This window comes from Prosopis cineraria, unplaced genomic scaffold, assembly GCF_029017545.1.
Source record: "Prosopis cineraria cultivar Desert tree isolate PC_DT_omini unplaced genomic scaffold, ASM2901754v1 PC13, whole genome shotgun sequence".
NCBI classification, from domain to species: domain Eukaryota; kingdom Viridiplantae; phylum Streptophyta; class Magnoliopsida; order Fabales; family Fabaceae; genus Prosopis; species Prosopis cineraria.
In genome coordinates, this window is record NW_026555344.1 from 34,743,162 (window position 1) to 34,886,479 (window position 143,318).

General features: G+C 31.4%; 13 protein-coding genes and 1 non-coding gene across 39 annotated transcripts; 8 read left to right on the forward strand and 6 right to left on the reverse strand.

Annotated features, from left to right (window-relative positions):
- Positions 1-572: 572 nt before the first annotated feature.
- Positions 573-7,873, forward strand: LOC129291303 (nuclear transport factor 2-like). Of its 3 annotated transcripts, none has more exons than XM_054928589.1 (10): positions 573-730; positions 1,506-1,571; positions 1,655-1,792; positions 4,211-4,481; positions 4,559-4,782; positions 4,990-5,161; positions 5,268-5,389; positions 5,467-5,526; positions 5,927-5,990; positions 7,228-7,873. In XM_054928589.1, the coding sequence occupies exons 2-10, from the start codon at positions 1,518-1,520 to the stop codon at positions 7,515-7,517; spliced, it is 1,395 nt and encodes a 464-aa protein (XP_054784564.1). In that variant the 5' UTR covers positions 573-730; positions 1,506-1,517; the 3' UTR covers positions 7,518-7,873. The 3 variants fall into 3 exon arrangements, with proteins under 3 accessions (XP_054784564.1, XP_054784566.1, XP_054784565.1); XM_054928591.1 differs by having other exon boundaries at positions 4,559-4,692; XM_054928590.1 differs by having other exon boundaries at positions 4,562-4,782.
- A 4,236-nt stretch (positions 7,874-12,109) lies between these two features.
- Positions 12,110-15,009, reverse strand: LOC129290123 (galacturonosyltransferase 8). Its single transcript, XM_054926832.1, has 3 exons — positions 14,711-15,009; positions 13,070-14,317; positions 12,110-12,708 (listed from the first exon to the last, which is right to left on the reverse strand). Exons 1-3 carry the CDS (start codon positions 14,876-14,878, stop codon positions 12,433-12,435), a joined length of 1,692 nt encoding a protein of 563 aa, XP_054782807.1. The 5' UTR covers positions 14,879-15,009; the 3' UTR covers positions 12,110-12,432.
- A 4,707-nt stretch (positions 15,010-19,716) lies between these two features.
- Positions 19,717-21,705, reverse strand: LOC129291506 (uncharacterized). The gene has a single exon (XM_054928900.1). The coding sequence runs from the start codon at positions 21,561-21,563 to the stop codon at positions 20,004-20,006; it is 1,560 nt and encodes a 519-aa protein (XP_054784875.1). The 5' UTR covers positions 21,564-21,705; the 3' UTR covers positions 19,717-20,003.
- A 4,884-nt stretch (positions 21,706-26,589) lies between these two features.
- On the reverse strand, positions 26,590-29,363 carry LOC129290601 (wound-induced basic protein). Its single transcript, XM_054927423.1, has 2 exons — positions 29,202-29,363; positions 26,590-26,955 (listed from the first exon to the last, which is right to left on the reverse strand). Exons 1-2 carry the CDS (start codon positions 29,270-29,272, stop codon positions 26,883-26,885), a joined length of 144 nt encoding a protein of 47 aa, XP_054783398.1. The 5' UTR covers positions 29,273-29,363; the 3' UTR covers positions 26,590-26,882.
- Positions 29,364-31,532: 2,169 nt separating this feature from the next.
- Positions 31,533-38,885, forward strand: LOC129291403 (ethylene-responsive transcription factor-like protein At4g13040). Of its 4 annotated transcripts, none has more exons than XM_054928721.1 (7): positions 31,533-31,689; positions 32,612-32,774; positions 32,899-33,047; positions 33,824-33,911; positions 35,832-36,012; positions 38,197-38,312; positions 38,429-38,885. In XM_054928721.1, the coding sequence occupies exons 2-7, from the start codon at positions 32,732-32,734 to the stop codon at positions 38,560-38,562; spliced, it is 711 nt and encodes a 236-aa protein (XP_054784696.1). In that variant the 5' UTR covers positions 31,533-31,689; positions 32,612-32,731; the 3' UTR covers positions 38,563-38,885. The 4 variants fall into 4 exon arrangements, with proteins under 4 accessions (XP_054784696.1, XP_054784692.1, XP_054784695.1 ...); XM_054928717.1 differs by having other exon boundaries at positions 31,534-31,689; positions 38,197-38,318; XM_054928720.1 differs by having other exon boundaries at positions 31,534-31,689; positions 33,827-33,911; positions 38,197-38,318.
- A 2,699-nt stretch (positions 38,886-41,584) lies between these two features.
- LOC129290416 (FHA domain-containing protein FHA2) lies at positions 41,585-46,982 on the reverse strand. Its single transcript, XM_054927173.1, has 3 exons — positions 46,228-46,982; positions 43,111-43,268; positions 41,585-42,059 (listed from the first exon to the last, which is right to left on the reverse strand). The coding sequence occupies exons 1-3, from the start codon at positions 46,862-46,864 to the stop codon at positions 41,850-41,852; spliced, it is 1,005 nt and encodes a 334-aa protein (XP_054783148.1). The 5' UTR covers positions 46,865-46,982; the 3' UTR covers positions 41,585-41,849.
- Positions 46,983-47,880: 898 nt separating this feature from the next.
- On the forward strand, positions 47,881-52,644 carry LOC129291540 (dolichol-phosphate mannose synthase subunit 3-like). Of its 16 annotated transcripts, none has more exons than XM_054928959.1 (8): positions 47,881-48,000; positions 48,486-48,604; positions 48,701-48,773; positions 49,203-49,318; positions 49,796-49,851; positions 50,681-50,797; positions 50,912-51,019; positions 52,437-52,644. In XM_054928959.1, exons 6-8 carry the CDS (start codon positions 50,696-50,698, stop codon positions 52,494-52,496), a joined length of 270 nt encoding a protein of 89 aa, XP_054784934.1. In that variant the 5' UTR covers positions 47,881-48,000; positions 48,486-48,604; positions 48,701-48,773; positions 49,203-49,318; positions 49,796-49,851; positions 50,681-50,695; the 3' UTR covers positions 52,497-52,644. The 16 variants fall into 16 exon arrangements, with proteins under 16 accessions (XP_054784934.1, XP_054784936.1, XP_054784944.1 ...); XM_054928960.1 differs by lacking the exon at positions 47,881-48,000 and adding an exon at positions 48,016-48,171; XM_054928968.1 differs by lacking the exon at positions 47,881-48,000 and having other exon boundaries at positions 48,010-48,604; positions 50,688-50,797.
- Positions 52,645-54,603: 1,959 nt separating this feature from the next.
- LOC129291466 (multifunctional methyltransferase subunit TRM112 homolog A-like) lies at positions 54,604-56,463 on the forward strand. 3 transcript variants are annotated; one of them, XM_054928824.1, is made up of 2 exons: positions 54,604-54,753; positions 55,689-56,463. In XM_054928824.1, exon 2 carries the CDS (start codon positions 55,797-55,799, stop codon positions 56,163-56,165), a length of 369 nt encoding a protein of 122 aa, XP_054784799.1. In that variant the 5' UTR covers positions 54,604-54,753; positions 55,689-55,796; the 3' UTR covers positions 56,166-56,463. The 3 variants fall into 3 exon arrangements, with proteins under 3 accessions (XP_054784799.1, XP_054784800.1, XP_054784798.1); XM_054928825.1 differs by having other exon boundaries at positions 55,715-56,463; XM_054928823.1 differs by having other exon boundaries at positions 55,788-56,463.
- A 1,764-nt stretch (positions 56,464-58,227) lies between these two features.
- Positions 58,228-62,904, reverse strand: LOC129290618 (uncharacterized). Its single transcript, XM_054927446.1, has 2 exons — positions 62,512-62,904; positions 58,228-59,825 (listed from the first exon to the last, which is right to left on the reverse strand). Exons 1-2 carry the CDS (start codon positions 62,766-62,768, stop codon positions 58,454-58,456), a joined length of 1,629 nt encoding a protein of 542 aa, XP_054783421.1. The 5' UTR covers positions 62,769-62,904; the 3' UTR covers positions 58,228-58,453.
- A 17,559-nt stretch (positions 62,905-80,463) lies between these two features.
- LOC129291395 (mediator of RNA polymerase II transcription subunit 4) lies at positions 80,464-83,981 on the forward strand. Of its 4 annotated transcripts, none has more exons than XM_054928706.1 (3): positions 80,464-80,641; positions 80,845-80,958; positions 82,457-83,981. In XM_054928706.1, exon 3 carries the CDS (start codon positions 82,472-82,474, stop codon positions 83,681-83,683), a length of 1,212 nt encoding a protein of 403 aa, XP_054784681.1. In that variant the 5' UTR covers positions 80,464-80,641; positions 80,845-80,958; positions 82,457-82,471; the 3' UTR covers positions 83,684-83,981. The 4 variants fall into 4 exon arrangements, with proteins under 4 accessions (XP_054784681.1, XP_054784682.1, XP_054784683.1 ...); XM_054928707.1 differs by having other exon boundaries at positions 80,845-80,918; XM_054928708.1 differs by having other exon boundaries at positions 80,907-80,958.
- Positions 83,982-86,978: 2,997 nt separating this feature from the next.
- Positions 86,979-92,981, forward strand: LOC129291829 (oleoyl-acyl carrier protein thioesterase 1, chloroplastic-like). Its single transcript, XM_054929370.1, has 7 exons — positions 86,979-87,453; positions 88,329-88,462; positions 88,541-88,654; positions 89,285-89,380; positions 90,219-90,306; positions 90,445-90,513; positions 92,455-92,981. Exons 1-7 carry the CDS (start codon positions 87,106-87,108, stop codon positions 92,734-92,736), a joined length of 1,131 nt encoding a protein of 376 aa, XP_054785345.1. The 5' UTR covers positions 86,979-87,105; the 3' UTR covers positions 92,737-92,981.
- Positions 92,982-106,897: 13,916 nt separating this feature from the next.
- On the forward strand, positions 106,898-111,318 carry LOC129290047 (uncharacterized). The gene is made up of 3 exons (XM_054926763.1): positions 106,898-106,901; positions 107,451-107,729; positions 110,819-111,318. Exons 1-3 carry the CDS (start codon positions 106,898-106,900, stop codon positions 110,914-110,916), a joined length of 381 nt encoding a protein of 126 aa, XP_054782738.1. The 3' UTR covers positions 110,917-111,318.
- A 3,535-nt stretch (positions 111,319-114,853) lies between these two features.
- Positions 114,854-116,649, reverse strand: LOC129291703 (stemmadenine O-acetyltransferase-like). The gene is made up of 2 exons (XM_054929191.1): positions 115,614-116,649; positions 114,854-115,533 (listed from the first exon to the last, which is right to left on the reverse strand). Exons 1-2 carry the CDS (start codon positions 116,524-116,526, stop codon positions 115,397-115,399), a joined length of 1,050 nt encoding a protein of 349 aa, XP_054785166.1. The 5' UTR covers positions 116,527-116,649; the 3' UTR covers positions 114,854-115,396.
- A 17,662-nt stretch (positions 116,650-134,311) lies between these two features.
- Positions 134,312-134,411, forward strand: LOC129291896 (U6 spliceosomal RNA). The gene has a single exon (XR_008588793.1). It is a non-coding gene; the product is annotated as a U6 spliceosomal RNA (small nuclear RNA).
- Positions 134,412-143,318: the final 8,907 nt, after the last annotated feature.

The window sequence follows — 143,318 nt, forward strand, 5'->3', positions numbered from 1 at the left end:
GATGGTATTCCTATATTTTATCCCATCTTGAACATATTTTTTCATTCATCTTGTTTAGTTTTGGGTCAGGATAGACCCATTTAACTATGATAGAGATGAAATTAGGCCAAAAACAAACATGAAAATCACCAACTTTTGCTAAGGGTTAAAAAAGATATTTTGTAGAAAAGAAAGAGAATACCAGAAAAGTCCTTGAAAATTTCAAAATAATTACACATTTTTTAATACTGTTACTATTATGTCATTGATATACGTGGGTGGTCATTTTATGTGATTTTACCTTTTTATATCAATTGGAGTTTTATGTGTACTAATGTTCCTTTAATTAATTTTTTTTATTATATAAAAAAATTAGCGTAGCTTGTGGAAAAAATTAATAAGAGCAACCCATGAATAATCAAGCTTTCTAGTAATTAGTAATAGTAATTTTTATATTAAATGAATATGAAAATGGAAGGGAATAATATTATGTGAACATGTGCCCGTAATTGGTCGTACAATAAAAAACAATGCTCTCTCACGGTTCCCTTTCACAAGATCCCCTATATATAGCCTCTTCCCTCTTAAACCCTCTCTCTTTCTGTCTCTCTCTAACATTTCTTCTTCCTTCACACTCCTCAGCAAGATCCAGAAGCAAACCCTAGCGAAGAAGGAGCTGAGAAGTCGTTAGAGCCACGCGAACAAATTCCTCCTCTTCTTCACATCCCGCGATCCATTCTCTTTTTATCTGGTTAGGTTCCAAAACCCTACTGATTATAAATTCACGAGCCTCTTCCTTTTTTCTTTTTCCGGGGACATTTCATTTGGAAATGTGGGTCTCTCTGCGTGAAATGTTGCGGCTTGATTTAGTCTGAGGCGGGATTTTGATGGCGTAGCGAAAAATCCCGCGGAAATTTATTTACTGTACTTCGTGTGGAATTTTATGTTCTCTGGGAGGTGGTGAAGTCCTGTTGCGAACCGGGAATTTGAGTTGAAAATGTCTTTCGTTCGCATCTACTATCTTCTTGTGTCGTAGAAAAATTAAATTAAATTGTAAAATTTAGTTTTCTATGGCTGGGGTACTTATCCTGATCAGGAATTTGAGCCTGAGGCATGATGCGCACTGTCTGAAAGTCGTTGCAAATGAGGCGGAACTTATTACAAATTCTTTGGGCTATATCTGTTAGCGGAATGAACTCTTACAGGATGATTTTATGGAGGATACGTTTTAGTCTAATATCTTTTGTCTCTTGGTCGTAGCCGTTTTGGATGATTGTGATAGCCTTGTTATATAATTTCAAGTTCTTCTTTGGCAAAGAGTACACTGATTCATGGAAACTCAACAATCAATTATTCCTTGTATTAGACTATTATTCTACTGGGCGGTTATTCTGAATTGATACTTGCATTAGTTTTGCACTTTCGTATGTTTTTTTTTTGTCCCCTTTTCTCTTTAGAGTCTTTCTTGATTAAAGGCATGCTTATTGTTTTCATGGTTGCAAATTAGTTATTCGGTTGGTTTTCAGATATCTTTGGTGATGGCATCTTCAGAGCAGCTAGCCCCAGCTCAAAATCATCCTGCAGCTGATATTGTATGTATATCCTGACGCTGAATAGTGTAGCATATGTTTATTTGTTAATCTTCTGACTTGTTTTACCTGAAACTGCAATACAGGTTGGTAATGCTTTTGTTGAGCAGTATTACCATATGCTGCATGAAAGCCCTGAACTTGTGCATAAGTTTTACCAAGATATTAGTAAGCTTGGTCGCCCTGGAAAAAATGGTATAATGGGTATTACAACCACAATGCAAGTGAGTTTTTGTTGTCTTTCTCTCTCCCATACCTTTATACCTGTATTCATATCTAATCTATGATCAGTTTAGCTTTACAATTGATTTTTTTTTAGGCAATTATCTGAGACTCTTGGCTCTTTGGTCACCTGGATTTAATTTTAGCTTGCTTGGTTACTTCAAAGCAAAGTTAAAATTTGCTATTAAAAAAAATTTAAAAGGAAAGGGGAGTTGATCATGTTGGACCAAAACTTCTAATGACCTGATTTATTAAATTGACACTATTGAAAGAATTTATCATTTTTTGTTACTCCTTCTTGCTTTCTTTGATGAGGAGGACTGGCAGAGTAGAGCTCTGTAGGTCCTAAAAGATGTCCATTTAGGAAAGAAATTTAAAACATCTCTAATGGCACTGAATTGATTTTTTTTAAAATACCATATCATCATGTGATTGTATAGGATTACCTGTTGAGCCTGATCCCTCTTTGTAGAGTAGTTTATTGAAAAGGATTATGATCTCCCATCCTTGTCTGGCATTTATGATATTACCTTTTGGTCTTCCTTTGGAGCTACGCTGCTTGTTCTCTGGTCAAATCGTTTCCTTACCAGGATAGAAAGTTAGAATGCGTCCTGCAATTGATCTGTCTTAAGATTGCCATTGAATTTGGATTCATGCCTACGTGCATGGTCTTGTTCCTAGTTTCCCATGTACAATGAAGAATGGTGATGGAAAGTTTGGTTAATTCTTCCCATTGGGGTTTGTAATGATTCCTGAACCAATGATGTATAGCTTTGCTGCTCATGAGACTTGGATTACATCAGATACGAGTGAAAGTGGTGAGGCAATCTAAACTGTTCTTGCAAAGGCACACTTTTGAAAGGTGTGATTTAATGTTTTGTGGAAGCATTACAAAATATACAATCTGGGTTTGACTTACAAATGATGAATTCTTAAATTATCGCTTATTGTGATGGCTCTTTTAGTCAGCTTCCTTATGAACATGATTAACTTCAGAGAGAGCTTCATCCACCAAAGGTTTTCCAATCTCTGTTAGGGTTAGCTGGTGAGTCGTTTTTCTGCCAAAAGGAACCTGCAACTTGGGCTGCCTGACCATTAGAACTTGTCCTCTTTGTAATAGATGGACAGAGGGTTGCCATGGTTTGCCTCTTAATCTTAGGTCTTTTCTCTTTGGTTAGTACAGGGTCCAATAGAGACAAATTCCGTTCTGATATATTATACAATTTACGATCTGCATTAGTCAAAGCTTTGAAGGCTTGGGTGAATTTGCTTATCTGATTGCTTGGGCAGCATAGGTGATGGCTGACAAGGACATCTTTTTTAGAGCCAATTTGCCAAGCTAAGCAATATGTAACAAGGGTGTTGCATTTTGTGATACTCTTCACAACCAAGAAATGGGAAGCTGTGTAGGCTGCCTATTGGAGTGTTCTTTCAATACTTGGTTTGATGTACTCTTGTCAAGGGGGATTCACCTTTTGTTTAAGATGCACCAATATTCTTTAGTGAGAAGAGGCTGGTTGAGAAGATCAGAGGGTCTGAGTGGCAATCCTCATTGTTGATTTATGCACAAATGCTTCCATCACGTGGTGAATTTAGGCTCTGTCATTGTTGTGACCCTAGAAGTGATTTTAAGATCTATTGGCCTAAGTCACTAATTCTCAGTGACATCTCTCCATTTCTTCTTTTTGTTCGATTGTTACAAATGATGGGGAAATCAATGGGGATATTTCACATAGGATTCAAGTTGGGCTGTTTAATTAGAGAAAAGCTAAAAGAGTTATTTGCAAATGTAAGGTGCCTAATAAACTTAAAGAAAAGTTTTATTGTATTGCTATTAGACCAGGTATGTTATATAGTAGTGAATGTTGGGCTCTAACGGGACAACAAGAGCATAAAGTTGGAGTAGCAAAGATGAGAATGTTACTATAGATGTGTGGACATACACGTAAAGATAAAATTTGAAATGAGTACGTACGTGAAAAAGTGAGGGTAGCACCTATTGAAGGCAAAATGGTAGAAAATCATTTGAGATGGTTTGGGCATGTATAAAGAAGATTGCGAGAGGCAGTAGTGAGAAGAATGGAACATATAACTTTGAACCTTGTTAAGAGGGGTAGAAAAAGACGTAAGAGAATACTCTTGGACGTTGTTGAATGCGATCTCTTAATTAATAATATTTCTAAAAGCTTGGTGAATGATAGAGCACAATGGTGTCTTGCAATCCATGTAGTCGACTCCACCTAGTGGGATAAAGGCTTGTTATTTTTGTTGTTTTTACAATTGATTCTATGAAGGTTATTATGTTATTTTATAATTTGGTATTATGTATTATCCAATGGAGTCCGATTTATGAAATAATAAAGAGGTTAGAATTAAAGCTCATGTCCTTTTACTTATTTTCTTGTATTCTCATGAAGCAGGATATTAATGAGAAAATACTCTCGCTGGATGAGTTCATTGCAGAAATCATATCTGTGGATGCACAAGAATCTTATGGTGGGGGTGTTCTTGTCCTGGTCACTGGGTTTATGATTGGAAAAGACTGCAAGAGGCAAAAATTTTCGCAATGTTTCTTCCTTGCACCTCAAGAAAAAGGGTACTTTGTCTTGAATGATGTATTCAGATATGTTAACGACAATGAAAACCAGCACTCTATCGATGTTGTTGAAGCTCCTGCTACTCCTGATAATGGTATTATAATGCCTACCTTAAATTAAAATTTCATGGTCTCTTGTAGTCCACTTGTAAATTCTTTTTTTTTTTGGCAGCAGATCCTTCTTTGCAGCAGATTCATGTTTCTGAGCAAATAGTTCCACCGGCTGAGGATGTCAATGGAGAGGAGGTATACAATCCTGAAAATGGGCAAGCTCCAACTGAAGAAGAAGAAGCTCCTGTACCTGAGGTGGTTGATGAAATTCCTGATGATTCACTAGTGGTCGCTGGTTCTACTTCTATTATTGAAGAAGTGCCTAAGAAGTCATATGCCTCTATTGTCAGTAGCTATTCTGAATTACCTTCTTATGATGTTTCCTGACTCATATTGAGTTATGTTCGGAATGCTGCCTTGGAGTTTTTGTGTGGTTGGGAATAAGATAGTCATAAATTGCTGGAACGATCTTCTTTCCTTTGGTAGGATCAATGGTAACTGCTGTTGTTCCTTGTTTCCTTATCTAACAAGTGAATATCTTTCATGGTATAGGTCATGAAGGAGAGTGCCGCAGCATCTCCTGTGGCAACAGCTATTTCTGTGAGATCTGCCCCTAAAAGCCTGGAGCAACATGCAACTGCTGCATCTTCAGCACCCAGTGTGTCAGAAATGAATTGTTCTAACACAATGGTTGCTGTACCAGGAAACAATCAAGAAACTGAAGGTGTGGTGCCCCTTTATCAGAATGAATTTATTTTCTTCTGAATTGATCTGCCTTTGGTTTTTATTCATCACTGAGATGTATTGACATTGTATTATTCTTTGTATAGCTGAGGGTTATTCTATTTTTGTGAAAAGTCTGCCATTAAATGCTACACCTTCTCTTCTGGAGAGTGAATTCAAGAAGTTTGGTCCTATTAAGCGTGATGGTATCCAAGTTAGAAGCCAAAGGGTATGTCACACATCCATTTTCTGCTTTGTATTATCAATTTATAGCCTATTGTTCTTATTTATGAATGAATTAAACAGGGATTTTGCTTTGGCTTTGTGGAGTTTGAAGTGGCTAGTGCGGTGCAAAGTGCACTTGAGGTATTCTTCAGATCTAGCATTTAAATCTTTTGGGCTTTCTTTTCGTGGAGTGAGCTTGTGGAGCAGGAATCACTGTAGTTAATAATATTCAGATTGTCTTATACTAGCTTTGAAACGCAAATTTCCCTTCACTCATTAGATTATTAATCTTAAAAGGAGATAGGTTAAATTTCCTTTGCTCTGCTTTTCCTTTTTTGGTTTTAGATTTTTGTAGCCATCATTTTCCAGGTTTCTCTTAAATTTGCATCTGTACTTTTTTCATTTACTTATCTAGTAATTTTTTTAAGAAAAAAGGAGAAGTTCTGCGTGCAATTTCCTGATACTAGGTCTATTAACTTGTGGACATTTATTATTTCATGTAAATTTCTACATGCATCTTTACTATTGATTGGAATGTCAGGCTTCACCAATTGTCATCAGTGGGCGCAAAGCTTTTGTTGAGGAAAAGAGATCAACTAATCGAGGCAAGTTGTTATTTTATATTTTCAAATTAAGCCTGGAATGATTATAGAGTAGATTCCCATGCGCAGTTTATGTATATGCTTGACATGTCAACAAGATTACTGTTTGGATTGTGGGGAGGATTAGACTCTTTGTTTGCATTCTATTACATTTTGGTTTAGGATTTCACCCTATCTAATTGTTGGTCAGATCCTGGTCAAGGTTGTGACAATTGTAAGCAAACTCATGAGTCACGGTTTTTTTTTTTTTTTTGGGGGCGGGTCAGAATCATAAAAGTTCACATTTTTAATAGTTTTTAATTGGAAGACGGAGATGGAGATGGCTGCAGGGATAGCTTGAAGTTTAGCTCCCAGACATTCAACGGAAGGAAGAACGGTACCTGGGAAGTGAGGATATTTTTCTTGCTGGGGAGAGAAGGAAGAATGCTGTGTGTATGAGGCTGTTGTTCCTATGACTCACTGGGTGTGTTGTGTAATTTCACTTGATGACATGCAGACTTGTGTGTTTTGAGCTGGGTCTTTCTTAAATTAACAATCTTGGCTGCAATCGGGGATGAAACAAACAATAACAAGAAGCCTTGCCTCCATTTTGTTAAGTGAAGTTAGCTACATAAATTGTGTGAAGCCATAGCTATTTATTGACGACTAATTCTTCAGATATTTTATTCACCAATAACTCCCATATGATAAAGCAGTAAAAAGATCTATTGGTTGTCTCTGAACGCAGTACACTTTGGTCTTGAACTCGCTTTTTTCCTGAGTTTGCCCCAAGTTCTACTGAGTGATTGGTTGAGAACTGTATGACTATGACCAGTTTTCCCTCTGTAGAAACATGAAAATGTGCATTCTGAAGTTACTTGGGAACGTAAGAAATAAATCTGGATTTCATATGTTAAGTGGTATCCTCACCTCCCATCTTACAATTGTCTTGAGGAAAGGATGCCAAAGCGTTTCTGAAATTCTGAGTTCTTCAGGTCGAGTTTTACCTTTAGCTTCTATACTCTATGGTGGGCTATAGAGTGTTGACTATGAAGTCGGTTGGATTCGACTATAAGGCATCTACTTCTATTCTTGTCGTATCTTTTCATTATTGTTTGGTTGGATATGATTTTGCATTTACATTCAGCTTCTACTTCTACGATTGATTGTTTTGAGGTTGAGTTTTGCCTTTAGCTTGCAGTCTTGATGGTGGACTGTAAGGTGTCGACTATAAATTCAACTGTTTGTCGCTGACTTCCAGGGAATAACAGGCCACGGTTCTCATCCGGTAGGGGTGCAGGATACAGAATTGAGGGTGGAAGAGGACGTGGAAACCATGGAAATGGCCGAAATTATGGAAGAGGAGCTGACTTCATCCGGGCTGAATCTGGGTACAGGAATGGCAGTCGAGGAGGGTATTCCAGCCGTGGAAACAATGGTTATCAGAGAGTTGATCACACCGGAAACAATGGTGGTGGCCGTGTGAATCGCTCTGGTGGGCTGGCCATTAATTCAATGGCAAAAGCTACATCTGTTCCTGCGCCGGCATGAGCAATCATCTCTAATCAAGGCAAGGACTGAAGATTATTTCCTTTTTAAGTACAGTAGTTCCAGTATTGGAAAGCATTAAGGAAAAAAAATTGAATTCTTTTGTGGATGAGCTACCAGTAAGTCAGGTAGGTCCCCCTCTCTTGAGAATTGATGATTTTTGGGGTCTTTAATTTTCCAATTTGGGTTCAGTATAGCGTACAACTTGCGTAGGAAGTTTTGTGCTTCCCCGGTTTTATGAATATTTAGGGGGCATTGTTGCATTTCTGAAGAAATATTAATGAAACTTTGGAGATGATTTATGTAAAACTTGGCAGTTAGTTGAATTTTGAGCTACATTTCATAGCCTTTTGTATCCATTGTTTGGTTTCGTTCATCATACTTGCTCCTTATTGTGGCTGCTTGCTGCCAAACCTAACAAATCGAATCTGTGTTCATACATGAAAGAGACACAACAAAGAATGTAATTTGTGTATAATAATCTGTTCTCTTTCCTCACTCATCATTTATTTATTTTAAATTATGCTTGATATATTCATGTGTATTTACTTTTATATTAGGATCTTGATGTTTTAAATACTCGTGTTTGCGCTGCTGGTGTTAATAGAAGAGGGATGATTTCTGGATTTTTTTTCTTTGTACATTGTGGGCTTTGTATGCCCATTTTTGACCGACACAGGTTCTTCCTAGAAAAAAGTGGATCTTAATTTTTTTTATAGGATTAACAGTGCTAATTTGATTAATGGAAGGATTGACAATGCTAATTGGATTACTGAAGGACATTTGGTTTAGTTGGTCGAGATAATTGAACCAGTTTATTATAGGCTCTTGATTGAGTTTTGAGATTCGCAGTCATGTTAAATAAAATATTTAAAGGTTTCTGTGGGGTATTCATGAGATTATCATTAGTAATAACAGTTTCATATAGTAGGGGTTTAAATTAGTTTAAGCAAGAGGTATTAATACTTTCAAGTGTCTCAGGACGCTGAATGATAGAATAAAAATGAAAAAAATATTACATTGTATCAAAAAAAAGATTTTGTTTCATAAAAAAAATCTTTTAAAAAATTAGGAAGAATGTTGAATAAATCATATTGGAATAGGCAAATAATAGAAGAATACTATGAATTGGAGTAATTTCTTTAAAATTTTTAAATATCTATCTGACATAAATTTTTGTGAATTACATTTCTAACCTTTTACAAAATAACGGAGTGAACGCAAATTGACTTTTTTTTTTGTTTTTTTTTTTTTGTTTTAGAAGATGAAGTTATGGCTAGCTGTGTTATTGTTTTTCTATTATTTTGCTGAAAATCAGAAACTTAGTGTTGCCAAAAAAAGAAAATAATGTCATGTAAGTTCCAAAAGACTTTAAAAATAATTATTATATAATGATTATTTAGACATATTTTTCTTTTTTAATGTCAAAAGTCAAAACGTATACGAAATTCTCCTAAAAATAAACAATAAATTACTAAGACTTCTCGTAAATTTTACATAAACTGAATTATTTTTGTCACAGTACCACTAACAATAAAATAAATATTATTTTTGTTATCTTCATTTAACTATTACGCCCAGCACTTTGCATTGTACCGAACATGACATTTGAAAATCTATTCAAAATATTAAGAGTTGATGAGAGTTTAGGTGAAAAGTAACATGATAATTAGTGGTCAGTACCAAATTCTTGACTTCGGTTTCAGCCAAATCCAAATTTCGATTTCAATATTTCACTAACAACACCAACAGCAACGGCAATACCAAATTCTTGACTTTGGTTTCAGCCAAATCCAAATTTCGATTTCAATATTTCACTAACACCAGCAGCAGCAACAAAACGACTTAATGTTGACTCTGTATCTGTTGCGGTTGGTGTTGTTAGTGAAATATTGAAATCGAAATTTGGATTTGGCTGAAACCAAAGTCAAGAATTTGGTATTGCCCACTAATGATCACTTTACTTTTCACCCAAACTCTCATTAACTCTTAATATTTTGGATAGATTTTCTTCAGATGTCATGTTCGGTACAAGGCAAATTGCTTGTGGGGAATGACACAGATACAGAGAAATTGCTTGAAGCCGCCACTATAAATTTAAATTGTTTAGATTAAATTTAACAATACAGATTAATTATTATTTAAAAACTAATAATCAGCAAGCATTTGATTCAACTGGTAAAGTATTTTATGGGTTTGAATTAATCTTGATGGAAGTGTTTGGTCTATATTTTGTTTCATAGGATTCAATATCTCAGTAGGTCAATTTTTTTAATGTAGCTCCATTGGTCAACCCAGTCAAAGGAACTGGTTTGGTATTTATTGCAACATAGACCAAACACTTCCATTACCCAAAAAAAAAATTACATTATTTTTATATTTAATGTTTTTAAACAGGCAAAATTTTAAGTCAAATATTTCTTTACTTCAAGAAAAAGAAAATACAAATAGTTCTTTGATGATGCCATTGTCAGGTTTGCATGTGGCTGGCTACTTAACAATATGATGTTACCATTTGGATTTTCTATTATATTTTCTTCCCGGTTGAGACATTTTCTCTATGACATCATTTGCTTTGGAGGAAGATCGATGCTAATTTTGTAATATTAAAAACAAAAAAAAAATCATTCTGATTGTCATTTGGTCAAAAGTAAAATAGATTCATGTATTGATTTGGTTGGATTCCATCAAGATAATTGAAATAGAGTTGAAAACAAGTTGGGTGGATTGAAACCAAGAAAAAAGTCAAATGGATGGGATTAAGATAATTGAAATAGCTTTCTGATATAATTAATTCAGCTAAAAAAATTATCTTACAAAATTTAAAATCAACTTTGATTGATTTGATTGGATGAGGCGTCCAAATGAAACAAACGACAGGCCTATGGTTACTAGAAAGAAAGCAAGCAACATGCAAAGTCACCTACTCTTCCGCTACTCAATATTCTCTCTCTTGAAAATTATAAATAATTAATTAATTATCTTTAAATTAATATCATCCTTATTTAATAAGTGTCTCATTTAAGGCTAAAAAGTTGAGTAGTTTATTTATTAAAAGTATTTTTTTAAAAAAAGTTAAAAACTCATTAATAATATTAAATCATTAAACATGTTTTGTATTTTTTAACGTTTAAACTATAAAAATATTTTATATTTTTTAAGAGATTATAAGAAGAACTTAACCAAATTCACACTTGTTGAGAAATTGTTTTAAAAAGAAGTATGTAACTTTTCAATTTTTCTTTTTTGCAATTAATTTTAATAAATTGTTCTCCAGAAATTTATAATACATTAATAAGGATAAGATTGAAAATTATCATGGATCTTAACTAATGTTCTCTCTCCAGAAATCCAGAAATTAATTTTCTTTTCCAATTTTAACTAGCGGATCTTAACTAATGTTCCTCTCCAGAAATATCATATTTCAATGAAATGCTAGTAACATTTTTTTTAATTATTGTAAAACCACAGTTAACACCGTCTAATAGATAACTTTAGTTAAGATCCAATAATAAAAAGTCTTTAGGCCTTACAACCTTGGTCCCGTTTAATTATTAAAAATAAATGTAATAAAATAGATTAAAAAATTAAAACAAAAATAAACTAAATCACATTTTTCTCATACTAAGCATGATAAAACTCAATAATATATATTATAAATGTAAAAATTATCACACCATTCAAAAATATCATAAATTATAATTTTCAACCTCATGAAATAAATTATCTCTCTCCTCTTATAAATGTGTTTACTTTTTCTTTTGATTATCTTATATTTACATTTATTTTTCAATGCATTCTCCTTCCTTTCTTTTGTAATAACCAAACGAGATTCTTGTGTTTTTAATACAAGTTTGATCGGAAAATCTGAGATTTGGTGCAACTTAAAGCATGAATCTTACATAATGGAAGGCATTATAAATCATGATTCCCCATGAAACTGTAAAATGAAACTATACAACATTTCACCTTCTCTAAACACAAATTAACACACCCACAGCAAAATATGAGTGCCTACTAACTTCTAAGTGCAAGCATTGAAAAATAAATTATAATGCATCAACTTTGTTGTTTCTGAATCCAAATCCGATCCACTCACCTAATAAGTATCTCACATAACATGATCAAAACCGTTTAATTTAATCAAACAATTGCAAGAATCACATAACACACAAAATACCAAAACTCAATTTTTTCTCAATTTTTTTGGAAGGATGAACAAATGTAAGAAGTGCTTTAATTGTAAAAATTGTTTTGAATGTCTGAAAGGAAATATATCTCCACAAATTTTAATATTGATAAATCTAATAACTATAACATAGACAGTCATTAAATAAATGAACTGAGATTACTTACCAAATCCAATATTTCCCTTCTACAACCAGATAATAACTTGCCCAGATTCATGATGACAACAGTTTTATAACATTTTTTTTTTGAGCAAAGACAACAGTTTTATAACATGACATTAAATGTTTTAAATAAGAGTCATTTATATGGACAATTAAAAGAAAATGTGTCAAATGAACCAAAAGTGCATCCAGCAGAGAAAACAAATTAAGGAATACTCCAAGTAAATAGGTATGATCTTGTAGTAATATGATAATTCTCACTTTGAGATAAATGAATAGCTTAAGGTACAATACTTGATTTAGTAACTTTCTTTTTTTCCCCCCTCTAGATCAACATCTTTCAAATCAAATTATTACAAAAACCTTAAGAATAAATTAAAGGGAAAGGAGAATTGCTATACTAAACTATATTACACTTGGAAAGATGCAATACTTTTCCTTCAACAGCTAAAAATTATGTCAAACTTATGAGTATTGGATATCAAAACTAAACAGCAAATGGCTTAAAGTGGACACCAGATACAGTGGCAGGCTGGTAGCAACCGAAGAGCAGAAGCTTTAGAAATTTAGATACCAAAATTGCAAGCCTGGACGAATTCTAAATTGTAGTCAACATACTTTGTCCACAATGGCTTGAACTGAGTCATTGCAATGTCAAGCCATGGTTTCATATTACCATTGAAGTGCACCACTGCTGCATTCGTAATCTCATCCATGCTGATGCTTGGGTTATAGCCAAGCCCCAGAACATGCCATGACTTGTCTAAAGGCTTTGTTGTTGCGTAATATGTAATCAGGCCTGGTGGCAACGTCCCCAGTTTCCACAAGGTTCGATTTTCGTTCTGCAGCAACATCAAGATACCCCAAGTTAGATATAGATAAGGAGGGATGTAAGGTAAAAGTATAATTACAAAATATTACAAACTAAAGAAAGTAACGAGAACAATCAATATGCCTATGATCTCTCCTAATTTCAGAATATGCAGTCTCTAACAATGCAACTAGCGGTGCATTTATTAACATCAAGGCTCAGACAACATAGAACCTCATGGGAATTTACAGCAGGATGTTGTAAAAGAATCAAATATTAAATGGTTTTATTAGCAGCCTATAATATGGCATTGTCTAAGATTAAGCATGACAAAAAGAAAAAGGGGTAAACAGATAAAGCAGATCTGCAGATGCCAAGAGAAAAGTTCTTACCAGATTCTGCCAGTAATGATACTCTTCTGTGCATTTTTCCCTTCTCCAAGCATCCAAATCAAAGAAGTTCATTCCATAAGCCCAAGCACAAGCCTTTGGGTTAAATTTTGCCTTGATCAAGGGATGTGAAAAATTCATGTACTGTGCATATCTATGGAATGACCCAAAACATGTTTCTACTGCCCCATTCACTTTTCCATCCATATCAATCTTCCACAGACCAGTCAGGTCCTTCTGAACCACTATGTCATCATCCAAAAACAGAATCCTATGCAGCTTAGGATACATTTCAGGCAAGTAAAACCTCAAATGGTTCAGGATTGATAGATATTTTGGATTCCTGAACTTCATATTGGTCGTGTCCTTTGTCGCATTCTCAAGCTTGTTCTCGAAGTAAAATCTCTGCAGGTTTGCGGATTCCAATTGCCTAAGGACTGGTACATACGAGGAATTCAAGAATTTGTAGTCCTCAACTGCCTTAACCTCAATGTGTGCTCCATTATAATCCTTCAACTTAAACATCACTTGCATGGCTCCAAGATTCATCTTATCAGTTACAACATGAAAGACATGCTTCCATGGTTCCTTTGCATTCTTGGTCGCTGAATTGACCACAACAGATGCTGCAATCACATTATCAGAGAATATGGCATAGTGGTAAAGGTTTGGATCCTCCAATTCGGGTGCAGGTGGCTTTCCCTCATCAGAATACTTCTCAGGATTTGCAATCCGCTCCTCCATCAACCGCATTGACAGACAATGCAAGCTCTTAGGAATTGATTTGGCAGCAATCAGGCTAGAGAAAGCCCCCTGCTTCTTTGCCTTGGTTAATTGCTCATTCACAGCGAAAATCGTGTCCTTCAACTTTTGAATCTTGAGCTGGTTATCAAAAGACTCCTTAGCTTCACTGATAACCTGGCGCGTGACTTTGATACGCTCTTTCACATCCTTTTCCAACTGGCGTAGCACTGATTCATCAATAGGCGCAGCATCAGAATTGAAGAGAGCCCGATATTGGGGTTTGTTCATAAGATCTGAGAAGTTGCGAGAGAGATCAGCAAATATCCTAACGATCTTTGAGGTCTCAAGCTTGAGCTTTCGCGCATAAGATGCGTACACCAGAGCCAACGATCGATGATCATCAGCTTGCTTCCGGATCTGGTCCAGGCGAGGCTTGAGGGGATCCGTTTTGAGTGCCAGTACGGATCTCCTGACAGACTCGAACCCGCGTGCTCCAGCATCGTAACCCTAGTTTAAAAGTAACAAGGAAAAAAAAAAAAAGAAGATTAATCAGTTTCTGAATTGGCCAGCTTTCAGTTCTCATATGTCTTCTTCCAAGTAACAGAATATCTTATCCCTTTCGAATAACATTCCCATTTTCTTCCTCCCGTGGGGAAAAACGTGAAAAAAAAGAAGAACAAATAACACCATGCCAACATTAGATCCAGAGCGAGCCCGATGCTCCCCCATTGAACAGGCAAAACAAGATCCCTAAACAGAACATCAATTTCGAGATCAAGGAAAATCCCAAAAATTCCCCGCATACTCCAAAATGTAATTGCTCACTTTCCCAGAAAGAAAAGAAGGAAAAACAAGACAAGTGGAACGCCTGAAAAGAGAGGTAGAGAAGCGGAAGCTTACCAACTGAGATTGATCCGGAGAGTAGGAATGGGAAGTAAAGAGGAGGGAGAGAGTGAAGAAAAGACAGAGAGCAACAGTAATGGCGAAGGCCAAAACTCTGAAGGAGAAGGAAAAGGCGAAGCTGGGGGAGCCTCCAGCGGCGGCGCGTGGGAATCGAGATGGCGACATTATGGACCCAGAGTGATTGACTCGGAAGCACTTAACTCAGCAGCAAACTGAGTGAGTCGCCGGAAAATGAAAACGATACTGCTTCGTTTTTCTGCGAGTGGCTTTGCCACTGCCAGAGGGACAAAAGAAAAAGGACAAGGAAGCAGGGAAAGAAAAAGACGCGTTGAGTGGTTAACGGGAACCGGACAAGGCGGTGACACTTGCAGTGAAATTTTTTGAGAGAATCGCGTATAAGACCACGAAAAGTAGAGGCGAGAATAGGTTAAACTCTTATTAAAACACGCCCTCATTTATTTTTAATTAAATTTATTTAATTAAATATATCAATCTTACTTTTTTAAAGCTTAACCTACAAACTTAATTGATCTGCTTATTTACGCACACATATATTTTATAATATATTGGACACATGTTAGTTTTATAATTTAATTTTAAATCAATTTAATTGTTATTTTTAATTGTGTCTTCAATCATATTAAGCTTATATATTAATTTTAATATTATTAATTTATTATTGTATTACATTATGGATAGTAAATATTTTTAATTATTATATATTATAATTAATAAATTAATTTATATATTTACATTAATAACTTTAAAGTATATTTAAAATATTTAAAATTAAAATATGAGTTTATTTAAAATGTTTAATTTTAAATAAAATTTTACATAGACTTTCAAGCTAAATTTTAAACAGATTTAAACTTGAATTGTGAGAAAAGTTTCATGTAAGTTTCAAATCTAATTTAAGTCTATTTAATTAAAATTTAGATTAATTTAACTTATTTTCATCCATAATTGAAAGGGTATAATTGCTCCACATGGTGGCATGGCCAATTATTTTGCCCATTGAAATTACCTAATCTTTTTATTGTTAATCTTTTAATTAATATATAAATTTTCTCCTCCTCAAGTACAAACGTAGATACACATAAACTTTTTTGAATAAACAAGTTTTTTTAAATAATTAGATTTTTTTTTTTGTTATCTATAGACTTTCTATTTTAATTTTCTTTGGTTTATGACGCCTACAGAGAAATGATGTTTTTTTTTGGTGCGCTTATGTGCTGTTCTCCCTTCTGTCTTGTCCAGTGGAACGGAGGGATTTCATCCAAAAGGTACAACAGTACACCCATATTTAATGTAAATTACAGCTAGGTTAAAGTAAATGAATAAATTATTTGTGAATTTTAATCCACTTATATCATAAATTTTAAATTTATTTATCATATAAAATATTTTTTAAATTTTTAAAAATGATGCAATCTAACTTTTACTGTAAATAAAAAATAATTTTAATTATTAGTTAACTAGAGAATGATTAAAATTTTTTAACTTTAAACTTTTGATGTCTTTTTTTATTATTTTTTAATTAATTTATGATCAAAATTAATTTTTATTAAATGTAAATGTCAAATTGTATCATTTTTAAAAATTAAAAAAATAATTTATATAATAAATGAATTCAGAATCTACTAGATTTAAAGTTTAAGTATAATTTATTCATTTGTCCAAATATATAACTTTCTAATTTTATTTTTCTTTTCAATTATTAACCATAATAAATTGTTGTCTAAAAATTTAAACCATAACAAAAACAACGGTAAAATTAGAACATAAAATTGATTCCTCTAACTTTTTCTCATACTAGAAACAGAAAAAAAAAAAGCTTCCAAAATTTATCTTATATTTCAAACTAGACAGGGGAGAAATTTAGAAGTCAGCATTGTTCATCTCACGCTAATTGTTTTTTTTTTTTAATAGTTATCGAAACCCTTTTTCACTGGAAACATGATCGTGGTATATAGGCACTACCAATTAATTATCCTATGTTGATTTTTTATATTTTTATATGTAAGAACAATTTTTTATTTAAAGATATTAAGTAACATGTTAAGTTATTTTAACCTTTACTCTTTTTTTCCCCAAATTTACTTTCAATTAAATATAATGATTTTTGCAACCTCAAATGCCTTTATATTTTATTATTGAAGTTGGCTATTTCTATGTGATTTTGATGATTCATAGAGGACTTGCGAGTGCCTAAACTTAGTCGGCAGAATGTGAAAATAGGAAAAATATCAAAATTTCTTTTTGACTTTTTTTGGAATTGCATTTCCACCTGACGACAGCTAACAACGCATCATGCAGTTGGGATGAGTTCGGTTGAGTTTTGTCATTAATTAATGTTTAATCATATTTGATTTTAGAATAAACAAGCAAATTAACCCCTAATAAATTATAGGTTAAGAGTGTTTAAAATTTTAAATTCATTTTTGATATTATGACACCTTTTAACTTTTGAAAACGATATAATATAGCTCCTGCCATTAGCAAAAATTAACTTTATTTATTACATAAAAATACCTTAAAAATTATAAAAATGACCAAAAAATTAAAATAAATGACTGAAAATTTACATACAAGGATCCAAAATTACAGAAAAAACCATTAAAATTTAGTTATTTTTTTATCATTTTTTAACTAATTAATAATTAAAATTAATTTTTATTAATGATAAAGATGAAATTGTAATAGTTTTGAAAAGTTAAAAGATAGCATTGTACCAAATATAAATTTAAGGACCCATACGCTTTTAGATTAATAATTTAGTAACCAATATGTTTTATACCTTGATTTTATTTAGTAAACATTATAAAATATTAAAAAAATCATATAGTTTGTGTAATTATTACTATTACCAAAAGCTTATAATACACTACATAAAGTCATATTAATTACTCAGGCCCATTAAACGCAGAAATGAAATTGAATTAAAAAAATAAAAAATAATTTTGTATGGCGGAATTGGGACACAGAAGAGGTAGGGAAAGGATTGGCCTTCTCTTGCTTTTGGCATGGCAGGTGAAATTTGTTTGTAGCATTGAATATAAAATTAGAAAAACTGGTCAAAAACATATAAAATTAGAAAACGAAAGAGTTCATTAATAAGAACATAATAAAATATTGTATACCCATATTTTTTTTTTGCGTATTTTTAATAAAACTCCAACAAATTAAAATATGAGTATTGAGTGACACCTTTTTCCCCTTTTTGGTGCGTATGTGAAAAGGGATCTCAGGAACCATTTTCTAAATTTTTTATATAATTTTTAAAAACTTTCTTCTTTTTAGTATAAAAAAAATAAACTGGACCAAACATTTCAGGCCGAAAATGAACTAAACCATACCCTAAAAAATAATGAAAATTTAAAGGAAAATGTAAGCCTAGCCCAAATTATTTCTTTATTTCTAAAGCCCAACCAATAACGTTTTTACCTGAGTAGGAGTAAGATAAAATATTTATATTGTAATTTTAATAAAATGTTAGTTTGTAGTAATTTGGAAGTAAAATTGCGAGATCAGATTATATTTTAAGTGAAAAAGTTTAGATATTTGGGAACTATCATTCAACATGATGGGAAAATTGAAGAGGATATTATACATAAGATACAAGTTGGATGATTTAATTGAAAAAAGGTTAAATAAGTTATTTACAATCATAAGGTACTTAATAAACTTAAAGAAAATTTTTATCAAACTATTATAAGACCAATTATATTATATGGCAGTGAATATTGGGCTTTAAAGAAACAATAATAGCATAAAATTAGAGCAGTAGAGATGAGAATGTTAAGATGGATGTACAAATATATATGTAAAGATAAAATTTAAAATGAGCACATACGTGAAAAAAGTAGGTCTAGTACCTAGGGAGGGGAAAATGATAAAAAATTATTTAAGATAGTTTAGACATATATAAAGAAGACTGTGAGAGACACTGGTAAGGAGAGTGGAACAGATAATTTCGAACTTTGTTAAAAAGGATAGAGGAAGGCTAAATAGAACTTTTTTAAAAGTTGTTGACTGATATTTCTTATTTAACAACATTTCTAAAAACTTGGTATATAATAGATCATAATAGCATTATACAAATCTGTATAATCGATTTCATTTAGTAGGATAAAACTTATTGTCATTCTTCCAAAGCCCAGCCCAACTTAATTTATCTCTTGTAGCCCAAATTTCAAAGCCCATCCTCTGAGAAAAACATAAATACTCACTCCACCTTTATTTATTAGTCACATTCTAAAAAATTATCTTAATCTTTAGTGATAGTCATTCTCTCTTGATGCATGCATGCTTTGATACGCAATTCCCAAAAACACCCTCTTACTGAATCTAAAAAAAGCATAACATTTCAATTTTCAAAAAACTCTTCATAATTCCTACTTATCAAATCACTCTATTTAAATTTAGAGGCAAAAATGGGAAGTAGTTTAATTTTAAGACAACTTTGTTACTCTAACAAACTAGTCATGATTTTGATAAATTAATTAAAAGTTATTTATATATAGGATTTGAGAGATTACTTTGTAGTGCCTATAGTTGTTACCCCATATATATGTGTGTATAGCATCATTCATGTTTCACAAATCAGACGCTCAAAATTCATAGCAAATCACATAGTTTATCAATCATGAATAATTCTACTCATTCTTTATATTTATATATAAAAGAATTACCCTGGAGAACAACTATCACTCTATCAGAAATAATGGATTTGTCCATGTGTTCACACTGCTCAAGAAAGGATTCCATTTATTCCACCTTGCTCGTATTCTCTTATTTTAAGCACAAAAGCATATAGCATGGTTTGACTACTACATGCACAAATATATATATATATATATATATATATTTTGGTCTCCTTTCTTCATCCAATTTACCATATGATCTATGCAAATATTACTATCCTTCACATAAAGCAGACAATGCGGGGCCATCAAACTATTGGTGATAAGTATTATTTATAGACTTCTTTAACTAACTGTAAAAAAAAAAATAATAATAAAATCAGTAGCATAATCTCTTGATGAAACTGGAGATCATGATTGCTCTTGCTGCCGTGAACAGAGCCTCCTAATAAGAAATATTTATCACTATCACAATATCTTTCTTTATATCTACTCAAAAAGAATCAATAACTGATGAAAAAGCTTCATTGTATCAGAAATGAGCATATATATCTATATCTATATATATATATATATATATTTACTTGTTATGATCAGATGAATGCACAATAATTCTGTGAAGCAAATGGAGTGAAATCTCTAGTTCAGTGGAGGTTTTTTCTGCCATGCTTGCTTACATGGTGAAACAATCCAATGCTCTTGAGGGCTTTAGAGATTTTGACCAGACTTGGCTTTCTCATTCCCAAGTTCACCTTCCCTGCTGAGAATTTCAGTGCCTGCAAGCAGCAATACTTACTCTCCATACCCTTTTCTTTCTCTTCTTTTTCTTCTTCTTTCTCATCTTCATCACCATCTTCTTCATCATTACCATCTTCTTCACTTTTTGTGCTTTCTTCTGCTTTATCATGTTCTCTGTCTTCATAAGTTTCCCAAAGCAAATCCATTGCTTCACTGCTACTACTTCCATTATCCACATTGTTTCTCTCCTCATAAAGCTTGAAAGCCAATGTCCTTCTCCATTTCTTCTCTTTTCTCATTGATCCATAGCTGCTGCTTCTATTGTAGTCCCAGAATCTCTCAGGAGTCCCAAAGTATTCTTCTTCTTCTTCTTCTTCACCGTTTGCAGAACTGTCTTTAGCATCAATTTTGCAATTATTATTACACGTAACTTTGGATCCACTTCTCAGTGCCACTTTTTCTTCTTTGCTTTCTTCTGCTTTATTGGAGTTTGTGTCCAGTGGCTTGACTTCCTTGTCTCTCTTTTGACAAAACATGCCGTCTGGCTTTGAGTTTTTTTCAACCTTGTCAACATCGTCTTCTACCCCAGCTGATTTTTCTTCTAAATTAACAGTTGGATCTTCCACTAGACCCACATGAAATCTTCCTTCTTCACCAGAACAGTCAGATTCTGAGAATTTTTCCTCAGGAACTTCATTGTTCTCTTCCGCAAATGGCCTAGAAGCTTCCATCTTACCGTTATCTTTCTCAAATGGGTTTTCTTCATCAAAACTAACATTTGGCTCTTTTTCAAGTGGACCCACATGATTTCTTGATTCTCTTCCATCATCATCACCTGAAAGCCCAGATTTTGAGTAATTTTCTTCAAGAACTTCATTGCATTGCTTTTCACAGATCAGGTTCTCTTCTACAATTGGACTAGCAGATACAAACTTACCATCATCATCATCATCATCTTCCCCAAATGGGTTTTCATCAAAACTACCATTTGGCTTTTTTCCCATTGGACCCACATGAGCTCTTGATTCTCTTCCGCCATCATGACCTGGAAACACGGATTCTGAACAATTTCCGCCAAGAACTTCAAAGACTGGTGCTCGGAACACATCAAGATATGCTTGAAACTCTTCAAAGCACCTAATTCCCTCACCATTTTCATCATTCTTCGAGGAAATTTTTTGAACTAGAGATTCAACAACTGAGAGAAGAAAAGCCAATTTGGAGTCAGAACTTGAAGAATCATCATTGTCATGAGCAAGGTTGGGAGGTAAGAGAGCGAGAAGGAAGAGAGTGGTAGAGAAGAGAGGAGAGAATGAACAGAAGAGCCTGACGAGGTAAGGTGAGAGAAAGATGAAGAAAAATACATTGAATAAATGAGACATAAGAGAAAAAGACTGAATCTTTCTGCACTTGCAAGAGTGTGAGAGAGAGAACTGAGACATTGTTTTTCTTTTGAAGAGAGTCATACCAGTAACAATGGTGATTGAGGGAAAACAAAAGGAAGTGTGAGAAAATCTGTGTAATTTGAGAGGATTGCGTTGGAGAGAGAGACGAAGATTGAAGAGAGAGCGGCGTGAAAAGAGGATAGACAAAAACTGGCAAAGGGCATATCTTTCTACCTTTGACTGATCTCATTTTTCCGCAACCAGAATCTTTCTATATATTTATTATCTAGCTCTTCACTCGCCGTTCATGATTTTATCATATTTTCTCTTATTGTTATTGACCCAAATTTTCTAAAACTAATATTTAAGAATTTTATAACTATCGTTTTTATAAAATTAAGAATATCATAGATAATTTTAAAAATGGTTCAGGACACTTCTAAAATTATTGTTAATAATTTTTTTAAATTGCAGGTGTAGAATATTTTTGCAGCACTGGAAAGATTAAAATTTTAATTTTAATATTGGTCATAAATATTTTATTTTTTTTATCAATTCTGAATTTTCGAAAGTAAAATTTTATAGTCACGTTTTTGCAGCACTAGTTTTTGTTTTTGTTCTCCTTTGTAAAACATAGATATCTCGAAATGAATTCTAGAAAATCTTTTTTTCATTATAAAAATGATTTACGAACTTTTTAACATTTTTAAAAAATTACATATTTTCAAATTTTATAAAATTATATAAAAATATTTTGAAAACTCTCATAAAATAAATTTGTGTATTATATTTTATAATGAATTTTTTATTATATTTTATAATTAATTTTGAAAATTAAAATTTAAACTTATAAAATGAAAAGTATTTATAATTTATGTGAAATATTGTAGCATTGAATTTAATTGATATCTAAAATATTTTATTATTGGAAAACATATTTCACTTTGATAAGTAATACTCCATCCGTTTTTATATATAAAAAAAAACTTATATTACACAATTTTAAAAAAATTGATTACTCATAATAATTATGTTTACAAATGAAATAATTGAACTAAAATGCTCTCTATTAATCAATATAAATATGTATTAATAATATTTTATTAATGTAAATTATGATGGATGATTTAGAAAATGTGTAATAAATGTTTATTGAAATAGATAATTTTATTTATGTAAAAAATAAATAAAAAATAATAATTTTTTTTATAAATAAAAATGGAGGAATATAAATCAAGAATTCCTAATGAACATTAGTTTTATACTTATGGCGGCAAAAGTTATTCCAACTGTATTGATTGTATTTTTGTAAATAAATCGTTCTCATTTAATATTTACTATTCAGAATGAAATTTAATTAGGAAAAACTATATTTAAATTTCATTCAATACAATTAATTACTCTCAGGTTATAGTGAGACTTTAAAGTAATTCTTTTAAGTAATTATTTGTGAAATTTATGTACAATGTTTTTATTTTGTCCTAGTCATTTAGTATATATTATTATCAATTAATTCATATTCAAACATTGCTTTTTTTTTAATACAAATATTCAAACATTGCTTTAGGTAGAGATATCTTAGAATGATTTTTTATATATGAAAATCTCAAAATCTGATTTAGGAAGGATAAATCCATGGGAAGTAACGCACAAGGACCGCTGAAAAATATGAAAAAAATCAGACCAATAGTTTAAACAACAAAGATTGATCTTCTTAGTTTGTATTCGGCACATAACATATAAGGTCATGGGATTTTTTAACTATCAATGTGAAAATTTTGTTGCTGAATGATGTGTAAATATTTATGAAGGTGTTTTTTGAACTTTTAGATATATTTTAATTTTGATGAGTCTTCAAAACTAACTCACCTAAACTTTTAAGGGTAAAAAAGACCATGAGTTTATGAACTAACATAGAAAAACCAATGTTTAAATAAAAACATAACTAATGTTGTTAAAAAAATAAAAAACATAAATAAGTAAAAGGTAAATGAGTAAATTATCTTTTAAATTTTTAGTCCAATAGTACTATAAACTCTAAAATTATCTATTATGTAAATTATTTTTTTAATTTTTAAAAATGGTGTAATATGACTTTTATTATTAATAAAAATTAACTTTGACCATTAATTAATTAGAAAGTAATAAAAAAGGATTCAAAAATTACAGAAAAAATACAAAAAAACTCAAAAAATACAAACAAGGACCCAAAAAATTCAAGAAAAAAAAAAAAAATTGGTTCTTTTTTAATAATTTTTAATGTCTTTTTATGTTTTTTTAATAAATTAATAGTTAAAATTAACTTTTGTTAAAGCAGGAGCCATATTGCATCATTTTTAAAGGTTGAGAAAATAATTTTCACAATAAACAAATTCAAAATCTATAATGCCATTGAATTTAAAGTTTAAAAAATAATTTACTCATTTATCGATAATTAAAATGCCCTTATCTAATGTTCAAAGCTTATTTGCAGATCTTAGAAGTTAAAATGTAAATTACAAAAAAGTTAGATGTAAATAAATTATGAAAATTTTGAAATCATGAAAGTTTCATTATAAATATCAGAAGTTTAAATTTTATTTTAAATTTTAAGAATTATAACTAAATTTTTGTAATTTACAATTAAGCACCCGAGATTTACATTTGAGCTCATGAAATTTACAAAACTTTCACAATTTTACAACATATTCTCAACTAAAATTTTGAAATGTATAATCTGGCTTTTAAAATTTACAATCGAGCTTTCCAGGATTGCGGTTGAATTATGTGGCTAATAGTGTAGGGGCATTTCATCTATTTACTTACATTTTTTTTTTAACCTTAGTCCTTTTCTACCATTTCACAAATTAATGATATTTTAATGTTATTTTTTATTTATGAGGTCCTTCTGTTCATAAATTTTTTTTTTAGATTTCACACAAGGAAATTAATTATTGTAAGGTCCATTGACAACTGAACTAAACTGCATCATTCAATACAGTTTAGTTCAGTTGTCAATGGACCTTGCAGTAATTAATTTCCTTGCGTGTGACTTTAATATCATTCTCTCTTTTGTTTATGAGATAAAAAATGTTAATATAATAATGTACAACTTCTGAAGTTTGGGAGAGTTGTTTATTAAGTTTTAAATATGGAGGAATTTATTTATTTCTTTTATCAAGTTTGAATCTTTATATGTGAATTTTATGGAGGACCTTTTTTGGTCATGTAATTTTAATATTGTTATAGACTGTAATTTTAAGTTTTTTCCTCTAAAGTATAGATATCTCGAAATGAATTCTACGGGACCCTTGGAATTACATAATCTTATATATTAATTGATGGTTCATTCAAGATAGTAATAATTAAAAAAAAAAAAAGGATACAGTGTCACTTGAAACTTCAAAGTTTAAATACTTTATTTAGGCCAAAAAAAGTTTAAATGCATTATCACAATTGAACAGTTGAGTACATAAACATGTTTAGGAATTATTATGAATCAATCAATCAAATAAAAATAAAACAATTTTTCTTCAAGAACAAAAGATCTTATCACTTGAGAAATTCTTCCACAAACCCACTACCCCACATTATTTGTATACAGTAAAAATATTATGTCACGTGGCTATATATATAAATTAATTTTTCCATTGATGATGATAAATAGAAAAATGCAAAAAAATAAATAAATAAAGAGACACACTATTTAAAAAAATAAAATCATTAAAAATAATTCCACATAAATTTATTTAATTTAACTAGTATAATTTTATTAAATAAATATATGGATAAGTTCAACAGATATATTCTACTATCTCTGTTTAAAAATGTAAGGCATTTTTAACCGAATCTCACCCTCCCAATAAAGTAGTTATAAATTTTTAAACCAACCCTTTTTTTTATATTTAACCCTATAATAAATATAAAGTCATTATTAATAAGGACACTTAAAAAAATAATAATTACACTTTAAAAAATTAAAAATATTTTTATATTTTTTAATATTTAACTCTTAAAAAATATCCTAACGGAGGGAATACCACATTGTTACTGTTTTTAACTTTGGAAAATAATAAATTTTCACATGTTTATATTATAATACAAATAGAAGATTGAAGATAAAGTTCACATGGCCAGTGTCGCTTCAACCTCCAACCTAAGAAAATGACAGCCTCTTGACTCCTTCTCACGAGAGAACAAAACATTTTAAAGGACAAATTTCCAGAAAACGTCAAATCACGGCTAAAAAAAAAAAAAGAGCACTAATTTTATTATTTAGGGCATGAAAATTATTAAAGATGAAGACCCGCCAAGGCACAAGCTCAGTCGATTCAGATTAATTGAATTGAGCGGAACATGCGTGCAAAATGACCACATTTTTGTCTCAAACTAAATTCAACATTGATTCTAACTCATTTTTTCCGGCTAATGTTAAATTTTAGGAGAATTTTAACAAAACCTCTTAATCACACTTATTTAAATTTAAAACTCTTAAATTTTTAAAATCACCGTTGTAATGTGGAAGTATTGATTTTATGTTAAATTTTTGAAAAAATGACAAAATTCTCCCTCATCTAAATTAATATCAACACTATCTTATTTCACTTGTTAAGTTACTTATAAAATATTGCTAATTGTTTTACTTAACTTATTTTTATTTTAAGTGTTTAAATTATTTTAAGATAACTTTTTAATTCATACATTATATATTATTCATTTATTTTATTTATTAACAGACTATTATTCATTACCTTATTTCAATTTATCTTTAAATTTTTACTTGATTTCATTCAAAAGAAATCAATAAATAAAGTGTAACAATTAACAATATTCCATTTGTAAATGAATAAATAAAATACAATTAATAAATAAAATAAAATAATTTTAATATTAATTTAAGTAACGAACAATTTTGATTCTTTTTATTAAAAATTTAACATTAAATCAATACTTTTAAATTGCAATGAAATTTCAAAGATTTAAAGGTTTTAAATTTAAATAAGTGTGGTCAAAAAGTTTTTATTAAAATTTTAGTCTTACAGTTCAACACCACATGCACCCCACAAGAACGCAAAGCAATAAAAACCTTCTTGGCCACACTTTTTTAAATTTTAGTCTTGCTACACACTTCAACAATGAGAATTTTAGTCTTGCAGTTCAACACCAAATGCACCCCAGTCCACAAGTACGCATAGCTATAAAAACAAATTCTAGACGAGACTTCATCGCAGGTGACTAGCAGTGCACAAAAAACATGTTCACGAATTCAAGACAAACCATAATGTCAAAACATTAAAACCTTAGATCGCCACCATATGTTGCATCTAGATCAAAACCAGGAAATTTCAACTTTTTCCGCGGCATCCATACAACCACCTAAAACATTCTTCCATTCTCTTTCTAAATGCAGGTGAAGCTGTTTCATTCTGTCATAACAGGTTTGTTCTCATTGGCTTTGGGTCTCTGTTCTTTTGGCTTCTGCTCTTCCACTTTCCTGAGATACAAAACAAAAAAATTAACACATCTCCAAAATTCGATTCAATACCTACTAACCATCTCATCACAATTCCCATTCACCAATTACAAACATAATTTAATGAGTCAAACATTTTGGAAAGTATTAGTGATCATAATAGAATTTAACTCACTGTAATCAAATACTAACCAGTGTGCAGTTCAAAGGTCAAGTTTCAATTATCGTTATGCACAAAGTGGAAGAGAGATGATACAAATATAATACAACAACAACAACAACAAGAGGCAGCCTTATCCCACTAGGCAAGGTCGGTTACATTAATTATATGATACCGTTGTGCTCTATCATTTATTAAGCTTTTAAAAATATTATTAATCAAGAAATCTCAACCAATAACTTCCAAAAACGTTCTCTTTGGCATTCTTATACCTCTTTTAACAGAGCTCAAAGTTATCTATTCTACTTTCCTCATAGGCGCCTCCTGCGGCTTTCTTTATACATGTCCAATCCACCTCAAATAATTTTCTATCATTTTTTTTTCAATAGGTGTAACGCCCACTTTTTCTTGGATGCATTCATTTCTGAGTTAGATGATATAAATATAATAGTGATGTCATTTAGTCATAGAAATTTCCATCTCATGAACCCTTTGACTATTAAGTCATCACAAGAAATCGGAGATAAGTCCAGTGATAAATCTAATAAAACTAATATAACACAGAAATTATCTATCAAATACACAATCTAATCAAACCAATAAAAGTCCCATTTGCAATATTATTGTAATGTTAGTTGAATGCAACAAGATAAACCCAAGTTTCATTATTCATTGAATTCAACGATCCTTTTGCAAATTTATAAACTGTCAGAAACCACTTCCCTCCTCCACCCAAAGAATGAACAGCTGAATGACCACAGGAAAGAAAGATTCTACTTCTTATGATATACCACATAAGCAACCATGGAAGGAAAAGTAGTTTGTAATAAATCAATGTTAAGTTGAATTGGTGAGCGCAAGAAGTCTACAGACTGCTGAGTAGAGCACCACGAATAACCACAAAACAACAGATTCAAGTTTAACTGCTACAACCATTCAGACTAGCTTGCATCATGCCATGACAGTATGAGACCTTTAATACTAAACCAACACGCAAACTGATCACCCAATGAGGTTAAAGTTCCAAATGATCATTTCACTGACTGCTACCATACTACCATAGCAGCAGCCTGCATAAGGGCGGAAATAGAGGTAGGCCCTTCCTTAGCATCCGGTAACCATACACGAAGGGGAAATTGGGCAGACTTAGCAACTGAACTGCTAAATAACAGGAAGGCGCACAAAGTAACTAATAAAAGATTAACCTCATTATTAGAAATCAAGTAATTGAATTTTTCAAACAAATCCCAAAATTCCAAACTACCTGTTATCCAATAAAGACCCAAAATTCCCAATAATAACCAAAAGTCCAAATGATCATTTCACTGTCTATAGGCTTACAACTCCAAACTCCTTTTTTCAGGCGAAACAAAGAAACCCATAATTATATGTTTAAACAGATTAATTTGAATGTTAAACTAGGTACATAGACATATCATGATTCCATTAATCACTCCCAATTTTCCCATTTCAATCAATGAAACTAACTGTTCTATTAAAACAACTTTTTCACGCTCCATCGACAGTTTTCAAGACAACAATCATAAATAATTTCCTCCTCAATCATGGTTAATTTTTCATAATAAAACAAGTTACCAACCAACAGTCAAAGCCCACTGCGCCACCATCTGTTAAATTTTTCACAAGCCTCAGCTCACAAAAAAGCAAATACCAACCGCACTAAATTTCATAGAAAATAAGCCTCTCCCACGACATATTCCTTCCATTGAAGCACATCACATAAATATACGTATATACCCCTCTTTAACAGCAGACATCCATTTTAAGAGCTATCTAAACACACTCGTAGAAGAATATGACATTGCTATTCAACCAAAACATCCAGCACACCTGCTTCTATCCAAATTTAGAAGATAGAAGGAGCCCTATAAGTGACAGAGAGCGAAACTGGACATAAGCGCGAATCTGCTAGTGTCTCCAATAAGATATATTCTTTCACCAAGCGGTCAGAGCACATATGATATCTAGGGGGGAAAAATCACGCACTTCATGCATTAAACGGATACGCAAATCCTAATTAGCCATTGCTTGAACAGTACCTTAACTTAAACCATAGTTTCAACGAGAAAAAGAGAAGACAACAAACCTCTTGTCGGATGAGCCTCCCTTCTGACTTAGGAAGGATCGGAAAAGAGGAGAGTTAACGTCGTAGATCATTGTCGCTCCGATGATATTCTGTCAACAGACACTTCAAACTTAACCCTAATTCTTCCCCTGCGTCACCGAGTTTCTGCAATTTATTGTCCAGAACTCAACGGGGCGGATTTATATTTGAGAGCCGCGAGCGGGTCATCTTTCCGGGTCATTTCGAGCATGATCGGGTTAACAGATTCCAGAACCGGGTTTTAAAGCCTAATTGGGCGGGTTTTATTCCTCGGACAACATGAAATTACGTGCGGGAAAAATCGCAAAGATAATGAAAGTTTTAGGGCGTGTTTGTTTGTATTGCAGTTTTTTTAAAAAAATATTTTGTAATACAGGTTTTAAAATTATTTTTTTTTAAAAAATAAAATTCAGCTAATAATGATTAGTGGTGGTTATTTATAATAATAATTGATCAAAGTGATTATAATTTTCAATAACAAATGTATTGTAAGAAAAATAAAACAAAAATAGTTTTAAGATGTTTTTATTTTCTTATTTTTTTTAAAAAATAAAAATAGGTTTTAAAAAAATTAAAATCAAAATATTTATCTAAATGAGTTTTTTTAATTTTTTGTTTTAAGAAATATTTTTAAAAATAGAAGCCAAACAGCCCTTAATTTCTTTTCGTTTACCAATTCAAATTTATTTTTTATTAGTTTGGTTCCTTAAATTTTTATATTTACTATAGTAGTTCTTTAAGTTTTTAAACTCTCAAATTAATCAGTAAAGTATATTGATAATTTTATATAAATATATAACCAAACAAAAATCAATTAGCCCTCAAATTAATTTAATTTTTATCAATCTAGTCATTTACACTACATTTTATTTTTTTTAAAAAAATTGAGCTTATTTCCCATACCTAAATAATTACACCTTTTTTGTTAATTTAAATGACTGTCATCAATATTTTAATATCCACGCTAGCAATTAGCGTTACCGTCTCTTTAAATAATAATAATAATCAAATCAATAATTGATACAAATTTTAAGGACAAAAGTAATAAAAATTATACTTGAGAGATTAAATCAGTAATTGAAGCAAACTTAATAAACTAAAAGTTTGATTATCTCTTTTTTCTTAGAATAGGGAAGTAGTTATTGACAAAAGAAAGTAAAATTTTAGTGAGCTCTCTTAACCTAACATGATCTCAATCAACTCCCAAAACTCTAAAATTTCACAGTACATTTGAAGAATTAAAATACAATTTAAAAGATAACTCAAATAAGATAACTCAAATAATCTTACTATTTTTGGTGAAGTTAAACACATAAATAATTTGTTTAAAGAAAATAAATTGATATATGAATAATGAACAACTAACATTGGTAGAATATAAATTGCAAATTCATAATAATGTTTTATTATTAATAAAAGTTGTAGATTTCACTCACATCAGTTATTTATTTTTTCTATATGAGTTATTTTCGTGTCTAGTTTTACTAAAGACAGTAATATTATTTGAGTTATCTCTTTAATTTCATTTCATCCTCCTAAATGTGCAATGAAATTTTGAGAGTTTTGGAGGATTAACTGAAATTATATTGGATCAAAGGGGATGAATGGAATTTTCCCTAAAAAAAGAGCAGTAAAATACTCACCAGTATTCCATGTTATGAAAAAGAGAAAGCAAATGTATACTATATCCGTTCAAAATTACAAGGCTATTTAAATTGAATTATATCTTAATGAGTCAGTTAATTATTTTTAAAATTACATACATCTTCTATGTTTACTCTTTATTTAATATGTTACCTTGATTAGAAGATTTTATTACTTACATTCTTAATTAAAAATATTAATTATATTTTAAAAGATTAAAAAATTTATATTTTTAAGGTGATAGTTTGAAAAAAAATATTTATAATATTCAAGGCGTGGAGCAATTAATATATGAAATTTTAATAGATTTTGAGTGGATTGCTTGGCTTCAAGGTATTTGATTGAATATTCAGAATCTTTCTTGGCCAGACCGACCGATGGATGGGCACTAGCAATTGACGAGCCACCCCAAATCCAATCCCAATTTGCTTGTCTCGGCGAAGCACTGAAAAGTCATAACGTAACTCACACACCTAACTCCACCGGTATTTGTGGCCCATCACAAGGGCAGAATCGTCATTTCACAATGTATGTACACACCAACTCAACTTAACACTGCGACGTTGGTTTTTCACCTTTTCAACCACACCACCACCCTTTTCCTCTTTTATTTTTTTTTATTTTTTAAAAACACCACACACCCGCACACTCACAATAACAGCAACACAAAAGGTGGTGGATCATTGATGCATGAGGCACAGCATCACACAACATGACACACGGTACATAATATCCCATACCCTTACTACCGCGTACCGCCACCTTCTTCCCAAAATTTTAACCCCATTTGCCTCCGCCACAGATTTATCGTCACCCCATCTTTCAGGTACGGACAATGAACACTTTTAGTCTTCTTCCTCTTCTTGTTGTTTTAGCCTCTTGGCTTTCATCAAGGTCCATCCTTTTTGTTCTTCTTTTGTTTTTATGTCTGGTGGTGGGTTTTCTTGTCACCGGCGTTCTGCGTTGACGGCTTTGAAAGTTAATTACTCTCTTTCTCTTCTTGGCTTTTGTGGGTGTTTCTTCGATTTTGTCTTGCGGCTTTTGCGAATGCGGGTATTTGGTTTGTGTTCTGGGTCTGTTAGCCATTGGCAAGAAAAAGGTGGTAGGTTGATGGGGTTGACTTTGACCCAAGCAAAGAGATTTGGAGTTCTGACGAGGAGGAATTTCAGTGCCTGAATTTTGTTCTCAATTTCTGCAATTCCATTTTAGATTCCGGGTCTGTTATGGTTTCAGTCTGCAATTTACAGTATCAATTTTTTTTTTTCCGTTTTTCAAAACTTCCATGGAAGAGAGCTTATCGTCGCGAGCTTTAAAGGGTTGATTATACTTTTGGCTGTGATCAAATTAGTGGTGATTGTTCATTTCGTATCATGCTGATGTTTGCCTTCAATTTGTTGGTCTCTTTATGCCCTGTGTTTGTGTTCAAGGTGGCCCCAAGAATGAAGGCATTATCTTTTAATTACTTTTCCTCTGCTTCATATATGTCAAAACAAGACCAATTTTCTGTTATACCATGTATGTGAATCTCTTTGTCAATGTTTTAATGATCTCCTTCTTTATTATTTGTGACTTCTGATAGTGATCTTCTTATTCTGGTACTGGAACTAGGAAAAGGCCATTATATCTTGATGTATAAGTAGATCCTTTAAACATACCTTCGGTTGTTACTCTTTTTTAGGGAATATTTTGTTAACTGCGATGTCAAATTTTTTCTTTATGGTTCTTATTTGATGTTTTCTCTGTCTCAGGCTGTGTGTTATTGTTATAGCTACTCTGTTTCTTCTATGTGACGACAAGGTTATTATCATAGGAAGATTGTGAGTTAACCATCTTGCTTTGATGACTTACTAAGAAGATTGGAACTAACCATGGTAAGCTTGAGAAGGCGCAGACTTTTGGGGCTATGCTCAGGTACATGATATAAACATTTTATATATCATAAACTCCTCTGAGAGAAAGGAGAAAAACCATGCTTTTGATGATCGTATCTTAAAATTCAGTTGATAATTAGATCAATACAATTGGATATTTGTAGGGAACAGTTCCTTTGTTACTCCACTTCCGCTATATTGTGAGAACCTCCCTGCTTCTCAAGATTCAGCTCAGCATGCTAAACCTAAGATTGCCCAATCTGACAATGGAATTGAAAGCATCCTACATGGTGTAGGAACTCAATTGCTAAAAGTAAGTTGGTGTGATCTTCTTTGTTTGAGTGTAGGGTCAATCTTTATATGATATGCTGTTTGGGTGAGCTATGTATCATTAATACGTAATTTGATTTCATCTACACCATTTTCTTCTTTTCCTTTGAAATTATTTGAAATAGGATGATAGAACTCGCAGGCTCTGTGTATCATTTTGAGAATTTTGGCTGTTCTATTGTGATTAGGCCTGATAATGAACGTTCTCCTCTAGATGATTTTTCAATTTCTATCTCCAACTATGCCTTATAGGTTAATTGGCTGGACAAACTTGGTTTCTCCAGTCCAAGCTGTTCAAATTTTATCCCTTAACAGTTCTTAAAAATAGGTAAAAAGATGAATGGTGAAATTTCACTAAGCAGGTAGTATAAGAAACATAATGTCATAGACATCAATATGTGCATATTAGACAAGCCAGATCATAAGTGCGCAGGTGTTTTTCTGATCTATCATTCTTTTAAGATGTAGAGTGCTTGTATCCTCATTTTTGGTTCTATAAGAAATCTCCTTGTGCTTACCATTTGTTTTGATTTGAAAGGCAAAAATGACTATTTTTATTTTTAAAATTGAGATGAAGGTCCTAAATTCTTAGCCCATCAATCTTGTCATATGCAGATTAATTAAACTAGCATTTACAGATTTCATGAAAACTTGCATTAACTATTAATTAGTCTTCAAAAGTTATGTTCTTGATATATTTTGGAACTTTTCATATCCTATTTTTGGGAACTTAGACTAAACTCTGTTTGATTTTTCCAGCAGAATCCCATACTGAAAGAAGAACCAGCTTCCTCAAATGTATCTGGTTCTAGCTCGTCAAAGGAGCAGTCCAGTCAACAGTTTGTTGGTTTGTTGTTTAAGTGGCTCATTTTTTTTCCTTCAGCTGGTTATATCAGATTTAGTGTATGATAACTTAGCTGATTTAACTTATCTTCTTGAAGGCAGTATTTTATTTTTATGTTTCCATTTAATGTATTCCATTGATAGTAAATTCATGATCTTCAATTCCATAACATTAATTTGTTGGAAACAGTTGCATGCCAATGAGAAATAGTCGGTTTTGATTTAGAGTGGAATAGTCCTTTTTGAGTGACGTCATGAATGAATAATTCTGTGCAAGTCAGCCTATCTGATTAATTGTTGGAAGTTGTGTCAAACATAATTGATCATTGGGAAATGTTATCCATTTTCCTTTTATATTCATGCTCGTTCTGTGCTAAGATTAACCTGCAAGGCCAAGATCAATACAAAACTGTGGGGATTGACAGTGCCTCAAGAAGGTGCTTTGGTGCTAGTCAGTCTTCAAGGAATATGGTCAAGATTAAAAATCAGGACAGTACATAGTAAGCATATGTTTGTTTGCTGGGTGAATCAGGAAGTCTAATTCTTTCTTTCTTGAGGCATTTCCACTGTGAACACTTTTACTCTCCGGATGTTTCTTGAAATGGACCTTCTCTGGATGGGAATCATGGCATAAATAATGCTGTAGCAAGATTCTTTCATTAGTTAGCTCTCTATTGTCTAGCATGGCTTTATTTCTTGTTGATTTGACTCATGAGACAATTAGTCACCTGCTTCACTAGGAATCTTAAATAACATCCGAAGAAGAGCTTATGATGTTCTTGAAAATAGGGGATGTATTTTGACCGGTTGCATGCTAGGTAATCATCTGAAAAGAAATTGTACTACAATTTTTCCAGATGTATAATATATTTTTCTATTTTACATCATCCTCCAAAAGCTAACTCTTTCCAAAGTTATTTTGCTAAATAAACTGCCTTCTGCATGATTTTTTTTTTTATTCATTCACCTGCCTTGTATCTCCCAAAGATATCATGAGTTCCCCTAAAGATGTCATTTTAAATTGAGTTTACCTCAATAAATTAGTCTAGGAATACAACATAAAAAATAGAGAGCACCATATTTAATATCCTATCCATATGAAGATAAAAATGGTTGTTAGCTCCTGGAGTAGCACGTTAAATGACTATGAATGGCCTCTTAAAACTTGCCTAATGAGCTGGTTTCTCGCTGTTTGTTCACATTTGGGTCTGATTATTTATGTTCAACTGGAGCCTATCTAATTTTACATTATTGCTGGCAGATGCATTTAAATTTTCTACAACCTGTTTAGACAAATGGTCTGAAGAGTAAGCTTAATCAACTGTGTTTTGGCTAGACATGAATAGATGTGTCTTCGATCTATTATCTAACCAATCTCATTTTGATCCTTTAAACATGATTGAGCATTATTAATGCAATAAGTATACCGATTGCATTGAAAAATCATTGTTTTGTTTTGGAGATATGAGTTTAAAGAAAACTCTTAATAATGAGAGTCAACAAGGTTCTCCCTGAATGCCCTTTATTGCACACTATGAATGTTTCCATTACCAATCCAAGTGCTTCATGACATGCTGGCACGTGACCTAGGATTTTGTGTTCTCTATATCTCTTACAAGGCATCATGTTGCACAAAACGACGCAAATGATTTGGTGGATAGAAAATGATTCCTTCTTACTTTCAGTGCATCATTGATAAATTGTCAGAGAGCAACAGAATAGAGAAACTTAGAATGATAATCTTGTTTCATTGTTAGCAGATCTGGGTTCAAAAGTCACTTTTTGGTTTTACTTGCCATGTTCTCATTTTTGGAGTAATGTTGTTTGGTGATTTTCCTTTTTGTTTTTCGTGACATTTTTCTCTGGCCCTTTTTAGTGACTTTTGATTTTGACATTATTAATTTTTCCCCCTGGCACTTTGCAGGGCCTCCTATCAAACGCAGAAAGCCACATAGGAGAAAGCATATGCATAGTCAAGAATCCTGTGTAATGAGAGGTGTCTATTTTAAAAATATGAAGTGGCAGGCAGCAATCAAAGTGGACAAGAAACAGATCCATCTCGGAACTGTTAATTCTCAAGAAGAGGCTGCTCGCCTATATGACAGGTATTACTTCAAATAGTGCATTATTATTAACTATGGCTGTCTCTTAAGGTCGCTTTTGAAGGCTTTGTTTGGAAATGTAGCGGCTTTTGTTTCTAGTCCTGTTTGACAGCAAAAGTCATAAATGGATCTTCAGTAATCCTTGATTTTTACTGTTTCTTCTAATGCTTTTTAAAAGCCAAGGTTGCTTTTAAGATATCCTGAGTGCTGCTTTTCAGCTCTTCTGGCTGTCAATAATACAAGATACCTAAAAGCGCTTCATTTGCATTAATGCTGACATTATTCTTTCCTTGTTTAAATTTGTGTTTTTTTGGGCAATTTTTATATTTGGTAATATTACAACACCTTTCAACAAGAAATTAATGTGATTCTTAACCTCTTTCAGTGCATTCTTTTCTCTGAACATGAACAAATATTTAAATATCATTTCATACCAGCTTACAGCTATTACACAGTAGCTTTTGGAAAGCTACAGCATTTTCAAACGTGAGTCATAGTGAGAACATGCATTTCAGCTATTTGATACCATGCTGCCAACAGATTGATGTTCTTACTGATTAACTTCTAGATGAAAAACATTTTGGTTCCCAGCTAAAGGAAATTCAGAATTCACTTGTAATGTAATTTTGAGGTTACTGCCTTTCTTAGTTGAAAGCCTCCTCTGAACTGTATCATTTTGCATAACTCTTGTTCATTAATCTAGAACTTGCTGCCGGGAAAGGCAAATTAACATGTGAAAATTGCACATTGAAAATTGGAGGGGAATTTCAAAAAATCAGTTCAAATTTTTCAACTCATGAAAAATCCAACAACTATTAAGGTGATTTAACTAACAACCATTGATATGGAAAGTGAATGTGAACAATTAGATTACTGGACATAGAACATGATAAAAATCTCCTTGGATGAATGGATGAAAGCCTCCTCTGAGCTGTATCATTCCATTCTTTAAATTCTTACATAAAAGCATACATGAGTAGATGGCTAACTTTGGACAAGTAAAAATGGTATTGGATTGAGGAGGTGGAAGATTTAATGATTTCTGTGTTTGAAGATATGATGTCGTTCCATCCCTATAGTTGGCCTTACTTAGCAGGATAAGGCTGTTTGTTGCTATTGTTGTTGAAGATATGGCACAAATAATTGGGCTTGTAAATAAGGTTGCTATACCATTGAAACTGCAGTTCAGGCTGTTTATAGTTAACAGATTTGATAACTGATGAACTTCAGGCAGATGTATGGAGATATAAATTTCAGACAAATATTATGGAGTTTGGATTGCATATATTTCGATCTCCTCCTATTGTCTTGTTCAAGCCACTCCTCAAAAACTCTAGTGAAGTTTATCTTCCTAAATTTGTTATTTAACTAGTTTCCAAAACCAATGCAAATTTTCTTTTAATTCTGCTAAAATTATGTATGTTTCCCCTCTAATTTTCAAACCTAAACATATCTTTCCTAAAAGTGTATATTACACAAACTTGTCGCAAGTTTTCTTGATTTTACACCAATTTCCTCTATATTTTCAAAATATACTCAAATTTTCTCTCAAACAGAAAGGAGGTATGTGTAATTCTTAATGAAAACTCTGGATAGCTTTCTGAAATTTATTTTTTGTTTTACAAATATGTCTATACAGTTTAAAAGTAGAGGCGAGGTTCATGCAATGTACTCTAAATCTAAAATATAGGGTGCTAAATATGTCATACGTTGGAGACTCTCAAATATATTACATATTGACTATATGAAGGAGGCGTCAGTGAGAATAATTGAGTTGAAGATCTTTAACTCTGAAGAGAGGTAGAGAAAGGCCAAGAAGTATATATAACTTGAGGAAGTTATCAAACAAGGCCTATGAACGGATGATATATATAAAGACTTAGTTACTGTTAGAATATAATAGTGTCGTACAATTCATATAACCAATCTCACTTAGTGAAAGAAGACTTGTATCTACTATATGATGTTAGCCATGAATACTTATGCTTAAAATATTGTGTTAGGACTAAATTTAATTGGGTTAGCCTCCTTGTGGTTTGACACCTAGAATGCTCTGAGTAATTTATTACTGCTATGTCGTATGCTAGTGGGAGCGATTAAGTTTTTAAAGTGGGACAAAACTTGCCGTTGTATCTACTATATGATGTTAGCTGTGAATACTTATGCTTATATCTCCTCACTTCTCAGGGCTGCTTTCATGTGTGGGAGGGAGCCCAATTTTGAGCTTTCAGAAAAAGAGAAGCAAGAACTGAGTAAATTGCAATGGGATGAATTCTTGGCATTCACTCGGCAATCAATTACCAGTAAAAGTACTCTTTCTCTTTCAACCTACTTACACACACACACACACACACACACACACACACAAATCTCCTATTTCTTCAAGTATTTACTAGTGTTCCATGAAATAACTTTTCAGAACACAAGAGAAGACTTGGCTCCAGACAGTGCAGTGAGTCAGAGCCACCTCAATTGCACGACGGGGACGGTCAGCAAGGTGTTGATGCCACGTCAGCTTCTGAAGATGCAGATCACGAAGCGTCAGACTCATGAAACGTGATAGTTCTAACTGTTCAGTTCTAGGTGAGAGCTCCATTTTTATTGTAAAGAAGGGCTGTATCATGCCAGACCTTGATATATATTTCATTATCTCAAGGTAAGTAGATTATTATTCTTATTATTATTATAGCTTAACCCAATAAAGAGTTTGATTTCTCATGATGATGATAAATCATCCCCAGTCCATTGAACTAATTTAGAGCTATTTGTTTCTTGCATTTCTGCAAGTTAAGAAGCTTTCTCAGCTTGAAGTTTTGTCAATGTACCATACGGTACATGAACAATTGAACATATAGCTTTGAAGTAAAATTTTCTCAGCCATATTTGCAATATTCTTACAGAAAAAATTCTTGGGTCTATACCTTAGCAACTCATGATATGTACAAAGAGCCACTAAAATATGGTCTCACATGGGATGAACATGGCAACAGGTTAAGAGGATTTAGAAAAATTCTTGGGTCTATACCTTGGCCTTGCACTCTTGAAATGTACAAAGAGCTACTAAATGTGGTCTTACATGGGATGAACTTGGCAACTGTTAAGAGGATTCACCAAATATCTTGGATTTTATCCCAACATTGCAGTTGAGCTGTTGGGTATCCCCAAAGGGCTCAATATTTGTTGGAGAGAGAAATATCACGGAGTTATCATTTATGTTGATTCTATTGACGCTTTCATGCTTATTCAAAATGAATTTTCTTAGACCTAGCCATTCTACAATTCTCTCAAAGATTTTTTGATGTGTGGTTGGGTTGTGACATTCGAACATTTATTCAGAGAAGCTAACAAATGTATAGAATAACTTGCTCACCAAAACACCTCAGAGTAACTTGGATACCAAGGTTTTTGACGATCCATCTCCATGGTGTAGATATCTTTTGAGCTTTGATATGACTCACGGCTTATTTGGTGAATTATCTTTAAGCTTAATCGTGCATTCATTGTTGGATAATGGGAAAATAATGATAAATGATGCTTTATTTTAAAAGTAAGCTCAAATTTAAACATGAATCTCATTTAGTTGAGTAAACTGGGTGTTCCATGTGCAAACCTTTTGTTCTCATTTTCTTTACAAGCAAGCACCGGTGCAATATTTCAACAAATGAAACATTTTGAAATATGTAGATATGGTTTGAAAAATGTGTAATAAAGTTCATATTAAGTTGCATTATTCATTCACTAGAAAATGCGTCTTGTTTAATCAATGGCTTATGGTGATGGCTCTAAAAAATACTTTTGGCTACCACTGGCCACGTGTTATGTGTATTTTTAATAAATGTTTAAATTTGTTGTGATGTAAATGTTCAACGTTATTCAATAATTAACTAGCAAAATCTTTCTTGCGCGATGCTTTGTGGCTTTAATAAATAAACTCACTCTTGAGAATATATAATATATAATGAACAACAATTACGTAAATAATTAAAAACAAGAAGCCTTTGCTTTTTTCTAATTCTTATTATAAAGTATCTCTAATTACTTTACGGGAAGCAAGGAGAGGTGATTAAGTCATTAATTTTATTTAAAAATAAAATAAAATTTTAATTTTGTCCTTATTTAAATAAAAACTTTTTAAATTTTCATTATATTCGTTTTCATAATTAATAAATTTAAATAGAGGTATGGGTTCCTTTGGCCAAAAAAAAAAAAAACAAACAAAACAAAACAAAAAGCATGGGTTCCTTGCGTTATCCAGTATTTTACACACTTCCCTATGGTCATTGGGCTGAGGTTTCCATTGAAGGGTAGCATAATTGATTTTACCGCTCTTTATTTTTCTTTCCTTAGCCAACAATTTAGCCAATAATAAAGGATATTATATGTAATTTATAAAACATATAACCTATTTTTTAATATATATATATATATATATATATTGATTGCCAGCATATTGTATTTATCTTTCAAACTTTTCTCCTTTGATTATTTACATGACAAAATTTATATATTTAATCTCATATTTTCAATCAAATCAAAGTAGGTAGATTTTTTATACATTATTTATTTAATAATAAATTCTCATTATTGATATTATTAATACTTTTAAATTTATTTTTCTGGTTTGATTGAAAAAATATATTAAGTACATAAAATTAAATAATTAAATTTTTTTTAAATTCAAGCTTATGTATTTATTTGTAGGTTCTTTGATGTAAAGTTACCATGGAATTGCATTCGGTGCGTGCTCATCGGTGCGTTCTTTAATGTAAATTGTAAAGTTACCATTTCAGCTTTATTTGATACTTGCTGTGTTTAAATTAATTTTTAAATATTTTTAATACTATATTTATTAATATAAAAAATATAAAAATTTTAACACATCTGTTTATTATCAATCTGGTCAGTACAAGTTTAATCTAATAGTTCAATTTAATATTAAAAGATTTATAATTTTGCAATTTAATTATTTAGATAGATTTTGTACAGTTCAGATATAATTTAAATGATTTAATTTAATATTAAAAAATTTAAAATTTTACAAATTAATTATTTAAATGTACTTTAAACTTTGTTGAAAGTTTAGAGTACATTTATCGCACCGAATGCGGACGAAGTTACCATTCCCACTCAATTATCGCCCTCAATGTAAACTTTGTTGAAAGTATAGTTTCTCTTCGCCTTTTGTTCACATTATCATGAAAAAGGAATTGAGTTTTACATTTTGCCCGTGCAAAAGCTCTCCTACCTTAAAATAACCCAATAGCTTGACAATTTAACAATACAAATGGGGATAAAAATAATTCTTTTAAAGAAACAAATTTGAAAGAAAATAATAAATAACAGATCGACAGTGGAATAATTATTGTTAGATATTTAAATAATATAATTTTTATGAATATATTTTATAATTGTAATGATAATTCAAATTATAAAACTTCTTTCCTTTCTCTCTCTCATAAAATTTTAAAAACAATCACGTGTGCATATATTTGAAATGATGATTTAAAACTCTTATTTTAATCTTGTTTGTAAAGGGATAATTGCTTTTTGTTTTTTACCAACACTAAAGGGATAATTGTTGAATAAATACATCTAATAATTCACGTGCTCCCATCAATTAAAATAGCACCTAATTGCCACTACCAATGCAAGTTTCATGACAAACAATGTACCAAAACCTTTCTTCTAGCTTAAACAACATAAGCACGATATGGATATACAAGGATTTAATCTAGTGGAGCAGACCATGTAGATTTTTGTCATGATAAGCAATTTTGGCACAAAGCAATTCTGTACTTCATTGAACTAACACGATCAAGCATCTCTGTATAAAGGACGTTTCATGAAATCAGAGACACAAGAGAAACAAACTCCAGAGTGACCCTGCCCTTGGACCTTGTGTTGATGACGAAATGTTCAGGGTATTTCCTCAATAGCATCAGTAAACCATACCAAGGCTTCCCTTTGGATTCCGGACCAGTCCAGTCGTCCGATGAGAGATATCGCCTTACTCGACTGTGGTGCCACACATTTCCATAGTGCTCCAGCAACTGCACAATCAAGTTCATCATCATCCAGTAGACAAGACAACTGAACTGAGCTTTACATGCATGATGTCTTTTACAAAATCATTGATGTTATATTATCAGTCATAAGAATCAATAAAATGTGAGCCAGTGGAGCAAAGCGATCGAGCCAAAAGGGTCAATCCAGTGGCAGTTAAGGCATGCACTCGGATTCATTAATGAAGGCCAGAGGATAAATGTGAAACACGCCTACAGGGAAAGCAACATGTGTGTTGACTGGCTCACAAAGTCTGGAATCAAGCAGAACTATGATTGTCATTTTCCGTTGGAGGATTTGGAGCCTCCTTGGGTGCCATTGCAACGGTTGTATCGAGATGTCGAGGGCTTTTCATACCCTCATGTTATTGCTAATTGAATAATATAGTTTGGACTTTGTCCCGTTTCTCATTAAAAAAAGAAAAGAAAAGAAAAGAAAAGAAAAGAATCTATGAAGGGTGCGATCTAAATAAACCTCAGAGATTGCAATATGCCTGACAAAACAGTAGCCCAAGAGATGGAAAGCTATGTCAATGCATAATCAAATTATTACCATAAAATATAGGTCACGTTTGCTTATTATAATTGAATTGAATTGAAAAGAGTAAAAAAATAAAGGTAAAAATAAGATGATTAAAAGGCATAGGTGAGCACATTTATAAGGGAGAGGGGTAATTTAATTCATGAGATTAGGAATTATGATTCATGAAATTTTTGGAGGGTGTAATAGTTGCCACATTCATTGTATATATTAATGAGTTTTATTATGTTTATTATGGGGGGAATTAGTTCATTTTTGTCTTTATTTTTTTTAATTCATTCCATTTTATTATATTCTAGTAAGCAAACGTGACCGTAGGTCAGAGACCAAGGTGATTTGTTTTATTATTGTGTAGAAAATACAAACTTTAAGATGAGATTCTTGTGTCGGCTACTAAAATGGAAAAAGAAATTTCTTCTCCCATTCTTGCGAGCCAAAAAAATCTTAAAGGGATAATGTAATGCAGAAGCATTAAAAAAAAGAATGGTCAGAACTGACCTCCGTATGAAGTTTCTCCATTGGCATCCATTCCCCAGGACCACAAAGATCAGAGAGAACAGTAGCTACTGATGATACTACATCCTTTTCTTCCAACTGTTGAAGCTGAAGATTATCAGCATCACGATCTACTCGAGACCTGCCTTCTGCCTTCTTATCTGTAGAAACAGATAATCTCAGTTAAAGAATACAACGGAATGGTACAAGTAAAGAATTGACTAGACCAGATGCTGGAATCATGTGCATAGGACTTAAGCATACAAGCAACGAAACAATGGTTATTTTAATTTGAAAAGAGAAGACATCAATTAAGAAAAAATAAAAGTTATGCCATACAAATGGCTTCCATGTATTAATGAAGAAACTGTAAAAGACCCCAATTCTGTTTGTTTTATTTCTTCACATAATTTAATGAGAGAAGAAATTCAGCTCCGTATAAGTCCATATTCCACATTGGGCCACAACAGAAGCCCATCAAGAGTTTTACCTACGCTTATGCTTTGTGGCTTTAGTACAATCTCATTTCGTTTCCTTCACACTGTTATTTTACAAATAAACATCCATTCACTAACCAAAAGGGCACAACGTGTGTGTAGAGCTGAAAAGCGAAGGAAAGACAAAAAGAGTCTATTGTCTCGATTTAACTGAAATAGCAACCTAACATAACTAAAAGACTACATAAGAGTCAACTGAGCTGAACATCATTGCAACTGAACACAAAAATCACAAAAGAAAAAATAACTTGACAAAAAGGATGGGAAAGATACATATCAACATATTCATGCTTATCCCACAGTTCCCAAGAGGTTTTCAGAGAAAAACTTGTTGAACAAAAAGTTCAATAGAAGTCTAAAGCAATAAAAAACCTAGAATTTTATCACACCAGAATTCTGAAACATGCTTGAGACTCCTAACCATTCTGCCCAAAAAAAAAAGTACCAAGATTAAACCAAGACCTAAATAATTACAAAATTCAGCACATTTAACAATGCTATATCATTTATATAATAGATATCGGATTTTATTCTAAATTTTATCACAAAAAAGTATATGCTTTAAGAAATTAATTTGATATTCCTTTCAAGAAATGTAGTTCCTGTCAATCTGATGGATTTAAAGGACAAAACAGAAGAAAAATATGGTATTGAAATGACAAGAAAAAAAAAATAACACAACTATATCCAGCCTAATATAACATGTCAGCCTAAGTTTTTCTTTTCCATAGTGTTTATAGATTAAGATGACTACTGCCTGTGAGTCTTTTGACATTTTGGTAGGGTTAAACTCTGTCCTGACATGGCAACTGTCATAAAACATATTAGCAAGATTTGCAAGACATATCACCCGTTTATTTTTTTTGATAAAAAGATATAATAGCTAAATTACCTCATCTAGAACAACATAACAGAACTAACAGGAAGACAGATAAATAAGCAAATGGTAAGAGAACAAGAACGAGCTAACAGAGAGAACAATTACTATATAACATGATAAATAAATAAATTGCCAAACAAATGTCAATTATAAAAATTAGGACATAATAAGATCTTGACATTCTGTGATTCTATATGCACAAATTCATATATTTTAAACACCATTACACATTAAGAGATCAGTGTGAAGACCATTTATATGATTTGTGTTAACATGCCAATCCAAGCCCAATTATCACAATTATAGTCAACACTGTCAAAATATGGTCAGGGTTTCATAGTCATTGGATCCAATGCAGACCAAATTTCTCCAGAATTTGTTAGAGAAAATAGAATATAGATATTTATAAAACAATGATTTGAGATTCTCCTAACAATCTAACCTTTTAAGAATCTCTGCAATGACTTAGAAAAGAGTTTGATCCTAACCCTCCTATTTTATTGAAAAATTACTCATCCACACCACAATATAAGTCATTTTCTAGAAACACCTCTTGATTCAAAGTATAGGGTATTGGGTAAATTTTATGTTTTTTCCCATTTATATCCTTGTTTTTTTTTATTCCTTGTCTTTAAATGCTCCATATTTAAAGGCCATACACGTGTTATTAGAAAAACTCAAGGGCATAAATGGAAAGCCATGGACATTTTTAAGAAAATAAAGATTCAACTAACATTTTTCGTAAACTGTGAAATAGTTAGCAATAACAAATGTTATGCTCCAGAAGGAGTAAATCTTAGCACAAGGTATGGTAGGCCTATGCCTCATGCAAAGTTCAAGTTCAAAAAGCATTTGAGCGAACAGATGTTTTGTAGATGATAATTAAACCATTGTTAGTCTTATCCAAAAGTAATGAGCTTTTGAGATGAAAGTTGTTGATAAGCTAGTTATCAATTGTCTGGGAGCATGCTACGGTGCAGGCAGTGCCACAAATATCCCAGCATACAACACCTAAGATGCTGTAACTCACATCATGGATACATACAATACAAATAACAATAATTATGCATCATGTTGACAACATAAAGTGAACTACAAAACAACTTGAGTGAGCTATTTAAGGTCATGTAGATGGGCCTATCTCTAAATTTGTAACTGTAGCACCATGAGTAGCTCATCTGGCCAAAGGCATCTTGGGATAATCATGCATAGAATGCACAAAATGGCTAGGCCAAGACTTTCTACTGAACCCCACAGGGTTATCATATAATCCCTGGGTGACTTGGTTCATCCAATTCAGAGCACTTGCGAACGGGACCGGGAGGACAGAACGGACAGAAACACAAGTTCAGTTCACCATACCAACGCTTACCCTATTATGACTTTAAAAAGTAGAGGAAAAATGCCAGAAAACAACAGAACGAAATGTAAAATTTATAAGTTCCACTCCACCAGATTATTTATGGATCCATATCAACAACTTAAAAACTCCAGTAGGCAAGACTACACAAAATTTATTCCATAAAAAATCTATACACCGCACCACAACCATACGACAAAAGTCAAAGCACAAGCGTCTCTGAAATCCGAAATCCCAAACACCTAATTCTTGCTGGAAACCTCACTAATCAAATAACACAATGTAGTTCTTATAAAACCGAAAATAGGAATTAAAAGAAAATAGTCATGTTAAATGCCAATTACAGAAACACACAAAAGGCTGAAACAGAATGGAATACTAACCCAACGCTCCTGAAAGTGAAGTCTTGCCACCCGAGCCTACCCCGCCGTATCCGTAACCTTCATACCCGTCCCTCCTTAGCTTCTTCCCACTGCTACCAGTGCCACCAATGTCATCCTCATCCTCATAATCATCATCGTAGTAATCCCTCCTGCCTTTCTTCACCAAAGCTCCAGCCGCAGGTGCAGCATTGGCCATATGATAATTATAGTGCGGCGGAACTGCCCCTCCGGCCGCCATTGATGAATGATTCACATAATGCCTAGGCCCAAGCGGCCCTCCCAGAATACTCCTCACCGGCAGCAGAAAGTAAAACTCCTTGTCCCCAATTTGAAGCAAATCTTGGGAATCGAGTTTCACGGGTGGATTGCCCGGAAGGTGAAGGACACCTTCTACAAGACAACCATTCTTACCGAGAACCTCGAGGGCGAAACGACGACGCGTGAAGTCATAGAATATGCGGGCATGGTGGCGGGAGATGTTCATCCCGCCGCCAAGGCTGGATAGGTCAACGTCGACGCTGGATTTTTTAGAATTCCGCCCAAGGATGATAGAATAGGTTTGCATATAGTACTCGAAGTCCTCGCCCTGAAGCTTGGCGAACCCGGCTTCGACATCGCCAGTGGCGGCAGTAGCCATGTTGAATTCGGGATAGCAAGAGCCAAATTAGGAAATCGGAGAAGAAATTGATCGGAGTCGGAAGAGAAAGCGACGAACAAGATTAGAGAACCAGTCCTCCTGGGATTCAAAGCGATTCAATGCTTTTGCGGACATTAACGAAAATATTAGATTTAGTTTTATTTTTCCCCAGCTATTTAAGGGTTAATTATCTTTTTAAGTGGAAATTAAAAGTTAATTAGTATTATTTAATTGCTAACTAAATTTTTTCACAAAATTCACCAAATAAATAAATTTAAAAATTACATTAAAATTTTATAAAAAATTAATTATTATTAATATAGTTTAGTTGTTAATAAATTTTATAATAATTAATTTTTTTATAAAATTTAATTATAATTCTCTTTCAAAATTTGATCTGTGAGATAGAACAGGACAATTTTAACCTTCACTCAGTGACAAACTAAGGTTTTAATAAAAAAGGTTACAATTTTTTTAAATAAATTAATTACCAATGGAAAATTTTAATTTAAATGTTAAAAAGTATTACAACTTTTCTCAACATTATTAAATTATCAATTATCAATATCAATTAATTGAGATTTAATTAGAATCTTGGTAAAAATCTTTTTTTAAAAAAAAATCCTAAAAGTAATAGAAAGCTTATTTAAATAGGTGACAAATAAGTGTATTTTATTTAAATCTATTTTAAAAACATACAAAAAAATAGAATGAAACGAACAAGTCTTTAAACTTTGTTTAAGGTTAAATAATAAACATAACAAAAGAAAAATAAACAAAACAATAATAGGCGAATAAAAAATTAAAAATTAATTAATATATATTTAAACTAAAATATTTTCTTTTTGAACTACGTAATAAAATATTAATTAATAATATATCATGATGTTTAGATCATAGTACTTTTAAAATTAATGTGTTAATTATATAAAAAATAATGTGTTAAATTAAATTATAATTATAATTATAATTATAATTATAATTAAACCTCAGTTAAAATCAAATCCGTCCGTCGTCCCTGATCTAGCGGGTCTGCTTCCACGCCCTCTTTGGTGGGGAACCTCAACGATTTTACTGTTCCAGATTTTATCTCCTTCATCTGATTAGCGGCGCTTTCTCGATTTTGCCTCCAATAGGTAGTTTATATTTCATCTACTTACTATCAAACAGTTGTTTCCTTTTGTTTCCAACGAAACATTGGAGTATGGGAATTTTACTGCTGTTTCTTGTCGTGTTACGGTGAAGTCAATGCATCTCAGTTTCACTAGTTGTAGTGCGAGATCGGTCCTTGTTTCAGTTGTCTTCAGGTAGGCATATGTTGAGGAAGGTTAAAGGAAGGAAAAATTTGAGGGACGTAGATTAGTTATGCCTGTTGATTGTGAATAGAAGATAACAGTCTGCCGTGTTTATTTTGCTTTTGGATTTCAAGGGAAGTATCTGTTGGGACTTGGGATTCCCTTGATATACGCGTTGTTAGCTAGCTTTAAGACTACAAGTCACGTTATCCTCAATAACAGGTGGTTGTGTTTGGGTTGGGATCTTTGTTTCTCAGTGATTTGGCAGGTGTAAGGTTGCTTTTTAAAAGCAGTGCCCTTTTATCACTGATTTTTTTTTTTGGTAGCTTTAATAGGAGTCGCCCAGAGATCAGAGAAGATTATTTGAAGTTTCCTTTGTATGCGTGAAGAAGAGTTGAAAAGGATCATCTGGAAGGATGGGAGAAGTGTTGTAGCATTAGCTGGGGTTAGTCGTGGAGACTTGGTGTCCAAAAACCCTCGTTTTGATTCACAAGTCACTTCAGCATTTCCCTTACGAGAGTTTTCTTCGTAATGATACTAGGTCATCTACATTAGATATGTTTTAAAACGGGATGGATGGGATGCCAATCTGATGCTTTCTGCAATTTATACAGGTCCTTGGAAATTTATCTCTGGACTATGTTATATACTGGTCACTCATTTCTTTTAGATTAAGAGATGGATTTCTAATCAGATTTTGTGAGGATATGTTGGGGGAGGGAAAATTTCTTTTATGGAGACTTTTCCATGCCTCCATTTCCTTTCTCCATTATATAATGCTGGGCTTCAGAATTATCATCTGATAGATGGGTTAAAGATCTCTTGGAACCATTGTCGTGGCAGTATCATTCACAGAATGCATTGGGACTTACTGTTTCTCTTGCTTCTTTCAGATCTCTATTGTCGACTTGAGAATTTGGATTCTTGATCCATCTCTCTCTCTCTCTCTCTCTCTCTCTCTCTTTTGCACGTCATATTTCATTTTCTTACACGTTCCCCTTATAGGGCTTTTTTCTCTTGCATTCTAAGGCTTCTTCTTGCAGGTTCTAGGCCTGACAACACACTTTCTCCAGATACTTGTGTCATGGTGCAGGCCTAATTCTTATACGGCGCATATCTTTCTTCATTGTCCGTTGTCTGTCTTCAAGTGGACTAAATTGTATGGCTTCTTAGGAAGCAATAGGTTTACTCATTTACTTTTGAGCAATATCTTCAAACTAGGGGTTTCTGGTGTGAACGGTAGGCTATGTTCTGTGGTAATGAGCAATCTTTGTGGTTTTGTGGTGTATATGGTTATGGGGAAATGTGTATGTTTTCTGAGTTATCCTTGTTGGGAATGCAAAAAGATTTGGAGGCTTTTGTTGGTTACAATTTTTTTTAATATTCTTTGTTTTTTCTGGTATAGGATGATACATTGTACTCATTCTCTGCAATCCTCTTCCTTCTAATAAAATTTCCCTTTCTATCCCCAGAGCAAAAATTTAATAGAAGAAAGGCAGTTTTGGGTAATGTATCATTACTAGGGATTGAGGGATTACTTACTATCCATAATTTGAAATTTATAATCTGGTGTTTGGGTCTTGGGATATCTTACTTCTTATTTGTTTCTTAGTAAGATTCCTTTGTATTGTTTCAGGTGAAATAGGATCGTGGAGTTTCATTTTATTTGGATTTGTTTGGTCCCTGTTGAAGGTATGTTGTCAATTTTAGGTGTTTACTCCTTGAGTCTAAACAAAGACTATTTGATCGTTCTCTTTCATTTTCCTTTGTTCGTTCTGGATGATATGTGCTAACTTTATATAATAACTGGGTTATGATCTATCTCTGTGGCCTTTTATGTTTGGGATCTTGTATTTAATTCATGTAAGTGTCCTTATTATTTATGTTTCTGCCCCCAAATTTCAGGAAGACTTTGTTTTGAAAGCAATATAGGCTGTTTATAACTCTGAGCCTTAGCTGGATGTATTAGTCGATTTTGAAATAGGATAAGCTGTTGCCAACAATTTTAGCAACTGGCCTTTTAGCGTGGTGTCCTTTGTTAATCTCTTAAAGGGATTAACAAGCTCTGTTCTTGCACTGTTATGCTGTTCTATCTTCTCATTAATAAATTCAATTTTATCCCCAAAAAAACTTTTTTCCAATGATAAGATGAATATTATCTAGTTATTACATGAACATCTTGGTGGGATGGATCCATGGAATCTCCACAATTTTAAAGGGCAGCCCGGGAAAAAGATTATGTAAGTTAGATTCAATTAGCATTCAGTGAAACATTAACAAAATATCTTGGTAGGATGGATCCATGGATCTCCCCCCTCCCCCCAACAAACCCAAAGGGCAGACCAGGAAAAAGATTATGCAAGTTTGATTCAATTAGCATTGAGTGAAACATCAAAAAAAAATCTAAAAACTGGAATCATGTTGTGTTTTTTTCTTCCTCCCCTTTTTCTGTCAGAATAAACTCAGGCACCAAGGCTGATTTCAGATCTTTTTTTTTTTGTTTTTTTGTTTTTGGCCAAAGATTTCAGATAGATAAATGAAGCATATAGTGAAGATTATGACGTTGTTAATGGCCATCGGTGCATTATGGGTTGGCCTTCTACAAACTTCTGTACTTCCAGCGAGCCATACGTGGTTGGTTAGTGACTCTGTTTTTTTTTTTCCGTGCTTTATTCTTTTTACATGTTAATTTTTGCCACATAATGCCATCCTTCTTACTGCTCATCATGCCTTGTTTCTGTCTGTTGCCCAGCTACCGGTCTATTTTGTTGTGTCTTTAGGATGCTATGGTTTATTGATGGTTGGAGTTGGTCTCATTCGATTTCCAACCTGTCCTCAAGAAGCCCTCCTATTGCAGCAGGTAGTGGTTATTATTCGGGAAAACACACTAGTGGATCCTTGTACTTTGATTGTCTTTTGTTTTTTGTCCTTATAGTTTTATTTCATTGTTCCTAGTCTCTTTTGATTGACTTATCTATAATGTTAGTCCCTATAGTTTTAAAAAATGCATCTAAGGACCATGAGTTGTCATCGACATAGTTAATTTTGCTGATGCATGCTTCACTATGTTAATCCCTTTATTGATGTGTTCTTAATCCTGCTTTCTTCTCTCATATTTTCTTTAATCCAAATATGCAAGAAAGCTTTTTTTGCTCCCTTACGTTTTATTTTTAATCATTATTTTTAGCAAATTTTTACTGTGTCAAGTGTCAATGAAGGGGTTAGCAGAGTTACGGTGAAATTAACTTTATCAATGCTAGCATAGGGCCATCATGCACATTTTTAAAATTATAAGGACTAACGTTACAAATGGATCAAATCAAAGAAACTAGGAACAATGAAATAAATTGTATGGACTAAAAACAAAACACAATCAAATTACAAGGGCTCATTTTTGTATTTTCTTTTGTTATTATTTTATCCCTTGATTAGATATTGCTATGTTATCATTTTGTCAATCTCTCTCTCTCTGTTTTTTATTTTTTAATAACTTGCCAAGACTGTGCCAGTGTATGTGGCCATGTGGAGGTTAATCTTGTGCATGACTGCACGTGTTTAGTTACTGAATATTAGAATGAGCCTGTATTGTCTATAAGTGGTCAAGGCTCCATGGACGTTAATATCAATCTCTTGCGTGACCTGTTGATCACGTGTGTGCGTTTAATGAATTTCAATGACATTCGGATTGTAATTTTTTTTTTTACAATAATGCATCATGTAATTTGGAGAGAAAATGACATAAAAAAAATTGAGATTGGGTTCTCTCTTGGGACAAGGTGTCTTATGTGAAGAGAGAAGTCTAGTCATGACTTGTTATTTTTTTAAGTTTGGGCATGTCTCATATTGTGATGAGGGGGACTTGATGGGGCCAGTCTAATCCGGATCAAGCCACGTGAAACCCTTTTGGAACCATTGAGTATTTAACACTGTTATATTACTTGGATTCAAACTCGAGATCTTTAATTAAATTGGTGCAACCCTTTAATCAGTTGAACCAAGCATTCTGTGGTTAGTTATGACTCAAGGTATTAATGCCTTGTGTGTCTTTCTCCACACAGGACCATTTTGTACCAGTGGAGAATCCACCTCCAAAAAAATTGAAATACATATAGGGTCACTTCTCTTCTTATCTATTTCTTATTTTCTTTATCTTTCTCTAAATACACACTACGCATCTGTGAGCTAATCAAGATATTTAGATCCACACTATTCTAATTTTAGTCTTTCTATGCTATGATATGCCACAATGAAAAAGTACTTATTTTGCTTCTTTTTAGGACATTATGGAGGCAAAGGACTATCTGAAGCAAAGAGGAGTTGATGTTAGTTCCAGTTAACTTTGTAAATGTTTTGAATTTTAGATTTCTTTTTTTTTTAACTTTTTACCTTGACATCTAAAGTATACAAGGAGCATCACATTACCTCCCTCAGCAACTTTGAGTTGTTTTGGAAATGGGTTTAAGTCTTACACATTTCTTTCACTAATTGCACAAATTCTAAGTATTTAGAAAAAATTCAAATTCATTTTTAAATGGGTATTGGTAGTTTTTTCTTTTTTCCTTTTCGTTTGTTTGTTTGTTTGTTTTTTTTTTTGAAGACTCAAGCATTAAGTTTGGAGAGATTTGAAATATAAGGAAACAAAGAAAGACAAAGAACAAAAAATATTCCTTTAAAATATATTTCACGTTAAAATATGTTAGATTTTTATTAGATTGACAAAATAATTTTAATCTAAACTATTTAACTCAATTTTTGAAAGAATTTTTAAGAAAAAAGTGTTCAGTATTACTTAGGTTTCATAATTAATTTTTTATTCAACTTCAATCTGCAAATTTTGATTAAAATTTACAGAAAATTAGTAATTTTTAGATTTGATAAAGATTAGTGATTAAAATATTATAGTTTTTTTTTTTGAGCAAAAGTTAAAATATTATAGTTCACTTAATTTATGTTGCAATTAATATTGTCAAATTCTTAAGTTAACTTTATTGTTTTTAAGCTTTTAGCATATAAAATTATATTAGCTCACTTGTAAGCTCAAAATATATATAAATTTGATTAAACTTATGAGTTGATTTTTTAATTTTATTATTTTTATATTTTTAACTTATAAAATTATGTCAGTTTTTTTTTAAATTAGGATGAGATATAAATCTAATTAAATTTATTAAATTCATTAATTTTTTATTAAATTGAACAAGTTAAGTATATATTATATAAAATTTGGTTTATAAAAGTAGTAAGACTTGATTAAAAAAAATAAAATTAAAGAGAAAAAGAAAAAATTAATATTAGTAAAAAATAAAATGAAAATACAAAAAATAAGTTGCATCATTTTAAAGTTTTTATATCGGATAAGATAATCTTAGATAAATTTAATTTCAATAATTTATATTTATAATATGTTTAAATTAAATTATATTTTTTTATTTTTATTATTTAATTATACACTTTTAAAAATTATTTATTAATAAATTTAAAATCTAACAAGTTTACAATCTAAATTTACAATTTTAATTTATATTATAGCCATGAATTTATTTACACTGTTACAACTTGATTATGATATTGTTTTGCCAATAAATTTATGTTACAATATTTACTGTTATGTTTGCATTGGTAAATGATAAATCTAGTAACTATTCATTGATTTTGAATATAAGTAATCTTATGTGGTATAGTTGATTTATAAGATTAATTAAATAAAATTGATGTTAAATGTAATCGTAAAGTGGAATTGAAAATAATGAAAATGGTAAAAATATATACAAATATCTCCATTACATATGAAAATAAATTATAAAATTAAAATTATGATTTCTTTTAAATATTTAAATATCTTTATTATATGTTAAAATTAATTAAAAAAAATTAAGACTTTCACTGTTTTTCAATTTAACTTTTTAATTATAATTCCTTAAAAATTTATCCAAAACCAATGTAAACTATATTTTGTAAATCATAAATTGGAGTTTATAATTAATTTTGACAGATACAAATGTATATGATTTTTTTTTAAAAAAAAGCATAATTTGGAGTTTATAATTAATTGACTTTGACATGTATTGCACGCCAAGATTAATTATTAACCTTGAAATCACGATTTTTCAAAGATATTCAATCACTCATGTTACATTTTAAAATTAACTACGAATTATAATTCATGAATTTTTTTAAAATTATTCAAACTTTTTTTAAATATCAAAATTATTTATAAACTCAAAATTACATAATTTACTATTCCCTGCTTTTTATTTAATTATTTAATTATTAATATTTATTTAAAAATCATATAAATTATAAATTATAATTTTAAGTTCATCATTAATTTTTAAATGTATAAGCATATTATTTTTTAAAGATATGACTTTAAGTTCATAATTAACTTTAACGTAAGTATTTGAATACTTTTTAAGAATTTATTATTTAGCTGAACAAATAAACTCTCGAGGGTCCGAACCCTTAGAGCATCTCAGACTGTTAGACGGCGCTTAGCAAGCAGCTTTTGGAGTTCGGAGTTTCACCGCTCCGCCGGACGTCGATAAGCTTCAGAGTTTGCAAATACTCTTCGTTCTGTTCTCTTCTGTAGATCAGGTAGATATTTCGTCTTTCTTTTTCTCTCTTCTTGTTCGCTTTTTCACTCTCATGACACTTGTTCGCGGCAACTCGTCCGAGTTTTGGTTTCTCCTTTCCTTTTTCCTCGTGCTATTGTAGCTTCATTACACATTTGAGTTTTGAGTTATGGTTTCCGTTTACACACATACATATGTATTAAAGTTAGCGTAAGGATGTAACTGTTGGATTTTCTTTTTGGGCCACTGGAAACTTTTGATTGCTTGAAACTGGTTTTGAAATCAAGTGATGGGCGCTTGGGCATGGGGGGAGAATATATGGCTCGGGCATCTGTAGTTCTAATGTCTGAATTATATTAAAAAGCTTTATTTGCAAACTGTCATATTAATCTTGGTTTCGATAAATAGTTGATTATGTATGTGTTTGTTGTGAAATTTAAGTAAATTTCAGCTTTTGTCTTTCTGTGGTCTGAAAACTTGTTAAATTTCTGCTAGTGGTCCCTGCTTGCTGTGTCTTGGCTTGATTCGAAACTTAGGCCTGAGTCTTATTGAATTTGCTGTTTGTGCATCTCAGTTAGATGTAGAAATATTAGTCCGACTGGTTCAAAAAGAAATATGGGTCAGAGTCTGGATGATGATTGATAATGATTACTCTTGCTGTGGTTTGGTTTAACTTGACGACAAGGACCACGACCATGTGCTAGTCTCTTTTGATATGCTGAAATCGTGTATAACGTCCTTTTTATATGTGCTAGTCTCTTCAATAAATTGCTTTTCTGAAATGTTAAGATGTTTTCTTGTAGGCTAGCTTTTAATGGTATTGGGTATTGTCGCTTCTTTCTTTAATCCAATTGTTCTTGTTGCAGATTTTTTGCATAAATTTTATTTTTCCACTTATTATTTTTAAATCACAGGCCTTTTTTTACATTTTTTTCCACGAATCTGACCCATGATTAGGTCTATTCAACCCCACCCTAACCCAGCAAATTTGTGGCCAAAGGCACTTGGGTCTCCAAATAACAGTGAAACTTCTGCTTGCTGCTTATACACTTGTAGTTAGTAGAGATGAGGTTGCTGACGCACAATATGCTATCATCCAACATAAAGGGTGTGACGAATGGCTTCCCATTGCGCATCGAAGCAGAGAAAGTGGTAGAAAAGACAGTGGAGATGAATGCTGACTTTCTGAAAACGATGTTTGAGAAGATACAGTGGAAGGCATTTGTTGATGCGTCTCGGGCCATGGATTACACTGAACTGCCAGAGGAAGTTAACCCATCCATGCTCGAATCTGATGAGTTTCTCAGCAGGTTTCATCACGCTCTTTTGGAACTTCACCTTGAAGAAGGTGCACTTGTTTGCCCAGAAACTGGACGACGATTCCCCGTCAACAAGGGAATCCCAAACATGCTTCTTCATGAGGATGAGGTGTGAATTAATTTCACTACTTAATTAGCTTTGCCTTGTTATCAGTGAATCTGCTTATTCAGTTTTCAATTAGGTGCTACTGAGGGTCTCACTTTGAGCCAATAGAAGCCTGTTTTTAAGTGTATTGAGAATTTGCTATAGATGCTAGGTTGTAATTGGTCTTTTGCTCAAAGATGTTAGAAGTTCATGCTTTTTCCCCTTCTAGTAAAAGTTCTCTAGCATGTGACATCAAAAAGATGGCTTTGTGTTACTTTGTGTTCCCATACATGGGTGAATGAGAAAAAGGGTTGCACTATTATACAAATTGATTTTTCTATCTCTTCCGTGAAAGGTTTACATGGGTATTGAAGAGAATTACACATAATACTACTACTACTGGAAAATATGTTTAATTTAATCCAATCATAATGACTTGAAAGCTTGCTATTTCATGGTTGAGTTTGCACTGACATGAATGCATATTGGCTAGTGTTGAAGATGCTCTGGTTAGCCTACTCATCTAAACACCTTTTGTTCATGAACGATTAAGTGACTATTAATAAGCTATTGTTGCAATTCTATCTCCGATAATCTGTCATGATTACAGCTACAAGTATGTTTTCCATGATTGATTCAGTTTTGCACCTTAACCAGTTAAAGTATGAAAAGTTGAAGCCTACCGTTTCATGCAGGGTATATGAAACTAGATAATTATTCCTTATTTGAACTTTGAACATATCAAATTCAAATATTTTGTGGATAATTCGTTAGTCGTCATACTCTAATATGAATTTATAAGTTGGTAGAGAAACGCATTTCATAAATGCGGCTTAATTAGTAAAATCTAAATTACAATTTACAACACACTTGATTGGACCATCAAAATTAATGGCCTTTGGGAGACATCTTGTTTTTTAGTATCCTTTATGAGTTTAGAGGCACGTTCTGATCTTAGTAATTTTTTGAGATTTAACTCACCTAAATTTATATATAAAAAAAATTATAATTGCTAGCTGGTTTGGTTTGCTTGGTTTTTTTTTTTTTTGTCAATTAATGTCAAAGCTTCAACTGAGTCACTACAAATAAAAATTTTCTGTATCTATGCTCTCAACAAGGATCCAAACCAATAAAGATTCCCATATGTTGATAAATTTCATATCTTTTTCTTGTTCTGTATCTTGGTAAAAATAATTAGATTGAGTAGTTGAAACTGTCATTTGGATTAATTAATATGGTGATGTGAACATGACTTCACTTGTTGAGTTTTTATACATTTTTCTTGTTCAATAACAATAAAATGAATGATTATTGTTGTTAAAACTCAATAAAGTCTTAGAGTCTAGTAAAATTTTTATTTTATCAACCTTCTTTAAAATCACAAATGTGCTTGACATTGTCATTTAATCATAAATCACATAATATTAAATTCATGTGCTCTTTCCAATTATAAACCTTTGATTCACTTCATTTGTGTAATATAAAACTTCTTTTCACATCTCATTAATTATTTATTTTTGAGGTTAATTTCTTAAAGAGATATTATCACAGCATCAAAGATGGTGTACGCTAATAAATTTTGAATTTTTTTTACCATGGGATTGTTACTTTCTTCTTAAAAAGCTAGTTCACCACTTATATGCTCTAAACTTTCTCCAAGTTCTTCTGATTGAGACATGACAGTTCCCTTGGTTAATCCGTGACACTTTTGTCACGGGTGGCCTATTGAAAGGCCCATTGGACAAACGTGAGTTCAACTTTGGTATCACTTTGTTTTAAAGCCATTGTTCTTTTAAAAAAAAAAAAAGTTCAGTGAGGTGGACAACCTATCCATTTACATGCTCAGGACCCTCCTTGAGTCTTTCTGACGAGCGTAGCGCTTTGGTTCCATAGTTCATGCATTACCTCTCGTATGGTATTAACCAAATTTAATATTATGAGCTCTCTATTGGCAACTAAAACTCTAGTTACTTTTAGCCCTGCATAATAATACATTTTGGAGTCACCATTCTGCTCAATATCAAATTGATTCATTCTACTGACCAAAAAAAAACAAAGAAAAAAGAAAAAAAGAAAAGAAAGGAAAAAGAACTCATTCATTTAGAAGAAATCTACATCTTGAGCGAAATTTTCTTATTCACCATAACCAGTGTTTGCATCTGTTCCAAAAAATGTAGTTACAGTGCAAATAAGGAAATCAGATGGGCCCATTGATTCATAAAAAAGAAAAACAAGATGAAAAAAAACTATACTCTTCTACTGTTTTCTCTCTAATGCTTTCCGGAGATCGGGGGTATCAATATATCATCATGTATATATCAAAACAGCCATCTTGGTGAAGAATGAACAGAAGTTTGCCGGGGTCTGACTGTATTATCCATGTTGTTGCGCTTCATGATGGAGGATACAGTGGGGCTGAAGTAGTCATTACTCCTCTGAGAAGTTGCCCCTTGTGAATACATTTTTTTCCCATTGATGAAGCTCCTCTGGTTTTCTAGCATCGTCCTGCGTGCTGCTGGATTCCTTAGGTGAGACCCCCATCTGTTATAACCAACACAACTCTGGCTCCTTCTTACTGATTGAAACTTCACCTCTCTGGGGCTTGTATAGTTGCGACTCTCGGCAGTTTCTGCAGAGTACATGGTCTCTTCTTCGCTGCTGTATTCGTGGTGCATGTCTAATACTTGCATCGGTGACGAACTAGATTGAACCTCGCTTGGCGCTCCATTCACAGAACCCGTTGAGGAAACCTCTACAACAGGAGTTGCTGGTCTCCTGTTTTGGTTTTGTTCTCCTTCTAACTGGTTGTCTGATAAAGATTCCTTGGTACAATGTGGATGCAGTTCTTGATGAGACGGTTGTAAACCCGTAGGTTTGGTAATCCTTGGGGGAAAATTGATATCCAAAAGCTGTACTGGCATATTGTCCTTTCTCCTCAAAGGATTAGAAGTTAATCTTGGTGATTCATATATTTCTGGAGTGGGAATTCCCTGGACATGGGCAGTGTTAGGATTTGTGATCAAAGTCTCTTCAACAGTGTTAACTGCAGCAGCAGAAGAGCTTGGTCCTCGATCATTTGTCTTTGACACGTTAATTGATGAAGACCCGGTGCCATCATTATTGTCAGCCTCTGTTGACTTGAAAACCTGCCGCTGTGTGAAGGAAGTGCATGAATGCTCACTCTTCAGGCCGGTAGACATCAACCGAATTATTGGCAATTTTGGTTTGTTAAGCTCATCAAGGCTGCCTTCCCAATGCTGGTTTAACCAATCACATATGACAGGAATTGGGATACCGAACTGCATAGGGAGATCCTTCTTCCAAGAGGTTGAGGATGATGAAGAAGTTGAAGAGGATTTAGTATTTGGAGATGAGGATAATTTCATTGGATCACAAATCATAAATGCTAGATTCCCATGTACATCAAACCCAGCAGATCCTGGCCTCCATACAATCCCATCAGTTGACAGTTTTATAAGATTATCGGTCGCAATGACTACCTTTCCCTCACCAACAGTAAGCTCTTGTTTATCTGTGTAGCCCAAAAGGTAAACTGCACTTCCGAGATCCAGATTAACTTTGGAACAGGTCTTCAGGTAGGGAGGGCATTGAACCTGGGTATTTGATTCCCCATCCGCATCATCTATACCCACTATTGTAAGATCTAATACAGAGCTTGTAATGAAAAACCTGAAAAGTTCGAACAAGTACAATAAATGCACTGCTCATAATATAATCAGTTGAAGGGTAGCAGCATCAGTCATAGAGCCTAATACAGATCCCACTTCCTTCATTCAGTCATGTACAATAGGAGAGCGAAGCATTGTCATTTTTTAATTTTCACCAATTAAGAAAGTCTCAGGAATGCACAATCATTGTGACTCACTTAATTTACTTTAAAAAAAAAAAAAGACTCACTATTAGAATGGGCAATGCTGCATGAACTGAAACGTGTTGTGTTAGCTCAGGACTATTAATTGCCCACCAATAATCACAGATGGCCAAGAGCTATTTTGACTATTTTTCAACTACGCAGCCACGGTGAAGTACTGAACATGCAACTGTTCTCCATTTTTATGACATAAGCAAGAAGACTAACTTGAAATAGTGAGTGAGTGCATGTTTGGTGATAAGAATTGGTTATCCATATAAGACAATGTAACCTATAATTTTGCATATTAGTTAAACTTTCTGAACAAAAGCAGGTAATAAGAATTCATTATCCATAGATGACCTAAGCTGATCCATGCCAACGTAATAGCTACCTTTGATATATGAATTATAAGTCAAACCAGTTATCTAAAAATCCTACAATATGGCTCTAGGCACTATGCCGCTTGTGAAGCTTTGCAATTTCATTTAGCTTATGAGTTACAAGAGTTTTGTTCTGTTTTGTTGGTGGCAGTGGTAGGTGTATCTTGCAATACATATGAATAGGGCAATGGTAGCCCTAATTTAAGAGATATTGCAAGGGTTGCCACTGTAAAGTTCTGCAATCATTCCTTTGGACAACCAAAGGTGAATGACTTAGTATTTAGTTAGTATGACAGTATTTCTGAAGCTTTGTTACAAAAGTTTGTTAAAGATTGATGTATTTTATAGTTATGAAAAAAAAAAAAGATTGATGTATTTTATAATTTAGGTACAAGTACTTGTAGTGATTTATGGCATGTTAACATCATTTTTTACTTGTACCTTTAATGCGAGTTGATTTTCTACACACACACACACACATTAGTTAGTCAATATCAATTATACAACAAATTTTTTAACTGCTGTACTTCCACTTAGCATTACGAAGCCCTTGAAGCTATAAATGCATGAGCTATTTAAGTTAAAAGGAGAGGACATCGGCAAAGCGATTGCGTAATCAAGTGGGAAAATACGTGAATATGTATCATGAGAGTAAAATTCATCACAAATGGAAATGAAATTAAGTATACGACACTTTGGACAAGATAATGAATTGGACTTTCTATCAATGACAGGCATGATTGTAACCACAAAGTCTATGAAGCACCATTCACTGGGAAACTTCGATTCCATTATGTAATCAGGAAGTCAAATATATGTTAAAATAATACCCAGACCAACCCAACCAAATCAATTGGTATCTGGAAAAACTTATAGAACACGTCTCTTAATTGAACAACATTAATATAACTAAATCAGGGTTTAAAAATGGACTGTGTCATAAACACAAACTATAAGAAACTGTGTCTTTTCAGGCATTTTCTGTTATAAACCCCAATAGAATTGAATATTATTTATGATAAAATTAGAAAGAATCTAATAGTGAAGTGTTTTTTCCCTATGTGATTAATTGTTGTAATGCTTCATAGTAGATAGTAACTTTCATATCATTCTTTGCCTTTTGATTTTCATGCATAGACACAACATTTCATTTAAGATAGAGTCAGTGTTTTGAAACCTAGACCAGATGGTCCGACTGGTCCAATTGTTGACCTCTCAACAAAATGGCTTGGCTCAACCATTTAGGCCGCTTTTGCAAATTTAGGCTAAGTCATTCAGATTCGTGATTTTTCTTTTTTAATATCTAGTTCTCTTTTGTCTTCTCTTCTCTAATCTGTCATCTTTCCTCCACAGTCCTGGCTCAATCTTTAACCTCTCCTCTAGCCCTTGCCCCCAGCTTTAACAATGCAGCCTTCGGCAATCGACATCGAGATTGAAACCTCACGAGTCGTGACATGATGGGAGCCTCCAACTCTAGCGTTTTGCTTCAAGATCACAAGTTTGTGCCGACAAGCCTTTGCCTCCAATTCCGACAGTCCAGACATCTAGCCTTTGGCGTCAAAATCCCAAGCACCATTGACAAATTAATATTTTATTTATATATTTATATATATAAATATTATTTTTATTTAATTTTTAGGTCAATGGTTCAACCATTAGTCTAACTGGTTGAACTATGAAACCATGACCCTTTACTCTTTCTAGTTCAATGTCCAATCCGAGTTTCAAAACATTGGATAGATTGTCCAAGCTGAAATTTAGAACTTCGAGTCTATGCCATTAATTATTAGACCGCAATTTACAAATTCATGAACAACCATTTATCATTAGATATGCCACGGTCGAATTGACGCTGCTATCTAAAGTCCAACTTCAACACTTCATTTAATTGGCGAGAGACAGACTACAGTAAATAAGAGGTTGGAGAAACCAACGAGTAACACTAAAGAGCCTTGTGAGGTCACAAATAAAAGAGCCTAACTGGGTAAATGCCTCCAAAATTCATAGGACTAACAAATAACATAAATGTCAGTTCCACTTAATTGCTTCTATTCTCCGCACACCATTTTCATCAATTTGAAAGCAAACGTGACCAAAGAGGGGAAAAACCTGAAATGGGTACCTGTGAGGGACAAGAGTTGAACCGACGCCGTTTTGCAGGCGGATCTCGGAGCTCTCGGCGGCGGCGACGGAGGGAAGATTAGCATGGGTAGTCAAAAGCAAGTTGCGGTGGATCAAGAATCCGGCAGCGGAGATCCCATCAGCGGCGGTGGAGATTGTGGCTATGGCCTGAGCTTTACCGGAGAAAATGGCGGCCTTCATTCTCTCGGACTTGCTCACCCCTTTGCAGAAACACCATGATTCTCTAAGGCCACCCATTTTCCTAAACTTGGAGTGTCGAAGAGGTTGGATCTAGCAAATGTAGCTTCTTGCTTCCAATACAAGGAGGTATCTGTCAAGAATCTGCATTATTCTTTCTGTGGAAATCAAATGTTTGCAAGAGAGAGAGAGGGGGAGGGAGAGGGGGACAAGATGGTCGTGAAAGGAGTAAAGAGGGGGATACTATTAGCTGGAAGAGAGAGAGAGAAGTGAGGGAGAGATAAACAGACGACGTTTTTTTTTTTAAAGAAATGTTCGAAATTGTTTTTATTTTAATATTTTAAAAATTGATGTTTTATAAAATATATTTTAAAAATAAAAAGTAATAAAAATAGGTATTTTTCTCATTCTTTCTTATTCTCTAGAACAATAATCTTAGAACACTTGAAAGTTGTTTTTATTTTTTTATTCTCCAAAATAATATTTTATTTTTTTGTTTTCTAAAACACATTTTGAAGGCACGTTACCAAACAAATTTTTTTATTCTTTTGTTCTAAAGAATAAAAAATTGTTCCCAAAATAAATTGCTAAACAGGCCCATACTCCCTCCATCTCGAAGTTTCTCTCCATTTTCCTTCTCTTTACTTTTTCTACATTTTCCATTCTCTCCATTCTTCTTCTCAACTATTTATTTTTAAATAGTTAAAATTTAATATTTCATGAAAATTATTTTTTATTTTTAAATTATTATTAAACATTAAAGGGAAAATGGCAGTAAAGTCCTTTAAAATTATGTGATTGACAAATTAGTCCCACAAAATGATATAATTCCCTTAGAGTTCCAAAGGATGTTTATGTCATTAGAGAATTTAAAGAAATGATGATTTTTCCCTTTGTTCAAATTAAAAAAAAAACATCATTTTCCTTGATTTCAATCTATGCTCTATGTTGTCTTCCACCCCCACTTCTCGCCTTAGCTTTGTGTGTCTCCGTCACCATCTCACCGTCAGCATGATTGTTGCCCGATAGTGGTACTTGGTGTTTGTATTTGGTTTTCAGTGGTTTTGGGCGTAGCTCATCATTGCTGTTGCTATTTAGTTCTCAACTGTGTGTGTCTCAGTGGTTCTTTGCTTGTCTTAGTGGGTTTGCTGTTGTCGTCATCGTGAGTCCAACAACTTCCCTCCCTTTTTCCCCAATCGCACTTGATTCTGGTTCGCCTCGTCCCACTCTTCCTCTTTTTCTCTTCTCACTTCAATAATTGTAGGTTTGTGTTTGTGGGTCTGTGGTTTTGAACCTTTAATTTGTGGTTATATATGATTTGTGGGTCTAAAGCTTCGACTTATTAGCATCCATGGTTGCTAGATGCTGTGCATAAGTTATACATGATCTGTTGTATTCTCTCTATTATCCGAAGGTTTTCTCTAACTGTCCAAAATGAACTTGAATGATGTGCACTCCTACTCAATGAGATCATCATCTTATTAATGCATTTGTATTTTTAGGGTTTTGATTTGTAGAATAGTCCGTGTATTTTGCACTGGGGCATTGCTTTCTTTGTTGGTTACTGGTCTTTACAAGATAATTCTCAGGACTTAAGTAAGAAATGAATAGATTTTTTCATTTTAAGGTTCTTATATATAGTAAGTCAGGTAAGAAAATTGAAGAATCTGGTGTTTGTAAAATGGGTTGATCATAAACAAGTTTCATGATATTGTTTGGTTTAAAATTGGTTGGTGCACCAAAGAAAATCAAACTGAAAACTTAAAAAAAAATTATGTAGTAAATAAACTTCAGTTGATCAAGTAAAAGGTCTTGTAGCTAAGCTATGAACCCCGATTAAAGTCTGATTCGTACCTTTCTTTTTTGAGGTGAGGGGATGAATGATGTTATAAAGTGAATGAAGGTACTTGAAAGTTGAAAGCAAGGGTACGAAAGAGTTGTCTCTTCAAGTTCAACTCACTCTATATAAGGGATATTGAAACTTCACTTGTACATTCTAATTTTAACTTTAGCAGTCTTCTTATCAATATCAGTACAAGGATGTTTAGTATGCTCACTCTATATAAAGGATATATTAATTGATATGGATAATATGTTATGGATGTTTTGAATGAGAGATCCTAGTTAGTATGCTCATCGTAATTGATATAAAGCTTAACAACTAGTTTTTTTTTTTTTCTATATCTATATAAGAGATATTAGATACCTTGAATGACTTGTAGTGAAATTGTGATGTATATAATATTTATAGATGGCAGCAAACACTGAAACATAAAAACCCCTCTTGGTGCCATAACTAAGTATAATGAGTAGGTTAGGACTTATAGGACCTCTTATAAAGAAGTAGGACCTTTGTATATTTAATTTTCTTTTTAATGAATGGGTCACAGCTAGTGAACCTTTTTACTCAACACAAGAAGCTAGTTAGTCCTATCCCTCTATCAGCAAGATAAGTGTCAACTCAACTTATACACCCACCCTCTCTTTTTCTTTTTTTTCTTATTTTTTTTACCTCTTACATTTTTGTGTTTGGAAATTTTTTTCCTTAGTCCTTACTTTGTTGAGCATTGTTATATATTTTGTAAAAAATATATGTGATCCACATATATAATTGATTTGATCTAAAAAGGCTTTCATAGCAAGTTATGTATATTCTTTCTAAAGCAGTAATTATGTTTAAGCTTTCTTTACATGGATCTAATTTAGGATATAGGGAAGATGGTGAATGCGTTAAGTCTTTTTAAGAAGGACTTTTTCAAGAAAAATGAAGATAAGTATAAGAAAATGAGGCTGAAACATAGAATAAGAGATGAACTCAAGGCTTGGGAAGGGTTTCCAAAGGCTAAAAAAGCCAAGTATGTTAAGAAGGCTAGGTAATTAAAAGTTGATAGACATGTTGCAAAAGGTAAATACAAGGTTCCTTTTCACATAAAGTGCTCTGTGAGGCAGTTTATGGAGCTTGCAGAGTTTGTGAAAGAGAATGAGAACCTAAAAATGAGGGTAAAGAACATCAGGTTTGGAGTGTTGCTTCATATTCAATGGAAAACATTCCCTTGAGACCTTTATTTTTAATTAATATCTTCATATGATCCACCTATCCGTCAATTTCACATTAGAGGGAAGTCAATAGAAATGAAAGTAGAAGATGTTCACACATTGATAGGATTACCCTTTAGTGGGGATAGGGTGTCAATAAAGGTGGATGACTAAGAGAAAGCATTCTTGAGGTTAAGGGAAAAATATTATAAATGCCATATAAGAAGATATTGGCATTGATTAAATCAGGAGAAAAGGATGAAAACTTGAGTTTTTATTTTTGTCGTATACATTGGGAATAGTTTTATGTCCAAGTGCTAGTGTCAATGTTAGTAAGCGAACGGTTAAGGTAATGTATTGCAACAAGAATGCACTGAGAGGCTTCAATTGGTCAAGGTACATATTAGATGATTTGTGTGACGAGTTGGAAGAGTATTTGAAACAAATGAGGAAAAAGAAGAAGGGTAGGACTACAAACGTTAGAGGATGCTTGTACTTTTTAGTGATATGTATAAATGAATTTATGGTATTCTTTCACCATAATGCATTCATACTAAGTACAATGTGATAATTATATGTATGTTCTTGTAGATCTATTTTTTTTTAGCATTTCCCATTGGTCAAAACAAATGACCATGGCTTAAGAAATGCTGTCCAATATTAGAACGATGGCAGAGCCAAGGAAAGACTACAAAAAGAGAGAGACAAAAATATTAGGCTGCTTTATGGTGCTTTTACAGGAGAGCCCATTTCTACCGTCACTAAGAAGAGACCAATGACATCATATCTAAACTCGGTATTCATTTCTCACTGTTTTGGACAAAATAGCATGTAAAACAAGTTGTTTTTCTACTTACATTTTATAAATATGTAGGAATCAAAGGACTTGTTTTCAACAGTGATGGGGGTTATTGAAAAAAACCACCAAAGATTAATTACTTATGTAGAATATGCATTTAAAAGGGAGCAAACAAAAAGGGAAGCTTTACAAAAATTAAAAGGGAAAGGCAAGTCAAGTGTTGAAGTTGAGGAAGAAAATTACCGGGTGGGATATGGTAATGAAGACAAGCCGGTCTTCGAATTTGAAGAACATGACAAGGCAAATTCTAAGTTCGAAAAAGATAGAAAAGAAGAATATGGAGGTGATGAAGAAGAAGAAGAAGAAAAAAGAAGAAAATAAAGGAGAAGACGAAGAAGATGATAATGATGAAAAGGAAGGTAGAGGTGATAAAGGAGGAGAAGAGGAAGAAGAACAAATTGATAATTTGTCATCTCCAATTCATATATCTTTCTAAGAAGAGGATAGAGAGGAAATATCAAACGAGGAAGTTAAAGAAGCTAATGGTAAATGATGAATTAGGAGATCTATAAGGACAAAAAATATTAACCTTAGGTTCTATCAAAGTCGGTGAATAGGACGAAGAAGGAGGTTAATGAAAAGTAACAATTATTTTCAATTGTATCACACATGTGTAAAAAGGAGGAAGGTGATGAGTAAGTAGTCTTTGTTACCTAATTTTTCATTCATTTCCAACAATTTAAGAGAAGTTATTTATTATTCCTTATTTCAGGATCTTGGTTGAAATGTATGATCAATATCTCACTCATGATGAACTTCGATGTTTGGGAGGAATGCAGTGGATTAGCAACAGGGTGAGACTATGTTTAAATTTGTTTTTTATAATTTACACATAGTAATGTAAAATTACATGAACTCCTTGATGGTTGTAGTTCATGACTATGTTGTGCTATGCATTAATGGGTGATATCAAGGATTCAGGTCCAGCCCATCATCATATATTTGATGTTAACTTCATGGTTAGCTTCCAGTGAAATTAAATTTAAAATGTCCCGTTTGCTATGTTTTGTTTTTTGTAATTTGTAACATAATGTGTTCTTGTTTATAGTTCAAAATGACATCAAATCCCCTCATTTGGAAGGCAGCAAAGAACAAGATGGATATCCTGTCTAAATATGTAGGATACAATATAGCTGAATGTAATCTCATCCTCGATCTAACTCTTGTGAACCATCATTGGATGTGTTTCATGCTAGAGCTGAAGACATTAAACTTCTATGTCCTCGACTCATTAAAGAGGGATAGTGGTCTTGAACCATGGAGAAAGAAAAGAAAAAAAAGGATGGAGCTTTAAATATAAAAAGATTATTAGCGAATGCATGTGTATAGTGTCTTAGTCAACTTTGATGTTGTGTCATGTGTGCATATTGTTTTGATAATATGAATTTGTTTCCTTTGCAGCAAAATAGGTTCTTTGACATCATTGAGTTGGTAAACCCAGACTTGATCGGAAAGAAACCAATAGCCGATGTTATTTGGCCTCTGGTACCCAAATAAATAATCTATGTGTTCTCTACCTATTATTACAGCTTATCTTCTTTATATAGTGCCTTTGTTTCCTTTGACCAATTGTGATTATTGTTTATATGCTATATGTTTGTAAGAAAGATTGTGGAGTTCTCGTCATGATTTGGTTAAAGATATGAGATCCCACAGTGTTGCTTGCATTTTCTTTGATGTTGTTATTTCTATTTTAGGGCTGTTCTTTATTTGTGATTATTCTTTCTACTTGTGTGTTATTCTTTCTTCGGTGTAAGAAGAAGTTACTTACTTCAGGACTGAGCTTTTGTGGTGGTTGATTAATCATCTAAAAAACAAAAAAAACTAAGGTGGACTTAAAATCACTTGATGAAGAGAAGACAAGAAAGAGAAGGGGGTAGCTACAATAGTATATAAAGAGAGATGTTAATATTTGTCAATGACTGCTTAGTATATAAAGGTGTAGCCACTGTTTGAATTTTTGTTTATACGTGTAATGACCTCTTAAACAGGGACTACTAATTGTACGGTATTCAATAAAATTGATGTTAATGTCATATTTAACTTTCACTCACCTAACACAGCCATTCCCTATCATATATATTGTGTTATGTGTTTGTATGATTTTAAAAATGTTGCCCATTTATTTTGATTCTGATTCTCGGGTGGCGATTTTCTCATGGAATAAAACTGCTTGGCACCAATTAGAGCTATTTGTCTAGCTAGTTTTTAGGCTGAAAAAAGGATTACAAGGCTTTGTGTTCTCTCAGCAATTAGAGCTGTTGCCTTTAATCCTATATGATCAGATTTGATCATAGTTTATAATTGTCTACCCAGATTGATAGTTGATCAATTTGATCATGGTTAGATTATAGTTGAATGAATTGTAATTATATATATATATATATATATATATAAATTATAGTTTTGACCTTTGCTTAAAAAACATAATTATATAACTAAAATAATCAAGTGATTATAAAGATACAACTTTTTAAAATTTTAAAATTAAAAAATAAATTATTTCACGATAAGTTTAATCTATTCAACATATTAATTCTTGTAAGTTTGCTAGTTGACTCATTTTAATCAACTAAAAGGGACGTTAAAAAGTGAGAAATTAATGTGCTTGGTTTTTAATCAAAAGCTTGTTCATTAATATAAAAGTGCGTTTGATATTTTTACCTTTTTGACTTTTTAAAAGTTCTTTTTGAATATAAAGTGTAGGTAAACTAAACTAATAAAAGAATTAAGGAAAAAATCAGCAAGGAAATTTTAGTAGTTGGAAATTTCCAAGACCCTATTCACAACTTTAGTTTCATTATTAACAAGTTTTGTGTCTATATTCACAACTATTTATTAGCCATTCGCAAGTATTAGTGTGCAAGTCCAGACAAACATCAGAGTAGGAAATTCACAAGTCCCAATTCACAACTTTGATTCCTATATTAACAAGTTAAGTCCCTATATTTGCAATTATTTATTATCATTCACAAGTCCTGGTGTGCAAGTCCAGACAAGTATTAAAGTTGAAAATTCGCAATTTCCCATTCATAACTGTGGTTTTAATATTAAGAAGTTTTGTTCCTATATCCACAACTATTTGTTAGCTATTTGCAAGTCTTGGTGTGTAAGTCTAGACAAGCATTAGAGTTGGAAATTTGCAAGTCCTCGTTCACAACTTTAGTTCCAATATTAATAAGTTTTGTCTCTATATCTATAACTATTTATTAGCCATTCGTAAGTCCTGGTGTGCAAGTCCAAAAGCATTAGAGTTGGAAATTCCCAAAACCCTGTTCACAACTTTAGTTCCACTATTAACAAGTTTTGTCCCTATATTTGTAACTATTTATTACCCATTCGCAAATCTTGGTGTGCAAGTCCAGACAAGTATCAGAGTTGGAAATTTGCAAGTCCCCGTTCACAACTTTAGTTCTACTATTAACAAGTTTTGTCCCTATATCCGTAACTACTTATTAGCCATTCGCAAGTTCTAGTGTGCAAGTCCAGACAAGCATCAGAGTTGGAAATTCACAAGTACCCATTTACAACTTTAGTTCCAATTTAACAAGTTGTGTCCCCATATTCGTAACTATGCAATAAAGAATTTCAATTTATCAACACCCTCTATAAATTGACTGAATTAGCAAAAAATGAAATACCACTCTAATTTAACAAATAACAATTTTATTAATTTAAATGACAATAAAACCTTAAAAAGTGATATAAACAACTCTAAGGTTTCATTATCAGTTATATGATCCACAACTTGTATTAAAATACCCTACAATCCTTTTGACAAAAAAGTATATGAAGGGTTGAATCTTCTATATATAAGAAGTTTCAACTTTGTCATATTCACAATCCAAGAAAACAATAGTCATCTTTGCATACTGTATAAGACAAAAGATAACTGAATTCACAAAATATATGCAAAAAGGTGTCATATCTACATCATATCCTAGATTGGATTAGGATTCCTACAAGTCTTGCGTGTATGACCTGGTTGATGGCATAGTGAACAATGATAAATCTTTTGTTTTGAAATTGTGACTCCTTCCTAGAAGTTCATGGCCTCCCAAGAGGACGATTGGTCTTTGGAGGTTGGAGGAAGACTTGGCCCTTAATATTTGGAATGTTGTAATCATTTGGATGAGGCATGTCTATTGTAACAACATGAATCATGCTAGAACAATATATCTTCTCTTGTGCAGTGATTTTGTAACAATTTTCCACATAAGTAGATACATTACTATGTGTTAGCTTGATGGCAGAGTAAGTGTGTGGACAAGGAATCCCTGACATTTGCCATGCTACACAGCTGCATTCACGTAAGCCAAGATCAACACGCAAGTCCTTATATGTAGTATGTACATAAACCCTATTTTCTCCATAATGCTCTGCAAACATTTGTTCAGCTCTAGCCACGTGGTCTCTTAGTTTTGCCTCAATTTTTAGACCAATACCATTTCTCCAAGTAGAGGAGCCATTTTGGATGTATGCATTTTACATGCTACCTTTTCTCTATGCTCATGGATTCAATTGTGCAACACCATGCCTTCTCTTAGTGACCATTATAAACTAAATGACTTTGTAAGATTTGTGGTTATATTGTCCCATCTTCTATATGGAAAATCAAATAAAGACCACCTATTAATGTCTCTATGATTTTCAAGCCATTGAGCCAATTCTGGATTGAAATTTCTCATGTTTCCCATTGCTTTATTAAAGTCATCCTTAAGCCTTGCATATGCGATGCCATTAAGCAAGTTTAATGCATCATCCTTGCCTTACCCACTAGTCCTTCTCTTTCCTCTGTTAATTTTTAAAAATTTTACACTAAAATTCTTCTTAATGTGATGGTAACAAAATGCATATTGCTCGCCTTTAAAGATAGTTTGAATAGCACCTATTATAGCATTGTGTCGGTCTAAAACTATTATGAGTTGCATTGAGCCTATTATTTCTTTCACCATGTACAAGAACCAAGTCTAATCTTAAAGTGTCTCCTCTTTCACAATGGCATAAGCAAACGAAACTAACTCATTATCAGTGTCATAAGCAGATACTAATAACAAAGTCCCTTTATAAGGACTACTTAAATGACTACCATCTATATATAATATGTGTTTTGGACTATGCATGAACCTCTCTATACAACAACCATAAGTTAAAAAGACATGCTCAAACTTGCTACTGTCAGCTGCCGCCCACTTAACAACTGTTTTTGAGTTTATTTCTATTAACCAGTCATAAATCCATGGAATTAACATAGAAGATTAGTTGGGTCTACCATGGATCTCTTCCAACACCTTCCCTTTAGCTCTGTGTGCTTGTTGATAAGTCATATTGACACCATATTCTATTTGCAACTCTCTCCTAGTGTCATTAAGACGTTTGTCTGCATGAGACCTCACAATCTCAATTACAATACTTGATGTTAGACTTGAATTTTCCCTGTAGGTAACAATCAAACTATCTTGTGCATAATATATATGCTCATTTTTAAATGTCTTCACATGTAGAAATGAAGTTTCCTTTCCCACTGCATATGCTTTAATCTTCCAAGGGTAACCTTCAATGTCACATATCACTCTCATCTTTTTTGTACTGTTGTTCTTATATTTGTATGAAAACTTATGGGCAATGCTATATTTGTACAATGCTTTTTTAAAGGCTTCAGCATGGAAAAAGGTCTACCCTACATCTGACAACAAATCCCTTCACTAAAAGAATTAAGCTCTGAAATTAGTGTAGGTGCATTTTCTACTCTATATGGTAATGTTAGAAGTTCTCCACAAGTTTGGTAGTTTACACATTCTACCTCGCTTTTAAAGGCTATATGTTCAAAATCATGATCTTTAATAAGAGGAGAAGGAGAGTTTAGATCTGAAAGTGACAAGAATTGCTCCATCCTACATTCATAATCCATGCAACTTCTTGTCTCATTTGTACTTGCATTGACAATCACAACTTCAGTTACTAAAATAACAACTATGCTATTGCAAATGACAACTCTCTTAGAGGAATTAAACATAGTAACTTACATTGGTGCTTCCTCAATTGTTGTTTCTCCACAACCACTTCCTTTATAACCTATATATACATGATTGCTTCCAACATTATGCTTACATAGGGTAACAATTCTACTATCATCAACAAGGTCTATAAGGGTCATTTCATCATATCTCACAGTATATTTCATGTCACTAAAATTAGTGTCAACGCCAAAACAAGATGATATCATTATTTTGAATTCTTCAAGTGTCATCCCTTCTCTTATCATTTTCACCCTCATATTCCCTCTATCATATTGTATTTTACCTTTAATATTTTTACAAAATGTCTCCCTATGTGGAAATAACAAAATAGTTCCTTTCTAAAAATAGAAGAAGAAGCCATTTCTCATGCCAACCTAAAATAGTAAAATAGTCATTTATCGACATGTCTATTTTTTAAACATCATGATCACATATTTGTTATGTTTTATTGAATAACAACTATTGTTCTTATATTCAAAACTTTGTATTTGTTATTTAAAACTTTTGGTTTTTGCATTTACAACAGAACTCAAAATGATATATCATTTATCATCTATCATCTATCCATGTTAAGTAAGCATCAGTACCTATGTTTTCTAGCTTCAAGCATGAAGAGAAAATGAAGACCTTAATCATTTACGTATAATAACCCGTATCAACTTTAACTATCACATATGGGAGGAGAAAATTTCAAGGAGGAGATGAAATACACTCACGTACAGTAGACCTTATAGAGGAAGATTGTATGTTGATATATACCCACGTGCAGTAGCCAATCAAAACAAACAACCCATGTGCAGAAACTTAAAAAAAATTAACGCCAAAACGAGAACAAGAAGGAGACAGAGAAGCAGAAGGAGAGGGACCAATACCATGAGGCAGAGAAGATGAGAACATGAACAACATGAATTAGAGCCTAAACACGCAGGAATTTTTTTCAGTGAGGATTAAGATTTTTATTTACTTTAAGGGTATTTTGGTCATTTCATTTGATTTCCTAATGACAAAAAGATCTCAAGGGACCTGAGGGAAATTATATCACTTACTGGAACCAATCTGTCAATTAGCTATTTTAAATAAATTTTTTTGTCATTTTCCTAACATTAAACTCATGAGAAATAAATAAATAAATTTAAGATATAAGTAATTTTTAGGAAGAATGACATTAAGGGCCCTAAAAACACACATTATTACATTTTGGGCTTGAAAAAAACCTAATATTACTCTACAGACCTTGGGGCATTTATTGCAATTTTTCTTCACACTAAAAATACAATTTTACCCTCTATGAAAAGAAATGGAAATGAACAAACATAGAGTGGTGGGATTAATGACAAATGCGAGAAGGCTATTCAACTAAAGGATGCTAAGGTTTCTCAACTCTAATGGTTTTGAGGTATATAGATTTTAAAATTCCTCCATCCTAAGCAGTGCTTTGGTTGAAAATTTGTCTGTTGAGCTTTGACTAAAGATGCTATCTACCATTTTTATGTTGAAATAGGAAAGAGTTGACAATTAAAGCACAAGCAAATAGTGACATAATGTTTTGTTGGCTTTCAGTATTTATTACTGTTGATTGCTTCTTACTTGGCTATGTTTTCTTCATTGAATCACAAGCAAAGAGTGATGGAACGGGCTTGTTGGCTTTTTAGCTCTGCATAAATTGATGAGAAGATTATCCAAAATAGTTGGATTTTAGCTAAATATTTGGTTAGATTGGAAAATCTTTAGTTGGAATTTCAGTTGTCATTTTACTATTGTTATAAGTTAAATGTTGCTAAACCATTAAGTTGGTTGTGAAAGTTTTTAAGTGAATTGATTGTTGTACAATAATGATAGTTGACTTGTTCATATTAGACTTTAACATGTGAATTGAATAAAATATGACCCAATATAAAGAAAATTTGCTATCAGAAATGTTAAAATATTTGTTGTGCAAAAACTAATTTTGAGTTGTTGTTGTTAGTAAACTAGAATTGCATGGACTTTCAATTGAGAATACATAAACCTTATATTATACATAGTAGATATTGTGTTGTACATTATTGGGTTATACATTATTCCTTTTGACAATCCCTTTGTGCATTCCACTGCTGCAAGGAAAGGCCTATGTTGCGACGCATGGAGCAAAAATTTGAAATTTTTAGATTGTTCCAATTACTTTTCTTAAAGCTATTCTAGGTTTCTATGCTTTCGTTATCTTGAGTAATTGGTTTTAAATTATAGTTTGAGTTTAAATGGCATTTCAAAAGGATTTTCTTAGGATCTTGACTTCTTTAATTTTTTCATAACCCTTGTATTATGATAACCATTTTTAAAGAATTTAATTATTCTTGGTTATCATAACGGCATTCTGCATTTGGTGTTCTATGTATTTGGTAATGTCAGGGATGATGTTACAACCATCTTCAATAGAGCACAACCATCTTCCAATAAATGAGAATGTTTCCACCATATGGAGAAGGTCTTCCATATAGCAATAGGCTCCCTCGTGTGCAAAAGTCTTTCATATATGTAAATAATCATTCATCATATGCAACTATCTTCCTTAAACGTCCCTTTTGTTATGGGTACAATCGGGATTACGGATATGCAACTGGTCTTCCCTTTATTTGTAGCCATCTATAATGTAATGCAATAATCTTCTAATAAACAAGTATGCTTCTACCTATATGTAGAATGTCTTTCATTTCATATATACAATAGGATTCCCTCATATGCAAAAATCTTCTATATATACAAGTAAATATTCATCATATGTAACTATCTTCCTTAAATGTCCTTTTTGTTATGAATGCAAATGGCATCATGCATGGATATGCAACTAATCTTCCATTTATTTGCAGTTATCTTCAATGGAATGTAGCCATCTTTCAATAAACAAGAATGTTTCCACCTATATGCATAAGGTCTTCCATATATGCAGTAGGTTCTTCTCATGTGCAAAAGTTTTCCATATATGCAAGTAAGCATTTGTTATATGCAACTATCTTCCTTAAATATCTTTTTGTTTCGGGTACAAATGACATCAAGGAGATACAGCTGATCTTCTCTTTATATGCAACCATCTTCAATACTCCCTACATATGTTGAAGAAATTTGCACACATAAAATCTCATTGCATATAAATGAAGACTTATTGCATTCAATTGCAGATACCTTGCATATGAGTTAAGAATGTTTCAAGGCCTCGGTGTCATCAATTTTTCATGATAACCCATACGTATATTTGAATAAATTAAGCATTTAGAGCCCAAGGGCACCCATTTATTCGAATATATTCTATCGTTATCACAAAAAACTCAACACTCTTTATCTACACATGTGAAAATTGGTTGCATATGGTTGAAGACTTATTGCATTCGACTGCAAAATACCTTGTATATAGGTTACGAATGCTTCATAGCCTCTATTTCATCAATTTTTCATAATAACCAACTTGCATATTTGAATAAATTATGTTCAAACTGAAGAATACTAAATCTTCTTACATTAGTTTCTCATGACAATCGTTTAAGATATTCAAATATATATGGGTGTCGAATAATGCACCTTAGACCAAAAGGTATTCAAACTCCAATGCTATCGTTGGTGGAACACTTTATTTTGTCCGGACATTTTCTAAGTTTAATAACAATAATAATAAATAACTAAAAAATATATAAAAATACAAAAATAAAATTTAATCCTTTTTAGGATTATATTTTCAAAACAAAAAATTTAATTTAATTGATAGGGTTTAGTTTTATTTTAGATAATCTTTTGTTGGTTAGAATTTTATTTCTCTTAGTTCATTAAAATAATCAAAAAATATATAAAAATACAAAAAATGAAATCTAATCCTTTTTAGGATTATATTTTTAAAAAAAAAAATAAAATAAAATAAAATAATAATAATGATTTAAAAAAATCAATTTTTTTTACTTAAATCTTTGAAAAATCCTTCAGAAATTATCTCAATCATCCAAAGATATTAGGAACCAACTTTTAAGAGTCAACCTTTTTGAATTTCTTCATTTAAATTTTATTGTCTTCCAAAAAAGATATGCTTGCTTAATTCAAGGTCATATTTTTTTCTCTAATTTTTTAAATTAATAAACATGACTAAAAAGCAAAAAAAGAATTATAGTTTTTTTTAAAAAATAATAATAGATACCGATGGGTTAAATCTTAACCCATCGGTTCCAAAATCTGTTCACTTGGTCAGACGTTATACACAGGAGAAGAAAATGCATAGAACACACAGAAAGAAAGTAGAAGGAGCAGACGAAAGAGACGTAGAAAGAAAAGGAAAACTAGAGTAATAGACCAAGGAGAAGCAAATACAAAGAAAGAAAGCAGAAGGAGCACATATGAAACATGCAATAGAGAAAGTTAAAGAGCAAGGGAAAAGCATTCAGAAGATCAAAAGCATGCACAAAGATCAAGAGAGAAACAGAGATGCGCACACATATAGGCTTTTAACGGGCAGAGAAAGCACCAGCAAAGGAAGAAGAAGCAATCCACGACGACGTAGTGGAAGAAGGGGAAAAAGATGAAAGAAATAGATGCACATGATTAGAGAACAGGGACGATCATTGAGACCAAAGGAGAAATCGATAAATCATTCTTCCTTCCTACTCTATATAATGCTTGCATTCAAGAGGAGGAAGAGGGGGAGATGAGCTTTTCTTTCTCGAGCTTTTCTTTTTGGGAAAGAAGAAAAGCGGAGAGGAGGGGGCGACTGAGAGACTGAGAGACGAGTGTTTTTTCTAAAAAAACAGAGACTGGGAGAGGAAGAGGAGAGAGAGAGAGAGACGAGCTTTTCTTTCTCGAGCCTTTCTTTCTGGAAAAGAAGAAAAACAGAGAGGAGGGGACGACCGGAAAAACTGAGAGACGAGTATTTTTTTTGGAAAAAAAGAGACTAGGAGAGGAGGAGGAAGAGATCAAGACATGCAAGTTTTTTCTTAAAAAAAAAGAGATTGGGAGAGGAAAGGAACTGAGGCAGAGATCAAGGAGGAGGATGCTGAAAAAATGAAGATTCTTGGTCAAAAACGGTGAGATAGATTCAGGATATTAAGGGGGAGAGGACGTGCTACGCAGGTTCTCTAATCTATTTGTTTTTGAATTTGGAATGTTTTCTATTCAATTTTGATGCCTTGATTAGTGTTAGGAACCATGAGAGATTGATGTTTGTTTCAAAAAGGATTCAATATCTTGTTAGCTCTTTGATAAATCCTATGCATGTATATTTTGTTAGAGTGAATAGATGAGAACTTAGGCGCAAGATGATTTCTGCTCTGATTTCTAGCATGAAAACCTTTGCTACAGGGTTATTTATTTTACTTTACTTAATCATATATGTGTAAAGGAATTAAATTGGAAAGATGAATTTTTGGAGGAGTCTTATTTTTCTTTCTTTCTCTTTACTCAAAAAGAAATTCTGATTGTTCTTGATGATGCGGATTTGGGAGATATATTTAAATTAGGATATCAGGAAAATATAAGAACATACTCTCTCTAGTTTTAAAGGTTTGGATAAAAGTTATGGGTTTGAGCCATGTCATTTTATCTTACTAGTATCTTATTTTCTTTTCCAAGTTCTAATGGATCACTATCAAGTTATCTATGAGATTAGCTATGATCTTGTGTTCCTTATTAACTAAAGAATCAAATTTCAAGGTTTTTAGCATTTGGAAGCTTATCACTATGCCTGCTCATTAATTTGGAAAATTTGTTAATTTTTTCATTTAGTGTTGGTTGTTTTGATATATGGAAGGTGCTTATGAGAATAAGTTGCAACGTGATGCCTTGCATGATTTTTACTTTCCCTGGATTTATATATACAAATTTGGTATAATCACGATGTGTATGACTTAGCAATTTCTTTACAAGGGATTGAAATAAAAAATGAAAAAAAATAGAAAACAAGGAGTGAAGATATATTCATATTTTATTTATGGGTCATGTGAAATTTTAAGAGTTTTCACAGACATTTAAAATGATCATCTATTGTGTAATCAATAAGATTTTATAGGTATAAAGATTCAATTTATATATAGTAAACAAGGGTCTCAATAATCCACCATTAAAATTAACTATCTTTTTATAATCTAAATAATTTATTTAAGTTTCATGTGAGATTTTAAGAATTTTCATAGAAACTTAAATTAATCACATTATTGTGTGGGATAATAAGTCCTTGCAGATATAGTGATTCTCAATCTCTATAGTAAATAAGTGATTTTTATAAATAATCATATAATACACAATTTAGAAAAATTAATTAATTAAATTAATGAATTTAAGTTGTAATCACATTTACTGATTATATTTTTTAGTCATGTGAGATTTTTGAATCTTCGTAGACTTTTAAGATAATTGTCTTATCGTATAAGTCAATAAGACTTTGCAGATATAACGATTAATTTTTTTAATATATATATATATATAAATTATATATTAAATTAATTAAATTAAAGATATATTTAAATAAATTTATTTTCTTTATCGTGTGAAATTTTAAAATCTCCGCAGATATTTAGGATAATCATATTATCGTATAAGCTAATAAGTCTTTACAAGTATAATGATTAAGACTCTTTAAAAAAATATATATACATGCTTAAACAAATCATTACTAACACTCAAAAATATAAATAAATTAAATTATTAAACTCTTTTATCGTGTGAGATTTTGAAACCTCTGCAAATATTTAAAACGATTGCATTGTCGTACGAGCCAATAAGGCTCTGCAGGTATAGCAGTTAAATTTTAAATTATAAAAAATGAAAATAATAATAATCTTAAACTCTTTTCTTTCCTTATTCCAAAAATTTAAAAATTGAAAAAATAATTAAGATTAAATTACTTTTTGAAATTTAAAACACACATATTAAAATTTTAGAAATTATTTTATTTGTAAAATGGTGAATTATTTCTAATTAATTTCTCTTCAAAAAAATATTTTCACCAACAATTTTCAAGTTTGAACTACGTGGACTTTGATCCCCATCATAAGGTATGTAGGTCTCAGAGTCTGATTCTGAGTCAAGTCCTTCCTTGTAAATAAATAAATATTTCTCACTTAATTCTTATCATTTTTATATCAAACACATAAATATAAAAGGGATAATTAAAATAATTTTAAAACTATTTTAATATAGCACAACAGACTCTAGGTAACCATTCTCACGAACGGGTATTATAGGGTGCTTAACACATTTTCTATACTCAATCAATTCTCGAACCTGTTCTTTATTTTTACAGATTATTCTTATCCTCCTTTAATTGATTTTCCAAGATTTTCTCCAAAATTTTGGTGACGACTCCCATTTTATCTGGTTCCCGCCGCAAAGGTCGGAACTTTTGTTCGTGCGACGTTCACGTCGCATTTTTCCAAATGCGACAATTGGTGTTGCTTGGGTACTGTTGTTGCCTTGATTACTCCTCAAGTCTTTGAGAAGCTAACAAGCTGCCAGTTGCTACCAATTCTTCATCTTCTTTGTTTGTTCGTTCCACTGCCTGTGAAGTTTCTTTGGTCAAGCATTCTTTTTCATTTTCAAATTTGATTTTTCAAGGGTATTTTGATCTTTTAATGTCATTACATTATTTACACAAAAAGACCTTGTTTTCTAAAACTCTCGGATCCCTTTTTAGCAATTAATTTTTCGGAGAAGTCTGATGGCCAATTTTCCCTATAGTCAAAGGTTTGAATTATTTTTTATTATTTTAAAAAATATAGATATGAAAAAAATATAAAAAATTGAGAATTAGACAAAATAGGAAGAATTTTTTCAATATTATTTGAGCCAGAAGAGTTGAGCATAAAAAAACGAATAATTATATAAAAATACATTCTCGTGAGATCGCCAAAATACATTCTCCTGAAGAGTAGCGGATCCATTTCTCTTCGTCGACGAACAAGCCTTCCACGCTTTGTTGGATGCCATCCACTGTCGTTAGCCCTGCGTGGTTGTTCTCGGGCAAGCAGTGAAGAAGGTTCGAAGCCTTGGGCTTTTTCTGCTATCAAAATCCGGTGAGATTGATTTGTTCAATCTGGCTTTGAATCTAGATTTGAATATGTTCCCCACGTCATCTGCTCCCCGCGTGGCTGTTCTTGCTATGTTTTAAATTTTTCATTTTAATTTGGCTTTGAATCTGGTTGTTTAGTGTAATCTTTTGAATATTGACGTTTTTTAATTTGGGAATACTTACATGTTCTTGTTTTTGTTGTACTAGTTTTTGCTTGGATGGTGTGTAATTGGCTATCTTTAATCGGCTTCACTCGTTGATTGCCACAGATAAGGTCGAAGGTCAGGGATAGTAAGCAAGTAGTTTCTTTAAACCTGTAAGGTATGGGTTGTTTACTTTATAGAGTAAGGATTCTCTGTTTCTGTTCAATTCCCGGGCTGCCCTAGCCATCCACTTCCCCTTGACCACACGCTCCCTTGTAGCTCTATTAAAGACTTCTATTCTCTATATAGGGAGGTGTATGTGGGCTGAAGACCCTCTCCAATAGCTTAGGAGGATCGAGCTACTTTCTACTTGGATTTTGATGTTTTGCAATGTTGGATTTGTTGTGTATTGGCATTCTGTTCATTAATCTTTTTATATTATCATCAATTCGGGAAAATTCTCTAGCTATTTGTGATATATGATCTTGTAAATGACTTGGCTTGAGTTGTGTCAAAGTATCTGGAGCAAAATTTAAAAGGGTATTATATCAACTATGCATATTTCAGAGATTTCAGTGGTGTGGTATTGGTTCGCCTATGATTGCAACTGCTACTATTAGTGCCTGATCACTCCTTTAAGTTTGACTTTGGCCTCATGTTTTTATTGAACTGGAGACCCCTTTAAAAAAAAAAAAAAAGCGGCAAGTGCTAAGCTCTCCCTCTCCCTCTCGTGCTCCCCTGGCCCTCTCTCTCTCTATAAGCTAAGAACTTTTTTTGGGACTTGTAACAGAGCAATTTAGCTGTAATTGTATGCTTCCTGATGCTTGTTATCCTGCATTCTTTTTTATGTTCATTATTTTATTTTTATATTGGTTAATCCTAGGGGTTTGGTCAATTTCTATGCACTAATGCATGGGACATTGCTCTTTGGTTGAGTAACTGATAATCAGTCAACTCTACAAAGTTCTGGCAGCACCATCCTTTGTATGTATAAAGCATTTAGCTTGTGTAGTGGTACTAGAATTGGCAATTGCCTGTAATAGAATTCACCTTCATTCAAATGTGATGACTTTCATTTTCAAACTTGTGTATTTAGACGCATCAAATATGAATTCCTTTTGTTTTTTTCTCCTTGCATAAGATTGTGCTTGTCATTATATTTTTAACCTCTCATATTCTCCTTTGCTATATATGCCCTGTCTGCTATTCCTTTATATATTTTCCCTTTGCTCAATGTAGCTTTTTTATTCTCTCATGTATGAATAAATGTCTGGGAAATTGTTTCTTCAGTGTTGCTGTTGACACAAAAAAAAAAAAAAAGGTTTAGTTGCCAGTTCTACCTTATTAATTAGTCTTGTCCTCACAATTTTCATTTATTTATTTTCCTGGCATGTTTCATTATAATGATGTTTTGAAGTCACTTTGTAGTCTGTTCTGCCTGTCGCTATTGCCCTCACTTGTTTGTGGTTGCTTACCCCTCTCTCTCTTTTACTCTTGGATTTGTGTTCTTTTGATTAGACACGTTATTCTTGTCTTCTTAAATGTGTCACTTTGTGCCAAAGTTGGTAAGCTGTTTGTGGTTGCTTTGTGGATGTAATTACTTTAGTGAGTAGTTTTAAACTTTTAGGTTAAATGGAAGCTGCTAAAAAGCTTGACCCAAATTTCCTGTTTTGTAGATACATTGATTTAAGATGCTTCAACACCAAATTGTGCAATCCCCTGCGCGACTAGGCCTTACAAACCCTAATTCACCCTCCATCCAAAACCCCACACCTCCCAAGCTTCCTCCATCCCAATCCCTTCACCATCAACCCCACCAGCAGCCCACTTCCAATGCTCCATCCCCTGCACTCCTCTCTCTGCTCCCTCCTCTCCCTAGAGCTCAGGCTCTTCTTCTCCAAATGGCTTCTTTGGCTTCTAAGCTCTTTGAAGTATCTCCCAATAGATCCCTTTGGCTCACCTTCCGTGGATCCCTCCCCAATTTCCTTTCTTCACAAACCCAACCAGCGTCTTCTACCTCTGTGGAGTCTTCTCCTTCCTCCACCAAGGAAATTCTTTCACTTTTCACATCTCTTCAAACCCAAATCTTTGAAGCTGTTGCAGAGCTCCAAGAAATTCTTGATCTACAAGATGCTAAGCAGAAGGTTGCTCGAGAAATTAAAGCCAAAGATGCAGGGATGCTTGCATTTGCCAATAAACTCAAAGATGCTGAGCGGGTTCTTGACATTCTCGTTGATGATTATTCTGATTATCGCCGGCCAAAGAGATTGAAATCAGGAGAGAGCAATGAGGATGATTCTTTGAACTCAACAACGGTCTCAACTCAGTTAAAGCTATCTGATATACTATCATATGCCCATAAGATAAGTTACACAACTTTTGCGTCACCAGAATTTGGAGCTGGGCAAGCTCCTCTTCGAGGTGCACTTCCCCCTGCACCTCAAGAGGAGCAAATGCGAGCATCTCAGTTGTATAATTTTGCTGATCTTGATATAGGATTGCCTAAAGTGGTTGAAACTAAGGAGAAAACGATTGAGCCTTTCATTGAGCCTCCACCTCCTCAGCCAGTGCAAACGAATCCACTTGCCAATTTGACTGCAATTCAGGGATTGCTTCCTCCAAATTTTACCATTCCAACTGGTTGGAAGCCTGGAATGCCTGTGGAATTGCCTGTTGATTTGCCAATTAAGCCCCCTCCCGGATGGAAACCCGGGGATCCTGTGCCATTGCCACCAATGGACTCCCTTAATGTACCAGTGTTCAATGAACAACAAGTACGCCCACATGTTCCACTACACAAGCCGCCTGAAGTTATTCAGGTGCAGCCTGTGAATTTGGATCTTGGAGGGAGTGATAGCAGTGATTATAGCAGTGATGAAGCCAGCTCTGATGATGAAGATTGACAAGTACATGAGGTGATAGTTTTCAAGGCACTAACTGAATCGTAACAGTTATTCAGCTTGCTTTATTTTACCTGACTGAATGAATCCCCGGCTGATCATTTCCCCTGAGATTTGAAATGGTCATTGCAACCAATTTCATGTCATGTGTCCAATGGTAAGTGGTCCTTAATGTCCGTCAAAGCTGGTAATTCTTGGACACTTGGTCATTCGTGTTGCTCTTACATAGTTGTTTCATGTCACACACATTCTAGAATTGCAATTAATATTCCCTCATGAAGGAAGCATCTATTACTTATCAGTTATCTCGTTGATATTTTGTTTGGATCGCATTGTTTTCTGATAATTAGTGTCTGCTTCACTTTTGCCAGTTATTATTAGAGTCATGTTATTCTTGGCAAAACTTGAACGAATTTTTAGGATTGTAATTCAGGGAAACAAGTGCATACTGTTATTTATGCACTGGAAAAGTTCTCCTTCAATTATCATCAAAATTAATGTATCCTTCAGTTTGTCAGTTATTATCGCCACATGTTCACCAGAAGTCTTGGAAATCTCTGGCAGGATTCAGTTGCACAGGGAAAGACAATGCAGCACAGAAATAATACAGAGATTTCAGTTGAATAAACGTTAATTAAGATGTCTAATTGGAGGCATTAGTTGTTCGTGGGTGTTATCAAATCTATGCATAGATTTGATTTTCTTTTTTTACCCGTCTACCGTATTTAAAATACTTTTTTCTTAATCAAATCTGTTTGTAGCAGACGTTTTCACCCCCATCTTTTATTTGTTCATATTATTTTCATGCAAGCTTGAATTTGATGAAATGAGACTGGGGAGATTAAAATTGATTTTTCCGGAGACAGATGTTTGTACACGGAACCTGTTATAGATAAATAGACGATGAATAGAAAGTAGGAAGACACCAACTTAAAATAATAAATAAGGAAGATGAATAAATTACTTTCGGTCTAACAATATGATAGCTTTTGAATTTATTTATTGTATAAATTATTCTTTACAAAAAGTTAACTTTAATACAAAAGAATAAAAAAACTTATAGAAAATTTTAAAAATTACAATAAAGGATATATAAATTACAGAAAATGATCAAAATTTTTTTGATCACTTTCTGTAATTTTTAGATCATTTTTTATTATTTTTTTTGTTAATTAATCATCAAAGTTATATTTTTTTTGTGAAAGTTAATTTTTATTAATAGAAGGTAGATTGTATTATTTTTAAAAATTGATGAAATAATTTACATAATAAATGAGTTTAAAATTTATAATGTTATTAAATCTAAAGTTTAAAGAGTAATTTGTTAATTTACTCTAATAAAAATAAAATTTTTTCATTTTTTGGGAACTAATCTAATTATGTGACTTATTCAGAAGGAAAAATTGAAATTTAATTATGTAACGTAATAAATGAATTAATAATTATATTAATGTTATTTTTAGATATGTTTAAATTAAGTGGAGAGTTGAATTTGGATGTAAACTAAATTCATTATTTGGACATAAAATTTTATGGATTTAAAATTCTTTTAGTAGTTCAAATATCTAATCTACCTTAATTATTAAAATTTCAACTATAATCTTTTAATATTATCAAAACATGTATTCTCTCTGTTTAAAAATATAAGGCATTTTTTGAGCAGTTAAATGTTAAAAAATATAAGACATTTTTAATTTTTTGATGTGTAATCATTGTTTTTTTTCTTTCAAAAGTGTCCTTATTGATGAATAACTTTATATTTATTGTGGGACGTTTAATAGGGATAAATATGAAAAGATAGGGTTAGTTAAAAAGTAGATAATTACTTTATTGAGAGATAATATTTGATTAAAAATGTTTTAGATTTTTAAATAGAGGAAGTATATCTTTTAATACTCCCTTCGTATCAAATTATAGGACACTTTTAGATAAAATTTTATATATCAATAAACTTTATTAAATATATTTAACAACTTTATCTTTTCAAAATAAAAATATAAATTTTTAAAAATATCCATCATCTAATGCATTGAAAAAAGAAGGGATGAAAATTAATTGTAGAAAGAGAAAGGATAATATTGTAATTAGTACATTTAATAAAATCTTAATCTACTAAAAGTGTTTTATATTTTGGGATAAAAAAATTCCTTCAAAAGTGTTCTATAATTTGAGACGGAAGGAATATTATCAAAACATGGGAACAAGTTATATATATAGACCAATTCATTTTTATTGGTTTGAGTTTTGTATGACACTAAAAAATTTAAAATATATGATTTTTAAATTTTAAACGTAAATTTAGATTCATCTATCCAAATGTTAAAAAAAATTCAAAATCTATTTTTTTAAAATAATCATTTAATTACCATACTTTTGATTGGACTATAATTCGGTTCTAGAAATTTAGTTCAACATAGTCTTCAAATTTTAACTATTTAATCGATTAGTTTTTACACTTTATGTCTCACTTACAATTCAATTTTTGAAGGACTTAGAAAATTTATTAAAAGTATAGGAACGTACTGATTAAATAGTTGAATTGTAATGAAATTAAAATTATAAGAATTATATGATCAAGTTTTTCCAATTTAAATTTGAAATTAATTTAGACATTTTCAAAATTATCATTCACTCTCTCTAAAATTATAAATTATACATAAGCTTATATTTATAATATTTTTAATGACTAAAATACCTGATTTCATATGTTCATAAAAAATATTAGGCAAAAAAATACCTATCATCATTTATGTCTCTATATTTTGCTCATATTTTATTATTAATTTTTGTATTTTTTCAATATTTTTGATTCTTGTACTTTTATTTTTATTATTTTATGTTTTTAAGGTCCCTATACTTTATTAATAGAGAAACTTAAAGTTACGTTTTCTTTTAAATTGTATATAAAATTTTATTTTTAATTATTTAATTTTATAAAATGTATTTTTAATTCCCTAATTTATTTATAGGGAAACATTAATATTAAGCTTTTAAATGTTGATAAAATTTTAAATGTTAAAATATTAAATTTGATTTTTTAAAATAACAAATGATTGATAAAAAAAATCATCAGTCAAGACTAATGGCACTGGAGAACTAAAAAAATTTATAAAATTAATAGATCAAACCAACAACTTATATAAAATTAGAGATCAGATGTGTATTTTGCCAAAATCATAATTAGGCAAGCAGCCTTTCCTTTCAAAGCATGGCATTGTTGTTATTTTATCATTCCTCGGTGGCAATTTGCCTTAGTCAGACGACCCCGAAGCCCACAAACACGCTTTGGACACAAGAAAGCAAGTCGCGTATCCTAGTCCTGTTCGGTTCAACGCAAATGTGACCTATGACTACAAATCCAACAGAAATCAAAAGAGCGAGAGAATTTGAGGGGGGGAGAGAGAGGTTTTCAAGTTTCAACGGAAATGTCGAACCTCTATTGCAATGGTACTGATCAGATTCAAGTTCTCTCTCAATGCAGATTCCTTTCGCCGTCCAGAACTCTTCCCGATTGCTGGATGAACACCGTCGTCCACTGCCCTCCGTTATCCAAAACTTCTCCTTTGTCTGCTGTCGTGTCTGACCGGGTAGGGTTGATGTCTGAATGCGTGGTAAACGGGGTCGAAACGAGTTCTGAGACTTTGGCGGATCGATTGCGGCTTGGGAGCTTGACAGAGGATGGGTTATCTTACAAGGAGAAGTTCATTGTGCGGAGTTATGAAGTTGGGATAAATAAGACGGCCACTGTTGAGACCATTGCCAATCTTTTGCAGGTTTCACTTTGTTTCGCAATGCATTTCGGTTGCTTGATTTAATTGTGTGTAAGGTGTTTTTCAGTAACTGAATATTTTGTCATGTGCATTTGTGAGTTCTTTTGCAAGGAAATAACTATTTTTTGATTGTTACATTTTGCCGGTATTGCTGTTTGATGTCATCATAATTTTTGGACATTTGGATGACACTGATTTCTCTGGTATCGAGGTTGTGGCTTTTGAAATAATGCTGCTCGTGCAGGACTCGGACTCGAGTTTGACGAAACAAGTTTAAACCGGGACTAGTTGCATTCGGAACCACTATGCAGTTTTGGCCAGTTGTGTTTAGAGGAGTGTTGATTGATTGACCCAATAGTGATTATCTTCTCTCTTCATTGCCTTTCTTTGAGCTGCTATAGTGCTTCCTTCAATTTATGATGCAGTTTTTTGAATTGTTGCTGGTGGAACGATTTATCAACTCGTTCTTTTCTTTATCTTCTGAGTAGTTGCATTGAGTTGTGTATGTTGCATGTGGCTATAACTGCAGGTCTACTGAGTTCTTAATATAGGAACTTCTACGGTTCAGTCTATTAAACTGGGCATTCTGGATTTTAATGTCTGCCTGCATGCCATTATTTACAAAATGTTTTATTGCTGGTGAATGCTGTTGCTAATAAACATAGTTGCCAACCAATGATAATATGTAAGGTAGCTTTCATCTTGTTTTGAACTTACATATAGTTGTAGATATATGCACCTTTATACTTTTATTTATCTTTTTAAGATATAGCCTGACATGTCTAAATGGGGGAACTGAACTTACCTGGTGTAGATGATTATTAATTTATTTTTTGGCATGTCACTATTAACATCACCAGTGACTTTGTGTGATACAGGAGGTTGGATGTAATCATGCTCAGAGTGTTGGATTCTCGACAGATGGGTTTGCAACGACCACTACTATGAGAAAGTTGCGCCTCATATGGGTGACTGCTCGCATGCACATTGAAGTTTACAAATACCCTGCTTGGTAGGTTTTGTTGTTTATCATGACTGAGATTATGTTATGAATTCAAACGTGGAAACATCTAACTTGAAGATACAACAGGAGTGATGTTGTTGATATAGAGACATGGTGTCAAGGGGAAGGGAGGGTTGGAACTAGACGTGATTTTATAATTAAAGACTGTGCCACCAATCAAGTCATTGGAAGAGCAACAAGGTGCAATTTTCCTCTTGAAATTGAATGAGACTGACATTGGTAGAATTTACCCTTGGTGGATGGCTCTTTACAGACAATAGTAGTCTAGTGAGATTTTCTAGCATGTTCGTTCATAGGAATGACTGGTATTTTATTTCATGGTAGCCTTTTGGTCTGATATATTACTATTAGCTGTTTATTTTATGCTTTTTGAAGGTGGTCCTTCCTTGAATTCCCCTCAATTTCTCTAATTTTCTCAATCTATTGCCTCAATTAAACTCATAGTCACTTATATTTTGCTTTGCTCGACTCTATCAGCATAACCTTAAGCCATTGTTCTTAGGCATGAATCATTACATCTTTAGACTAAAATGGTGAAACTTTTTCTGCTACCTATCATAATGTAGGACCAGCTTTATGGCCAAATTTTTTTACTTGGCTGAGATAGCTTTTTTTTTGGCCAACATCCCTGACTAACTGTTTTATATAGCATAGGAGTAATAAAGCAAATGCTGAAGAGGGTATCCAAATTCTGCTTTTGGGCAATAATATTAAAATTTGATCAGTTGCACTAATATTCTGCCACATTTAACTATCCTATTGTTTCAGACGCTTTTTATAAAGCTGATCATGTAAATTTTACTGTTTTAGCAAATGGGTAATGATGAATGAGGACACCAGACGACTCCAAAAAATCTCTGATGATGTTCGAGAGGAGTATCTGATTTTCTGTCCACGTGAGCCTAGGTAAGAACTTTATATATACCTTATATTGCATGTGACTAGACGTCAAAAAGCTTGTGTGTCGGAATTGATTTTTCTTTGTAAAAAAAGCTTCTTGTTAAAAACTTCTTTTTCTACAGTATAGACATGGATGCAAGGAATTTTTTTATGCTTCATATTTTTGTTTTTGTCCCCATTGCCTCCGCCTATTTTCTTTCTTTTTCCCCTTGTGAGCTGGTTCATGGTGGATCATGACTGTCTGACAGCAGAGAAGAAATGAAATTCTCTGACATAATACTATTATTGTGCATAAGTACGTAATTATATGCCAAAGAATTTACCTAAAATAGAGACCTTGCAAAATTACAAGTGACAAGGAAACTAAAAACCTGGAAATAAATCAGGAATAATTAGGCTAGTAAAGGAAATAAAATTCCTAAATTAGTAGGATAAGTTGTGGCCAGTCTCTCCTGGAATTCTGGGTATGGAAGTTCATCCTTCAGTTGCAGGACCCGTATTGGAGTTTTATTTTTTCTCTTTGAAGGGAATTATGGAATATGAACAATCTTTGCTTCCTCAGTTATAATCCTAAAACCACTAATTGCCTATAATAATCTAGTGTCCTGAGAGTCATTGTGAGCTTGTCCTGTGTTGCATGGTGAGAGTTTTAAGCTCTTTAAGCTTGGGAGAAATAGATTCAGACTATTGGCTTGGCTTATATATTTGGGCCATATGGTGTTGGCAGCTGCCATTCTAGTGCTTCTCCTTCTCTAATTACAATACCATGATCCGCAGCCACTATTGGCTAATTTAAAAGCTAATAATAACTATTTTTCTTTTTCCTTGTTATTTTTATTCTTAGGTTATCATTTCCTGAGAAAAATAATAATAGCTTGAAGAAGATTCCAAAGCTGGAAGATCCTGCTCTATATTCCAGACCAGGACTTATGGTATGATTATTTGACCATCTAAACTCAACTTTGTTTTTGTTTTTTGGTTTGGAAAAAGAGGGGATGACATCACTACACAGATTTTGATATTTCAAGACTCGGGAGCCTGAAGATCTTACTTTGCTTTTGAATTTGCAGCCTAGAAGAGCAGATCTGGACATGAATCAGCATGTTAACAATGTCACATATATTGGATGGCTCCTTGAGGTTACTAATAATTTTTTTTTTAATTACTTCTGATATATATAGTGGACATGAAATATGATGAGAAAACTGCTTTGTCATAGTAAAGATACGCTCCTCTCATTGTTAAAAACAGGTGTCCTTACCAATGTGTCTGGACATGTCAAATTGGAGCATGGTTTATTTTGGTCAGGACTCGCTCCTATAATTTTCAATAAACCAGCATGCTAGTCCATGGTATATCCCTCATAGAAGCATTTATCTGATATATAAAGGCAGCTGTGTGCTTTTCTAGGCCTCATATTCTCCATCATCTATGTTTGTTACTCATTCAAATGGTCCTGTGTGTGGCTGGGAATCACTTGATAAGTGTTCGAAACGGTACTCTACAGATGAATAGTTCTCATTTATGTACTTCTACGTTTGTGCTTTTAGGAATACTTTGCTGGCTCAAACATTCATGATTCGCTCACAATGTCTTGCCTTTAAAGCTTGTTTGATGAATAACTTACTGGAAATCAGGCTTCATTTCACAGAAGAAATTTTTATTTTCTTAAGTAGTCTAGGTTTTGCTTCTGGGAAAGTTAAAGTAGTGGAGCAATGTGTTTCCTAGTAAATAGATAAATAGGGGTTAGTTACAGGGGTTAATAGGTAGTTAGGATGGATAGTTGATTAGTGTCTATAAAAGGGAATAAAGGGTCATTGTAATAAGTGAGTTTGGACTAATGGAATAGTATTAGGTAGCCTTTGAATTAGTGAATTTGGATTTGAATTTTAGATTTAATATCTTACATTTAGAATCCTTGTATTTAAAATCTTTTACTTGGGTAGTTTAAAAATTTTTAAATGAATAACAGAGATGATTAGTGAGCTGAAATTTGAAATGAAAATGCAAAATTGGGAGTGATGGATTTATCTCTATTTTTCAATTGATGAGAGGCGATAACAAGTGATGAGAGAAGATACCAGAGTCATAAATGTATTAATAGTGAAAATGCCAAGAGATCAAGAGATTTGAAGTGACAAGAATTTTTAATGACTAGTGTAAATGGGATTTGAAATTATAAAGGAATTATAATAAGACATTGTCCAAATCCATAAACTTTTGTGTATCTAAATGAGAGATTTGATTCAAATCCAAATTCAAATTCCTATTAATCTAGGCAGGATTTGAAATTATAAAGGAATTATAATAAGAAATTGTCCAAATCCATAAACTTTTGTGTATCTAAATGAGAGATTTAGTTCAAATCCAAATTCAAATTCCTATTAATCTAAACGCACCATTTGTTTCTTTTTTCTTGTTCCCTCTCCTCTTGGTCATGTTAGTGTAGTTATCTGATACAGCATTTATGCAATATATTGGAACAGAGATTATGTTGTATATAGAATATTTCTGTTCTTTTCTTGCTAATTTAACCCTATTAGGTTGGCACGTTGATTTAGGTTTTTTAGATCTTGCAGGTGTGGAAATAACTAATCAATTTGGCTGGACATGTTCTTATAGATCCATCTAAGTGGCAACCTGTTAAAGTAACTAGCAACTGAAACATTTCAATATTTTAAAGAACTAGAATATTGAACACCTTTACTAACAAATATTAGTTTAGTTGATAAGGATTTGGCTCAAAACCCACAAGATTGTGCGTTTAAATCCCACCACTGATGTGAGGATTTTATTGATGGATAATTTATAAGTACCTCTGTTAGCGTTCTGAGTTAGGAGACATGCTTGGGCCTTGGTAAACTTTGCTGTTATGAAAAAAAAAAAAAGAATATTGAGCAACTTTTTTTCCTTTTCCTTTTCTTTTTTACTTATACCAATTTAGCTTTAGCCATACATACACTATATACATGTACACATTTTATAGGTAACCTAAATTATTAGTTCCATAACAAAATGTGTCTTCGTTGCAACTTGCAACACTTCTTTTGTTGTGCTGACACGGTGTTTTACGTTGTCAGAGCATGCCTCAAGAAATCATTGATAGCCATGAGTTGCAGAGTATTACCCTGGATTATAGACGAGAGTGCCAACAGAATGATGTAGTTGATTCGCTCACAAGCTTGGAACTACCTGAGGGCAGCGAGGCAGTTTCCGAGCTCCAAGGCACAAACGGATCCACCATAACAACGGAAGTTCAGCAAGACTGCAAGCAGTTTCTACATCTTCTTAGATTGTCTAGTGATGGCCTTGAAATAAATAGAGGAAGAACAGAATGGAGAAAGAAGGCACCAAGAGCGTGAAGATGAGAATAACCATTAATTAGTCTGCCCACACTCATTGCTTGATCTGATTCTGTTAGTGTTTCTTTCCTTTTTACTGTATTGTAATTTTTCCAGGATTTTCCTTTTTCTTAGATTGAAATGGTACACTAATTCCTATAGTTAGGTTGAATAGGAGTAAATATACAAGCCAATGGCCACAGATTCCATGAATATCGTTAAGCTTTACTTGCACGACCTATAAATTAAACTTTGTTTTCTCTCAATTGTTTTCAAATAATTCAGTTCGCTTATGTTTAGCCATTTTGTTAAGTTTATTGTATCAATAACCAATATTATTGCTGCTGAAAATTATGGATGTGGTTCCTGTTGGGCTCTCCAAATTAGGGCTTTGTTTTTTCCTTGGGGGAGGTATTTGGAATCAACATTCAATATCGAATAGAATTATGTCTACAGGACATCTGTTTACTGTATGAAATTTATAATGAATTATAAACCATATGACTTGTACAAAGCCTTGAATTTGTGGTTGAAGTATCACTCAACTCTTGAATATGATTATAGCGAGTCATTCATTGGTTTAAAAAATATTTTTCCATTTTTGTATTTAATATATTTTTTTAATAAGTAGTATTATTTTTTGTTCATAATAGAGTTAGGGTTTAATTTTACATCTGTATCCAATCTTGATGTTTTGACCCTTTTTGACTCGATGCTGCCATCCCTTACGTTTTTACCAGCGACAGAATTGTTAACTAGACCTTAACATTTCTCTTACAGAGTTTTCTAATCCTTTGGTGTTTACCCCAACACAGCCTATTCTTCAATCATTCATTCGTTTGCATCCTCACCCTCCTCAATTCGTTGATCTGAATATAGAATCCACCATCTTCCTGCTGCTTTCACCAAAAAGTACCTTCCGTTTTTTTTTTTTTTTCCCATGCCAATCCATCGTTCTCATCGTCTTCCTGAGCCTTCATCCTCTGGATTTACCTGAAATGCAGGCTGTTTAGGGACAGTTTAGCATCTGATTCTTCATTTAGCGGTACCCTTTGGTGCTTCCCTTACACTCCACTAGTAAGTAGTTATGAGTTTCTTGAAGATTATGGGCCTCCAAACGTTGCTGAAATTTGGAGTTTCTACTATGTCTGGGTATATCATTGCTGCCGGTTTTGAGGTGCTTGTGTGTTCAGCTTCAGCAAGATGCTTTAGGGCTTTCATTTGAAACCCAGTCCTACAATGATCAGGTATTTAGCGAGGTGATGGAGGATCTTGCTTGTTAATCTGTTATTTTGCTTGATTTTAATTTCACAATCGCGATATTCGGTAGTTTCTTTGGACCGATTGGATTTAAGGAGGAAGATTAAAGGCTTTATTATCTCGTATTAAGCCTGCTTCTTCATTTGTTTTTTTGGTTCTGGGTTCGGAGGTTTTGGTTTGAATCTCTGGTGGCAGATTTCATTGATTGAAGGTAATAATGTATTAAATTTTGGAACGCAAAAGGGGAAACTTCTTTTTTAAGCTGCTTTGTAAGAGAAAGAGCGGTCGACAGCCAAAGCGAGGACGAGTTCCAAGATCTGATGCTCTCCTTAATTATAAGATCCAGGCGTGAAAAATCAGAAGAGAATCGTGCTCTCGTCTTCTTCGTTCTTCTTTTCCCTCCAATCCAGCGGTGCCCACATTTGGTCTTGGGCATGGCTGAAACATCCTCGTTCTCAACGGCAAGCAGTAGAAGAAAGGTTGCATCAATTTTTTTTAATAACCGGACCACACAATAAACTAGAAAGATCAATGGATCAAGGGTTTTATGGTTAGACTGGTGGTTGAACTGATAATATAATAACTAAGTAAAAAATAATATTTATATACACATACTAAAAAATGGGTCAAAATAATTCAACTTTTTTGGGTCTTGGGTTTTTGTTACGAGTTCCCGAGTTAAAGCTGACCAATCTGAGTCAACTGTCAGAAAGAACCAAATAATTGAATTGAATCATTTTTTTCTCTAAGTAACGGTTCGACTGGTCTGTCTGTGCAAGTCAATCTAGGTCTAAAAACAATAGATTGCAATACCCCAACCACGTCGTTGGTTTAAAAAAAAAAAAAAAACACACACATAAGGGATGCCAAGCGTTGGGTCAAAAAAGGGTTAGAGCATCCAAGCACAGCGGGAGAATAAACGGTGGAACAGAAGGAAAATTTTGCTCTTCTAAAAGATATATCAAGAAAAGAATGCCTCACTTAATTGTTCAGGATGCCCCATGCTTTTTAAAAATAAGTACATGAGTAAAATTAAACTATAATCTGTATAATAATATATCTTTAAGTATAAATAGATGTAACACAAGCTTTATTTTCTTATGCAAATAACGTAGATGCATTTTAAGGGATCGTTTAGCAATCTCTGAATTACACCCACGCTCTCGTACATAGTTGTGACTTTGATGAACAATAAGTGTGATAATGGAACTTGTAGTTTTTTAAATTTATTTCAATTATTTATTTGGTTCTTCAAAATTTTTTTTATCAATTTGATTCTTTACATTTTCTTAAATTATTATGTTAATTCTTTTGAGTTTTAAAACAAATTGACTGTCAACTTAATCTAATGTATATAGTATATTAATAACTAAGCATGTACATGTAGCCTTAGTTTAATTTTTATTAATCTATTTTCTTATACTTTATTTTGTTCTTTTATTTTTAAAAATTTTTGTCTCATTTTTTTAAATGAATAATTACACTTTTCATTAATCTACATAGTTGCAATCCATATTCTATGATTTGTGTCAGTAAATTTTTTAAGAGTTACTACTTTTTTAAATAATAATAAAAATTAAGTTGATAAAAAATAAATTTAAAGGACTAAATTGATAATTGAAAAAAAACTTTAAAAACTAAAAGTTTCATTATCGCACTGTGTTAAATACTCATTAGGAGAGCTTTATCACTAATATAGTCCTAGCCAGCTTGACTCATGAATAATGATAATTGTGTGTGTGTGTGTAAATTTTCATTATCACACATATATACCTCATGCAATATAATACAATACATTATATATAAATTTTAAAATTTTAGAATATGGCTTGAAACATAAGCATTTGTAATTATGCGGATATTCAATAAATAAACAAATAAAAAATAAATAGTAAATAAATATGTGAGTTTTAAGCAAGTATTTTAAAAGTAATATTATAACAAACAATTAAAATTTTGAGTTTTCTGTATTTGTTGGGACTTTTACACATATAACCTATTTAATAGGACAAAAGAAAGATAACAACTTAACATTTCAAATATTTTGCAATGTGGTTGAATTAATATTTAAGTTAAATTGAAATGATAAAAATACCTATTCTTCTCAAGTATAAAATCTTATTCTTATTCTCAAACCTGAAATATATTATACCTATTAAGCTAATAGTGAAGTATTCAAAAGTATTCAAATAGTAAAAAGATATACAATTGTAAATGGACCACAATTATAATCATTCAATTATATGAATTTTTTTATTCTATTTCACAAGTTTTTTTATTTGTTTTGGAATGAAAGAGAAAATTGCATCCCAACTGATTATAAAAGGTCACATTTCAGAATTTTCAAAGACTTCTATAATTTCTGGGTAATATATTTTCTACTACTAGTGGGCCAATTCACTCATATTTTTTTAGTTATATTGAAATATTTTTAAGAAAAGTGGTTAATAATGCAAATTTTATACTTCATTACAAATATAAGGCATTTTTGTGAGGTTATATATTAAAAAAATATAAAGTATTTTTAATTTTATAATGTATAATTATTACTTTTTTTTAAAAAGTATCCTTAATTAATAAATAGATCGCTCAACTATTTAACTTTGTTGAGACACCTTATTAAATAAAAGCATACATGGAAAGAACTAAAGTGTATTGGGTCTATTGGAAAGAGTTAATTCCTCACAATGTGACAAATTAAAATTTGAATTTCACCAAAAAGGTGCACACATTTGGTGCTTTAGTTTAAAGATAATTAACTAACTTATTAAATTTTTTATTCAATTAAAAATTTCTTATATTTTTTAATAGTGGGTTTTCGTATTAGATGCATATTGGACACAGTTTGTGAAGTATAAGATATTTTTTTAGTAAAATAATGAACATAAATAAAGTTTATTTAATACATTTTGTAATTTGATTTTTTAAAAACACTATATAATTTTTTTAAAATATCCTTAATTTAATATATCATCTTATTTTTGAAATATTAAATAGAGAAAGAAAATATAATAAAGATAAAAAAGATAATATTAAAATAAGTATAATTAATCAAACTTTATTTTTATCAAAGTATCTTGTATTTAAGGATACCAAATTACTTTCAAAAATATCTTATAAAGTTAGAAGTTGTTAAGTGTGCTTTATTGTTAGCAGGGAGCAACAGCCAACATGTTTTTTTTTTTTGGGTCTTTTAAAACTGAACTTAAAATCTTTTGATCCTTTGAAAAATTTATTAAAGTGATTAATGATCAATATTACCACTTCCTCCGTTCCTAATTCGTACAAAACAAATTGTAGAATTTGAGGAGTAAACTAATATTTGTTCAACAGGCTGCATCAAAAATACATGACCAACAGGCATTGATCCTAATGGAAGAAGTTATAATTGCTTAAATACAAGGTTTTAAGCTTGAGTTATTGTGAATTTAGAAAATGCGTTTGAAAAAATCATTTTCAATTAGATTTAACAATGCTTGAATTTGACTCCCTCAAATATCATATAAAAAAAATTAAAGAAACATATAGAAACATGTCTAAGACATAAAATAGTTTTATTAGTACATGAGAATTATATAATTTTGTTCTATGATTAGAAAGGGAAGGAGTACAAGTTATAATTAAATTCTATTTATAAAATGAAAAAAAATTCAGAAATTTATCTCACCTCAATAATTATACTAATTAACCAAAAAAGAAATAGTAAAAGAAAAGCAATTGAGTACCTTTCAAACTTATGTCTTAGCACAGACACCCCTTGCCATAACTAAAATTAACAGTCCATTTGCTAATTAATTCCCATCACTTTCATGCTTAAATTAAAGGCAATAATAATTCACCGATTAAATTAAAAGTTGACCCATTTATTTCATTGTTCTACAAAGCAAGCAAAGAATATTTTTCTACTTATTCCTCTGTGGACCCTTATCCGTAATTAAATCGATCTCATTTTAATCTTGTAAAACGACTCTTCACCCTCACTGATCTCCTTTTGGTATAAAAATTAATAGCATATGAAAAGTTCGAACATAAATCTTTAACCAATTCCTACAAAAATTCAACATTAATTAAATCACATATAAACAAAACATATTTGATATGCCTTCATCTTGATTAATAAAGCAACTCAAATATCTATATGTAGACCTAATGTTTAATATATACTTGGTAAAATACTCAATACATATTAGTGTCATTTATGATATTAGCTTCTTAATTTTTCAGTTTATCTCATGTTCATTTCATATTTCTAAGTTTAGGTGTCTTAATTCTGGTATCGTTTTTTTTAGACCTATTCTATTATAGAGCTCTTTTTACCTTTTACTATATTGATATTTTTATAAAAAAAATATTATAATACACACCCATGTTGATGTTAGTGTTATTTAATCAGAACTAATTTATCAAGTTGAATAATGACTTTAAGAAATAGCTGCCTACTTGTTGTAATACTGACATTTGAGTGCTATTTTTTTATTGCGTATAAATATTATTTTATTGAAAGCAATTTTGTTTGAGAGATATGATTACTAATTATTTTATTTATTAGTTATCAATCTCAATTTCAGAATCCGAAAAATAAGATTGACATCAGATTCGATTATATTAATTTTTTTCTAGTGGAGAGATAAAAACTTTCATTTTTCTTAAATAAATTTTAAAATTAAAGTTAATTAATTTTTATTATTGGAAAAAAACTAAGTTTGATGAATAATAGAATAAATTTGAGATAAATTTTTTTTGCCTAATAGGTCCAACCCACATGGCTTGACTCAAATTAATTAATGAAATAGTATAGAAAAGATTAGAAAATGCTGCATTTGGTTATATTTCATATTACCCAAAGCCATAAAAATCTTACCTTAGATTTTAGTTTTATATATTTAAGGTAAATGAAGTATTAATTAAAATAAATCAATCTCAGCTCTTCTCCTCTTACTGTCCTATTTAGTAACTTTTGTTTTTATAAATACCATATATACGAACTGTAAAACATAACATACCATAAACAACACTACTCTCACTGATGGTTCTATAAATTAGAGTGAGCTTGAGGCCTTAACGAGCCAATTAATCCTCTCCCTGCAAAAGGAAGAAACTCAAGAAGAAGACATGGCCAAAACCTTAGCTACTTTATTGGTTTTAACCCTCTTTGCTATCTCATTTCTGCATTGTATTGAAGCTTCAACCAGCAGAGTTCTCCTGCAACAATATGGTTATGGTTATGGTCAAGGTGGCAGTGGCGGTAAGGGCGGCGATGCTGGTGGCAGTGGTAAGGGTGGCGATGCTGGTGGCGGTGGCGGCGGCAGCGGCGGCAATGCTGGTGGTGGAGGAGAAAAAGGTGGTGGAGGTGACAAAGGAGAAGGAGGAGGTGGCGGCGGCGGCTGTGACCATGGCGGTGATGGCTGTGACCATGGCCATGACGGCGGCCATGGTTTTGATCATCATGATGGTAGAGGACCTATTTGTCCATTTCTTCCTTGGTTTAACAATGGCGGCCCATGGTGGTGGTTTAAAGATCATAAAACCACCACCCAAGCACGTGCCCCCAACAGTACTCCATGATCCATCAAACTTACATGCATGCATGGATGCATATGACTATGGGTATCATATCACTGCTTCATCATGCATGGAATCATGTATGTGTTCAAGTCCTAATATTGCCTATGTAAAAGACTAATTAATTAAATAAGGGCAACTTGAATCATCTCTTGTGTTTGTTTTCGATCTGTCTACGTTTCATTCGTATCTTTTCAATCATCAGATCAATCTAATGCTTTTGATTGCTTTGATTCTATCGATTGAATTGATCTGATGGCTGAGAAAAAGAATAAGACGGGATAATTGGAAACACGACAAGGCATGATTGGTATTGTGCATGGCTTCATAGATTGTATGTCATGCATGCGCTAGTCTCTAGCTTCTTGGGTATGTGATGTACTCTAATTTTCTGCTATATATATAAATATATTTGTGTGTATGTACGTACGTATCTTATATTTGATGGAATTATATATAGTGTATATCTATGTGTTTCTTGATATGACTTTTTATTCACTATAACTAAGTTCAGTCTGTGCGTGTGTTATCATTCTCTTTCTGCAACAAAATCTGAGGTTTATTACGTGAATTGTGTTCCACACTGTTAAAAAAATGGGGGGAAAAACCTGAAGTGATAATATGTGTAAGGTAATTAATTAAGGAAAGAACATAGCAGAGAATATATATCAATATCACTACAGAAAACATCAGTTTTAACCAACGCAATATGATATGAGTAGTTGGGGATTTAATTGGTTGAAAGAATCAAATGAGAAAAAAAAGTTGTAGAAGTTTTTCGATAAATGCAATTGGTATCCTTAACTTTTAATTAGTGCAATATTACCCCAAAAGTTAAAAAAAATGATGTAATGTCACCCTAGTAACGTTATTTGACCAACATTGACTTTTAATTAAAAAAATTTGATTAGAGTTAAAGAGCAATTTTGATCAAAAAGTTTTTGTAAATGAGAAGTTGTTATCCTACAATTTCAATATGATTATCGCAATGCTTTCAGGTTATCAATGTTTAAATCAGGTTATCAATATTTAAATCGAAGAAAAATCTACTAAGTCTACTCAAGTGTTCCACAGACTTTTCTTAAAGCAAAGTCCATACTTACCCTTATTTTACTCATGAGTAAATTTAAATATGTCCATGAGGACTGAGGAGATCTCGGTTTGAGCAAGCTTAACCGTGAACAAATATAAACTTGTTTAGATTTGCTCGTGATTTTGATTTAGAAGAGTTCAATGTCACAATATTCAACTCAAATACAATCGTCATTGTATAAAGCACAAATTAAAATGTAGTTTTTCAACTTAATATTAGATAGGCCCATACTATATTAATGTTTACACACATAACCCACTCAATTGTATCATATTTTTCAACTTGCACTTTAATATAGCATGAGCCTATCTAACATTTAAATATCGCATGGGTAAAATTTGCAATTTGCAACTCAAGTTTTCATAGTATAATGCACAAAAAAGTAGTAGTTTTCGTATGAAAAATATTGGCTAACCAAAGAAATTCAAGTGCGATGGGAACTTAATTTGGTTGTGAATTCTGAAAAAGGACGACATTAATTTGGTCTCTCCCACAAATAATGTACAAATACATGAAATTATCTATTAATTTATTCACAACTAAATTTTAAATTCACTAGTGATATTCTTAAAATTCACAAGTGATTATCCTTAAATTCATAAGTTACGAATCACAATACATAAATTTATAAAATATCTATACATTTACATAAATACATAATTGACTTTCTATTATTCACAAGTAACTAGCTTAATTTCACAACTAACTTTATTTATATTCTTAATAGTCAAAGTCCATAAGTTATTTTAATAATTATTTATTTTTAATTATAAATAAAGACCTTCATCATTCCATGATATTTTAATAATTCAAAATCTTCAATTATCATTAATCCATTCACAAGGTTTAATTTGTAATTTCAAATAATTGTCATTTTTCCCTTAAAAATTTGCAAGGTGTTTAATTGTTTTTAATGTTCTTAAAGAATCTTTAAATGTCATTTCTCCTCTTACTTACTACGCAAAAAAACTTATCCATGACAATTTATAAATAAAATCTTTAATCTTTTATTTCAAAGGGAAAAAAAAATCTTTTCATTAAAAAATGCATCGCTTTCCTCCAAACATCTCGTGGGCTAAAGTTGATAGGGACATTTTGACTTATGTGATATAACTTTTGATATATATGGATATACAACATAAGGTAAATAATTGAGAAAATATAATCGTTGATTCTTGTAATTTTATAAAATTTTATTTTTATTCTTTATATTTTTTTAATATTTTTAATATTCTTATCAATATTAGGTGATGTTTGTTCCTTAAGTCCACTAAAAACATTGCAAACAAGTTATATGCACTAAAAGCTAATCCTGATAAAATTATAGAGGGCAATAATTGTACTCTCCCTAAATAATGAAGGTGACAAACATAATTCAACGTGTATATAATTACATGATCACTTTTTATCAATCCAATACATATAGCCTGCAACTCACATAAGATGAAATTGATAATACAATACCCAAATTGATACATATCCTTTTCACACCAACACTAACTTAAGAATCAATTATAGATTCAATTACACATACTCAGAACAAAAGAGAGATTAAGGATCAAAAGAAGCAAGAGTGGAGGATTGTTTTGAAGTTGGATGATATTCCTCATTCAAGAAGACCCAATCCTCTATTCCATCCCCAGATCTTGTTGGCATCAAAATGATTAATCTATGTTGGCACTCCAATTGTACAAACCCATGTTGGCTTGCCGCATCCGAAGTTTCTTTCATATAAACCATACCTAACCCAGCTGCTAAAGAGATAAAAAGGAACACATTTCTCAATCACCAAAGACAACTTTTGTAGTACTGATTCAAGGGTTTCAAAAAGTTCTTGCCCTTCTCCTTAAGACTGACTGACATAATCTCCATCAACCATTTTTATGGTTTTTTTTTTCACTGTTTCTGCCACATCTTCACTACGACAAAAAAAGGCTTATTAGAGCGCCTATATCCAATTTATTATAATTCATCACAAAAAAGGTTTAGATTAATTAATATTAGTTTTATAGATTTATTATAATTTAATGTTTAATTAAATTATTATTTAAAATACCATTTTAATTGCTGTTTCTTTTTTAATTAATTTATCATTAATATATTAATTATTCAATAAAAATTAATATTATAATATTAAATATTAATAATTAATTTTGTAAAACAGCTCATATGGAATGCCAGAGTTTCCGGAGCGCTTCCATGCAGAAGCACTCCGGAACCTTAAAAAAGATTTTTTTTTTTTGGGGATAAAAAACGTGCTATGTTGATTTTCTACAAAAGCCCAAAATGGTTTGACACATGTTCTATGTGAACAAATACTTTGACATTAGGGTGGCAATGGAAAATAATTCTCCCTTCAAGATATTTAACTGCTGGATAAGAAGAGGTTGTCATATATCCTCTTTTGTTGCAGAAGGCTATTTCTTTATCAATTCCTGGGTTTTTCAATTTGTGGAATCAGCTCTTTTGTTTGGAATGATAGGGGAAATCCCATTATGTAGTTGCACAGCTACATATGGGATAATTAGATTTTAGAGATGGTCTATTGTGAACTGATTTTTTTAGCAGCCTACGTCAGTGGCTGCAAATTTGTACTATGTTCAACGCTTTCAAAGTCCATGAGTCTTTTTCTTGCCTCAATTTCAAACCATTCTCAGACCCTAATTATCTTATTGTTCATACTGTTTTTAATTGTTTGCATTTTTTTACTTTATGCCTTAATATCTAATAACCTCTATACGTTTTCTTCTCTATATGCTATTATTCATGCTTGGTAATGCTTGTGTGCGTGCTTGTGTCGGCAAAAATATAGTGTCTTAATTTTGTTTAAAATATTTATCTTTTGGAATAGGTTAAGTTTCCAATTCTATTAAGTAGGTGATATTCAGCCTTATGGTACAAGCCAGATACAATGTTTTCCACTCCCAAGGCTTATGTAAAGATAGATTTCAATCCATATGCTGAAGTTTTGACTGAAGTTTTGACTGATATTTTCACTCGATTATTGGTGGACTACTTGAATGAATATGGGTGGTTGGTTTCTTAAACAACTTGATAGACCTTTTACTTTTTTGCTTGAATTGTTATTCCTAGATGCTAACTATAAATGGAAGAAGTTCTCATTGGAGCTCATTTTTTCAGCTTACTATGCTCAAGTTGGTTTGTATACTTTGCATTACGGCATAAGCCACATGGATTGTGATTTTCAGCTATTATTGTTCAATGTTAATTTTGTTTGTAATATAGAAATTTATTTATATGATGAGCAAAATAAAGCCCAATAACCCAAGCTCACTTAAAGGTCCCCACTTTCAAGTCTTGATTTACATCTACACAGTATATTAAATGGCATTATAAATATCAGTGGTTGAACTTTACAACACAAGTAGCAGTGGTATTCATATAGATGATTAGTTTCTTTTGTATTAAAAAAAACGTAGTATTATATATTATAAAATCTTTTTCAAGGGATTAAACATCATGCACTTTAATTTAGCTTTATTTTCTTTAAAAAAAAAATTTGATCTATCTAAGTTGTTGCTACTATATATATTGAGTTGATATAAATTTGCTTTAGTTGGACTTTGCTTTCCTATTTTGAATGAGAAAAGATCTTGTGCTTGCCCTCAAGATGTTTGACAAAATGCTTAAGAGGGTTTAAAATTACAACTTATAACAAGTAGTTATATATGATCTGTTGATTACGAAGAAAATAACTTCTTTAACTTGGCTGTAGAATCAACCATGTGGGGCCTTGAAGAAATCAAGAAAGAGAATGTTGATCTTGTACGTTTTTGTTTAATAATACAGAAATCAGATTCTTGGTTTCTTCTATTCGATTCTCCTCCTCTACAAACATATATATATATGACACTTGGAGGAACACATGCCAATGGAAGAAGTATTTCGTGAACTGAATTGTACAAAAGAGGGTCTCACAAATGAATGGTGAGATGATATTGGATAAGTCTCACATAAAATGAAATTGATCCAAAACACTCGAGGAAGCTCCCAAAGAAAGTAACGCACTACTGCAAGTACTTGGCAACTTATTTCATAGGACCCTATCTTTTAAATATATGCAAATTGTTTTTTGGATTAATGTTCATGCTTTATAATTATTTGATATTAATGTAGTTTAGAAGTTAGTTATTGGATGATCTCTTTCTTGATTGATCTCTTGGTTTGTTTGGATTATCATTTTTTTTTTCTCATCATTACCTTATGTTGCACCAAGACAGGTTTATAGCATGCTGATGTAGATTCGTTATAACTTTAAATGGTTCAGATTTATGCCGTTGTTGCATCTACTATGATACATTGGTTTTGTAGCCATTTTTAGTATATATATGCGCATCAAATGTTATTGTTCTATATGTTGAAAAATGAATTTTTTTTTTTGGTGTTGGAGGACAAACCAATCTTTTGTTTTTAAAGCATTATATGGTTGTTTCACCCCAGCTAGTAGGTGTTCTCAATTATTCATCTACAGATTTATGTTTTTTATAGCATTATATTATTTTTGTTGTTCCCTACTCTTTTTGAGTTAATGTTATCTAAACTTTTGCTTTGTATATTTTTTTTGGGTTGGCATTATTGTAAAAGACAATTTTCTTTTCATTTTAGATGATATTTTTGTTCTTGTAGTGTAATATTTAGAAAATTAGATTACAAATTTTTGCATTGATTTTGTGGTTAGAATAGTTGATTGAGACTGTAGTTGCCAAACTTATAAAAATATTGTTTTTTAATTTTAAATGAAAGTATACTTTTTTTTACCATTTTATGATATCCATTTTAGAATATTGTACATAAATTTAAGTTTCTGTTGCAGCATGTAGCATTGTATATATATATATATATATATATATATATATAAAATTGGAGGCTATTAAAGTCCTTTTATGTATAAGTGCTCTAATTTGTAAATCTATCAAAGTGCTTTAGGTATGGTAGCGCTTCTTTTGAAAGCACTCACATAAGCCTTTTCAAAGTGTTCTCATAGGGAGATGCTTATGGGAGCATTTTCAGAAAAGTACTTCCATAAATCACTCATGTGAGAGTGCTTTTAAAAGCACTCCCTCATATATGGGAGCATTGAGTATAGGAGTGCTTTTGAAGTGCTCTTGTAAGTAAAATAAAAAAGAAAAAAAAATGCTTTGAAATGTTTTTATTTTTTATTTTTTGATGTAGTGCTTGTAGATCCGCCTTTATTTCTTTGTCACCTTTAAGCAATTAAGGGAGAAATGGCCAGAACAAGGAGATTACCAATATTTTGTCAATGCAAAAGTTCAAATTAAGAAAGCGATTAAAAACATCTATAAATGCATAAATAATTAAGTGAAGCGTGTTCTTAGCACCTAAAGAATTCTCCAGCAATGGCCATAGCATCCGGCCGGCCACGTATGTTCACAGCATGTATCATGAATGGACTACTTTGATGAGTTGTCTTTGTGGTTCTTGCAACTTCCAAGGCGGATTTCCATATCAAAGTTGTCGCAGCTTCAAACCTATTGGGCTTAAAGCTGCATCCCTTGAAATCCTTTTCTTTTAGTCTCCACAAGCTATCTTCACTAAACAAGAATCTCTTCGTTGTGATATTCTTCCCTCCTATCATGTGATTGATGTTAATCTCTATGCCTTTGGGTGGGAAAAGCGATGAAGCTTGCATGTTAAAAGGCGAAGAAGAAACCACTTCACTTGTATCTCCCATTGCCTTGCCATCACATACCTTGTGTCAGATGATGCACACGCCATTAGCTATTCTTCCACAACCAAACTCATTAACCAGAACAGCCATTCCTTGAAAATCTTCACCATCATCTTCTAGTTTATGTTTACAGGGATCTAATGGAAGAAACCCTTTTATCTCTTTGAGTCGTTGGTTGGCATTATTCTTGAGAAACTGAGAGCTTTGAGGGAACTTTGGCTTCAACGTAAAGGACACCTCCATCGTTGCAATCAACATAGAGATTGCTTTTGTTTCCTTTGATTCTTCCAGAGAATGGATAGTAGAGAGTGAGAATTTCTGATAACTAAGTCTTTAATTGTCGAGTCATTTTGGGAAAATCATGATCATCAGAAGTAGGGTAGAAAAGGACAACTTGAATGTGAACAGAAGAAGGGGTAGCTAAGTCGTGGAGAAGAGAAACCCTGAAGTGTTTGAGGTGATTTAGAGTAGGAGATAATGGCTTTATGGTCATTTTGAATGCAATCTCAACCTTAGCTTCTGCCATTTCTCGGATGCAGTAGAAGATTTTTGTGAAAATGGGTTAAGGTTTGGTTGATTGTTTTAGGAGAGAATGAGGAGGTTTAAATGATACAGAAAAATTTGAAAGCTTGGGTGCGTATGATTTGTGAGGGCATGCATTCATGTTTATTGACATAAATAAATGAAGAGTTGGATCAGCGTCAAATAAAAAAAGAAATTGGCCATCCACCTACTACTTTCAGTTCTGCATAATCTGATTTGCAGGTCAAAAGCATTTATTAATTAATTTCCTAATTAAGTTAACAAGCATTTGAATACAATCTGTAATTAACCTAAATTTTTAAATAAATTAAGTTTTCTTCTAATTAATATTTTATTTAAATTAATTTTATAACAAGTAAAAAATAATAATTTAAATGGAACTGATAGTAATAACTTTTTTGAAGGTCCGAGGTTCGAATTCTATGAAGTAAAAAGTTTAGTTTTATTTTATTTTTAATTATAAAACAATTTTGTGTCGATTCTTGTAATTTTTTCATGGGCTATTGTTTGTAAATTTTCCAATTCTCCTTTGAATAAGATATTTCTTATCCTCCCCTGTATTCGAAGCGAAAGCTGCGAAGAATCGAGAGGGAGAGAGTCCGAATCCTTCCTTCCTTCTCATCGCCGGTCAGCATCTTCAGACACCGCCGTTCACTTTCCTCTTCACCACCGTCGCTCGTTCCTTCCCCTTCTCTCTATCCACGTCACTGGCTGCTGTGGGGGTTGAGTCACCGAAAACTCATCCCCTGTCGTCCTCCTCTGCTCCTTTCTTGTTTGGTGTTGGCGAGTATATGCGCGTCTTCAACTTCTCTTCCTCCTCAATTCTAGTTGTTACACGTGCATATGGTAAGCTGCTTGTTTCTTTTCTCTTTTGTTTGAAGATCTGTCATTTTCTCTTGTCTCTTGCTGCCGTCGATTTTTACTCATCATGGAGTGAAGTGTGCTTATTCTTTATCTCTCCTTCATCCTCAGTTGATGAAAGTTCCGTGTGTGTGGGGGGGGGTAGTTCGACTATTGCATTTGTTAGCTGAAATTTTGGTCTGTTTCTGGTTCGTGTAGGAGCTCGAAACTTTATTTTTTTCCTTTTCTTCTTTGATGCAGAGCATGTATTTGTTCATAGATGTTGCCACTAAATTTCGTTTGGGGGTGAATTGTTGGGTTTTTCTCTTCCTTTTTGGGTTCTATACCAGCACCAAGTGATTTTTCATAAATCATTCCTCTAGTTGAGTTATAACATTCTAATTTCTTATTGTTGCTGTCATAAAATTTTAGAAGAATTAAGGTTTAGTTTTAATCAATATTAGATGTTGCGCTATTGTGGGAACTAAATTAAATTTGGTTAATGAAAGTAAAAGCTTGAGAGTTGTTGGAATTTTTTGGTTATTCATCTCACAAATTTTGTTAATGATAGATGCATACTCTCAAGGTATTTATAAAAAAAAGAAATATATGAGAGAGAAGAATTTGGTGAATTATGAGTTGTGAAAGCTTTTATATTATAGCTTGGAAGAGTAGCTGTAATTATAGTTCAAGTTGTTAATTGAAAATTTTAAAATGGGTTGTTAAAGTGGGAGAAAGGATTATATAAGATGCTTGTTTCATATTTCTTTTAATCTAGAGGAAGCTTGAGAACGATAGATATGATTTCTAATGATTTATAAATGAGTATGGATCATAAGGGACAAATGATTTACTTAACTTAAGTGTATTTGAAATATAATTGGTTAAAGTATTATCTTTAATATTGTTTGGAATGAATTTAAATGTTCATTAAGTGATTGAAAAATTTCTTGATAAATGACTTTTAGAACTACGATTTCTTCGTCAAGAAACTTAGAACACCATTAGAATTAAAGTGAAAGATTAAAAGAACCACGCTTTAGAATTTTGGGAAATTATAAGGTAAGTGAATATTGTCCCAATTGATTTTTTAATAAAGATTTTCTTTACTACAATAGTACATTTTTATGCAAAATTATTTTAGTAACAACGATGTGGTTATTGAATAGTTTGTTTATTAAACTAACTTATTTTTGAAATTACTCTTAACAGTTTTGAAATTTTAATTAATTAATAAATATAAGTTTGGACTTTGATTATGAGATTTCATTCTGTCGAACATTGAATTGATATAAAGAATGATTCATGTGAGTTTGACTTTAGAAATGAAAATTTTTATTATGAAAGTAATGATTTTCTCGCATGTTTGGAAATGAATTTGAAGAGGACTTTATACAGAACTCTGGTTGCTAACGGTAGTTTCGTTAGCCCTTGACGCGTCATAGTATACCTAACTAGTAGGGTGTTTATAGGAGGTGCTAGCCCCGTGCGATGGCCAACGTACATGGAACGGAGGGATGGTTATTCGTGAGCATTGTACTCACATTTGATTTCGTGGCTTCAAGCCACGTTTAGTTAGCATTATCCTCGTGGACTGTGTGTCCACATTTCTTTCATGGCTTCGGCTGCGTTTAGTTACTTACTCTCGTGGACTGTGTGTCCACGTTTGTTTCGTGGCATAAGTCGCGTTTGGCTATTTACCCTTGTGGACTATGTGTTCACGTTTGTTACTTGTTCTGATAAGTCCTTATAATTATGAGTTTTTAATTATTTGATGGATCTATTTTCATTGATTTTGATTAATGATATATTTATAATTATTTAATGTAATTATTTACTTTATTAAAATTACATGATAATGACGTTTGATATGATATTGTAATGAATCAAGAATTTATTTAAAGTTACATAAAGTCCTTTTATGACCAAGTTTATTAAATATTTGTTTGCGAAAATTGTTATTTCTAGCACACATAATTATGTTAAACTTTCTTTTTATACATATTTAATTATTTATTATTAGGATGCTATTCACTAAAAATTTATTTTGATCTCAGATTTATTATTTGATACTGATCTTATTTCTGACCTCTAAGGGACATACAGCTATTTTGGGTGAAATTTTGCCTAGCATTATCTCCCTTTTGATGTAAATATTTAAACTCACGTATTTTATTTTGAAAAGTAAGGTTAGGTGCTCCACATAACCTATAACTATATTTCTATTTTGATGTATGTTGTCTGCTGGTTGGAAGGAGCGAAACTCTTAATTGAAACTATATTTTATGTAAAATATTGTGTTGTAGGATTTTTGAGAGATTTTATTTACAGTGGAGGTTTTGTTAAAATTTTCATGAAAATATTCAATCTTTTATTAAGAATAATTTTTTTTTATATGTTACAATTTTGGCACAAATTCATTTACATTTTAAAATGAAAAGATTTTTTAATTTAGGGCTTAAGGGATGTGTGATAAGGTTCACATCTCGTGCTGGTCACCTATTTTTGAGACGTGACACAATTTCAACCTCAGCTTCTGCCATTTCTCAGACAATGCATAAAAGATTTTTAGACATACAAGAAAAGAAAAGAATGTTTATCTATAAGTTCAAGAAGTCTGAGGTTTGGCTGATTTTATTGGGTGAGACTAGGGAGCCTTCAAATATATACAGAAAATTTAAGCTGCTGTTGTGGTGGGAGGGCATGTGTGTACAAAACGTGATGATGACAATAATTATTAATTAAAATGTTGCACTTAATTCTTAAACTGCTGCGAAGTTGGGAAATTTCAAACAAATAATATATAAGTCATGATTTGCCAATGCCAAGGCGAAAAGCGTTCGATTTTGCAAATGCATATATAAGTCATACAATGTAGAGTTGAAGGTTAGTTTTATCTTACAATTATTTGCTCAGAAATATCTGGTATTCTAAATTCCAGTTTAGTCTAATGTCAACCTTAATCATTAAAAAACGTAGAATTTTGTTCCTCATGTTAAGTTGGATAATCTTGACCGTTAAGTGGTGTATGCTAGATTTGGTTATGTGGTGTGCTGTTGCTTGACCATTTTTTGGCAACATGTCATGTCATGAAGGCTTCGGACAATGGAGGGCAATGGATCGGATCAAGAAGAAGAGCAGGCTTGCTGGCAGGGAAGATGAAGAGGTGATTATGATGATTACGATGAGGTGAGAAGGAAAGTAAGAAAAAGTTAGAAGGTTTTTCACCAAAAAAAAAAAAAAGTTTGAAGGCTGAAAAAGTTTTTTTGTTTTTTGTTTTGGGTGAAAAACCTTCTTAAAAAAAAAGTTTGAAGGCTGAAAAAGTGTTTTTGGTTTTTTGTTTTAAGTCACCATGATATTGTGCCTGGTAAGAGGGACAAGTAATCCAAGAGAGAAGTGGAGATCTTAGATGGCTAAGGAAAGAAAGAATGAAATGAAATAAAAATTGGGTGGAAAATAATATATAAGACTTACATATTTTTACCTTTAATTTTTCTCTTCAAATATGGGGAGATTTTTTTAAAAAAAACTCAATTTTAAAATTTACACATGAATCTTTTCATTTCTTGCTTGCATTCCTCCATTTTTATCTTAATTTTCTCTCCATTTTAAAATTTACATTATTATATATTTAATAATTTAAGAAATAAAAATTAAAATTGGACAAAATAATTTTTTTGCTATCATCACATAAAATTATTTATAATTATATTTTTATTCAATCAATAATATTAATAAAAAGTATATAAATAATAAGTTAAAATATTAAATTTTATTATATATAAATATTTTTTTTGCAAATAATAAGGTTATTACTGTCAACATAAAATTAATAATTTTTTTCACTTCTCATTTTCTCTCATTCAGCCAAGCATAAGGAGAGTAAATTACAAGCTTGTTTGGTTCTGTTTTCAATTTTTATGTTCTCAAAACAATTTTGTAGAATAGTTTATCAAAACAAGTTTTGGAAACAAAAAATAAAAAAAGTCTATTTGAATCATTATTTGGAAAAGCATATCTAAATTGGTGAAATAAAGGGTGAAAAAATAATTTATTTTATTGACAAACATTTAAAAGATATTCTGAATTTTTAGTTCTACAGAACAACTTTTAATTTTTTTTGTTTTTCAAAATAGATAATAGAAAACACATTTCCAAACAAGTTGTTAGACATGATTTTCATTTTTTTATTTTCCAGAAGAAAATATTGTTCTGAAAATATGTTGCCAAATAGGCTTACATTCCTCCATTTTTTCTCTTTTTCTCTGTTTTCTCTTCTTGTATTTTCTCTTCTCTCTATTTTTTTCCAATGAGCCAAGCACAACATAAAAACATGCAATAGAAGCAAAAACAACACGGTCCAAACAAAAAAAGCAAAAACCAAAAAAAAAAAAAAAGCCGACCCCCACAAAATTAAATGGACGTTTCTTTTTTTTTTTTTATCGATATGAGCAAAATTGTTGCGTTTTTAACCATCATACTAAATTAAACGTTTAGCAAATTAGATGTCCTCTGAACGAATAGTAGAAAAGCAAGAATAACATTTAACCCTATAATGTAATAACTATAATGAGTAAAGTCGTGTGTAATCTTGTGAATTTTTTGTACTCACAATCTAGTTGAGCATTAATTTAACACGTTGATTTAATTTGAATTAATCACAAGTAGCGATGATTTGAGGCTAATGGGCAAATTACACCTTGAATGATTTTGGAAAAAAGACAATTAAAGACCCTTTAAGAACATTAATCTCGATTAAGTATCATGACATTTTTAAATTTCAGTTGAGGATCATGGTCTTTTTATACCCTGAATAATTTTGGAAAAATGACAATTAAACACTCTCTAAGAATATTAATCTAAATTAAAGATCATAACATTTTAAAATTCTAGTTAAGGACCATGATTCTTAATTACGATAAAAAAATATAATTTGTGAGGTGAGATTTACTAACGCCACTTAAAGATTCACCAACTCAACTTGAAAAAATTGTTAATGTATATTATGAAAATATAAAAGTCCACTTAGGAATCAATTGTTTAACAAAAAGCTCATTTAAAAATTTACTAACTCAACCTAAAAAAAGTTCTAATATATACTATGAAAGCATGAAACTCCACTTGAAAATTAATTATTTAACAAATTTTTAATTGTTTAACAAAAAGTATCACTTGAAAATTCACTAACCAGACTTGAAAATTTTTTTAATGTGCATTGTGAAAAAAATAAAACCCCACTTGAGAATCGATTTAACAAAAAGTGACTTGTCCAAATTGGAATTTTTTTTATTAAACAATTAATTTTTGAGTGGGATTTCATGATTTCATAATATACATTAGAAAATTTTTCAAGTTGGGTTAATGAATTTTTAAGTGGCGCTTTTTGTTAAATAATCAATTTTTAAATGGGGTTTCATATTTTCATAATATATGTTAGCAATTTTCTTAAGTCAGGTTAGTAAATCCCCAAGTGACTTAATGAATCCCACCTCACAAACTATATTTTTTTATCCAGTTAAGGATCATGGGATTTCAAAATGTTATGGTTCTTAATTGAGATTAATATTTTTAGAGGGTCCTTAATTATCATTTTCCCTTGAATTTTTGGTTTAGTAGCACTATAGACCTTGAATTCTTTTATTATACAGATTGTTCCTTTAATTTTTGAAAACAATACAATTTTGGCCTTTGACGATAACAAAAATTAATTTTAATCGTTAGTTAATCAAAAAATAATAGAAAAAGACATCAAAAATTATAGAAAAAGTTAACTTTGATTGTTATTATTGTAATTTTTTGTCCTTTTTTTTTGTAATTTGAAGTTCTTTTTGATCATTTTTTAAATCAATTAACTATTAAAGTTAACTTTTGTTAATGCATGGTAGGGTTAGATTATATTATTTTCAAAAGTTGAGAGAATAATATAAATAAGTTTAGGATCCATGGTGCTACTAAACAAGGTTTAGAGGGTAATTTGCTCATTTACTCATAATTTAAAAAAAAAATTGGCTTACCTTCTTTTAGTTCTATGTAATATATATATTATCATTTTTCATTGAGAGGCTATCTTTTTTATTTGAAGTGAAGAAGTTATTGACCAATCTTCTTTTAATGTAAAAATTTAATTTATGAATTTGTACTTTGTAAATCTTATTCTAGGCATTCCATGTAAGCTATATTTAGGACCCCTATATGTATATTATGCATGATTTGTCTGTTGGAATGAGCATAGCTCCTTGTTGATGCTATTTTGTACCAAGAAATGTTGTTGTGAGATCTTATTTTCAAGAGACACTATATCAAAATTAAAATATTAAATCTTTTGTTCTCATGATTCGTATTGAAAATGGTTCAATTTGTTGTTAGATATTTTCATGCTTTAGAAATTAGAGTTTCTTAAGTTACAACTTTGAGGATCTAGCTAGTTTTTGTTCCTATATTTTATATCGGTCATGTTTTATTTTTGAGGTGTGACATTAACTTTGCTTGTTAATCCCTAATCATTAAATCAAATGCTCTCTAATTAAGAAGGTGTAATTATATATGTATGGGAGCGTGCATTTTAAACAAAATCTCAAAACATACATGCTAAAACAAATTACATGCATTAATAATATTCGCTTCATAACAACTAGTATTGATTCTAGTAGACCTATGGTCATGTAAATTGGATTTGTATCCGTATAAATACAGAAGAAACTTTAAAAAAGAATTATATATTTTCATTCAGACTCAATAATTCTTTAATTTAACCTGTTAATACCCCACACACACACACTAGTTACTACATAAAATTTTTTATCCATAACAACTTATAAATAAAATCCTTTTAATCTTTTATTTCAAAGAAAAATATCTTTAAAAACTGAAAAAAAATTTAGTATCACTTTCTTCCAGGACATCTTGTTTAATTTGTGAGTTAATTGTGTGGACCCAAAAATGGTTATTAGGTTGGCCTACCAAGTGTCACTTGTGGGTTCAAAGTTCAAACAAGTTAATAGAGACATTTTGCAGTTATCATGTTTTCCATTTCATTTAACTACAAAAAATCAATAAAATCGAAGACTTCTGATATAACTTTTGATATTATATATATGGATACAAAACATAAGCTAAATAATATATAAAGGAGACAAAAAAACATATAATTACTTGATCACTTTTTATCGATAATTCAATACATAACCAACAACTCACATATAAAATGAAGCTCAGCTAACAATACCCGAATTAATAAATATACTACTCCACACGCCGACACCAACTTAATTAATTAGCAAATACTCATTCGATCCTATATTAATAATGTATGTCATTAATCGTCATTACAAATTTCTAATTCTTCATTAAGTGTTGGTGAGAGATTAAGGATCGAAAGAAGCATATTGAAGAAGTAGAGGATTATTTTGGAATTGGAGCATATGATCGTCATTCAAATTGACCCAAGCCTCTATTCCTGATCCATCCCGATAACTTGTTGGCATCAAAATGATCACATTTCTTGCAGGCACTCCAATAGTACAAACCCATGTTGGCTTTCCCCATCCGAAGTTTGTTTCATAGAAGCCAAGCCTCACCCAGCTACTGAAGATATAACAAGGAACACCTTTCTCTGTCACTAGAAACAACATTTGTAACATTGATTCAAGCATTTCATTAAGTTCTTCACCTTCTCATTGAAACTTACTCACATAATTCCCATCAACCATTTTGATGGTTTTCCTCACTTCTTCTGCCAAATCTTGTAGCCCCACCTTCATTTCTTTGTCAACCTCAAGCAATGGGGAAATGGCAGGTACAAAGAGATTACCTGTATGTCAATACAAAAGATCAAATTAAGAAAGCAACTAAAAACACTTATAAAGACATAAATAATTGTGTTATCGTCACCTAAAGAATTCTCCGGCAATGGCGACAGCATTCGGCCACGTATGTTCACAGCATGTAAGATGAATGAACTATTTTGGTGAGTTGTCTCTGTGGTTCTTGCAGCTTCTAAAGCGGATTTCCAAATCAAAGTTGTCACAGCTTCAACCCTAGTGGGCTTAAAGCTAAATCCTCTTGAAATTTCTTCCTTTAGCCTACACAAGCTATCCTCACTGAACAAGAATCTCTTCGTTGTAATACTCTTCTCACCTATCATGGCATTGATGTCAATCTCTATGCCTTTGGATGGAAAAAGAACAGAAGCTTCCATATTAAGAGGCAAAGAAGAAGAAGCCACGTCACTTGCATGATCTGTCATTGCCTTTTGAGACCAAGCTTGGAGGAATGAAGCTACTGTTGTTCCGTCACAAAGCTTGTGTGAGATGCAAACACCAATAGCTATACCTCCACAACCAAATTCACTGACCTGAACAGCCATTACGCGGCGATCTTCTTCATCATCGTCATGTTTAGGTGTATAGGGATCTAATGGAAGAAACCCTTTTACCTCTTTGAGTTGTTGGTTCGTATTATACTCGAGAAAATCTGAGAGCTTTGAGGGAAGTCTTGCTTCAAGGTAAAGTACACCTTCGTCATTGCAATCAACATAGAGATTTCCTTTGTTTCCTTTGATTCTTCCAGAGAATGGATAGTAGAGAGTGAGAACTTCTGGTAAAGAAGTCTTCAACTTTTGTGACATTTTGGGAAAATCATGATCATCATCAGCAGAGTAGAACAGAACCATTGGAATGTAAACAGAAGGAGGAGGGGCTAACTCATCAAGAAGAGAAAATTTGAAGTGTTTGAGGTGATTTGGTGTTGGAGAAAATGGCTTTATGGTGATTTTGGATACAATCTCAACCTTAGCTTCCGCCATTTCTCAGACACTGTATAGAAGATTTTTGTGAAAATGAAACAAAAATCAGCTAAGAGCAACTGCAAGACGGTCAAGGTTTGGTTGTTTTGGGAGAGAATCAAGAGAGCTTGAAATAATACAAAAAAGTTTGAAAGATTGGTGTGTTGTGACTTGTGGGAGCTTGCATTTATTTATTTCGACATATATATATATATATATATTTTTTGATCGAAATTCAACATAAATATATCAAGTGTTGGATCAGTGTCAAATAAAAAAGATTATAAAATATATTTAATAAATTTTATTAATATATATAATTTTGTCAAAAAAGTTTCTTATAAATTAAGACAGACTAATATCACTTTAGCATTAATTGTGTCATTTTTATAACTTAAAATTTATATAATTAGATTATACTTTTTAAACAACTTTTGTACTATAGAATTTTTATAAATATTATTAAAAATATAGATATTTTATTAAATACTTTTTTGGCCAAAAGTAGTGAATAGAATTTTGTATAAATTTCATAATTATTTTTGTTTTGGAAAAATTAATTATTCATTGATAATTTTAATTTTAAAGAAATAACATATATAATGAATTAAATTATAATGGCTTAATTTAAACAAAATAAATTATAAATATATAAGATAAAAAAATTATAACCATTTATGAATTAATAAGTGTTGGATATGTTACACCTACTTTTTTTTAGCCTGGCACACTTCAAGTCTCACCTACTTTTTACGGAAAAGTAGTCTAATTTAATATTTGGGAAGGGGTTCTCTCCTTTTATTTTTCTTTCCACTTCTTTTCATTTTCTTCTCGTTATTGTTGGATCAAAACTTCTCAAAGGTTTAAATTTAATTTTGATAAATTTATTATTATAATTTTACATAAAATATTATAGTCTTAAATTATTTAGATTACAATTTAATAGTTTAAATTTATTTATATATTTTTATATAAAATTGAAATAATAATTTGATCAAATATAAATTCAGAACTATTGAAATTTTGATCCAATAGTGATGACAGAGAAAAGGAGGGAACAAAGAGAAAAGAAAAGGAGACACATCTCTTCCCATTTAATTGGCCTCCTAAACTGTTGCTGTAAGCATTCGGATACAATCCCAATCTCAGCTTCTACTATTTCTGAGACAACACATAAAAGATTTTGTAAACAATAAGAGAAAAGAATGTTTATGTATAAGTTCAAGAAGTCTGAGTTTTGGCTAATGTTCTTTGGGAGAGACTAGGGAGCCTTCAAATACAGAAAATTTAAGCTTTAACTTGTTGGTGCCAGAGCTCTGCGTGAACAAAACGGCATGATGTGATTATTTATTACTTAAAATGTTGCACTTAATTATTACATTGATGCGAAGTTATTGGGAAATTTTAGACGAATAATAAGTCATGATTTATCAATGACGCGTTAAAATATTTAAACATAAAATTTTGCAAATATACAAGCCATATTTCCTCTGTCTCTATTTATTCATCCTGATTTGAATTTTTATTTCATTCTTAAATATATTTTCTATTCTAAATTTTAAGATATAATTATTACATGTTTCTAATAATATTTCTATTCGATGGAGGGCATTGAATAGAGGGCAAAATTACAAAGAAAAAAAATTACATGCTATTCATGGATTTTTCTTTCTCTCTCTCTTTTTTTTTAAGGACAAGTAAATAGGAATAAAGGAAGTAAATAACTAATTAGCAAGGTTACAATTGGATAAAACTTTACCTTAACACAAAGTCTAGTCTTTAGATGGGATTGGATTAGATAACTCGTGGTCATGTTTGGTCTAAAAAAAATCTGGAGGTCAAGCTAGACCAGATTTAGGTCCATATAGATGGGGCAACAGATTTAAACAATCTAGTACCACAATTCAATTTAATAAACTTAATTAAGATAATAAAAATACTTATAATGATATAAAACTTATTATAAAACATCAAAACCTAATCACAACATTTTTATTTCAAAATCATGATAGTTGATATATTGCAGTGACGGTCACTAGAACGTGGACTTTGAAATTAATTGGGCATAACACTACTAAAAAAATTAATATTAGTGATAGATAATTAGTGATAAATTGATTTTCATCACTAATTATAGTAATTTGTGACTAATTAGTGACATATGATGGTACCTGTTACTATTCCTATTTAAAGTTTATATTTTTGTGACAGATATGAGTCCGTTACTAATTATATGTCACTAAATTGTAACAGATGCCAAAAATCATCATAATTTTATAAAACTTTCACAAAGCTAATAATAGATAGGTAATAACGGATAGATATCTGTTATTAAATTTGAAATTATAATAAAATTGAATTATTTATGTTAAAATAAAATATATAAATAATGTAATTGGAGTGTTAAAATAAAAATAGATAATAAAAAATTGATGTTAAAATAGTTTATTGATGATTGAGATAATTTTGCTTTTAAATGTTTTAAATATTTAAAAACAATTATGATTATTTTTTCAATGCATTTGAATTGGTAAAATATTAGCTTAACTTTACTAATATATCTATTTTTACATTGACATAAGCGTATTAAGTATGAATAGTTCGAGAAAATATTAAATATATGAATTAATTAAGTTGATAATTATGTGAATTTAAAAATAAAAATAATCATGTGGATTAAAAAAGAATTGTTTCCTTTATGGTTTTGACTTTGTTTTGACAATTTTTTTAGGTAATGCTTTATTAAAGATTAAAATTTCCATCAGTACATATTTTTTACTTCTTTATTTAAAATTTATTATAATTTGTGTATTTGTGTATATATATTATAATTATAATTTGCAAAATAAAGTGTAAGGTTTTTCTCGCCCAATTGGTGAAGTAAAGTGGGGCTTGAGTTTGTGGCAAAAAGCAAGGTTCCAGGTACGAACAGTGGGAGGGCACATTTCTTCAACTTCAAAAGCAACATAAGCCACGTGGGGATCGTTGAGATAATTGGAGGGATTGTGAGAATAACTGGGCTGGAATTATAGCAAAAAAATAATACAACTTTTTAAATAATGAAGTCAATAAAATTAATTAATAAAATAATAGTGACGAATATATTTATTTTTAGTGATGATACTATCTCTCACAAAATTAATGATGGATACATTTCTGTCATACAGATTAGTAACATTGTATTTTGTGACAAATTTAGTGATAGAAATTTAAAAAATTAGTGATATATTTTATTATTATTTTTTTAGTAATGAAAGTAACACAAGGTGAAAAAATTTACTTTTTCCATGTTGGAAGTAATTGAATTCTATTATAGCTTTTCTTCATTTCCTAAACCAGACAACTTCTGCCACCATAAGAATTAGACATCAATCACATAATATTTGATTGAAGATGCATTTTGTTGGTAATAGGAATATGAGAAAAAGATGAAGATTGAAGTGAATGAGGTCTGAGGGAAAAAAAAAAAAAAATCGCTCCCTCTTTAGTCCTCGAGCGACAGCGTTCAATTTAAAACTTAATATTCACCAATATATTAAAAAATTATAATAAAAAACATGGGTGTTTTATTTTTTAGCCCAGATCTTACCAAGTGGTTTGATAATTCAAATCTAGTTTAACTTGAACAGTTTGATCAGTCTTTCTTTTATCGGACCAATTTTGGACCGGAATGGATTCTATCAGATTGGTCTAGGTTGTGTTAGACTATCTTTGCACAGCCCTGCTAATGAATAAAGCAGTGACCCTACGAAGATTTGGTACCGACAATGTAATCTAGTTGAGGATTAATTTAACACGTTCATTTAATAATTTGAGAAAAATACAACTTGCAATTTGGTTAAAAAATAAAAAGTTGGCCTACCTCTATAGGAGTAAATACTGCAATTTGCAATTCAATTGTTGCCACGTATAAGGAAAAAGAGTGGCTTATCAGTGAGAGTGTGATGGGACCTAATTTGAGTTTGGTTTAAAAAAGTTAGGCACAGGAGAAATTAAATGCCAACGAGATTTGGTGTCGAGTCAATTCAATGTAACCTCCATTCGAATCTCATTTAATTTTGAGTCAAATGGTAAATTTGTTTTGAAAGTTTTTCATTAACTGCAGCTGATATTCTAAACTTTCAATTGATGTAATATTACCTGAAAGTTTAAAACATAATACAATGTATTATTTTTATCTGCATGGTGTATATCAATAATTGTTCTTTTAAAAGTAAAATTATAACTGTCATGCTTTAAATAAAATTATAGTCTCATTGAAACTTCATATCAGTTTGGTCATTTTCATAAGAAAGAATGATAAAGATATTTTAATAATGAGAATGATAAAGATATTTTAATAATGATTAATTAATTTAACTTAGATCCTAAGTGTTAAACTCTAAAAATTTTATAACTCAATTTTTTAATTTTGTAACTGCATTGTGATGAATTTGCAATTTATTTTTTAAATTTTAACATGATTGAAGAATAAAAAAATTTATTTTTTCTGTTAAAATTTGAAATACAAGTTACAAATTCATCACAATGAAATTATAAAATTGAGAAATTGAGTTGCGAATTCTTAAAATTTAGCACTTGAGACTTAATTTAAATTAATTAATCTTTTTAGGACCTCTCTCCCTTTTCATAATTAGATTAATGATGAAATTAATATAATTAAGCATCAATAGGATGAGAATATTTTATTATTAAACAATCAATAAGAACGAGGCAATAACATCATGTATTTGGGCTCTTGCGAGTTGAAATTTGATATCATTCAAATACACATCTGAGTGAAATGTCCATGTGAATGTGAAAATTATTTATTGTAAAACTTGAAACGATTACATAATTTCGGAAAATGAGAATAACCAATATTCAGTTCTTCTTCTTCTTCTTCTTCGTTTTTTTTGCAATAAAAAAATTAAATTAAGGAATTAGCAGGCTGCTATAATATTCTCAGCAAAATAAGACAAATCTTGATGCAAAACTGGCTTGTCACTTACATTCATGCATTCAAGGAAGTAAAATTGTGTCGACCCAAAAAAAAAAATGAAGTAAAATTGTGTCCTAATTAGCTCCTTTAAAATTGGGAAAGGGAATAAATGGACGAAAAGCAATAGAAATACATCACATTTCATTTTAATTTAAAATATCTAAGACTCATTCAAATTTAACTATAGTTGGAGCCTGCCTCACTAGTCACTAGTACTATTGGGTCCTAAAATGTTACTGTAAACATTCGGATACAATCCCAATCTTAACTTCTACCATTTCTCAGACAATGCATAAAACATTCTGTAAACAATAAAAGAAAAGAATGTTTATGTATAAATTCAAGAAGTTTGAGATTTGGCTAACTCAATTTCCTCTTCAGTCTAACCCGAATAACAAGTCCAATGCGGCTGGTCTTTCTTTTTCATGAGACCAAGTTTGAACTGGACCGGATTCTATCATCAGGTTGGTCCAAGTTGTGTTAGACTATGTTGGCACAGCCCTGCCAACGAGGAAAGTAGTGATCCTACGAAGATTTGGCACCGACAATGTAATCTAGTTGAGGATTAATTTAACACGTTCATTTAATAATTTGAGAAAAACACAACTTGCAATTTGGGGAAAAAAAAATAGGCTCACCTCTACAGGAGGAAATAGTACAATTTGCGATTCAATTGTTGCCACGTGTATGGAAAAAGATTGGCTTGTCAGACAGAGTGTGATGGGAACCTAATTTGATTTTGTTTTAAAAAAAGTTAGGCACCGGGGAAATTAAATGCGACCAACCAATAACAAATTTGTTGTGGAGTCAACTTAACTAGATTGGCTCCCGTACATTGCACAAATTTTACATGATTCAATTGTATAAATAATCTAAGTCACCTAAAACTACAATATAATATTTTGATGATGTAAATATGTTTATATTTTCCGACAATATTTCAATTTAATTTTCCTACCTTCAATGTTAAATAGTTTATTGATGTTTAGCATATATTTTAATAGATTACTGAAATTGTCCTGAAATTATTCTTTGATATCAATTTATTCTTACTAATTTAATGCAATTATGCATTTGAATCATGTTTTTTAAAGTTGTTCTACCTCTGAAGCTATTATGGCATATTTGTTATAATCATTGTAAGTCTCACGTTTTTGTACATGGTTTTTGGTGCCACATATTATAAAGTATTTTTTTTACTATTCTGTTATATTTAGACTTATTTTTTATTTTTTAAAGATTTTTTTTTAAAATTTGTGCATAATTAATATTTAAAAAATGTTATATTTATTAACAATCTTTGTAAGAAATTTGATAATAATTTAACGTGACCATAAAAATTTAGAAAATTACTGATATTTCTTTGTAAGAAATATGTTATATATTTAAACTTTATATGTGGATTTTTTTTGTTTTAACCTTTATATAGAACAGGTTGTCAGTTAGAAAAAATGGATTATTTATTATGACTTTTTCCTAATATCGTCCGTACACGTACACTGGCATTAATGATATTGTCATCCCATTTTGATACTTTGAAGTTAAGGAAGTAAGCACTTGTCTGGAAAAAACACATTGCATGTTTGTTATTCTTCCGTTCTGAAATCATTCGCCGCTGCGCCGTTCAGGTTCGCATGTCTAATCTCTTCATAGCGTATGTCATTGTGTAAGAAAAATTACATTCTATTACCTCTGTCAGTGTTGAAATCAAATGGAGACAACCATTGTTTCTTTAAAATCATGCACCGAAGTCACAACAGCAGTGACTATTATTCACGTCTACAGAATCATGGCTGAGTCGGACCCGGCCGGTCAGATTGCTTATGTCAATTTTATTCTCAAAATTTAGAAATATTAAACACCGATTAATGGCCAGTCCTTAATGTAGAAGGATGGTCTCGATCAATGAGCTCACGTTTTCTCTTCAAACAATCTCTGCAGAAATACTGCACAACTTCTGAATCAGCATTAAAATGTATTAAGGTATTAAGTTAAAAGAAAGAGAATAAACATTTGTATTGATAAAATGTTCTTGATATTCAACAGTGGACAATACACAGCAGTATAAATAGAGAGCGAGGGTAAGTGTACGGTGCTACAGGTGAAAGGAAAAGAATACACATAGCCCTAGGAATATCCTGGCATAAAGAAAAATGACAAGAACCAACAAGCTCAACGATAAACAACGAAATGGACCCAATATAATTGGGCTGAGCTCAGCAAAGACACAAATGGGCTTTTTTCCTCTAACAACCCCCCGCGAGGTAAACGGAGGGGACTAATAGTGAGGCTTGAACGCAGAGCATCAAAACGTGGCGCTAGGCGAGGCTTAGTCAAAACATCAGCTAATTGATCCTTAGAAGATAAAAATGTGATGTTGAGTGTCTTTGCAGTAACCCTTTCTCTGACAAAGTGAAAATCCAATTCAATATGCTTGGTTCTAGCATGCATAACAGGATTAGTTGACAAATAAGTAGCACCAATGTTGTCACAGCAAAGTGTGGGAGCAGTAGACAGAAAAATGCCCAATTTTTTGGTGAAGACTGAAGCCAAATTAATTCACAGGTAGCCAAAGCTAAAGAACGATATTCTACCTCTGTAGAGGATCTAGCCACAGTTTGTTTTTTTTTTTTTGGGCAGACCAAGAAATTAGATTGTTGCCAAAGAAAACACAAAAACCACCAATGAATCTTCTATCATCAGGGCCACTAGCCCAATTAGCATTAGAGAGGGCAATAAGAGAGGATGAGGATGAATTGCTAATTAAAAGACCATAATCAGCAGTATATTTCAAATAACACAATATGCGTTTAACAATAGTCCAGTGAGTATCTCTAGGTGAGTGCAAAAAATTCACAAACTTTATTAACAGCATAAGCGATATTGGGCTGTGTAAAAGAGAGATATTGAACACTACCCACAACACTTCTATAGAGAGTAATGCCAGAGAAACTATTGCCATCAAGAAGAGACAATTTCATGCCAGAAGCCATGGGGGAACGTATAGGCTTACAATACAACACATTTGTCTTCTTGAGCAGATCAAATATATTTTTGTGTTGAGACAGAAAAAGACCTTGGGATGTGGTGGTAGCCTCTATGCCAAGAAAAAAAATGCAAATCACCCATATCCTTAACAGGAAAATATTTGCCTAGAAGAGAGATTAAATTTGATATAAATGAAGAATCAGACTTGGTAGTCAATATATCATCAAAGTAAGCCAGAATGCAAATTACAGATAAGACAGTAAGTCGAATATACAAAGATGAGTCAGACTTCAAGGGAATAAAACCCGGTTGAGTCAAGCGATTATGAAGGTGAGAAAACCACGCCCTTAGAGCCTTCTTTAAACCATAAATGGAACGCTTAAGCTTGCAAACATAGTGAGGGTACTAGGGATAATGACAGCCAGGAGGTTGTTTCATGTAGATTTCCTCCTCAAGAAAACAATGTAGAAAAACATTTTGAATATCAATTTGTTTAATAGACCAACCACCAATGACAGCTAAAGAGAATATCAAACAAATCGTAGTAGGCTTAATAATAGGAGAAAAGGTATCATGAAAATCAATACCTGGTGTTTGATGAAAGCCCTTAGCAACCAAACATGCCTTGTACTTATCTAGGGTGCCCTTAGAGTGAAATTTCTTGCGAAAGACCCACTTACAGCCAAAATGGTTTGACCTACGTTCTATGCAAAGTAACACTTTGATGTAAGGTGGCAATGGCAAATAATTCTTCCTTCAAGATAACTGCAAGATAGGAAGAGGTTGTCATATATCCTCTTTTGTTGTAGATGGCTGCTTCTTTATCAATTCCTGGGTTTTCCAATTTGTGGAATCAGCTCTTTTGTTTGCAATGATAGGGGACATCCCATTATATAGTTACACAGCTACATATGGGATAATTAGATTTTAGAGATGGTCTATTGTGAACTGATTTTTTTAGTAGCCTATGTCAGTGGCTGCAAATTTGTACCATGTTCAACGCTTTCAAAGTCCATGAGTCTTTTTCTTGCCTCAATTTCAAACCATTCTCAGACCCTAATTATCTTATTGTTCATACTTTTTTTAATTGTTTGCATTTTTTTACTTTATGCCTTAATATCTAATAACCTCTAGACCTTTTCTTCTTTATATGCCATCATTTATCTTTTACTATATGCTTGGTAATGCTTGTGTGCGTGCTTGTGTGGGCTAAAATAAAGTGTCTTAATGTTGTTTAAAATATTTATCTTTTGGAACAGGTTAAGTTTCCAATTCTATTAAGTAGGTGATATTCAGTCTTATGGTTCAAGCTAGATTCAATGTTTTCCACTCCCAAGGCTTATGTAAAGATAGATTTCAATTGTCCATATGCTGGAAATTCCCCTGAAGCTGAAGTTTTGACTGATATTTTCACTCAATTATTGATGGACTACTTGAATGAATAGGGATGGTTGGTTCCTTAAACAACTAGACCTTGTACAGACCTTTTACTTTTTTGCTTGAACTGTTATTCCTGGATGCTAACTATAAATAGAAGAAGTTCTTATTGAAGCTCATTTTTCAGCTTACTATGCTCAAGTAGCTAGTTTGTATTACGGCTTAAGCCACACGGATAGTGGTTTTTAGGTATTATTGTTCAATGTTAATTTTGTTTGCAATATATAAATTTATTTATATGATGAGCATAATAAAGCCCAATAACCCAAGCTCACTTACAGGTCCCCACTTTCAAGTCTTGATGTTTTGGGCATTGGGGTATAAGGAATTTTACATCTTCAAAGTATATTAAATGGCATTTTACATATCACTGGTTGAACTTTACTAGTGCTATTCACATAGATTATTAGTTGCTTTCGTATTAAAAAAAAAAAAACGTAGCATTAAATGTTATAGAATCTTTTTCAAGGAAGTAAACGTCATGCACTTAAATTTAGCTTTATTTAAAAAAAAAACTTTGAGCTATCTAAGTTGTTGCCACTATATTGAGTTGACATAAATTTGCTTTAGTTGGACTTTGCTTTCCTATACACCTTGAATGAGAAAAGATCTTGTGCTTGTCCTCAAGATGTTTGGAAAAAAAAATGCTTGACAAGGTTTAAAAGTACAACAAGTAGATACAACATGCTTCTTTAACTTAGCCATAGAATCAACCATGCCGGGCTTTGAAGAAATCAAGAAAGAGAATGTTGATCTTGTATGTTTTGGTTTAATAATGCAGAAATCAGATTCTTGGTTTCTTCTATTTGATTCTCCTTCTCTGTGAACATATATATATATATATATATATATATAAGAATGCCTCTTGGAGGAACGCATACCAACGGAAGAAGTATTTCATGAATTGAATTGTACAAAAGAGGGTCTCACAAATGAGGAAGGGCAAAAGAGATTGGGTGGTTTTGGCTATAATAAGCTGGAAGAGAAGGAGGCAATTCTCTGCTGACCATTGGTTAGCTTTCTTTCTTTTCATCAAACAGACGGAGGACTCAAGAAAATGAATTGTTCATTTTCTGTTCATTTTCTTGAGTCCTCCGTCTGTTTGATGAAAAGAAAGAAAGCTAACCAATGGCATTCATTTTGAAAACAGGAAAGTAAAGTAATGGAATGTTTTCTATTGTTGATATTATGATGAGATGACATTGGATAAGTCTCACATAAAATGAAATTGATACAAAATGGCATTGATTTCTATTGTTCTATATGTCGAACTATGGTTTTTTCTCTAGTGTCAGGGGGCAAACCAATCTTTTGTTTTTATAACATTGTATAGTGAATCAAGGTTGTTTCACCTAGTTAGTAAGTGTTCTCATTTATTCATCTACAGATTTTTGTTCATTATAGCATTATATTCATTTTGTTGTTCCCTACTTTTTTTGGGTTTATGTTATCTAAACTTTTATTTTGTATATTTTTTCAGGCTGGCATTGTTGTAGAAGACAATTTTTTTTTTCATTTTAGATAATATATTTGTTCTTGTAGTGTAATATTTAGAAGGTTAGATTAAAAAAATTTGCACTAATTTTGTGGTTAGAGTAGTTGATGCCCACAAAAATTAAAAGACATCGCTAGTGTATGGGTCACAATTGAAGCTAGTGATAAATCAAGGTCAATCCTACAAGGAATTAATTAAAATAGTAATTAGGTATTAAATTTTTAAATTCATTCACATTAAGCTAACAAGACATGAGATTGATTTTAGAACAATTAAAATGAAAATATTAAAAATGATCAATTAAAATAACTTTCAGTCCACAAATAACTAAAGTCAATCAAGAGAAGAGCATTCCAGAGTCCTAATTCTCTATTTACTTTCTAACCCTCTCATTATCACATTAATTGTCTTGAAACTCAGTTTTGATAATTTGAGAATCTAAATTAATCTAAAGTATTTGCCGATTATTGAGGACCCTAATTAATTCAATTAAAGAAAAATATTACTTTAATTAATTAATTTCATTAGAGACCCTAACCCATAAGAATTACCTGGGTCCATTAGATACATTCTGAAGTGTTTGAGGTGATTTGGAGTTGGTGATAATGGCTTTATGGTGATTTTGGGTACAATCTCAACCTTAGCTTCTTCCATTTCTAGGATATTAAAGAAGATTTTTGTGAAAATGGGTTAAGGTTTAGTTGATTGTTTTGGGAGAGAGAATGAGGAGGTTTAAAATTAAGTCATACATAAAAATTTGAAAGCTTGTTGTGCATGTGACTTGTGAGGGCATGCATTTATATTTATCGACATAAATATATTAAGTGTTAATCAGTGTCAAATTGGCCATCCACATACTATTTTCAATTCTACACTATCCGTTTTTCAGGTCAAAAGCATTTAATTGGCTTTCTAATTAAGTTAACTAACATTTGGATACAATCTCAAACTCAGCTTTTGCCATTCCTCAAACAATACATAAAAGATTTTTCAGACATACAAGACAAGAAAATGCTTGTGTAATTAGGTTAAAGAAGTTTGAGGTTTGGCTGATGTTCTTGGGAGACACCACTACAAAAAAAAAAAGTGTCATTGCTAAAGGTTTTTAGCAGCGGCTTTAGTGGCGACTATATTTGTTACCGCCAAAAACTATTAGCGACAAGACTTTTAGTGGCGATTACTACTAAAAACCTTTAGTTGTGACTTTTTGTCGTCGCCAAAAGGCAACTTTTTAAAAAATAAAATAAAAAAGCCATCTCATGCCATATCAACACCTCCTTATGTCATGTCATCTGACACCTTATGTCACATCACTTGTCATGTGTGCACTTTCTCATGCCACGGCACGTGCCACGTCACCTTGCCATGTGTGTGCCATATCATGCCATGTCACTTGACAGCTTTTGCCAGGTTACACCACATCACTATCATATGTCACATCACATATTTATTGTGAAATATGTCTAAGCCAAGATTTAAATTTTTGACCTCCACCTTCTAAACCTTAATTCCTCCTTTATTGTTAGTTGAGCTGAAATATACCTATAGTTATTATATATGAAATTAAATATATATTATTTAATTACATACACATGTATCAAATAATATATTATTAAAAATATATACATATATATTTTATTTTATTTTCATTTATTAATATGTTAAAATAATTTCTATGAGTGTGTGTGTATTATATTTTTAATAAAATATTATTTTTGTTAGGAAAATAAACTTAAAATGAAATAATTTTTAAATATTAAATAATTTTATTATAAATTTTTTTTACCAATTTTTAAATTTTATTTTTATTTTTAAAATAAAAATAATTAAGTATATAATTTATCTATAAGTATGTATTTTATTAGTTTACATTAAATATCTTTTACTTTTTTTCCATATTTTTCTCAAAAATTAATAAATAAATTATTAAACTTTTATCTTCTCCCAAGTTAAATGCTTCCCCTTCTTTTATTAAAAATAAATTTTATCTATAACTTTTCAATTATCTTAAAAATATTTTAATAAAAAAATTATTTTTATCATATAAATTTTGTTAACAGTCATTTTGGACAATTATTTTTTGTTATCTTTTAGATAGGAAATAGGTGAACATGTGATAAACTCAAAGTAGATGCTAAACACAAAAAACTCTAAGTTAAAAATCTAAGTGAATATTTTATAATCAAAATAAAAGATATCTTGTCTTGACTCGATCTAAATTAGTTTAGACTTTCATTAAAGTCTTGATGCACACAAAAACTAAATGGACACTACAAGTGGACGGATCAATATGAAATATAGTAATGCATTAAGGTCGATCCCACAGAGAATTAATTAAATTGGCAAATTGGCATTAAACTCCCAATTTCATTCACATTAAGCAAGAAAATTAAAGTGGTGAATGATTCAATTTAAAAATAAAATAACAAGTAAAGTAGGAAACTAAGATTTTAAAGTACTCTAAAGTCAAGAAAAAATTAGAAAAGCACCCTAGAGTTCCAACCCCTCATTTACTCCATTACACTTAACTTATCAATTAAATTGATTTTAATTTCAGTTTTAAGGGTTGGGACACTATAATTAATCTTGAATATCTTTCGATTATCCAAAATCCCACTTAATTCTAATCCAACAATTCCATGCCAAAATTAGACTAAGAACATTAAGTTTAAATCTCTTCTAACCACTTAGGTCCTTTAAGTACATTCCTGTCTTAAAAGCAAATTAACCACGGTTAATCCTAAGCATTTAATTCCAATGGTTCAAATAGAAATTCCTCTTCCAAGTTCATTCCATTCCTCCAAATTATCACTTAATGGTCGCTAATCATCAAGCAATACAAATAAAAACTAAAATTAAAACATAAGACATCCATTAATCACAAAGTAATCAGTAAATCAAGATACAACTGGAGCAAATGAGTTCATAGGACTCTAGAGCGTTAAGGTTCAGCCACACATAGCTAAATATAATCTCAAAATAGTAGAATAATGGGACCAAATCAGATATATAGGAGAAAAAAAGGAGAAAAGTAAAGAAAAACTCAATAGAAATGTGAATGGTAATGAGTTATTTTACTTCCAAGCTCTAAAATCACCTCAAGCTCTCCAAAATCGCCTCTGGACCTTTAGAGAATGTAAAAAATGAAGCCTCCCTTAAAAAACCCTAGTTTCCCTCTTTTATCAGATAAAAAAACTGATGCTGTGCGTTTCTAGTACGAAACCTGCTGTAGTGCTCGCTATTATTTTTAGTTCAGAATTTGTCTTATAATACTGACCCGCTGTGGCAGCTATTGTAGTAGGTGATCATAACAATTTAATTTTCTCATTAAATTTATTATATTTTGCCTCTTCACATCTTCCAAGCTCTTGTAGAGTCTTCTAAAATTTAAAATGACTCAAATTAACAAAAAAAATATTCTAAAATAAAATTAAAGCACCATATTTATAAGACAAGCTGACTAACACCAAAATAACACTAAATACATGATAAATAAACAAAAAATAACTAGATGACTCTTCAAAAGATTAATAAAACTCTTCAAAATATATAAAAATATAGAGAGTCATCAAGTCTCTTTAACCGAGTCAATCTAAATTTAATAGGAAATACTTTCTAACAACTTTACAATTTAAAATAAACAAACTTTAATAAGTTTATACATAATTTTATCTATAATTTAAAAAACCGTTAAGTATTCTCAACCTATTTTATTTATTACTTATTTTAAATAACCATCAAATATGGAGCATCTTATTTAAATAATCATGTGGTAGTGAAAAGTAAAGCTCAACAAATGAAGTGGATACCATTTGTATACCAAGCCAAGTATCAAGTGCGTAATGTGTCAAGTAATCTATAATACTATTTGCATCTTACAACATCTATATTACTTTAACATTCTAATATTTATATATAACTTTAACATTTCAATGTTATTTATTTCTCATTCTATATATAAATACCTTTAGTGGCAACAAATTTTGCCACTAAAAATATTTACAAAATATTTTTAAATTTTTTTATTTTTTATGAATTATAAAATAATTTATAAAATAATTAAAAAATTTAAAAAAGTAATTGAAAAATTTATTTTTCATTTTTTAATTAATTTTTTATGAAAATGCTTTTGGCGATAATAAAATATTGCTGCTAAAAGCAATTACATAAATTTTTTAAAATTTTTTAATTATTTTCCATAAAAATAATTTTGGTGGGGACAATTTGTCACTACTAAAAAGTAATCACATAAATTATTTTTATTTTTTAATTATTTTTTTATTAAAATACTTTTGGAAGCGAAGGTTTGTCGTTGCTACAAGTAATTACAAAATTTTTTTTAATTTTTTAATCATTTTTTTATGAAAATACTTTTGGTGGTGAAAGTTTGTCGCCACTAAAAATAATTACAAAAATTATTTTTAATTTTTACTTAATTTTTTATAAAAATACTTTTTCCTCTAAAAGTAATTACAAAAATTATTTTTAATTTTTTAATTATTTTTTATAAAAATACTTTTGGCGGCGACAAACTGTCACCATTAAAAGTAATTTTTAACAACAACAATTAAATGTCACTGCTAAAAATTGACTTTTGATAGCAACTTTTAACGGCGATACATTATCACCGCCAAAGGTTTACTTTTACCGGTGACTTCTAATTGTTGCCACCGAAAGTAGACCTTTGGCGACGACATAGCTATTTTTTTTAGTAGTGCACTAGAGAGCCGTCAAATACAAAAAATTTAAGCTGTTGTTGTGGTGCGATGGCATTTGTGAACAAGACAGCATGATGACAATAATTATTAATTAAAATGTTGCACTTAATTCTTAAATTTTTTTTTACTTGTTAATGACACTACAAAAAACAACGGATTAGCAATGGAATAAATTTTCATTGCTAATTCTATCACTAATTTAGCAATGAAATTTAGCAATGTAATGTTTTGTCGTTAAAATTTTATTATTATTTCATCGCTAATCCATCAAAAATAATTTAATGATGAAAATTTCTGTCACCAATGGTTAGAATATTTTATTTTGATTTAGCAATAAAATTTGCAACGAAAAATTCTATCACAAAGCTTTCTATCATAATTCCGTTGCTAATTTCATCAAGAATTATTTTTAATTTAATTTTATCATTTATAATAGATATTTATATATAATTTCTTTAATAATTTATTATCATGCTATAAATAAATAATTTAAAAGTTATAATTTAAAATAACTTATTATTTTAAATTATTTGTATATTACAAATAATAATTTAAATTGTATACTTAATTATTCTTATTTAAAAATAAAAATAAAATAAAATAATTATAAAATAAAATTTTAAAATATTATATATTATATAGATACAAATTATAATATAATATATAATGATAATAAAATATTTTTCAATTTACTATTAAATTTATTATGAAAACTAATTTTTTAGATAAACTATAATAGAAATAATTATTATATATAAATTAATTTTTCATATTAATAAATAAATATAATGTTAAAAAATAAGTAAATTTAAATACAATATTTAATAATAATTTAAATAATATATTTATTAATATATGTGTGTGTGATTAAGTATTATATATTTAATTTATTAATTAAGACTGAAGATTCCTTTCAACTCAACTAGGAACAAGGTAAACGCAAAAGTACATGGGAGTATGAGGTTGCAAGTTTGAACCTAGCCAAGACACAATTGAAGATAATAATATTTCACATGGTAATAACAAATGACGTGGCAGTGATGTGGCAGTGAGGTGGCACTGGTCTATTGGGTGACTAAGGCGTGATAGTGACATGGCAATGAGGTGGCATTGGTTCAATAAGTAACTAGGTGGTGGTGAGGTGGCATTAATCCATCGGGTTACGTGGCAATGACATTTTGATTCACCTAATAAATTTATGATAGAATTAGTGACAAAATAAATTCATTAAAAAATTAGTGACAGAATAGCAACGAAATGTATTCCATCACAGAGTCAAAATAACTTTATCCTTATTTAATGACAAAAAATTTTCATCACTTATTAACGCAATTTTTACTGATTAGCGATGAAATTTTCCATCGCTAATCAACTGTTTTTTGTAGTGTGATTAGGCTAAAAAACATACAATTTCTCAAATATAATGCATATATAAGTAATATAATTTAGAGTTAAAGGGTATTTTTATCTTCCAACTATTTGTTTAGAAATATCTGAAATTTTAAATTCCAGTTTTGGCTAATGTCAACCTTAATCATTAAATTAAAAACGTAGCAATTATGTCCCTCATGTTAAGTTGAATAATGTTGACCGTTAAGTGGTGCATGCTAGATTTGGTTAAGTGGTGCGCTGTTGCTTGACTTTTTCTTGGCAACGTGTCATGTCATGAAGGCTTCGTCATTCTTCAGTCTTCACGTATCATGGTTGCGATCACCATCCAACATGCCTTCTCTGTACGTATCTGCCTTCACCATCGGAGATTGATTTATCTGCCTTCTCCGTACGTGTCATGTCATGAAGGCTTCTTCATTCTTTATATGAATTATTTTTTAATCCAAATCCCATATTTGCTTCACTGTCAAAGATTGATTTCTGGAATTAGGAAAAGAAAAAGGAGTTTTTTTTTTTTTTCAAGTATGGGTTATGAAGGAGAAGAAACATTTGTGCTGTGAATGGAGGTTTCAGAGCCTCCTTAGCTTCCATCGCCATCGAACCACGGCTAGAGTGTTGCCATGGAAGGAAGAGGAAGGACAACGGAGGGCAATGGATCAGGAAGAAGAGTAGGGTCGCTGGCAAGGAATTTAAGATGATGAGGTGAGATTATGATGATGATGTAATGGATGGTGATGAAGTGAGGCGGAAAGCATGAAAAAGTTAGAAGGCTTTTCACCAAGAAAAAGTTAAAGAGACCCTTTGGGACATCCGATAAAATTAAAGATACAGAAAAGATTAGCATCGCTTCTGCGCAAGGATGATAGGCACAAATTGAGAAATGGTTTTAAATTTTTTCTTTTTCACTGGGCACTGTTGTGTTCATTTAATCTTTCTGTTTTCTTTTTCTACTCTTTTGTATCTTGTGCACTCACTTTCTTCCTTTCTTAATGATAATGATATTGTTCCCCTTAAAAAAAAAAAACCAAGAAAAAAGTTAGAAGGTTGAATTTGTCTTTTTCAAGTGACCTTAATATGGTGCTTGGCATGAGAGAAAAATAACTGAAAAAAAAAACAGAGAGAGAAGAAAATGGCATTTTCTTTTAGTTGCTTAAGGAAAGAAAAATTGAGAGGAGGGAGAAATTTGGAGAAAAATAACATGTGAGATTTATATATTATTTTTACCTCTAACTTTTCTCTTCAGTAAATATTTTGAGGAGAAAATTCAATTTTTAAATTTACATATGAATCTTTTCATTTCCTGCTTGCTTCCCTCTTTTTTATCTTAATTTTCTCTCCACTTTAAAATTTAGATTATTGTATATTTAATAATTTAAGAAGTAAAATTTAAAATTGAACAAAATAATTTTTTTTGCTAGTATCTGATAAAATAATTTATAATTATATTTTTATTTAATAATATTAATAAAAATTATATAAATAATATGTTAAAATTTTAAATTTTATTGTATATAATTTTTTTTACAAATAATAAAGTTATTGTTGTCTTTATAAAATTAATAATTTTTTCACTTCTCATTTTCTTTTACTTAGCCAAGTATAAAGACCGTAAAACATCCCTTCACTTCACTTTTTTTTTTTTTTTTATTTCCTCTCCTCATATTTTTTCTTGTCCCTTCTGTTTCTGATGAGCGAAGCATAGCATAAAATCTTGTCACATGAGCAAAAAAAAAAAAAAAGCATATCAGATGAAACTTGGATCATTTAGTGTGGATTCCACACAAAATTAAATATATTATAAATATTATATTATGAATGTCCATAACTCAGCCCTTAAAATTCCTTTATTCTTAATGTCCTCATAAATGACATAAAAAGAATTTCTTAGTCGTAATAGCTTATAACCTTCAAAGGTTACATAATGCACCATTATATACTTCATTATATCTTTGTAATATTAAAGTAGGACTTGAATGGTTGGGACCTATAAATAGAGGTCATATTCAAAGTATGAGGATACTAATGAATAAGAATTCTCCTCTATTATTTTCTTTTCATTTTTTGTATTGTCTTGTCCTTCTCTACTCTTCATATTAACTATATTTTACAACACATTATCAACACGAATTGGCTTTGAAAATAAGGTATGAGTTTTTAGTTAGATTAATGTGTTCTTATATTATATATATAACTATATTTTATATTATGCTTTATTAACATTCATGGTTATGTTGTTCTCATATTTTATCATTTTATTTTCCTATCATTTCATTTTCTTAGTTATGAAGCAATTTTAAATTTCTTCATTTTATTCATTTGAAAATAATCATGTGATTAGTGATTTAATTTAATCAAGTCTCATTTGACATCCATTACTTTATTTTTATTATTTGATGTTATATATTTTTATGAAGATTGATATACTTATTTTTCTTTCTTTACATTTATGTATTTGATGTCATCATCATGATTATTATTGTTGTTGTAATTATTATTATTATTCATTTCTTTATTATTTATTTATTATTTTTATTATTATTTTGGTCTTCCATTACATTAATACTATATATACATATTATACATTTTGTATTTGTTTATGTGTGCGTATTGATCAATTTATGTTGTTAATATAATTTGTTTTATCATATAAATTATTTATTTTATCCATCAATTTATTTACTTTACTGCATTTCTTTATCTTTATTGTGCTTTGTTTGTTTTGTAAGTTTGATTATTTATATTTGTGTTTCTTTATATTGTGCATCTTTCTATTGTGTTTTATTATAAATTATATTTTAGCATGTGTGTGTGAAATATTTTTTTTTACTACAATATTTATTTATTATGCTTTATTTATTAATTTTGTATAATTCTAATTGTTATTGTTATTATTATTTTAGTTTGAATCATGACAAATCTTACCAAACTTGAATTTACGACTCTTAATATTATGAGAAAGAATTATCTATCATGGGTTTTAGATACTGAAATTTACCTAGACGCTAAAGGTTTAGGAAATGCAATTTTACCTAAAAATCAAGCAAGTAGTTAAGATAAAGCCAAGGCAATGATATTCCTTGGTCATCATCTTCATGAAGGGTTAAAAGCTGAGTACCTTACAATAAAAGATCCACTAGAATTGTGGATTAACCTAAAAGAAAGATATGACCACTAAAAAATGATAATTTTACCTAAAGCCCAATATGAATGGATGCATTTGAGATTTCAAGATTTTAAAATTATAAGTGAATATAATTCGGCAATTTTTAAAATAAGTTCTCAATTGAAATTATGCGGTGAGAAAATCAATGATAAGGACTTATTAGAGAAGATATTTTTAACTTTTCACGCTTCAAATGTACTCTTGTAACAACAATATCGTGAAAAGGGTTTTAAAAAGTATTCTGAATTAATTTTTTGTCTTCTTGTAGTTGAACAAAATAATGAGCTACTGATGAAAAATTATGAAATCCGTCCCACTGAATCAACTCCATTCCTTGAAGCGAGTGTGACTATACATAGTAATTACTGTGGTCGTAGCCACGGCCGCAGTCGCGAAAGTGGTCGTGGTAGGGGACATACTAATTACCATTATAATGGTGGTGGTTATACTAGTTATAATCCTAATGCCTACCAAAAGAAGAAAAATAATGAAGGAAAAAAAGAGATAAGAGCGGTCCTTCAAAAGCTATTGAAAATTAGTGTTATCGGTGTGTTATGAAGGGGCATTGGTCACGTACCTATTGTACGCTTGAGCATCTAGCAAAGCTTTATCAAGTCTCCATCAAAAGAAATTCAAGTAATGTGGAATCAAATTTTACTTTTCAAAATGATGATGTTGAGGCACATTTTGCATACAAAAATGATGATATCAATGAGTTGGATGATATTAATGGCCTTGATGCTATGGCATACTTAGAGGTGGCTGATTTCTTTGAAAATCAGGATTAGACAAGTTTGGTTGAAAAATAAATGAGAATAATTTAGATTATGTTTCATTTATGTTTCTTGTTTTCTTGTAATTTAGGCTATGTTTCATTTAGCTTTCTTGTTTTTTTTTTTGTAATAAAAGCTTTATTGCTATGAATAAATTTCATTTTATTAAGTATTTATTTTAATACATTCTCTTTCTTTTGTTGAAGAATATGGATATTTCCTTTTCTTTCACTGGACACAAGAATGAAGATATATGTCTCGTGGATAGTGCTACAATGCACACTATACTTAAAAATAAAAAATATTTTACTTGTTTAACAATAAGAGATGGAAGCGTTAATACCATAGCGGGTAATACTAAATTAATCGATGGCTCTAGAAGAGTAATTATAATATTACCCAAAGGAATAAAAATTATTATAGATGACGCATTATATTCATTTAAGTCTCAAAAAAATTTATTAAGCTTTAAAGATATCTGCTGAAATAGGTATCATATTGAGACTATAGATGAGAAAGATATTGAATATCTACATATTACAGATTTTAGATCTAGAAAAAAATATGTCCTAGAGAAATTATTCACGTTATCTTCTGGTTTATACAACACAGCTATTAATATAGTTGAAATAAATGCAATAGTCAACAAGAAGTTTACTAGTCAAGATGCATTTATCATTTGGCATGACCAGTTAAGCCATCCTGGTTCAACGATGATGTGAAGAATTATTGAAAATTCACATAGACATCCATTGAAGAACTAAAAGATTCTTCAATTTAAGAATTTTTCATCTGCTACTTGTTCTCAAAGAAAATTAATTAAAAGACCTTCAATTGTGAAAGTGAGAATTGAATCTCCTACTTTTCTTGAATTTATCCAAAGGGATATATGTGGATCTATCCATCCACCATATGGATCATTCAAATATTTTATGATTTTAATATATGCATCTACAAGATGGTCACATGTGTGTTTGTTATGAACACGTAATTTAGCATTTGCTAGATTACTTGCCCATATAATTTGATTAAGAACATAGTTTCTAGATTATGCAATTAAGACAATTCGTCTTGATAATGCAAGTGAATTTTCATTGCAAATTTTTGATGAATACTGCATATCAACTAGAATGACAGTTGAAAAATCTGTTGCTCATGTCCACACTCAAAATGGTTTAGCAGAATCATTCATTAAATGCCTCCAATTAATGGCTAGACTAATGCTTATGAAGACAAAACTTTCTATTTTCGCATGGGGACATGCGATTTTACATGCAGTAGCAGTTCTGTGCATCAGGCCAACAAGTTATCATAAATGTTTCCCATTACAATTGGCTTTTGGTTAGGAGCCAAATATTTCCCATCTTAAAATTTTTGGATCTACAGTGTTTGTTCCTATTGCTCCACCACAACACACAAAAATGGGACCTTAAAGAAGGTTGGGAATATATGTTAGTTTTGAATCTCCTTCTATAATTAAGTATCTAGAACCACTAGCTGGAGATTTATTCACTGCACATTTTGATGATTGCTGTTTTGATAAAACAATTTTCCCAACATTAGGGGGAGAATAAATAGCTGGAGAAAGAAATTACCTGGAATGAATTATCATTATCTCATCTAGATCCTCATACAAAGTAATGTAAACTTGAAATTAAAAGAATAATTCATCTGTAAAATATTGTAAATTAATTGCCAGATGCATTTACTAACCTTAAAAGAATTATCAAATCTCATATTCCAGCTAAAAATGTTCCTATTAGAATTGATGTTCCAGTAGAACAATTAGAAAGTGTAAATGAATCTAAGCCACGTCTAAAATGTGGTAGACCAATTGGTTCTAAAGATAAAATTTCTAGGAAGAAGAAAGGAATACAAAATAAAGATGGCATCATAGAGGAGGCTGGTACTCTAAAAGAGTACAGAGACATAACTAATCAAAATATTAGAAGAGGTCCAAGTACCTGAAGATAATGAAGAGATCTCGATAAGTTATGTCACCATAGAAAAAAGAGGGAGCTGTCGTCGATGACATATTCTCATATAATGTTGCTGTGAAAATAATGAATTAAAATAAGGATCTAGAATCAAAATCAGTTGAAGAATGTAAACATAGAAATGATTGGCCAAAATGAAAAGATGTAATTCAAGCAAAATTAAATTCACTTTCAAAACATGAAGTTTTTGGACCTATAGTCTGAATACCTAATGATGTAAAGCTAGTTGGATATAGATGGGTATTTGTGCGAAAACGAAATGAGAAAAATGAAGTCGTTAGATATAAAGCACCATTAATAGCGTAAAGATTTTCATAAAAACTTGGTATTGATTATGAAGAGACATATTCTCTTGTGGTGGATGCAATCATGTTAAAATATCTAATTAGTTTGGCAGTAGACAAAAAACTTAATATGTGCCTAGTAGATATTGTTACAGCCTATCTATATAGCTCTTTAGATATAGAAATTTACATGAAAATCCTTGAAGGATTCAAATGACTAGAAGCATGTAAAGATTTTTGAGAAAATTATGCAATTCATTTGCATAAATCTTTGTATGGATTGAAACAATCTGGAAGGATGTGGTATAATCATCTCAGTGAATATTTATTGAATGAAGGTTATAAAAATGATCCAATCTCTCCATGTGTTTTTATAAAGAGAAATGGGTCAAAGTTTGTTATAATTGTTGTCTATATGGATGATTTAAATACAATTGAAACTCCTGAAAAGCTCCAAAAGGCAATTGATTGTTTAAAGAAATAATTTGAAATGAAAGATCTAGCAAGAACAAAATTTTGTCTCGATTTACAAATTGAGCACTTAGCAAATGAAAATTTTCTTCATCAATCAACTTACATTGAAAAAATATTGAAGTGATTTTACATGGACAAAGCACATCCATTAACTATTTCAATGGTTGTAAGATATTTTGATAAGAAAAAAAGATCTTTTTCGCCCTTAAGAAAAAGATGAAGAACTTCTTGGTCCTGAAGTATCATATCCAAATGCTATAGGTGCATTGATGTATCTTGCTTATTCAATAAGATTTGATATTGCATTTGCTGTAAATTATTAACAAGATTTAGTTCTTCCCAATAAAAAGGCATTGGAATGGAGTTAAACACCTATTTTGATATCTCCAAGGATAATTGATATGAAATTATTTTATTCTAATGAATTTGGATAACAATTTATTGGTTATGCAAATGCAGGTTTCTGATCAACCCACATAAAGGTAGATCAAAAATTGGATATTTGTTTACTTGTGAGGGTACATCAATATCTTGGTGTTCAACAAAACAAACTTTAGCTGCTACCTCATCAAATCATGCAGAAATAATTGTAATTCATAAAACAAGTAGAGAATGTGTTTGGCTACGGTCAGTGATCCATCATATCTAAAAGATGTGTGGTTTATTATTAGAAAAAAAGATTCCAACAATATTATTCAAGGATAGCACGGCGTGCATAGCTCAATTGAAAGGAGGATTATCAAAGGAGATAAAATAAAACATATTTCTCTAAATTTTCTTTTCACTCATGACCTTTAGAAGAGCAGTAATATAGATGTTCAGCAAATTTGCTCATGTGATAATCTTGCAGATTTGTTTAATAAGACACTATCAACTTTGACATTTGAGAAGTTAGTGTATAGAATTGAAATGTGCAGACTCATAAACATAAAGTGGTGATGTCATCAGGGAAATGAAGTGATATTTTTACCAAGGGGAGACTACGGGGAGTGAATATTATGTTGTACTCTTTTTCTCTTTTTAAAGTTTTGTCCCACTAGATTTTTTTAAAAAAGGTTTTTAATGAGGCAACATTAGTGAATATTTAAAATATTGTGTATTCTTTTTCCTTTACTAGGTTTTTATCCCATTGAGTTTTTTCTAGTAAAGTTTTAATGAGGTACAATGTTTGTTATGGACATCCAAGGGGGAGTATTATAAATATTATATTATGGATGTCCATAACTTATAGCCCTTAAGATTCTTTTATCCTTAATATCCTCATGAATGACATGGAAAAAATTTCTTAATCTTAATAGCTTATAACCTTCAAATGTTACATAATGCACAATTTATATGCATCATTATATCTTTGTAACATTAGGGTAGGACTTAAATAGTTGGAGACCTATAAAGAGAGATCATGTCTAAAGCATGAGGATACTAATAAATAAGAATTCTACTCCATTATTTTCTCTTGATTTCTTATATTGTCTTGTCCTTCTCTACTCTTCACATTAACTATATTTTACAACAAAATGGACGTTTCTACTTTTTTATTGACATGAGCAAAACTGTTACTTTATTCGGACCATAATATAAATTATAATTAGTAAATTTATAAATAATATTGTTGAAATATTAAATTTTTAAAACTATTGATATCTTTTCATTTACACTCTCATTAAATACTTTATATAAGAACCTTGATAATAATAATTAAAATTTTAATGCATGGTTTTTTTAGAAAGAGTAATAAATAATGTAGGGATACAGTTGAAAAAATAAATATAAAATTTATCCAATAATTTTATATTTTGGACTAGGTAAGATTTTTAAAAGATACCTTATATTATAGTCTGGATGAAGCATGTTTTTAACCATTGTATTAAATTAGAGTTTAGGATATTGATTAATGTCCCCTCAGTGAATAGTAGAAGAGAAAAAATGACATTAATTTAACTATGATGAGTAAAGTAGTGTGATCTTGTGAAATTTTTGAACTCATAATCTAGTTGAGCATTAATTTAACGCATAGATTTAATTTGAATAAATTACAACTTGCAATAATTTGAGAGTAAATGAGCAACTTACCTTTGAATTTTTTATCCAATAACACCATAAATTTTAAACTTATTTATTGTGCGAGTTATTCTCTTAACTTTTGAAAAAGATGTAAACTAACCTCTAATGTTAATAAAAGTTAACTTAAATAATATAAAAAGATCTCAAAATTATAAAAATTGACCAAAAAATTATAATAAAAGACCCAAAAAATTATAAATAAGGACTAAAAATTATGAAAAAGGACTAAAATTTTTTGAGGTCCTTTTCTGTTATTTTCTAGTTAATTAATAGTTAAAATTAACTTTTTTTAATAATAGAAAACAAATTGCACCATTTTTAAAAATTTAAGAAATAATTTGCATAATAAATGAGTTTAAGGTCTGTAATATTGTTGTAGCTAAAGTTAAGGAGGGAATTTTCTCATTTACCCATAATTTGAAAAAGATTGCTTACCTACTTTTAGTTTTATATTATATATAGTCATTTTTTATTGAAGGGACTGTCTTTTGATTTGAAGTGAGAAAATTATCAACCAGTCTTCTTTTAGTTTGATGTAAAAATTTAAATTCTGAAATTATGTTTCATAAATTTTATTCTAGGTGCTCCATATAAATTAGAGTTATGACATTCACATGTATATTATGCATGCTTGGTTTGTTGGAAGAAGCAAAACTCCTCGTTGATGCTATTTTATATTAAAAAAAGTTATACAATTTTCAAGAGGTCCTATTTTCAAAGAAGTTTTTGCTAAAATTTTTATAAAAATATTAAATCTTTTTTTATGATTCAAATTTAAAATGGTTCAATTTCTTGTCAGATGTCTTCATAATTTAAAAATTAGAGTTTCTTAAATTAAAGCTTTTGAGATTATGGGTTTTGTTCTTATATTTCATGCATGTCACGCCTTATTTTCTAGGTGTGACTTTAAATTTACTTGTTAATCCTTGGTCATTAAATGAAATGCTCCTTAATTAAGAAGATATAATTATATATGTATGGGTGCTTGCATTTTAAACAAAATATCAAAACATACATACTAAAACAAATTACATGCATTAATAATAT

Bases quoted from the DNA above. Each gene is read 5' to 3' on its own strand.
- LOC129290123 (XM_054926832.1), bottom strand. From the start codon at position 14,878: ATGTCGCCATCTCGATTCCCACGCGCCGCCGCTGGAGGCTCCCCCAGC. The intron at 14,318-14,710 runs GTAAGCTTCCGC...CTTTTAAACTAG, and splicing joins CTCCGGATCAATCTCAGTTG to GGTTACGATGCTGGAGCACG. The intron at 12,709-13,069 runs GTAAGAACTTTT...ATGTTGCTGCAG, and splicing joins ATCATTACTGGCAGAATCTG to AACGAAAATCGAACCTTGTG.
- LOC129291703 (XM_054929191.1), bottom strand. From the start codon at position 116,526: ATGGCGGAAGCTAAGGTTGAGATTGTATCCAAAATCACCATAAAGCCA. The intron at 115,534-115,613 runs GTGACGATAACA...ATTGACATACAG, and splicing joins ATTGCCGGAGAATTCTTTAG to GTAATCTCTTTGTACCTGCC.
- LOC129291403 (XM_054928717.1), top strand. From the start codon at position 32,732: ATGGTAAGCTTGAGAAGGCGCAGACTTTTGGGGCTATGCTCAG. The intron at 33,048-33,823 runs GTAAGTTGGTGT...TGATTTTTCCAG, and splicing joins TAGGAACTCAATTGCTAAAA to CAGAATCCCATACTGAAAGA. The intron at 38,319-38,428 runs GTACTCTTTCTC...ATAACTTTTCAG, and splicing joins GCAATCAATTACCAGTAAAA to AACACAAGAGAAGACTTGGC.
- LOC129291829 (XM_054929370.1), top strand. From the start codon at position 87,106: ATGTCGAACCTCTATTGCAATGGTACTGATCAGATTCAAGTTCTCTCT. The intron at 88,655-89,284 runs GTGCAATTTTCC...TTACTGTTTTAG, and splicing joins GTCATTGGAAGAGCAACAAG to CAAATGGGTAATGATGAATG. The intron at 90,307-90,444 runs GTATGATTATTT...TTGAATTTGCAG, and splicing joins ATTCCAGACCAGGACTTATG to CCTAGAAGAGCAGATCTGGA.
- LOC129290618 (XM_054927446.1), bottom strand. From the start codon at position 62,768: ATGGGTGGCCTTAGAGAATCATGGTGTTTCTGCAAAGGGGTGAGCAAG. The intron at 59,826-62,511 runs GTACCCATTTCA...CGAACTTTTCAG, and splicing joins TCAACTCTTGTCCCTCACAG to GTTTTTCATTACAAGCTCTG.
- LOC129291466 (XM_054928824.1), top strand. From the start codon at position 55,797: ATGAGGTTGCTGACGCACAATATGCTATCATCCAACATAAAGGGTGTG.
- LOC129291506 (XM_054928900.1), bottom strand. From the start codon at position 21,563: ATGACTCTCTTCAAAAGAAAAACAATGTCTCAGTTCTCTCTCTCACAC.
- LOC129291303 (XM_054928589.1), top strand. From the start codon at position 1,518: ATGGCATCTTCAGAGCAGCTAGCCCCAGCTCAAAATCATCCTGCAGCT. The intron at 1,793-4,210 runs GTGAGTTTTTGT...CTCATGAAGCAG, and splicing joins GTATTACAACCACAATGCAA to GATATTAATGAGAAAATACT. The intron at 4,482-4,558 runs GTATTATAATGC...TTTTTTTGGCAG, and splicing joins TCCTGCTACTCCTGATAATG to CAGATCCTTCTTTGCAGCAG.
- LOC129291395 (XM_054928706.1), top strand. From the start codon at position 82,472: ATGCTTCAACACCAAATTGTGCAATCCCCTGCGCGACTAGGCCTTACA.
- LOC129290601 (XM_054927423.1), bottom strand. From the start codon at position 29,272: ATGATCTACGACGTTAACTCTCCTCTTTTCCGATCCTTCCTAAGTCAG. The intron at 26,956-29,201 runs GTTTGTTGTCTT...TTTGTATCTCAG, and splicing joins GGAGGCTCATCCGACAAGAG to GAAAGTGGAAGAGCAGAAGC.
- LOC129290416 (XM_054927173.1), bottom strand. From the start codon at position 46,864: ATGGCTACTGCCGCCACTGGCGATGTCGAAGCCGGGTTCGCCAAGCTT. The intron at 43,269-46,227 runs GTTAGTATTCCA...CTGTTTCTACAG, and splicing joins TTCACTTTCAGGAGCGTTGG to ATAAGAAGGCAGAAGGCAGG. The intron at 42,060-43,110 runs GTCAGTTCTGAC...TTGATTGTGCAG, and splicing joins TGGAGAAACTTCATACGGAG to TTGCTGGAGCACTATGGAAA.
- LOC129290047 (XM_054926763.1), top strand. The intron at 107,730-110,818 runs GTAAGCTGCTTG...CATGTCATGAAG, and splicing joins AGTTGTTACACGTGCATATG to GCTTCGGACAATGGAGGGCA.
- LOC129291540 (XM_054928959.1), top strand. From the start codon at position 50,696: ATGAAGCATATAGTGAAGATTATGACGTTGTTAATGGCCATCGGTGCA. The intron at 50,798-50,911 runs GTTAGTGACTCT...TCTGTTGCCCAG, and splicing joins CAGCGAGCCATACGTGGTTG to CTACCGGTCTATTTTGTTGT. The intron at 51,020-52,436 runs GTAGTGGTTATT...GCTTCTTTTTAG, and splicing joins AAGCCCTCCTATTGCAGCAG to GACATTATGGAGGCAAAGGA.